This window comes from Dasypus novemcinctus, chromosome 27 (assembly GCF_030445035.2).
Source record: "Dasypus novemcinctus isolate mDasNov1 chromosome 27, mDasNov1.1.hap2, whole genome shotgun sequence".
NCBI classification, from domain to species: Eukaryota; Metazoa; Chordata; class Mammalia; order Cingulata; family Dasypodidae; genus Dasypus; species Dasypus novemcinctus.
In genome coordinates, this window is record NC_080699.1 from 2,202,326 (window position 1) to 2,324,221 (window position 121,896).

The following is a 121,896-nucleotide window of genomic DNA, read 5'->3' on the forward strand; positions in this document are numbered from 1 at the left end:
AATCGGACTTGGGGTCAGGTGACCTGACTCATGCTTTAGCCCCTGGATTGTGGTACACCGGTGTTGTTGTACGCTGTTTCCTCTGCTGTTAAAGAGATTTGGAAAACCTTATATGGATGTTGATAAGATTAGAGAGTTCAATCAAGACAGTGCCTTATTGGGAAGCAGACTTGGCTCAACAGATAGGGCGTCTGCCTGCCACAAGGGAGGTCCAGGGTTCAAACCCCGGGCCTCCTGACCCATGTGGTGAGCTGGCCCACGTGTAGTGCTAATGTGTGCAAGGAGTGCCTTGCCACACAGGGGTGTCCCCTGCATAGGGGAGCCCCATGTGCAAGGAGTGTGCCCCATAAGGAGAGCCACCCAGCATGAAAAAAGTGCAGCCTGCCCAGGAGTGGCACCACGCACACGGAGAACTGACGCAAGATGACCCAACAAAGAGAGACACAGATTCCCAGTACGACTGACAAGAATATAAGCAGACACAGAAGAACACACAGCAAACGGACACAGAAAGCAGACAACTGGGGGGGGGGAGGCCACGTGAGAAGGGGAGAGAAATAAATAAAAAATAAATCTTTAAAACAAAAAAAGACAGTGCCTTATGAGTCACGCACCTAGTTAAAGCCCAGTACAGCTGCCAGGACCCCATCCCTACCTGCAGGAAACGGTCCCGCTTCCACCTTTTTACTTATGCAACGTGGTTTCTTCAAGTTCCCTCAAACTGTTTGCTATTCTAATTAGAGGGTCTTTTATAAAAGATATTTATCTTTTGCAGCCTGTTCAATATACGAAAGCTTGATTTCTTTGCTACCCGCAGTTTCCTCTGGGGCCTTAGCCTTACCAGAATTCTATGACTCACTGCTGTACTTTTCATAAATGGACGATAATGCTGACCCTGAGTCTGTTGGAAATGGCAGATACAAATATTCAAGGAAGATTTTTAACTAATGCAATGGGATGTAAGTAATGCAATAGATTTTCCTTCTCTCCTTTTTTCTCTCTTCTTTCTTTCTTCTTTCCTACTCAACCTTCTCTCCATAAACAGTAGTTGTCAGCCTCTGTCAGATCATTATTTCTTATTCCCCACATTACATAACCATTTATTTGGGGGACCCTTTGGTCTCCTCCCTCTGTCTTTCACATGCTTTGCTTGTCCAGTCCTTCCCATACTGTATTTTTTCTCTCTCCTCCCCAGGCATGGAGCAATCAGGTGTCACTATGGGTCCCAGAACTAAAGCAGCTACTTCCTCCTAGCACAGACGCAGGGGAGCGGTTCTCTTTCTTCATTGCAAAGATCCCTGGGATTCCTCAAGGTCCAGACTCAAGGAAAGCCAGCCTTCCCCAGGGAATTCCAAGCACGGTTGAAGAGCAGAAGCTGGAGGCAGCGAGAACTCCTCTACTCACTGAGATGGGGCCTGAAGAGAGTGAGGAAGGTAGAAAGCCTGCCTGCGACACAGCTGCCACGTTCTTTCCGGAGAGCTCTACGGGGAAACCGTTCTCCACGGAACGCCCCCGTTTCTGCTCATCGGGTGAACTAGGGCACTGATGTCTTTCATTCAGGACTATCTTTCCAAGGATGTTTGTGCAGAAAATAACCTTAGAAGATAGAAATAGCAACATCCACACGAGCCAAGGACGGGCATGCTCGCTGCCCTTGTCAAAGATTTGGGTCCCTAACTTCAGGGCTTCTCTTCTTCCAGGCGACCCAACACACGTTCAGGTGTCGCTGGGCCTCCTCGTGCTGCCCCGCAGGCGCTGGGCCCTGGGGCTGCCACGAGGAATCGCTGGCACCCGGCTCCTGCAGTTGCTGTGAGCAATGAAGCCCTTTGTCTCTGACCCAGGAATCTTGTGTCTTCGGCCAGCATCTGTGAAAATGCAGTGTGCTATTATCTTACCAGGAACGTAAAATCTCTGACCTTTTACAGTTCACTGAAAAATGCCTGACAATTTTAATGACAAACTCTATGGTTTTTTAGCTTGTCAGTAGGAATACTAGGCAGAAGAAAACTGAAGGACTAAACTTTCTTAACAACATCTTGAAAGAGTTAAATGTAATCCCCTTTCCCTCTCAGTGCCCGCCTCCACCTAGTCTAATGTACCTTCTTACCCTCAGTAGCGGTGGGCTTTAGGGGCCCATTTATTCAGTACAGTGGGTTTCTAAAGTCCATTTCCAGATTACAGTTTGTGTGCCAGGACTACATTTGTTTGTATTCATAGAGAAAGGAGTGGAGCAGCATTTTAGAGCTGACTTTTGAATCACCTAATCAGCAAATGCATTTTGAGTAGCTTCTTACCACTGTGTTAAGTGCTGCATAAAGCAGCTTCAGTTCTCAAAGCGCTTTTACTTCCGTCACTTCAGTAAAGAAAAACTTCCCTAAACAAAGAAGCCAGATGTTTGTGCCACCCATTCAGGAAGTAATCCGGAGAAACGCTTTTTATAAGAGGACCTTTTAAAGTGTTCTCTCTAGTTCATCCCACTCCCACATAGAGAAACAATCTCAGAATCCAGACTCAACAAACTTCTGATCTTTAAAAACCTCTGACCTTCAGGAAACTCAAAGAGTTCAGACCTACTAAGCCAAGATCCTTTGGGTACTAGTGACTTCTAGTCATAATAAAAGAAAACATTATCTGTCATTTCCAGTTAATTCTCTGTATAATGGTTATTTGTTGGAATAAAGCAGTGAGTCACGGTAACTTCTAAGAGCTGGGAAAGGAGACGTGACTACACACACACACACACGCACACGCACACCCGTTCACACCAAGCTGGATCAGGGCAGTCTCTGAACACCGGCCCTCGAAAGATAAGTGCATTTTACAGCTCAACAGAAACATAAAGCCCTTCACCTGTCCCCGGTCCTTCCAAGTCTCCGTCACCCCCAGTTCAGCCCAGAGTCCAGCCGCCACCCCACACAGCTCTGACCACTTCCGGGCCAGCCACCTCCAGAGTCCGGAAGCAGGCAGGCCCGGCCGGGTGGTGAAGGGCCCGCCTGAAGACCCACCAGCTCGCACCCCAGGATGCCCGGCCATTAGGCGGCCGAGTCGTCCGAGGGGCAGGATAACCCAGGACTGGAGAGGAGCCCCCGAGCTCCGCGGCTTCCCGCGCCCGCCCCTCCACCCTCCTTACCTTGTTCTCAGCAGCTCAGCCTGGGTCCTTTGTCCTGGCTTCCCTTCAGAAGAAAGGCCTTCAGCAGAGCTCTGCGAAGACCACACCGCTTGCCGTCTCGGCCTCACTCCTACCGCCGGGTGAGAGAAACCCTCGCTAGTTTGCTGAGATGGGACAAAAACGGTGTTAAAGACCTCTGTGCTCACCCATTCCAGAGACACGGGAAGCAGCCTAAAGGTAACGACACTTCCGTAGTGGAAAGACTTTTCAGGAGCTCTTGACTCCGAAGTTGTTCTCTTCCCAATTAAAAGCCATCGTTATTTCTGTAACTACTCACCCCGTCTCCACTAGATGAGAGAGCTGAGAGAAATGAACTGAAGCAAAGGAAAGAGTTGTCACTCCCAGGTGACCTGTGCCATGAGCTGCCTGAAAGAAAGACCCTGCAAACGTTCCAGCGTTACACAGACCCACGCAGTAGCACTTAGGAAGAGGAGAAATTAGAGCTAAAGAAATACTGCAGATGGAAACTCTTCTTAAAGTGTGTGAACTCTTGGCAACTGTAGTTGGAAAACCTGAGAATTCTCTTCAAGGAGTGTAAAAACTCTGAGTCAAGAAGCACACATCCCACCCCAGACCTCAGGGGACAGGGACTAGTCTGCCACATAGAAATAATAACTCACATCCTCAAATTAGATGAGCATCTACACATGGACTGAGCGGGCCCTTTCCTTTAGGCATTCCTGGTTAAGTTGCTTGTCATGAGATAGGATTTCCTGTGATTGCAGCGTAAAAAGTGTTTGCCCTTTCCTGTGTGTGTTTTGCCTATTTGCTTGTTAGCTGTTTAATTACTTAGACCTACTGCGTTCCTTGCTATGGGTTTATCTTCAGTTCATCTTTTTTGTGCTCATTATAACATCCAAAGCAAAAGCCTCCAGTGAATGTCATCGGGCCTCGGCATGTGGACCGGAAGTGCCCAGTGGACAGTCGTGATTACGGTGACCAGAGTGGGCAGAGCGTCTCCGCGGCGCCTTCCGGGGGCCATGCAGGAGCACTGCCCGTGCTGGGTGTGCCGCGCCTCACACCGGCAGGGCACAGGCCGCGGGCAGGGGGACCCCAGGACGGTGCCGTGACACAAAGGCGGGACTGGACAGAACTAAATGCCCTCCTGCCCCGGATCGCCCCGCGTCAGCCTGTCACAGCCGGGAATTCATCACGCCTCTCGTTAAAGCCAACACTGTCTTAAAACGCAACTCCGGGAGAGGAGGCTGGCCCTCGTGGGCCTCGGCTCTGCGCGAACGCCGCGGAGTCTTCGGGCCAGCTAACGAGGGGCCGTGGCGACAGCGACCATCTTGCAAATCTAAAACGGGTCATGAGGTTGGACGGATGAAAACGTTAATGATGCCCTTTAAAATGACTGAGATCACCAGGGGAAGCCTGAGGAACTGTGTCCCCAGGCACGAAACGAGGTCGTCTGGACGGAGGAGGACAGGGAGGCGGACGCGGGGGGAACGACCGCAGGGGACCGTCCCTGCCGGGGGCATCACGGAACGCGAGGTGGGGACAGAAACAAGCCAGCGGGCTCCGAAACCAGGATGCCCCGGGCGGCGCTGAGGTTCCGACTCCTCCCGCAGTCCTTCCGCTGCAGTCGCCGGAGAGAAGCGTGAAGGAAGCGGGCTCAGGTCAGACAGCCCGCCTGCTGGACCGGAACTCCGGGGAGCGCTGGCGCCCGGTTGGTCGGCATCTCCCGGGCCCCCGCGCTGGCCGAGGACCAGGCCGCAGGGCCACGCTCACTGCCGCGGCAGCACCCACTAAAGGCCCTCGTGCCCACCCACGCCGAGCCTTCTACACCTCCCACGCTCCCTCTCCTGCAGGAATGGACTTTCCGTCACACTCTGAGAAAGGGCTGTCATCGTGGCTCTTTAGAATTATAAATTAATTAACTTACTGCCATGAGGTTGCTCAACCTCATGCAAAAGCTAAGCACCCGGAAAGAAACACAACAGGCCTCCACTGGGCGCGAGGTGGTCCTGCCGCCAAGACCCCCGATCACCTGCCGCTGCGCACCTGTCAGGAGCTCTTAGCCCCACCTGAGCCCACCTGCAGATGAGCTTTAACAACGTCTTCAGGAAATAAGCTTCTCACCCCCAGCCTCTAAACACCGCCAAGTATGGTTGAAAACAAAAGTGGTAAGTGACGCACGAGCCCAAGTGCGGGAGTGCCTGGAAGGGTGCAAGGCGCCGGCCTGGGATTTTGGAGCGCGGCCCCTCCTGCCCCGGTTGGCGAGCGCCACCTGCTGCACCTCCCTGCGCTGCGCCCGGCCGCCGTCCCTCTGCCGCGCGGGGCAGCCCCAGGCCCGTCTGGGCGCAGCGGCCCGGGAGGGTCTCCGGTAGAGGAAGGCAGGCCCCGCCCGGGAGCCGGGGAGAGCCCGGCGCTGGGGATCTGGAGGCGGATTTCGGTTTTCCTCTCGCCACCCAGACAAGTGGGCCCGGGGTGCCGCAGGAGGAGACCGAGGCCAGAGGAGCTCGGGGCTGGACCCGACCCCGGCCACGTGGACTGAGACAAGAGCCCAGCTTGAGGAGGGCAGACCAGAGGAACGGAGCAGAGGGGCACCAAGCGCGTGCCCAGAAAAGGAGGAGAAGCAGAAGGAGGAACAGAAACGAGGCAGGCTGGCCCCAGCGGGCCCTGCTCCACTTGACATTTCAAAGCCTTAGTTCTGAATCAAGAACTCTTGTCATTACGTCACCACATCCACAAATCACTTTGGGACATTTCTTACTTGCTGTGTTTGAATTTTTTTTTTTAAGATTTATTTTTATTTATTTCTCCCTCCCCCCCACCAGTTGTCTGCTCTCTGTGTCCATTCGCTGTGTGTCCTTCCGTAACCACTTCAATCCTTATCAGCGGCACGGGAATCTGTGTTTCTATTTGTTGTCATCTTGCTGCGTCAGCTCTCCGTGTGTGCGGCGCCATTCCTGGGCAGGCTGCACTTTCTTTTCACGCTGGGCGGCTTTCCTCACAGGCGCACTCCTTGCGCGTGGGGCTCCCCCACGCGGGGGACACCCTTGTGTGGCACGGCACTCCTTGCGCGCATCAGCGCTGCACATGGCCAGCTCCACACGGGTCAAGGAGGCCCGGGGTTTGAACCGTGGACCTCCATGTGGTAGACGGACGCCCTAACCACTGGGCCAAGTCCGCTTCCCTTACCTGACCTGTTTGCCTGTGCTGCAGTTTTCAGGGGTTGGCTTTTCCTTGGTCAGGTGCCCTGGGAGCTGTGGCTCACTGTCCGTGTCTGTTTCTGTTAGGAGTTAGCGCCCTTCCCCTGTAATCATGCCTTGGGGTGAACTTGGCCGACAGTGGGCTCCCATTGTTGCTGCTTTGTTTTTCAGCCCCCTGACTGCGCTGCGAAGGCCTCCCTGCCCTGCCTCCTGGCCCACTGGCGGCCCCCACCGCCTGCTCCCTGCGCCTCGGGACACGGCCGAACAGGCTCCCCTCCTCCCTGGAGAAGCTCTGCAGGACAGCGAAGGCCCCAGAGCTGCAGCCCCAAGGCTGTCAAGGGCTTGAGCCATGGCTGGCCGTCTTCCTCCATCCTCCGAAGAAAATACGGAGTAACAGGCGAAGAGCTGAGGCCGAGCCACTGGTAAGATCCGCCAGATCGGAGCCTCTGCTCCCACAGCCCCTCCCGTCCCCTGCCCTGCGCCGCGCCGCGCTCTGCTCTGGGGGCTCCACCAAGCCAAGCTGGCTCCTGGAGGACGTGCTCCCACTGCGTGAGCGCTGGCAGAACTGCCCACGCCACGGATACTGACGTGTCTCTGATTTTCTTTTTGATAGGCAGGTAGAGCTGAATTTGAAAAAGTGACGTGTAGCTCAGTGTAACTACTAGGCAAGTGTAACTCCCACGTGCTGATATGAGAGGAGTTTGGGAACCACCCGACGAAACCCTGAGGCCGTGTGAAAACCCGTGTTTCTCCGCCTGGGAAGCAGATGGCATCCTCTTGTTCTCGTGCAAAGGACACGAAAGCAGGGGGTGCTGACAAATGTCTACCCACCAGCCCTCGGGGGAGAGCCCTGAACTGGAGCATCTGCCGATTTCTGTGGTGCAAATACTCCCACCGCAGCCAGTGCTAAGCTCCTGGTATGACACCACTGAAAACAGAATCAGGGAAAGAGGCGCCCGATCGGCTCCCACGAGCCTACGCAGGCTGGGTCCAGCACGTGCCAGCGCCGAGGGCTGAGCCTGGCACAGCCGGCACGTGTTCGTCAAGGGAGGAGACCCTGCAGCGAGTAGGGCGCGGCCAGGTAGGGGTTAAGAGGGTCCGTTCTGGAGCCAGGCTGCACGAGGTATCAAAGCCCAGCTCTGCCAGCGCTGACTGCAAGCCTGGGCCAATTATTTAAATTCCCCGTGTCTAGGTGCATTCATGTAGAAAAGGGAGATTATCGTCATACTGACCTCATGAGGCTGCTGCAAGGACGAGAGGAACCATTCCACATCCAGTACATACAGCCAAGCCTGTACATATAACATTAAATGTTTAATGTTACCTGTTATTATATGTTATGCCTTTAGTAGTATTTTACCCTATGAAAGGTCATCTTTGCAAGGTCTCAAATCAAGTACAAGAAAATCAAGGATGCCTGTCCCCTGGCCCCATTTCAGCCCTGAGCAAGGTGACAGGACTAGAGGCTCCGGTCCCCTGCATCGTCACCTGCTGAGGCTCAGCACGCTGGCACCCGGGGGCAGCCCCTCTGATGGGGAAAGCCAGGCCCGCTTGGCACCTGGGACCCACCTGCACTAGAGAGGGAGGAAACTGGACCAGCTGGACAAATGGGCACTGAACTCCATGTCGAAGAAGGAGGGAATGAAACTCTTATCAATACCTGTCCTTCAGGATCTTGTAATTTCTGTTCTTATTATCAAAAGAATCTTTGTAGATCTTACCCAGAAGAGTGAAGCCTCCCTAATCTGGGCAGGCACTAAGACAAGAAGCCCTAGTCAAAAAGAAATAAAGCAATGAATTAACCAGGCCTATCACAGAATGAATCAATCATTCTTTCATTTTCCATCTCTACTTTCTGAAAAGAGACACAATTATCTTTTCCATTCTTGCCCTATTCCCAATATATTACTTCTAAGACCTTATTACTTCATGCTTAGAATATTATACAAGCCATCAAAAATAATGCCCAGATCCCAGTTTCAATCATCAATCCTTTCAATCAATATATTTTTGTCTAACTCAGGCCAGGCATTGCTTATGGCATGGAGGGGCCCAGTGAGAAACAGCTGGATGACCCCTGCTTCAAGGAGCTCACACTGCATTGAGAGACAAGCAATAAATGAAAAAGAAAAGGTCTGATTATAGTCACTTCTTGAATGGAATAAAGAGGGTGATATGGAAGAGGGGGGGGGGTGGTTTGAGGCCATATGTACCCCAGGAAACTGTGTTCTCAAATTTCACCCATTCCTATGGGAGTGGACCCGTTGTCAGCAGGCTCTTTTGACGAGGTGACTTCAGTTGAGGTGTGGCCGCCTTATTCAACGTGGGTCTTCATCTTGTTTCTGGGGTCCTTTACAAGTGGAATGAATCCAGAGGAGAAGAGAATGCTAAGGGAGCAGGGAGCTGAAATCAGTGAAAGGCAGAAGAGAAGGGAGAGACCAGCAGGTGCACCATGTGCCTGCCATGTGATGGCGGAGCCAAGGCTCGCCGGCAACTGGTCTTTGGGAAGAAAACATCACCTCGATGAAGCCTGGACTTGGACATTCTCATGGCCTCAACCGTAAGCTAATAAATCCCCATTGTTTAAGTCCAAGCTGTTTCATGTATCTGCTCTGAACAGCCTGGGAAACTGAAACAAGAGGAGAGAGCAAGGAGGTCCTCTTGGGAAGGTCTCATCTGGGCTGTGACTTGAAGGACAGGAAGGAACCAGCCTCTTGGAGAGCAGGTGGAAGCTGACGCAGGCAGAGGCAATGCGAGGAGCTCAGCATGTGGCAAGAGAGCAGCCCCTCTTCCAAGTCCTCCTCCTTTACCCACCTCACAGCTTCATCTTCCTACAATGCCCTTCAAGCCGATCTTTCCTTCCTTCAAAACAACTGCAAAGGCCTAATCTGCACTTTTATCTAACCTAGTCCACACCAAGTCAGACTCCTCATTATTTCCTATAAGCACTTTCTCTTAATCTCATCATTTCTTCTTTCTAGCCTCTTTCTGTTTGGAGCAATTCTTCAGAGCTTATCTCTGTGAGAGATGTCTGAGTACAGAGGGTAACCACATCCCCTGTGTTCTTTCAACCTCACAACATGCTGTAAAGGACATACGGGCAAAAGTGGAGAGAAGCACTGACAGCACTCAAGAGCTACTAGCCTTTTCTTGGCTTCTAGGAGTTCCTTACAACCCAACAAACCTGAGCTTAATTTCAGTTATTCAGTCATGGTATGGAAATCCTTGAATTCCTTATTTTCACTAGCATTCTGCCACAGCTAATGTATATAGCCAAGACTTAGAAAGCATTGTGTTTAGGATCATCAATTTTAGAGAAAGAGAGAACAGGTCAATCTCCAACCCTGCTCTTTACAGCCCATGGGACTGACATTGGGCATGTTGTCCAGCATTATTGAACTTGTTTCCTTGTATGTAAAGTGGAGGTAACAGCCACCTCCTGGGATTTTTGTGAGGACTACATCCTCAAGCATGTATCACAGCATCTAGTGGTGAGGGTTACCGGAGGCTGGGTTTATACCATAACGCCTAGCAATAAAGCAAGTCACATGAATTTTTTTGGTTTCCCAGTGCAAATAAGTTATTTTTATACTATATTGTAGTCTAAGTGTGCAATAGCATTGTGCAAAAAAAAAAAATAACAATGAAAATATCTTAATCAAAAAATACTTAGGAGAGCAGGTGTAGCTCAAGGGCTTGAGTGCCTGCTTCCCATGTACGAGGTCCTAGGTTCAATCCCAGCACTTCCTGAAAAATGTTTTATTGCTAAATCTTGCCAGCCATCATCTGAGCCTTCAACAAGTCATAATCTTTTTGCTGGTGGGAGGTTGGTTCGGGGGTAGTCGTTGAAGGGTGGGGTGGCTGTGGCAATTTCTTAAAGTGAGACAACAATCAAGTTTGCTGCACAGATTGACTCTTCATGTCAAGAAAGGTTTCTTTGTAGCATGTGATGCTGCTTGATAATATTTTACCCACAGTAGAACTTCTTTCAAAATTGGAGTCAGGGAAACGGACTTTGGCCCAGTGGTTAGGGCGTCCGTCTACCACATGGAGGTCCGCGGTTCAAGCCCCGGGCCTCCTTGACCCGTGTGGAGCTGGTCCATGCGCAGTGCTGATGCGCACAAGGAGTGCCCTGCCACGCAGGGGTGCCCACCACATAGGGGAGCCCCACATGCAAGGAGTGCACCCCGTAAGGAGAGCCGCCCAGCACAAAGGAGGGAGCAGCCTGCCGAGGAATGGCGCCGCCCACACTTCCCGTGCCGCTGATGACAACAGAAGCGGACAAAGAAACAAAACGCAGCAAAAAGACACAGAAAACAGACAACCAGGGGAGGGGAGGGGAATTAAATAAATAAAAAAAATAAATCTTTAAAAAAAAAAAAATTGGAGTCAATACTCTTGAATTCTGCCACTGCTTTATCAATTAAGTTGATGTAATATTCTAAGCCATTTTTTGTCATTTCAACAACGTTCACAGCATCTTCACCAGGAGTAAATTCCATCTAAAGAAACCACTCTCTTTGCTCATCCATAAGAAGCAACTCCTCATCCATTCAAGTTTTATCATGAGATGTCAGCAATTCAGTCACATCTTCAGGCTCCACTTCTGACTTTAGATCTCTTGCTATTTCTACCACATCTGTAGTTATTTCCTCCACTGAAGTCTTAAACTCCTCAAAGTCATCCATGAGGGTTGGAATCAACTGCTTCCAAATTCCTGTTAAGGTTGGTATTTTGACCTCCTCCCATGAATCACAAACGTTCTTAATGGCATCTAGAATGGTGAATCCTTTACAAAATGTTTTCAATCTACTTTGCATAGCTCCTTCAGAGGAATTACTATCTATGACAGCTGTTGCCTTACAAAATGTATTTCTTAAATAAGACTTAAAAGTCAAAATGACTGCTTGATCCATGGACTGCAGAATGGATGTTGTGTTACCAGGCATGAAAACAACATTAATCTGGTTGTGCATCTCCATTAGAGCTCTTGGGTGACCAGGTACATTGTCAATGAGCAGTAATATCTTGAAAGGAATATTTTTTTCTGAGCAGTAGGTATCAACAGTGGGCTTAAATTATTCAGGAATCCATGTTATAAACAGATGTGCTGACATCCAAGCTTTTTCCTTCAATTCATGGAATACGGGAAGAGTAGATTTAGCCTAATTCTTAAGGGCCCCAGGATATTAGGAATTGTGAATGAGCACTGGCTTCAACTTAGAGTCACCAGCTGCATTAGCCCCTAACAAGACAGTCGGCCTGTCTTTTGAAGCTTTGAAGCCAGCCATTGACTTCTCCTCTCCAGGTAGGAAAGTCCTAGAATTGAAGAGAGTCAGGGTCTTGCTCTGATTAGGCTTTGATCCTCCATCCAGCCCTCCAAAACTTTCTCCATATCAGCAATAAGGCTGTTTGGCTTTCTTATCATCTGCATGTTCACTGGAGTAGCACTTTCGATTTTCTTCAAGAACTTTACCTTTGCATTCACAACTTGGCTAATCATTTGTTACAGGAAGCTTAGCTTTCAGCCTATTTTGGGTTTCAACAGGCCTTCCTCACTAAGCTTAATCATTTCTAGCTTTCGATTTGACGTGAGAGACGTGTGACACTTCCTTTCACTTGAACACTTAGAGACCACATAGGATTATTATTTGGCCTAATTTCGATGCTGTTGTGTCTCAGGGAATGGGGAGGCCAGAGAAGAAAGAAACAGCTGGTCAGTGGAGCAGTCAGAAGACAACACACTTATTAAGTTCTCTAGCTTATAGGGCTGTGGTTCATGGCACCCCAAAACCATCACAATAGTGACATCAAAGATCACTGATCACAGATCACAGGAACGGATATAATGATAAAGAAAAAGCTTGAAAAATTGTGGGAGTTTTCAAAATATGACCAGAGACACAAAGTGAGCAGATGTTACTGATAGACTTGCTCAATGCAGTGTTGCCACAATCTTCAATTTGTAAAAAATGCAATATCTGTGACGTGCAATAAAGCAAAGTGCAAAAAAAAAAAGCCTGCATGTATAAATTACACACATGTGTTGAAGAAAATCAGGGCAGACAAGAACACTTCCATCCTGCTCCAAGCCCTGCGAGCAGACCTAGCCTGACCAAGCAAGGGCTCCTGGGAATACACAAATGCCTAGCTCCTAGCCACCCTCCTCAAGGTCCAACATTTATCCAAACAGTTGACTCAGGACAGCCTGCCCCGCCTGCTCTCGCCCTCTGGCTCTGTTCTGAATCTTCTCCAAGTTTCTCCTTCTGGTCCCTTCTGCTTTGATGACCAAGCAAAACATTCCCCTCTAGTCTGACCCTTGGGCTCTTGGACCCAGTTGGACGACCATACTTTGGGTCCAAACACACTCAACTCTGAGTAAAGGTTGTGGCTACCACCCATCCTGCCCTGTCCAGGACAACCCTTCTAACTTCATTGCCAGAGATGGACCACAATCATCCAAATGACAGTTAGCTAATGAAAGCAAGAATCCCAGCCATTTATTGGAGAGATGACTACACAATCAATTTTGTCATATTTTTAACTGCTAGAAATAAAGTGTCTGCATCTGGAGAAAAACGCCCTACATTTTAACATTGGGCAGCCTCTCTGCTGCCAGAGATTAATATCCCTCCTGTTATTTCTTGAGCACAACCCATAGTATATATCTTGCAAATGTGATATGCCAAAACCTCCTGCAGTGGAATGATTACACACATATGGAGGTCCAAAAGGGTGTGCGCCTGTCCAAGTTTCTCCTTAATTTCTTTTAGCACCAAACCCTGGCAAACTGTTTCTGAGTTTCTCTGTTTTCTCTATTATTTTGCTTTTAGCTGGTTGTCAACGAATACCCCTTGGATGTGGGCTGACATTGCCTCAAGGTGTTTTAAGTGCAAAAAAGGATAAGGCTTAAATGCAATACTCCCGGTGGTATTTCCACTTCTACATTGGACTCTAGAAGAGCACCCCAAAGAATGAACCTCAGGGTAAGATTTCAGCTGTCTTGACAAAGGCTGAAATGATATAAAATGGCATCTGTTCCTGAAAAGACATCATTTGTAGACTCACTCCATCAGCGAATGTGGAGCCGAGACAGAGCAGGTGGCAGGGAACGGAGGCCCCCACGGAGGGCACGAGGCTCTCTTCGTGCACGTGACCACAGCTGGGGCACATCACACCCCAGTTGCTCCCAGAAGAGCTTTAGAACAATCAAGACCCGTGGGAGATACCCTCCTCGAGGTCTGGCTTCTGAGAGCAGCTTTTCTATGAAAACAAACAGCTCCTTTCCCTCAGGTAAAACCTGGAAAAGCTGTGTTCTCTGTGAATCCAAACCGGCCAACAAGTTTTAAAGACTGCTGTTTTGATACTGAACCTGCTAACGGGCAGAAAAAGCAGAAATGCCCCTCTGGCTGGCCGCCTGGCTCATCAAGACTGGCCACCAAGCTGTGAAATTCGACTACTTAATGGGATTTCCAGAAGGCCAGGACACAGTGAGTTCCACAACCCTACTAGACTAACGCTGTATTTCCCCCTATGCCCAAATCACTTTCCAAATACTCACCAAACTGTCCTGCCAATGAGGAAAATGAATGACAGCTTGGAGGAGACTGAAGGAAAGCAAGAGCAACCAGCAAAAACTGACCGTCCAAAGTACGGAGGTGACCTGGCTGAGAGGGCAGAGAACCTCGGAGAAGGGGCAAGAGCTACAGACAAGGCTGGGCATGGCGGGGGGATCCTCAAGGGAGGTCAGAGATGTGTGGCCAGGGAAAGGGGGCCTACGTAGAGGATAATAAAAGGAATTAAATCCCACCCCCCAATTCCTGGAAGCATGTTAGGGACATCTGAGCCATGAGAAGTGGAGTGAGCTCTAGTGGGATGATTCCTGTAATATTTAGCCATTGTGGGCAATACCGGACTTTCCACCAGATGAGAAATATGGAGATGTCACACAAGGAGAGAGCTACAGCGCCATATACTGACCCCTGAAGTGATGTTGTTTTTTTCCAAATTAAACACTAATGTAACTTTGTGGTAAGAGTCCTTTGCCAATATATTCCGAGATTTACCTCTGGGAGGAGGAAATATGCCAACCCAGAAATATTCCATGAAATTCATTTTCCTAGTAAATTTGTGCAAAACAAGTTAATGCAGATATTAAATAGGAAAGGTAGGGAAAGTTCTAGTCTAAAGTCAACAGACTCAAATTAAAACACAATGTATACAGGGTGTGATATCAGCAAGCAGATGTGACTCAAGCGATTGAGCTCCCATCTATCATATAGGGCGTCCTGGTTTCCGTTCCCGGGGCCTCCTGGTGAAGGCAAAGATGGCCCATGCCACAGAGAGCTGGCCTGAGCTGCCGAGAGCTGGCCCACACCACAGACTGACTTAACAAGATAATGCAACAAAAGGAAAGAGGCACAGAGAAAAGACAATGAAAGACACAACAAACCAGGGAGCTGAGGTGGCTCAAGCGACTGGATGCCTCTTTGCCAGTGCCGGTTCCAGGATCGGTTCCCAGTGCCTCCTAAAGAGAAGAGAGAAGAAAAGACAAGCAGACCCAGAAGAAAGCGCAGCAAATGGACACAGAGAGCAGACAGCGAGCACAGGTGGCAGTTGGGTTGGGGGTAATAAAATAAAAAATAAGTCTTTTCAAAAAAAGAGTGTTATGTAATGTAGAGAATGTCAATCAGGGTGGGCAGTGGGAAAGAAGAGATCCTCTCTGGCATCTTTTCCAAATGACACACGTTCACCCAAGGGATTCTGATGCGCCGCAAGAGAAGACAACCTCCCTCTCACAACAGTGAGCTGATGCTCCTGATGGACCCCAGCCATCAGGTGCATAGAGGAGAAAAGGGCTGAAAGTCCTTGGAAAATGGGAGGAAAAAAGACACAGAACCCTGACCTAGGGGCAGGTGGAATGGAAACTGGGTTCCCACATGTACTAGCTATTTGTTATTTACTTGCTCTCTGCCTCTATTTCCTTGTATTAATAAAAGGGGGGTGGAGGATAGTAATAGCTACTTTGCAAGTTTAGTCTAAATATTAAATAAAGATGATATGTGAGATAATGATAAATATTAGTTGAATCAGAATTATACTGTGTCATTCATAATTATATGGCATTTTGCAATATAAATACGGCAGACTTTATGCACTGTTTTCATTTTACCTGATTTTCATTTATATTGACTTGCACTGGTTTGTACTAAAAGGAGTTCCTGACCTGTTATTTTTTTTACTTTTAAAAATAACATCTTTAAAGTTTTTCCAAAGGCAAAATATTAAACTTAAAATAGGTCTTAGTACATCAAAATACTAACTTCTCTAATTGTATCTTTAAAACTTAATATCCTGTATATCACAGAAAAGCAACCTTGATCTGCAATTGTACAGAATGAATCTTATAAAAATAAATATATTTACATCTTTAGATCTAACAGAGTGTACAGTTGTCAGTGGTAGCTCCAAATTCCAAAAGGGAAAGCCCCTACCCCACAGGTCCTGAAATAACGCCCTAACAGGAACTCGCCATGTGCTGTACTCCTTTTTACCTCGAATTTAACCAAGAAAGCAGGACCAGCTTCGAAGATATCCCCAGAGTGTTTGCCAGCGAAGCTAAATAAAGCGTCTGGGAGCTTCTTACTTGCGACTGTTCCTAAGAAACGGTTCTTGGGCCAGGCCTTGTGCCTGGAGAGCCGCCCTCTCTGGAGTTCTGAGCGCAGAAGCAGTAGCCGTGCTCAAGAGAGTCCTTGAAAGCAGACGACGGGCGTGAGGGGGCAGCGAGTGGCTCGCCCTGGACGGAGCGAGTTACCCCAGGGCAGGCTGCCCCTGCCCTCCAGCGGACGCGCTGCCAGTCCCCCGAGCCCTCCCAGGGCCCGACGCAAGGCCCGTGGAGGACTCGAGAAGAGGCCTGGTTCCCGCTCAGGACACCCGCAGGCACCCACAGCAACAGTGGAGGCCGAGACTGGCCACGTGTCCTTTATCTGGGAGAAAGTGCGCCCGAGTCACAGGCGTTGCCCCCTTAATGTGGCTGTTATTTTTCTCAGTTTACAGATGAGGAAACTAGGGTACAAAATGGGTTCGTAACTGTCTCAAACCACCCAGTTCATCCTAAGAGGAGGCCAGTTTCCACCCACACCCCCTGACTGGAGACCTTTGCTCTCACCACTGAATCCCAGGCCACTGCGAAACTTAACATCTGTCCCCGTAGGCGATGGAAGATACTTTAGCTAAATGGAAAAGGAATTTCTGAAAACATGGGTTATTAGCTCTAGAATAATTTACCGTAAGAATGGACAGAATTCCATTCCTCTAGGCGGCTTTAAAAAATGACAGGAGATTGAGCTAGAAACGTCACTTAAAAGCGAGCCTGCCCGACTGCCCAGGAGGAAGTGAAGCGGCACGGCAGCTCGGGTTTTCCTCCACCTGTGGCTCGAAAGGAAAACAGTAACAACCGAAAAACAGCTACAACCACAATCTTTTCCTTGTTTTCCCCCTGCATTAAAAAAAATAAACAGCAAGTAGAGGAGCTACAGGGTGCCCTTGGCAAAAGTACCCGCCGGCTTTCGGGGCTGCGTGAAGTCTGTCGTGTGGCCCGGGTGTGCGTCCCTGTGTGCGCCTGAGCCAGGGGTGCGGCGACGGCCGCAGGTGGCTGGAGAGAGCACTGCGCTGGGAGCCCGTGGGAGGCTGGCTCCCCCGGGCAGGCGTTTGCGCCAAGGCCGCGTCTCGGAGCGCGCTGCCAGGTGCAGCTCGGCCTCGCAAGCACGGGCGCGGGGCAGCCGCCTCCCCCGAGGTCGGGCAGGAGCCGCAGAGGCAGGGCCCGGCTGACGGTCCTCTCACCAGCAGTTCTGGTTTTGTTGCCGACTTCCAGACGTCTTCACGTTCTAGAACGTCGCTTCGCCACACACCGTGGTCCCTGCAGCGCTCCCAGAGCCCCCTTCCCTTCTTTTTATAAAATGTCTCACGTGGAGCTGTCCTTTAAGTCCACGCTCGTTTCAGGGCAGGAAACACGCTGCCTTCTTACCCCGAACCCCAGCGCAGCGCCAGGGGCACAGGCGACACTCAGACCGATTTTTCTCGGCACTTCTGAGAATTTCTACTGGAAGAGCTGACATCTGAGAGGCAGAGCCAGACTGACCCTTTCACTGGGCTGCTAGAGCAGTATCATTCGTTCAAGAAGTATTTTTTGAGCTGTTCTAAAAATCCCTGCCCTCGCAGAACCTGCATGCTAGTATAGATATATATTTGAGAAAGAAATGGGAAAAACCCAGCTCTTTGACAACCAAAAAAACGATTTGTTTGCAGACCATACAACATTGCTAAAAAAACCAAAATTTTCTAATTTAATCACGTGTGGTCACATCGCCATAAAACCAGAGAAGTTTTGACCTGAGAAATCTAACTTTAAAATGTAGCGCTCTATTGTAATGAATATGAAAACTGGCCGTGTCCCCTCCAAGCCCCCTTTTCCAGGGGGCATTAGAAGCTCCCCATCAGGTCAGCGTAACACGTCTGTCCTGTTGCTTCTCGCTGCCCGTGGAGTTCTCCGTGAGTCGGGCCCTCGGGTTCCAGGGACTGGGAACACCTGGAACGTGAGAGGTTCTTCTGGGGAAGGGAAATGGAACTAATGTGCACCAGCCCCCGCACGCACTAAGGAGTGCCGCGCACTGGAACACGCATTAGCTCAGACTCAACCATAAACAGGCAAGATACCAGGTGGTGTACCCCACCCCCTTTTTACTGACAAACGAGGAAACAGGGTCAGAGGTAGAGCTGCATCTGTGCATTCACAGAGAAGTTGCAGCTGTTGCAATGGCCAGGGCTGCTAACTCACTGATTAACTCCCTAACAGATACATGCTTTTACTTTAAAGTGAATAAATGAATGGTCTCATCAGATACTCAGAGCATTGACTGCTCATGACCCTGTGCCAAAACAGAAATGGAAAATTACCGGAGAAGGGAGAACGGCCATCTACCTCCTACGCAGCCAGGGAGGATTCGGTCGAAAAGATCAGAACTGGCTGCAGCTGAGGCTATTTTAAGAATCTCTGGCTTCATTCCCTCTTAAAGGCATCTTTTGTCTCCATGCTTAAAGTCACAAACTTTTCTCCAGTGAGAAACTCAGAAAGACTCCATAAGAAAATTAATAACAATAGAACCCAGAGGAATCAGGGAAGCTGCAGTGAGGCTGTGTCATGCTTTCTCTTTATCCAGCTAGGAACTTCCTCTGGGCTGCACTTGGCTAAGTGGTAAGAGGCCAGGGGAGACGCTGAGGGGAAAGGAGAATGAGGAGGGGCACACAGGAGAGAGAGGAACGAGGAAGAGCAGAGGAGCGCCCGCACTGTAAGCCCAGAAGCAAGCAGAGCGGCTTGGACACAGCCTCCCCACGTGCTCCTAGCACCTTCCTTCCCCGCCCTGCTCTAGTTACTCTGCTTCCCACCCTCCCAACCAATCAAACGCTGCGTCTGGAGGCGTAGCGTGCAGCGGAGCCTCGTTCTGCACAAATTTAATTTATACTCTCATTTTAGAGCCTAGTCTTTCTACTACTTTATTTAAATCCTCAATCATGAATCTATTAACATTTATTAAGAGTATAGTGGCTTAATACTAAAAACCAGAATGGAATAGACCCTGCAAGCAACTGCCAGAACTTGTACCTGCCCCTCGTTCTCCTCCAGAGACTTATCGGTCACTTCTAAGGCAGAATGTTGTGATGGTCTACTTATCAGCACACGTCCGTTCGTTTTATTCCACTCTTGGTCTAATGCTAATGAAATTGTTTGCTCTAATCCCTGCAGGGTTTTTCAAATATTCCATCAGGGTCAGGAAGATGAGATGTCCTTATGCAAAACTGATGGGGCTGGACAGAGAAGGACTTTCTACCTTAGTCCCATGAACATGGCCCCCCATCACCAAACTCGTGGGTCCCCTTAAAGTCTGGCCCCTAAGATCTGATCATGCCCAAGGCTCCCGCCTGTTTCTGAAGTCTCATAACTTTCTTTGAAAACACCTCCTAGGAAGCGGATGTGGCTCAAGCAATTGGACTCCGGTCTATGATATAGGAGGTCTAGGGTTCGGTACCCAGGGCCTCCTGTTGAGGAAAAGCTGGCCGTGTGGTGAGCTGGCCCACATGGAGGGCTGGTCTGCGCAGAGTGCTGCCCTGCACAGGAGGGCTGGCCCATGCAGACAGCTGGCACAGCAAGATGATGCAAGAAAAAGAGACACAGAGGAGAGACAATAAGAGACGCAGCAGAACAGGGAGCTGAGGTGGCGCAAGAGAATGATCACCTCTCTCCCACCCCAGAAGGTCCCAGGATTGGTTCGTGGAGCTGCCTAATGAGAAGACAAGCAGACACAGAAGAACACATAGCGAATGGACACAGAGGGCAGACAACGGGGAGCAGGGGAGAAATAAATAAATTAAAAAAAAAAAAAAAAAACACCTCCTGCCAGTATGAATTGTTCCAGTGCTACCCAACAAGATAGCCTGCTGTAAAACTGTTAAAAATAAAACAAAAACAATTGCCATGCAACCAGGGGATCTCAGGGTGATTTTTTGCTGCAAACTTCATTGGGACTTTGCCAAGTTAATGCTCTCTCGTGGTCCTAAATTTACTCATTTGTAAAATGAGGGCTTGGCCAAGAAGATGATCTATAAGGTGTACATTTTCAGGAAATGTGAGCCAATGGTACTTTTTCTTTCTGCAAAAAAAAAAATCCATCCATTTAACAACAATGAGATACTGTGACACAATTATCAGGATGGCTGAATTCTTTTATTTTTATTTTTTTTTGAAAATTTTTTAGAAGCCTGATGATGCCAGCTGCTGCCCAGGTGCAGAGCAGTGGGACCTCTCATTCACTGCAGGGGTGCTACAAAATGAACGGTCCCTTTGGACAGCATGGCAGGGGCTTACAAAACTAAAGAGTTGTACCATATGATCCGGAATTTGCCCTCCTAGTTATTTATCCAACTGGTTAGAAAACTAATGTCCACATAAAAGCCTGCACATGAAAGTTTATAGCAGCTTTAATCATAATTGCCCAAAACTGGAAGCAACCAAGATGTCCTTCAATAGGTAAACGAATTAACAATCTCTGGTACATACATACAATGGAATATTACTCAGCAATAAAAATAAATGAGCTCTCAAGTCACAAAAAGACAATGGATGACTCTGAAGTGTGTATTGCCAAGTGAAAAAAAGCCAATCTGAAAAGCTACATGCTGTGTAATTCCAATTATATGACATTTGGAACAGGCAAAACTACAGAGATGGCAAACAGGGTTGGGACTGGCAGGGCTAGAGGCAGGGGAGTTGAACAGGTTAACTGCAGGGCATTTTTAAGGTGGTAAACTATTCTGAGTGGTATGTAATGGTGAACACAAGCTGCTAAGCATTTGTCAAAGCCTGCAGAATTCTGCAGCACAATTAGTGAACTTTAATGTATGCTCATGATTTAAAAAGTCTAGGAGTTCAGAGTATTCCAGAATGGAATACAGAATGCAACAAAAGAATCTAAATATATTACAAAGGTATGAAACAACCTCACTGGAGAGGGGGTGGAACGAGGTTCTGACATAGGTAACTCTGGAAATCAGCTGAGTCTGGTGGAGGACCCTGTACACAACACTTTACTCCAGTTGATCAAGCAGAAGAGATTGTATGTAGCACTGTACTCAAGTTGATCAAGCTGTTTCCCACAAGGTTACAGGTTGACAGTTTTGAAGCCACTATACATGTACACTAGAACTGAACAATTTAGTAAATGAATGGTAGGAGCCAGGTGTCATACTGTCAGAGAGGGAAATCTAGAAAGATCCATGTGGTGATGGAATGGAGGTGAAGACATCAGTATGTGCTGCGGGAATGAAAGACTCAAACACAGCAAAACTCACATGCAGGGAGGGTTCCATCTGGTTTATTTCTCTTACTTATATATCATGTATTTTTGGATTTGGCCAAGGGCTGTGGTTAGAGTTAAATTTCTTAAGGATTATTTGTCTTGAACAAGAAACCTTGTCCCTAGACTCACATCCTGTCTAGCGGTGGAAAGGGCAAGAGGAAGCCATTTTCAAACTTCAAGTGTAAAGAGATAGCTTGTGCAGAGATAGCAAGGACAGAGCTCTTTTTGCTCTGAAGCAAGAACAGATGAGCTTTCATAAGTCATTTAACTATGCCCTTACCGAGGTGGTGCAACTAATCCCCACTTCTCCCCCCTTTCTTTTATGAGCAGGTGGTTATATTTGAGAAGCTGTGTATATGGCGGCCAGGTACTCATGGCATTGTGTGGTACATTGCCATAGCTGGAAGAAGCATCAGCATCCTAAAAACATAACAAAACAGACAAATTAATCCTCCTATTGTTGCCCACGATTTAAAATTTAGATTGGAAAACCACATTGAAGGGTTCATCCATTGCAACTGTTCAGCTAAGATTTTTAGTGTGCTTTGTTGCGTTTGATTTTTTAAGTTCCATAATTGCCACTCTAGTTGGAGATGGAGAGCCTCCACTTCATCCAATATATGAGTGGAGAAGCACTTTTTTTATTTGGTTTTAATTATGTTGGGTGTCATTCCATTTTAAAGGAGTGACACAAATGCTAGAATGCCTCCTGTCAGTTTCATTTATTAGTGGCTCTGCAGGAGGAACCCACTATCCTCCTGTCCATGTTGAATCATTTGAGGATAACAGGGGCTCAGCATCCCACCAGGAGGTGAGAGCAAATAGGGGTGGATCTGTTACATGGGCCCAATTGGTGAGATTAGCAGTGCAGGGGTTAAAAGACATAAGGATGAGCAATATGTACATTTTCCAATTTCCCACCCTAGCAGAAGCAGTAGTGACTACTGCCAAAAAAGCTAAAAAAGTATTTAGAGCACCCAACTTGTGCCGGAAGAGCTTGTGCTTGGTTGCTCAGTTCTTTACGACTCGCCCACGTAACCGGTTCAGCTCTGCGGGGGTCCTCAGGGGCCTGTAGGTGGATTGCAGGTCGAGTGCTTCCAGGCTCCGTGTCAGGCTGTGCTGCTGGTTCCTCCAGGCCATGCAGTTTTATGTGCTTTGCTAGAAGCCAAAGAGGTCCTCCTGGGGAGAGAACACACACATACCCTCCTCCCCAAGTTGGCACATTTACTGGACCAGGCCAATTACCTTTAGCTTCTTGTCCACCCAGGGCTTGTATAACACTTCAGGGTAAATGTTTACAATTGGTATCTGAAAACGTCTGCTGCTATATAACCATCCTCCCTGTGATCTTAAAAATTTAAAGAATATAAGGCTATTTGTATGATGTCCTTTGGACTGGTTAGACCTAACACCCTATTCCCCGATTTTTGTTTTGTAAGCATAGTTTTAAGGTGGAGTGAGATTATTCTGTAAAAAAAATTATTTGTTAACATAATATTATTATAATAATGAAATAGAGTTAAAACTACAGGTTTTTTTATACAGTTAGATTTTTGCTATTAGGCTAGGATAGATGATTGGGTTATGCACACAGATTTGGGAAAGCACTAAAATTTACTGTTGGCTTGTTCACATATGAATGCAAGCTGGCTTGACTTGCTTAAGGAGATATTAGAGAAAGCTTTAGCACTTTTAAAATAAAGTGATAGTGACATAATTGGGTATTAATTTTTGTAATAAAATAACAATATTTAGGGTTGTTGCACACAGCAGTGGTGTTACTTCACTTTATAATATCTTATTGTTATATATTATCCTATGGTAGCTTTTAATGTGAATTGGACAAGAATGAGTTAAAACATCTGCCTTGCAGCAGCTTTCAGTGTAAATCAGATGAGTACGAGTTAAAGCATTTGTTTTTTGATTTCCAGGCAGAGAGGTTGCTTTGTAGAGAGGTTGTTTTTATGATATATATATTTTTAATAATAATTAAAACTATGATTAACAACACTATATTTTTATTTAATATTATGTTGGAACATTATTAAATTTTTAGGAATTTTATATACTCTTTAAGTATTTATATGAACTTTTTACTCACACTACTTTAATAGAGGGTTAAAGAATCCCTTTTAATTTTATAATATTTTTAAATATTGTTCATTTAACTTATAACATATTAAATGAACGAAACTATTTTATTACCTCATTTCTTTCAAGATAAAAGAACAAATCCTTTGCAACAGCCTGAAATAAAAGATACTTTTTAGCATTTGACTTTGAGAAAGCATGTTTGAACACTATGTTCTCTTAACATGGTTAGACTTGCTTTTTAGACCCATCAACTCTCATTCAACTTTATCCACAAAAACTCCTGTATTCATTCAGGTTTTGTCCTAAATTTTACTCTTTCTTAATAACTAGTCATTTTATCTTAGGACAAAATTATTTTATGTATCCTTAATAATAAAAACACATTCTATACACCCTACATACATAAGTTACCAAAGTGATTTTGGAAACTGTCTCGAAGCAAACCTCTTACAACATGCAATTACCATCAACACTAAACAAATGTTAAAATAGTGATTCAACTTGGTTATATGCAAATATAACTTTTCCTTTTTTTTTTTTTCCAAATACCTAGTAGCATGCAATACCAGAAACAGTTTTATAGAAACAAGTTGGCAGGGGAGGTTGGTTGCCAGTAAATTTTCCTGTTATGAAGTTACTTTTTGTTATTATTATCAATTTTATTTTTGTTTAATAATGGCTTCTTGGAATTAGCTATTTAAACACTTCAATTCAAACAACGCTTTCACTAACTTCTTATAATTATTCATAACCACATAAACTATAATTACTTTATCTTAAGACAAATTTCACCCTCACAGAACACATTCCTTTCACTGAATACTACCAAAATACTTCCTATTTGCCATAGGCATTTAAATTTTGTCCTGCATAATTCCATTTTGGTTTTATGAAAACTACCCATTTTATTTTAGGACAAAACACACTTTTCTTGAACAAACATCAAATTTCAGTTGGCACTCCTGCAAACATTTAACCTTTTTAAATACACATTTAAGTTTTACATCCTTCATTTCATCCTGTGAAGAAAAATAAACTATTCATTTCAATTTAAGCAAGAACTATTTTTTATGAAGATACTTATAGTAATTTCATTAATCAAGACTTACAATTTTTATCATTGTAAAGATCTTATTAGCATTTATACTCATGTATTTTTGGCCATTTGAATAGCTCTCTTTTAGGAATTTTTATTTATTAATTTAATATTACCATCCAGAGGTATATACACTGACATTGAACAGACAAACACAAAAACAATTATATAAGACATCAACAGAAACATAAAGTTTACAATTTGACCCATAATTCTAGGTCTAGAGTTCCCATTAATTCAAAATCTAAGGTTCCCTCATTGGGGAAATACAGACCGAAGGTCTGTACTGTTTGAAGCAATGCAATAATTTGTTCTTCTTTCACTTTACAATTAGCTGCTTTCGATAGTTGTTGTAAAGTGCGGAGACAGATCTCCTGTTGCTTTGATAATGTATTTCCCATGTTATACAAGTGTCTGCGGTCGGCTTACCTCTCGCAGGGCAGCTGATGTCCTGTCTGTGCAGGATGCATGGTCTGGACAAATTTCACCATGCAGACACATTCCTGGGGACCATCCTGAAAGATTCCCCTCAGCCAGGGGAAAACCAGGTGCCCCACGTTTGGGCGCCAATTGCCACAGGAGTGAAAGATTCGCACGCCAAAACTCATACGCAGGGAGGGCTCCGTCTGGTTTATTTCTCTTGCTTACATATCATGTATTTTAGGATTCAGTCAAGGGCTGTGGTTAAAGTTAAATTTCTCAAGGATGTTTTGTCCTAAACAAGAAACCTTGTCCCTAGACTCACATCCTATCTAGTGGCAGAAAGGGCAAGAGGAAGCTGTTTTCAAACTTCAAGCAAAAACAGATAGCTTGTGCAGAGAAAAGCAAGGACAGACTACTTTTGTTCTGAAGCAAGAACAGATGAGCTTTCATAAGTCATTTAACCATGCCCTTGCTGAGGTGGTGGAACTAATTCCCACAAGTATGAACCCATGTTTAATTTAATATAGATATAGGTAGTTATATATAGAATTATTTATAGATATGAGCATATACATGGGTTAATATATACATTTTTATCTCCTAGCTCTGTCAGTTGAAAGGTCCTAGAAGGAATAGCATTTCAGTGACAATGAGCACATCTAGTGGCCAGAACTTGGTTTCTAAAACCACTCCCCAATAAAAGGAATTAGGGTTCTTTGAAGAAATGATTGATTCTAGGACTGGGGCAGTAAGTATGCAAGATAAGCCTGCACCTGGAGTATGAGCCAGAAAGTAATGCTTAAAAAAACCCACAATGATAGGTGTATGTCAAAGGGATATAGGTGCCAACTGAAAGAGCTCCCATGATCAAAGCTGAACAATTTATTACTGATTATAATCCAAAGTGTAAAATAAATATACTTGAATCCACACTGATGGAAGGAAGGAAGGAAGGAGGGAGGGAGGGAGACAGGGAGGGAGGAAGGAATCTCCCATGCAGAAGAATTCCAAATAATTTACATAAATTCTGTGCCCTTAAGGAGATAGAGTATAATTCTCTCCTCCCTCCTTAAGTGTAGACTGTGCACAGTGACTTTCTTCCAAAGAGTATAGAATAAAAGGAAGAATAAAACAAAGTAACTTTATAGTGGTGAATCCTGACAAACACTATTTTAAGCCATTTGAGAAAGGTTAACATCAATAAGTCATATTAACAGTATGTGCCCTTGAAATGATGTGATGAGAATGGCACTTTACCTCTGTGATCATCCTCCCCAAAACTCATTACCCCAGTCCAACCATAAAAAAATAAATAAATAAATAATCAGACAAATTCACATTGAGGACGTTGTATAAAATACCTGACCAGTACCCCTCAGAACTGTCGAGGTCATCAACAAGGAAACAAGGAAAGTCTGAGAAACTGTTACAACCAAAAGGAGCCCAACAAGATATGATGATTAAATGTAGTGTGGTAGCTGAAATCCTGGAACAGAAAAAGTACATTAGATAAAACTAAGGAACAACGAATGAAGTATAAACTTTCGTTAAAAATAATATTCCAATATTGCTTCCTTAATTGTGACAGATATACCATACAAATGTAAAATGTTAATAGGGTGTTTTAGTTTGCCAAAGGATGCTGATGCAAAGTACCAGAAATCTGTTGGCTTTTATAACGGAGATTTATTTGGAGTAAAAGCTTAGAGACCTAAGGTTGTGAAAAGTTCAACCCAAGAGGTGCTTTCTCACCAAGGAGAGCTGCCACATGTTGAAGCAAGATGGCCGCTGGTCTCTGCCTGGTCTCTCCTTCCCCTCCAGGCTTTCTCTCTCAGGCTCAGCTGCTCTGCTTTCTTCCCAATTTCAGCTACAAAATGGGATGTAGGGCTTTTCTCTTTCTGGGCCTCCTACATCAGTCTCGGCCATCCACTCTCTTCCCAAGTTCAGCCATAAGCTATCAGGCAAGTGGCTTATCTCTCCCCAGGGCTTCAGCTGTTTGAGCCCTTCCTTTCTATCACATGGTAGGATCAAAAATGGCAGGGCTCACTCTTCCTGCATCTGTTTGAGTGAGTGAGCATTATATCAGAATGAGCAAGAGGGCGGGGACTCGCTGAGATAGTCCAATAAGAAGCCCTAAAGCAATCTTATCAAGTAACGTAATCAAAGGCACCTCAACTGAATTTAATACAACCAAAGGTTATCACACCCAGAGAAAGAGATTACAGACATAATCTTTCTCTTTTGGGAGTTGTCCTACTGCCACATAGGGGAAATTGGTTAGAAGTATACAGGAACACTTTTCTATATTCACCGTAACCCTGTAACTCTAAACCTGTTCTGAAATTAAAATTTATTTTAAAATCATCCAGTCTACCTCCTGCAGATGTTGCTGAGATCGTGCACTGAGCTGGGCTGCACTGCGCACAGGGCAAAAAGCACAAGAGACCTGGTACGGGCTCTCAGGGAGCTTACACTCTCGTGTGAGGCCGTGACATTCAACAGTTACACAGTTTTAGAGAGAGAACCCATGTTGTGGGGTTCTATGGAAATTCCTAGCTTCGGAGGCTGACGCTGAGGCCTGAGCCCGGTGCTGCAGGGCCTCCTGGGCACAGGCTGCCTTTCACTGCTTCCAGCAAGCACCTTCTGTTGACGACACAGGGGGCTCCATGCAGGCTGGGGTGGTTAGCCTACGAACGGTTCTATTAGAATCAGAAGATGTGGGAAATCTCACCTTCCGTCTCTTTTCAGTCAAATTAATTCTCTGAGCTTCGGTGTCTTCACCAGTAAAATTCAGGTAATAGCTGCCCTGCAGAGTCAGTATGAAGATATGTCATTACACAGGCAGACCTCATGTCACTGCGCTCTTCTTTATTGTACTTTGCAAATATTGTGTTTTTCACCATTTGAAGGTGTGTGGCAACCCTGTGTCGTGCAAGTCCCTCAGCACCATTTTTCCAATAGCGCGTGCTCACTTCCTGTCTCTGTGTCATATTTTACGTAAGGCATGTACATTGTTTTTTTGACATCACACTATTGCATACTTGAAGAGGTTACAGTACAGTATAAACATAACTTTTACATGCACTGGGAAACGAAATCCACGTGCCTTGCTCTGTTGTGATAGTCTGCGTTGTGGTGGTCTGGAGCTGAAGCTGCTGTATCTCCTAGGCATGCCCGTATGAGGCGCCAAGCACACCTCACGCCCACTTCTGGGGGCTTGCTGGGACCATTGCTCACTTGGTCCAGACCATGCTCCGTGCCAGCACAGGGTCTTCCCTTTTCTTGAGAGATCACGGACCACAGCCTTGCTAGGTACGGCCTCCACACCGCGCCCCACCCCTGCAACCCATGCCCGCCTGTCCCTGAGAACTCTTCTCGGCTCCCCTGCCTTCCTCACCTGTGAGGCATGGCATGGAATGAGTCTATAACTCAACAGGGCTGCACAAGGTGGAAAAATCATTTTTCTAGTTGCTTTGCTTTCATACAAGAAATTCAATTTATCTTGCAGAGGGTGAAAGGAAGCTTTATCCAATTTATCTCAGGAAGCAAGGAATTATGCTATGGAGAAACAAAAAGCTAGAGAATACATTTGGGTTTAAAAATTTAAAAGATGCTATCTCATTAATTTGTACACCACTAAATTTTAGAATTCTTGACAATTCAGACCACACACAAGGTTCTACTGAATAAAAACAAAAGCTAGCAGCTACAGTGCAATATATTTAGTGGTATATTCTATTTACATTAATTGAATCCACAGTAACAAATCCACGCTGAGTATATTGAATGTAAAGGGGCACACTGTGTTAGACTCTTTATGTATTTGGGTAACTGAGTAGCAGTCATTCTGAATATATGAGGTTGTACTGAATCACCAAGGCAGCTGCAGAAGAAACCAAGCAAACACACAAATAACTGTGTGTGGAACGGTGCTGGGAATGACAGTCACTGGGATGGGAATGAAAGGAAAAAGAAAATACTTGAAACTGCAAATAAGGGGATGCCCTTGGGTGACCAGGCACCAGCAAGTCCTTCAGGTACATTTAAGTTCCAAATCCCAGTGTTGTCTAGTAATCAGGAAGCTAAGATTTCCTGGTTAATCTCTTTAAATCTAATTCAGGTAATGAAACCTAGCACCTATTGAAGAAGAGGTTATCTTCGCATCCATCGGCCCTGTAGCAAATACAGAATTAAATATTCTGCCTCCCTTTCCCCATCCTCAAATCTGGTTGTTATGGCTACTTCGCTAGGTCCCACATGGATAAATCTGGATTTTTATCCACAGCACAAACCTGGAAATTAGCCTGCTATGATGCTCATACACCCTTCACAGTGAAGGAGATATCGTTTCTAATAAACACGAAAAAGACACAAGAAGACAGTGCCCGGGGCTCCCGGCCCTCGAGACTCTCTTTACACGCACTGTTGCAGGGAAACTCATTTTTGTCAAAGGCAAAGCGAAGAGGCTGGAGGACAGAAGAGGCAGCTCTAGGGTGGGCTGACTGGGTAGAAAAATATGAACGACCTGTTCCTAAGCTCCCAGAGATGCTTTTAAAGAATTCCCAGACTTCAGTAGGGAGACTCAGGCAGGGGCACGGATTGAGACGTTCCCAAAGTTTTATAAACAAGGGCAAAGAAGCCAGAAAATTCAGAGTATTCTGTGCCTTTGGCTTCGTTTCTACCTCAGGCTGGTGGGTGCGAATGACACATATGCCAGGAGTAGGATGAAAAGCAGAGGGAGCAGCCCCTCCCCCCCCCCACCGTGAAGAGGCAACAGGAGGCCACTGCTCCCGGCTGCTGCCCCGGCGCCCTGTCACAACGAGAGCTGCTCCCAACGGCTGCTCGGATGCCCTGGCACAACGAGATCTGCTCCTGGCTGCTGCCTGCACACCTTGGCACAACGAGAGCTGCTCCCGGCTGCTGCCCACGCACCTGGGCACAACGAGAGCTGCTCCCAGTGGCTGCCTGGGTCCTGGCACAACAAGAGCTGCTCCCGGCGGCTGCCCGGTGCCCTAGCACAATGAGAGCTGCTCCCAGAGGCTGTCCAGGCACCCTGGCACAATGAGAGCTGCTCCCGGCTGCTGCCCGTGCACCTGGGCACAACGAGAGCTACTCCCAGTGGCTGCCCGGGCCCTGGCACAAGAAGAGCTGCTCCCAGCTGCTGCCTGGGCACCCTGGCACAACGAGAGCTGCTCCCAGTGGCTGCCGGGTGCCCTGGCACAACGAGAGCTGCTCCCGGCCGCTGCTAGGCGCCCTTGCACAGCGAGAGCTGCAGAGCCGGGGAAGGCAGGGTGAGGGGGGCTACAGGGGCCCTGGGCAGCAGCACCTGCTCCTCGGGCAGCAGACCTAGACATCCTAGACAGCAAAACCGGGGTTTGTCTGGGAGGGTATTCTGGCAAACATTCTGAGGAGCCCTCGAGAACGAGCGGCAGAGTCTGAAAATCAAACACCAGGCTTGTCCTGCTGTGCTGGCCTTGTCACCCCGACCTGGCGTGGCTCGGGAGCCGTGGGTGTCCAGCCGCGGGAGGCAGTGGCGTCTCCCCGTGGGGCTGGAGGGTTCTCGGGGGCTGCCTCTTAGCAAAGGGTTGGTGCCACGACGCAGTAGAGAGGCTTCTGTGCGTGCCTGCCCCTGCCTGGGTGCTGACCGGCGCTGAGAGCGCAGGGCTCCTTGCCTGCTACGGCGCTCGTGACGCCTCACGTGCCAGTGGCTCCTCGGTGTCGCTTCCACCTCGGCCAAGGACTCCCCTGCCATCAGTCACAACGCCAGGCAGTAACGCACCCGGAGGAGAGCAGCGATGACCTTCAAGGCAGGGCACATCTATCGTGCTCGTTTTACAGGCAGGCCTCACATTGTGCAATGCCTGTAATCCTGAAAAATGTACAAATTGCAATCTAGTGTATATAAAGGCAAATGGTATTTTCAACACTGATCTTTTAAAAATTCTAGAGGAAATTCGTTTCTAAATAGATGATCACCCCTCATTTATTTCTTCTGTGAATCTGTGTTACCTTTTAGAGAGAGTGGAAAGAGCATAGGTTTAAACTAGTCTCCCTTCAGCCATTAACCAGCATGTGACCTTAAGCACGCTTCTTAGATTTGAGTTTTGGTTTCCCCACCTGCAAAGTGGGCTACACTGTTCTCACAACTTACTGTGAGGAACCATGTAAAGAACTCGTATCAGTAGGTGCTCAAAAATTACACAGAAGGCATATTTTATGTATGTGTGCACATTTATGGCATATTGTAACTATATATGGCATGTAACATATAATTATGGTACTCACCTTTCTTCATTTTAAAAGAAAAGAGCATATCTAGAATTTTTAAAGTACACAAACAAATAAATTTTTTTAAAAAGTGCAACACAAGCAAACCATCACAACTCCCCAATACTCTGGATGGGACTATTAAAACAATATTTTTTAATCATTTTCCAAATTTACTGAAATTAGCATCCTAGCCTACTATTTTATTACTGGTTAGATAAAATCAATAGCATCACCTCAGTTCCTACTAAATGAAAAAATGAGTGAGTGAATTAATGAAAGAGATGAGTCTTTTCTATACTTGATCCTCCATCCCTCTGAAACCACAATCAACCAATCAGCCAGTACCTTTCGAGGGCACAGGACTGTACTGAGTGAAGGCATATGGGGTAAGATTTTAATAAGTACTTTTTGTACATTGAATTGATAAACGCAGCTTCCCCAAAATCTTATTTTTGATCATTTTATTGGCACTTTAAATTTAAGGAAAAAAAGTATGCACAAAATAGCAATGAATTCCATGACCAATTAAAGATTATTTTTGTAACATCTAGTCACACAGATGGTATGACCACTAGTTGTTGTTTAAGGTTCAATATTTGCATACTTACATTTACAAAATGGGCCCCAAATAACTGCAAGGTTTTTCCCAAGAGGAAACTAAGAATAAATTTTGTATAGTAAAATCACTGATTTGCATTCTGCAAGCTTAGCTGATTTCTACGCTAATGTGGAAGAATTACAGGAATTGTTTCTGGAACATATCCACCATTAAGTTTGGTAAACGATAGCTGTTCAAGGACTTAGAGAGGGCAAAATAGGAGCTGGAAGGCTGCGTTCCTCGATGCCAGGGACTCTGTGTCAACAAAGGTGTCAACACGTTTATCTCCACAGAGGACACAGGGTCTTACTGTAGACTCTCATTAAACCACATGCTCTGCATATCGTTAGAAACTATACTCTCCTTACTATTGGGAACGGCTGCCTTGCAGAGTCTTAAAAGCATTTTCATAACCGGATTAAAGAAGCCCTTCTGTTTCTGCAATTCAGATGTCAAATTCTGTTCTCACAAATACAGTTTCAAAGAAAACCAAATCACTGCTTAGCAAAATGTTGGCTGAGCATCAGCCAATGTCTTTCCACTGATCTCAAGTGCTTTAAACCAAGTCACAGAATTTGAGGTTTGGAAATGACCTTGTAGACTATTATGTTGCCCAACCTACTCACTGCATGGCGAGCAAAGTGAACGTTCTTCCAGCTCTCTCTCATGGCCTCACCGTGGCAGACACCCACATGGCAGTGTTGTGATCAGCTCATACAGGTGCACCACTAAAAGGTTTCCACTTTTCCTTCCCAGTAGCTGTGCAGTTTGAGCACCCCCAGCCTGGGTAGCCAGCTTCCTTCAGGCATCTCATTCTGACTCTGTAACATTTTAGCCACTTTCAGTTATTAAAACAATCACATTTAGGTTCTTTAAAACGCAGTGCAGGGGAAACGGACTTGGCCCAGTGGTTAGGGCAATATGGGAGGTCCGCGGTTCAAGCCCCGGGCCTCCTTGACCCGTGTGGAGCTGGCCCATGCGCAGTGCTGATGCGCGCAAGGAGTGCCCTGCCACGCAGGGGTGTCCCCCGCGTAGGGGAGCCCCACACGCAAGGAGTGCGCCCCTTAAGGAGAGCCGCCCAGCGCGAAAGGAAGTTCAGCCTGCCCAGGAATGGCACCACCCACACTTCCCGTGTGGCTGACGACAACAGAAGCAGACAAAGAAACAAGACGCAGCAAACAGACACAGAGAACAGACAACTGGGGGCGAGGGGGAATAAAATAAATCTTTGAAAAAACAAAAAACTGAGTGCAGTTCATTTAGCTTCAGTCTCAAAATCGATCCAAACAAACCGTCTTTCTCTTTGCCGTAGCACAGGCTAAACTCAGGATGCTAAAAGCCTGAGAGGAGAGGGGCAGGGCTGCTGGCTGCCCCTTCGCCCTGCCGTCCTGCTGACTTGAGGCAGGGAGGGGGGTAGACGAGAGAAAAGACTTCTTCTCCTCTTGCGCACCTGCCCCGGAGGTGCCGGCCCTTCCTGCAGGTGGCCCTTCCTCAGTGCAGCCAGGACCCTCTGTTCCAACCTCCCAGCAGCCAGGCGCTGACCATCGGCTCCACGCAGTGCCCAGCAGGTGACTCAGGTCAAGGTGATCACGCACCTGCCCACCTGTGGCCTCCTGCCTCAGTTGATGCCAAGCCTCCTTCCTGTAGCTCTGGCCAAAACGTGCAACCATCTTCTATTTCTCTTTTCTTCCTACCCCACAGTCCATCTATCCACAAATCCCACCATCTGTACCTTCAGAATTATATCCTGCACCCCAGCTCTCCTTACCATCCCCACTGCCGCCACCCTCGTCCACGCCATCACTTCTAGGGGCCTGCAGGAGCACCGCCTGCCTGGGGTCTGCAGGAGCACCGCCTGCCTGGGGTCTGCAGGAGCACTGCCCTGCTTCTAGGGCCCTGCCTCCTCTTACCCTCACTTCCCCGGGCTCTTCTCGACAGGCAGTCAGAGAGGTCCTGTCAAAAGTCAAACAAATGGATCCCATTTTATTTCTACTGTCCTAACATAATGACTCGTAACATGAAAGGTCAAATGCCCTAAGAGGTCCCAGTTTGGAGGGAAATTATTTGCTTACTCATGGTGGACCAACTACTATGTTTCAAACTCTGAAATGAATTCCATGATCCAGTAATAAAAAAAAAATTTTTTTTAATTAAAACAAAAAAAAGCCTAGGTCAGATCAACTCACTCTCCTTCCAGAACCTTACAAGGGGCCTTGCTTCCTCTGGGATGAAGCCAGAGGCCTCAGCGTGGCTTCTGAGGTCCGACAGGCCCGCGCCAGCTCCTCTGGCTCGGCTCGTACTCAGGCCCCGGCAGCCCACCGCGCTGACACGGCCTCCTCCCGCCCTGAGCAAATGCGCACGCGTTTTCCAAGGTGAGGTGTAATGTGCTTACGACCGAGTTCTGACACTTATCTACACCCACGGGAAGCCTACTTGAGTTCAGAGAGAACGTGTCCTTCTCCGCAGCCCCTCAGGCCCTTTGCGGTCAATTCCCACCATCCCCACAGGTATGTTACTATTGCTTTAATTTCTGTCACTATAGATTAGTTTTGCCTCTTCTCAGGTTTAATATAAACGGAATCTTTCGTACCTGTTTTCTCCGATTTAGCGTTATGTTTCTGAGATTCAGGCACGCTGCAGCATGTACCCACAGCCCTTCCCTTTCATTTGCTCAGTCATATTCCATTGTATGAATAAGTCACGGTGAGGGTACCCATTCCCCCTTGGTAGATACTGGGGACACTTTCAGTTTGGAGCTAATAGGAATAAAGCTGATAGCAACATTAGTGTACAGCTTTTTTTCCCTTCTCCTACTCCCCTGCCCTGCTGTTTTTGCTGTGTCCATTCACTGTGTGATCTCCTCTATCTATTTCTCTTTGTTTTCTCATCTTTGTCCTCTAGGATTCACCTGGATTCAATCTTGGGGACCTCTGATGTGGAGAGAGGCTCCCTGTCAATTGCGCCACCTCACTTCTTGGACTCTGCTGTGCTTCACCTTGACCCTCCCCTTCGTCTCTCTTTTGTTGTGTCATCATCTTGCTGCATGACCCACTTGCGCGGGCACTGGCTCACCACGCGGGCACTGGCTCACCATGCAGGCACCCACGCGGGCACTCGGCTCACCAGACGGGCACTCAGCTTGCTGCGTGGGCACTTGGCTCACAGTGTGGGCACTACTCACCGCCCGGGCACTCACATAGGCACTCAGCTCACCACATAGGCACTTGATTTGCCACACAGGAACCCAGTTAACCGCGCAGGCACTCGACTCACTGTGCGGGCGCTCGGCTCACCGCACAGGCACGCTTTCTCTTCTTCTTTTTCACCAGGAGGCCCCAGGGACCGACCCGGGTCCTCCCATATGGTAGGCAGAGGCCTTATCACTTGAGCCACATCCACTTGCCAGGGTACAGCTCTTTTGTACATGTTTTTGTCTTTATTGGGCAAATACTTGGGAGGGGATTGGCGAGGTCAATAAGGTAAATGAATGTATTATAGAACTCTATAAAGCGACTCTTGAACCCCCGCATGCTCACTGTCCCGTATCGTCCTCTCTAGCTTTTTCCCGTAGCAGTCTTCACCCTCTAACTTACTACACAACTTATTTATTACATTTATTGTCTGTTTTTCTCCCATTACAGTGAAGACAGGGTTTGATGTCTGTATTATTTATTAATATATCACCATTGCCTGGAACAGTGTCTGATGCTAAAGTAGACACTCATAAAAAAACTGTTAAATAAGAGGAAGAAAAGAAGGGAGGGAAGGAGGGAAGACGATGTCAGCAGCAAGGGGGCAATTTCTGAGGTGCTTCTCAAAATGCAACTTGCCAGGTGCTGCGCTGCTGGAGGCGTGCCTGCTGTCCCCAGAGAATTTCAGCGTGCACTTCCCAGGCTGTTTGTCTTCAGCACATCAGGGATTCTCTTGTTCCAGAACCCCTCAGGAGCTGCACCTCTCACTCAGCAGGAGTTCTCTTGGCGTCTGCTCTGCTGAGTCTCTGTAGTTTCCCCTCTCCTTCCCCAGCACATAGCACCTCATTGTGAGGATCTCAGTCTCCCCCCACCCCCACCCAGGGCGCTCCCCTAAGCGCCTGCCCCAGCCCCGCTCTCCCCATGGCCTCAGCCCAGAAGATCTGCATTTACTCCATTTTCAGAACTCCGTCAGTGGAACAGACTCCAGGCTTGTGTTTCCCTTCAAAGCATTCACTACATAGAAATGGCTATTATTTACTACATCACCTGGCAGAAAATTCTAGACGGCTACATTTCTTTTTTCCCTCTCAATACAAGCTCTCAAACAGAACCACAGGATGAGGGATGCTATTTATTTATTAAGTTCACTTCTTTTGAGCAAATCAAAAGGACATGATGGCTCTGCCTCACAAATAAGAGTGACTTTATGTGAAAACCACTGCTCAAGCACTTTCCTGCTAGTCTGATCAAAGATGTGAATTCATTTGGAATTTAAACCAATTCCCTTAACAAGTAAGTCAATGTTTATTACTACTATACTTTAACAAAGTTGCTTGTCTCAGCAATCTCAAGGTGATTACCAGTGCCTGTTTTGGTCGAGGTATAATCAGGAAAAGAGAATTCACTTGAAGTATTTAAAAGAGGGTGTGTAATCCAGGTGTGAAGAAGTGGAGAAGACAAACAGGATGGTGAGCAAACCCAGACTTTAGCAAACTCGGAGCCACTACTTCCCAGGCTGGGAAAATAAAGGGAGGGGGCGGCGCAGGCACCCAGGCTCCGAAGCTGGTTCCAGGGGAGCAGCGAGAGCCCTGGGAAACGTGCAGCTGCCCAAAAGTCCTGAGGAAGGAGGAGAAACACCTGCACCCGCAGCCTCCCGCAGAAGGGGTGACTCAGGGAGTTGGGAAACCCAGAGGAGACAGCCCTGCTCAGGCGGGCGGAGCAGACTGTGCAAGAGCTGGAGGGAGCATGCGCAGAAGTGGGAAAATGTCTATTAGAGTAGATGACTCTCTGTGCAGTGCTATTTCAGAATATTTCAAGACACATATATTAGCATAAGTAAAGGTAAATGGCATATTAGTTTCAAAAAAGAAAAGAAAATACTTAATGGGAAAACATTATAGATCAATATTCGAGAGCTTGAAAAGCACTCTTGGATTCCATCGCACAGCAATCCTGCTTCTTGTGGCATAGAGACGGGTGGTGGTGAAGTGAAGGAAGGAGGTTACATGTTTCCATGTTACTTCTAGCTACTTCTGTTGTCGCAAAGAAAAAAAGACCAACCTTAATAGTTCAGAAGTTATCTTGATATTAATCTTGATAGGTCATATATTTTCAGAGAAATGAAGCTAGTAAAGAAAATAAAACTGGGAGGTAGAGTTTCATTTTCTTCTTGACATCATGAGCTTATTTCAAAAATAAAGAAGTTAGTTTACAAATTAGGTTGAGCCTCTAAAATTCAAGTGCTCACATGCTTTTCAAGCTTGTAATTCACTAGGAAGAATGTTACGATAAGATGCCACCTAAGGACTAGGATAACTTATGGGCAGTAGAGAGTGCCCAGGGTTTTGGGTTCCAACATGTTTGCCAGAAGCAGCCCTAAAGCAGCCCTATATAACTAGCCCAGTCTTCAGACGAGAAAGCAGTGGAGACCTAACTCCCTTGTGGTCCCAGCTGTGCTGCTCAATCTTTACAGTCCTAATAGCCCAGATGAGCAGGCTAAGCCAGGGAAAAAAGCCAACCAACTGCTTTCAACAAAACAGTGCACTAAATAGCCAGAAGAAGATCACCTTTTTTTTAAAGGAGATACTGGGGACTGAACCTGGGGTTGCATACACGGGAAGCAGGAGCGCAACCACTGAGCTATACCCACTCCCAGCCTGGACACTTTTTCATCTAAAAATTAATTGACAGTGGATAGAAAAAATAGTTTTGCAAATTCAGGATTCTTGTAGCAGTTTTCTTATTTAGATATGTCCTGGAAAGCAGTTTTTCTAACCAATTTCTGATTGTAGCTTTTTCTTTGTCTTCCTCTCTGATTCAAACTCTGAGAAAGATCTATTGCAAACCCACTCACTCTTCTCTCCAGATCCTTTCATAAAGCAACCTCCGTTTTAGCTCCTTGGAGGAATCTGGCAAAGAACCCATCATGCAGCCAATACTTCATGTAGACCATACAGTGTATGCCATGCACTCTTCTAGGCACTTGGGAGACATTACTGACAAAAATACCGTTGTCCTTGTGAAACTTATATTCTAGTGGGCAAGACAGAAGATAAACATGAAGCGTAATAAAGAAGTGAATTATATAATGTTTTAGAAGGGCATAAACATTACAAATTTTAAAAATGAACTGAAGAGCAGGCTCAGGAACAGAGTTCAGGCTGGGGAGAGGGGTAGAAAGTTCTTCCCTGACTTCTCAACAGTCGGCATCACAGATGTTTCTCTGAAACAGGGTTTCATCCAGGCAAGTAATAACTTTTCCATTGAAACAAAATGGAATTTTATGTAGTAGCTTGTGCTTTCTTGAGTTCCAGACTTGATTTTGTGGAGTTATATATTAGGAAACCTGAGTTTCTACATCCATTATAGTTTATTAGCACTAACTCAACTGCTCCACCTCCAAGTTCTCATTCTTTCCACCTTCCCTTCACAGAGTAATTAAATTACCTGTTACTGTCCTTTGATGTCAGAATAGGCCAACTCTTCAGTGTTTTAGCAATTCAATTCTAAGACTTTCATTTGACTCCATGGACCTTACTAGAATTTCCATGGATTCTCACTGCTCTTCATGGAAGACATGCCGACTCTGGGCAAAATAATGAGCCAAGTAAAGCCAAGCCCTGGTGGAAACCCACCACGGTTCATAACTAAGGCTCTGCAGCCTTCCTGCTTCTCCCACCCCCCAATTTACAGCTCCTAGACTCTGCCCAAAGAGTAGCCCCAAGGGTGATGCTCCCAGGGGGACTTGTCAGGGAACCTGTCATCCCATGGTTAGTCATAAATTAATTCACACTCAGTTACTTAATCCCAGTAAAGAAAAATATATATATTTTAAAGGTGGATTTCCTGGCTTCATATTATTCTACTTTCTATATCCAGAGCTCAGTATATGTTAGTTCTCAGCACATGTTTTCTGAATGAAGGAATGAAAATGAGTGATTGAAAAACACTGGAACATGAAAATATAATCCTGACAGAGGGAAGGAAAGGATGTGCGTTTCGTGATTAAGTGATGAAAGTAGTGGAGGGACCATATTTCCCTATAGCCCTCTGCTTTATGCCCTCCTCTTGTATAATTTTATTTCACTGTTTTGTCTGTTTATCTGCCTGTGTCTTCCACTCGACTCTGAGCTCCTTGAGAGACTGGTATTTTCAGCTCTTGACCTTTCGTTACGAATGGCTGGGAGGACACGCGCCCTCCACTCCCCGCCTCGGCCTGGGAGGGTGGGACCTGCCACGTCCCCCGGCGGTTTGCCGCGCGGCCACCCCCAGCGCCGCACGCACGACGGCCGCCGGGGGGAGGTCACCGGCTCGCGGCGTCGTGCCCTGCAGGCTTGCGTCCCCCCGCCGGCCGGCAGTGATCCAGCAGGCCGGCAAGGCCGCGATCCTCCGGACTTCTCGTCACGCGGCCACATGGTCTCCTTTCTCTTCCCGGTTCCCGCGGGCTTCCGGCCCGCGGTCCACTTCCGGCTCAGCCCACTTCCGGTCTGGCTCACTTCCGGCTCCTGCCCGCTCACTTCCGGCTCGTGTCCGGCCGCCGGCGCCCCGCGGGGTTTGCCTTCTCGAGCCTGCGGCGTCGGGGTGAGGCCCGCACTGCCTCGCTGGCCGCCCTCGGCTGGAAACGCCGCCACACGGTCCACTTCCGGGGTCACGCCCGGGGCCGCTGGTCAGAGCCCGCCAGGCTGCGGTCGCCCGTCCAGCCTCCCAGGGCCCCGGGCAGCCGCCCGCGGCCGCCGCGCCTCCGCCGGACCGACTCCGGCCTGGGCCGCCCCCGCCCGCGCTCAGCCCGCGCCTCGTGGCCGCCGCCCGCCCCCCGCCCGCCCCCCGCCCGCGCTCAGCCCGCGCCTCGTGGCCGCCGCCCGCCCCCCGCCCGCCCCCCGCCCGCGCTCAGCCCGCGCTCAGCCCGCGCCTCGTGGCCGCCGCCCGCCGCGCTCTCCGTCTCTTCCGGGGGCCGGTGTTCGGGGCTGGACCCTCGATGGAGGCGGCCCCGGCGCCCTGCTCTCCTCTTCACGGCCTGAGTGCGCTCCCCGCCTGACTTCGGGGGAAGAGTTAGGTGGCCCACGGGGCTGCCGTTTCTAAACTACCTGCTCAGACCGGCCTCGGCCACGAAGCCAGCTTTCCAGTCTGTCAGCTTCCCGCGGCTGCTCCTGTGTTGGCTCTGGACGTAGGAGCTAGCCCAGAGCCTGGCACATGCCAGGAACTCGAGTATCTGCAGAATGAAAAAGTAAGGGGAGCAGACGTAGCTCAAGTGACTGAGCACCTGCTTCCCATGTACAAGGTCCCGGTTCCCTCCCTGGCCAGTACCTAAAAAAAAAACAACAAAAAAGTTAAGCAACATGGACAGGTCTTTGGGCTGCCTGAATGGAAATGTGAAGAAGGAGCTGGATAAGCGCAGTGTAACTGCGGTGCTCAGGAAAAGGGGGAGTCAGCTCTTGTTCCAAAAGCCTGGCAGTCATTAATTTGCTTGACACTTGAGGGGTTGTTTCTTTGGCTCTGTGTTTCTTTGGCTCTACTTTATAATTAGTGTGCTCACATCCCAGCGTTACACGATCTCTTTAACCTAGCAATTCCCTCCTCAAGTGGCATTTGTGAAATTCTGCTTGAGCAGGAAACTCTTGAAAAAAAGAAGGAAGAAACAGCATTGTGTTCAATAGTATAGGTCCCGGGAGTGCTTGTAGCTTGGTGGTTGAGCACCTGCTTCCCAAGTATGAGTCCTGAGTCAATCCCCAGTACCTCCTAAAAAATAATTGTGGGTTCTGCAGCCAAATTACTTGGGTTCAAATCCCAGCAATCCCATTTGTTATGTGGCCTTGGCAATGTTATGTAAGAGGGTCATCTTTGCAAAAATAATAGTCCATATGTCATGGACAATTATATGAATTAACATTATAAAGTGTTTACTGTAATAAGTACTACATAAATGCCCAATCAATGGTAGCTTCCTTAGGTCAGTGTGCAAGCTACCTTGCTTAGAGACGCACAATGCATGTAAGCATATTCAGGAATCTGAAAAACTGCAGTAAAGAAAAACTTTTAAGTCTGTTCAATACAACATTTCTAAACACATTTCACCAAGAACTCTTTTTTTGTATGGGTTTCAAAAATATTCTTAACACCTATACCAAAACAGGGAGTGCTGCTATAGGATTGTAAATTTAGCTGAGGGTCACCCAACACTAGTGGCCATGAGACCCTGAAAGAAGGAAAAGCAATTCAAAAATATATCCCCAGTTGGCTGGCGAGACACTTCTGAAGTCCAGCGGTACAGGTCTTCCTTCACCATCAGCCTTTTCATGGCCACTAAGCACAGTCCTGAGTTCATTCAACATGCAGCGAAGCACCCACAGGCGACAACCTCTGTATATATTTAGACGAATCATCCAAAGAAATCAGAGATGAAAGCAACATCTAATGGCTAAGAATACATAAGTAGCCCTTTCCCTTCACTTTCAGTTACCCTGCAGCGGAACCTGGTCACAGATGAGCTCCATAAATTTACAGTATGTTCTCCTCAGTAGCCAGGCTGAGCAAAATCACCCAATTTGTTAGAACATTAATCCTCTGAAAGCCTGCCAGCCCTAATCATTTTATGGATTCACATTGCTTAATGGTAAAGATGAGAGGACCCCCTGGGAGGCCCAGGTGTGACCTTCAGTGAGTCAAGTGCAGACTGTCCGCTGGTTACATGGCTGAGGGTTATGCCACGTTGATCCCCATCCACTGGTTATGTGGCTACAGGTTGTGCCGCACTGGTCCCTGTCTACTGGTTATGTGGCTGAGGTTGTACCGCTCAGTCCCTGTCCACTGGTTACATGGCTGCAAGTTGGGCCCCATCAGTCCTCGTCCACTAAATAAGTGGCTGCAGGTTGTGCCATGTCAGTCCAGGGTGCCCCAGTGTGGCCAGCTGCCCATATGCACCTTTGGCCTTTTGTGAAGCCCTCTTGTAGAAATGTCAGTCCCTTGAAACCAGAGAGTAGGTCTTACTGATTTCTGAATCTCCAGTAATTGGCATAATATCAAGCACATAGAGGTCACTCAACAATTATTTGTTAAAGATCAAATAAGTGATAGGCAGTTACCCTCAGCAAAAAAAAAGGGAAAGGGGGCGGGTATTAGTCAGCCAAAGGGGTGCTAATGCAAAGTACCAGAAATCAGTTGTTTTTATAAAGGGTATTTATTCAGGGTAGAAGCTTACAGTTACCAGGCCATAACACAAAAGTTACTTCCCTCACCAAAGTCTGCTGCCACGTGTTGGAGCGAGATGGCTGCCGACATCTGCAAGGGTTCAGGCTTCCTCTTCCTCTTAAGGTTGCATGGTTCCAACTTCTTCAAAATCAGCTGCAGGCTGGGATAGGTCTTTTCTCTCTCCCAGGGATTGTTTCTTCCTGGGCTCAGCTGCTCTGCTCTCTCCACAAGGTCAGCTGTAGATGCTCAGGCTCTCTCTCCCCAGGGCCTCTGCCGTGTCTGTGGAGCCATCTCTGTTCCTCTGTGTTCTTCTGTGTGTTTACTTCCCGGGGCTCCAGCATCCAAGACTCCAACATCAAAACTCCAACTAACTCACCTGCCTTGTCATTTCCTCTGAGTCCCCGCCCACAAAGGGGACTTTGTAACAGGGACTCAACGTCCTACTGACATTGCCCGATCAAAGCCATAATCATAATTTAATCAAGTAAAAGTGAAACCTGTAAATCCAATACAATCTAATATGCTGAGACCAGTTTACAAATGTAATCCAAGATCTATTTCTGGAAATCATGAACAATATCAAACTGCTGTGTGGGGGGGGAGGTACTTTCGTTACTTCTCAGTGTGTAGGGGCAGGTGAAGGCTCTCCTTGATTCTACCTGCGAGGACCAGCTCTGAAGTGCTGCTACCTTCAGAGTACAGTTGGCAGAATAATCTAACAGTCAGAAGCACGGGTCTGCAGCACACTATGTGGGTTGGAAGTTTGGTCCTCAACACCTGTGTAATTGTGGGAAAGTCGTTAGGCTCCGTGTCCGTTACCAAGATAGAAATTATAACCGGGTTGTCATGAGGAGCAAATAAACGTTCGCCGCAAGCAGTGACGCACACAGCGAATGTCTGGTATAGTAAACGCTGCGTGAATCTTGGCCGTGACTGTGTGAGGGCAGGGCAGAGCCATGGCGGGTACAGGAGGCATCACTGCCGTGCGGGTGGCCTCGTCACCTCCCACCAGGGGACACAGCCTGGGGGCCAGAAGCCTGGCTGGGAATCGCCTGGGCACGTCTCTCTGGGACCCCGCGGAGGGCTGTCTGGGGAGGGCCTGGTGCCCAGGAGCAGGCGCGCGCCCTTGGCTGGCCCTGTCCCATGCTGGGGGGCACCCACGCTCGCTTCCTGCCGCCCAGAGGCCTGGTCCATCCCGGCCTCACCGTGTCCCCACTGTGGACCAAAGCACCGCATCCCTCTTGGAGACGTGTGGAACTGGGGCTGAAAGTCACTGAGTCTCTGCAGATAGGGCCCCGGGTACGCAGTGGCCGTGCTTTGGGTCAGAGGACAGAACCAGGCCTTCAGAGAGAATGGTGAAGAGACGCAGAGGTGAGAAGCAGCGAGCCCGGCTCGCCTCTGGTACCCGTGTCCACCCCCCATGCCCGGCCGCCCCCAGCCCTGGCGTGGCAGTCCTGAGCCCTAGAAGGAGACTCGTCCTTTCTGCCCTGGCTGGCGAGCGTTGGTTCCTGTTGCTCGGAGTCACAATCCCAGGGGTCAGAGCCTGTTTCCTGGTTAGTTTTAGTCTTTGCAGTCACAGCACGCTCTTGACACTTTGCTGCCCGCGGCGCCCGTGGCGCAGCAGAACCGCCAGGGCGGGCGCTGGTGGCACCTGCGGGGAGCCCGAGCGGCGGGGGCACAGCCCCCGGCCCCACACCCAGCTGCCCCCACACCCAGCTGCCCGCACGCCCAGCCGTCCCATGCCCACCTGCCCCACGCCCAGCTGCCCCACGCCCAGCTGTCCCACGCCCACCTGCCCCACGCCCAGCTGCCCCACGCCCACCTGTCCCACGCCCACCTGCCCCACGCCCAGCTGCCCCACGCCCAGCTGCCCCCCGCCCAGCTGCCCCCCGCCCACCTGTCCCACGCCCACCTGCCCCCCGCCCAGCTGCCCCCCGCCCACCTGCCCCCCGCCCAGCTGCCCCCCGCCCAGCTGCCCCCCGCCCACCTGCCCCCCGCCCACCTGCCCCACGCCCACCTGCCCCACGCCCAGCTGCCCCACGCCCACCTGCCCCCGCCCACCTGCCCCCCGCCCACCTGCCCCCCGCCCACCTGCCCCCCGCCCAGCTGCCCCACGCCCACCTGCCCCACGCCCACCTGCCCCACGCCCACCTGCCCCCCGCCCAGCTGCCCCCCGCCCACCTGCCCCACGCCCACCTGCCCCACGCCCACCTGCCCCCCGCCCACCTGCCCCCCGCCCAGCTGCCCCACGCCCACCTGCCCCACGCCCACCTGCCCCACGCCCACCTGCCCCCCGCCCACCTGCCCCACGCCCACCTGCCCCACGCCCAGCTGCCCCACGCCCAGCTGCCCCACGCCCACCTGCCCCACGCCCAGCTGCCCCCCGCCCACCTGCCCCACGCCCAGCTGCCCCCCGCCCAGCTGCCCCCCGCCCACCTGCCCCACGCCCAGCTGCCCCCCGCCCACCTGCCCCCCGCCCACCTGCCCCACGCCCAGCTGCCCCCCGCCCACCTGCCCCACGCCCAGCTGTCCCACGCCCACCTGCCCCACGCCCAGCTGCCCCACGCCCAGCTGTCCCATGCCCACCTGCCCCCCGCCCACCTGCCCCCCGCCCAGCTGCCCCCCACCCACCTGCCCCACGCCCACCTGCCCCCCGCCCAGCTGCCCCCCGCCCACCTGCCCCACGCCCACCTGCCCCCGCCCCTCCAGGCTCGGCCTCGTCTTGGCTCTCACGTCCCCCCTCGCCGCCGGGCTGCGGGCGCTGCCCCTTCCCTCCCCGCCTGGAGCGCTCGCTGCGGCCTGGAGCCTGGGGGAGGCCGCGCCCGCCCCGCCCCGCCCCGCGCCCACCGCCTCTTGCCACGACCCACCTCCTGCAGGTGACCCGAGTGGGACCCTCAGCTTCCTTCCGAGGGGCTCATAGTTTTTGAATGTAACATTTAAAAGAAAATAAAGAAGAAAAAAAAGAGATAATGAAGTTCTTTTTTCAGAATATGCAATAATAACTTGAATTTTTCATTTCATTGTCATATATGTATTGACAAATCTACACACACATAAAATCATTTTGAATAAAAGAGTGATGAAGATAAAAAAAACACAAAAAGCTTCCTTCCCAGATAGCCCCTTCCCTGCTACCGGATGTAGCAAGGCCTCCCCAAAGTGAAAAAAATAGTTCGGTGCATGGTAGATTTTCCCAGATCTGTGTCTTCCAGCGATAGCCACCATTTTCTTGTGTCACAGTGCTAATGTACTGAATCGGAACTGTTGGCTAGTTGGTTGGGACAGCAAAAGTGCAAAGATTTCAAAACTCACTTTCATCGGCCTCATTGACAGGAAAATCAAACTTTTATAAGCTTAGCAAAATTAAATCACAACCAAGCAAACAAAGCAAAGCAAAAGGCAACACACTAACAAAGACTTGGAAGAAAGAACAAGGAAAGGAGAAAAAGATGAAAAAGGAGCAAAAACGAACTGTTACAGAGTGGTGGATATTGGCGATCACCGAGTGCAGAACTGGTGGTGGCGATTGGAGGTGGAGTCAGTTGTCAAGCTGGCCCCGAGGGGGCAGCAGGCTGCGGTTCTCAGCGGGCAGCGATGACCAGGAGAGAAAGTCTGTTCTGGGACGAGCACCCGCAGGACTCGTGGCAGAGGGCAGCGCTTTGAGGAACCACCTGCCTCCTGACACCCGCAGTTAGAAGAGGGACAGTCCCTGAAAGGGTACGCGAGGCGCCCACTTCCCCAGGTCCACTGAGCAGGTGTGCGAGGGGCCCACTTTCCCAGCTCTGCTGAGCAGGTGCGCGAGGGGCCCACTTCCCCAGGTCCACTGAGGAGGTGTGATAGGTGCCCACTTTCCCAGCTCTGCTGAGCAGGTGCGCGAGGGGCCCACTTCCCCAGGTCCACTGAGGAGGAGTGATAGGTGCCCACTTTCCCAGCTCTGCTGAGCAGGTGCGTGAGGCACCCACTTCCCCAGGTCCACTGAGCAGGTGCGCGAGGGGCCCACTTCCCCAGGTCCACTGAGGAGGAGTGATAGGTGCCCACTTTCCCAGCTCTGCTGAGCAGGTGCACGAGGGGCCCACTTCCCCAGATCCACTGAGGAGGAGTGATAGGTGCCCACTTCCCCAGCTCCACCGAGCAGGTGCGCGAGGCGCCCACTTCCCCGGCTCCGCCGAGCAGGTATACTAGCTGGTTCACATCTCCAGCTCCGTCGAGCACGACAGTGTCCAGCCTGCACTTTCCTCAAGGTATCCGGGGCTCAGCTCTGTTCAGCTGCCAAGGACGCACTTGCTGCATGGTCTGTGTCTGTGATCGCGGCATTTAATGGTAATTTGTGGTAAGAAATTTTCACGATGATGATCTACTTTGATCCTCACAGGCCTGGAGTTTGCTATTACAGCAGTAATGCCACTTTAAAAGTGAGGTGCCAAAAAAAAAGTGATTTTCTCAATGTCTCCTGATTCCACCTCTCACATGTACTTCTCTGCATCACAACAGAATTACAGTAGAAACAAACTGCATGGAAGCTCGGTCCTGGACGTCATGCAGTTAAATAGGTATTTCTTCTCTTTCTTTTATTTGAAAGAGACACATAATTTAAAAGCAAGAGGATTTCATGATGTCTTTCAAGTGAGCAAGCTGCACCCTGGCCAACTCTACATTTGTCTTTATAGAAAATAATAGTTTCCTCTTATTTACTGAACACTTGCTATGGGCTGGGCAAGGGAATTAGCATTCTACATGCCTTTTTAAAACGTGACAACAGGCACGTGATGCACCTCCTTTTTAGTGATGAGGAAATCAAGGCTCAGAAAGGTTAAGTAACTCACCCAGTGCTGCACAGCCATAGTGACAGTCTTGACTTGAGCCAGGACCTACCTGTGCAGCGCTGTCCTTCCTCATCGCACGCTGTGCCCTGGAGGCAGGGTCAGGCCTGAAAGGGCCACCGCGTCCTGGGGAAGAAAAGGTGAAACTCTTCCAGCCACCACCTGTGAAGGCCCGGAAGTGCTGTTTGTTGGAAAGTTTTATTATTATCTTTACTTCCTTATTAAACTTTAGTTATCAGGAGAAAGAAATTAGTTTCTTGAATTACCATTTTCCCTGCAGTTGGGATACAGGAGTTATTTTACTTTTACTTTGGATGCCCTTGCTAAAGTTTGTCTTTATTAATATCTTTTAATTGTACAATTATCTTTAGTTACATGAGGAAGAGGGTTTTTTCCCCTAAAAATAAAAAGACCCTTGAGCAGCAGTTCTTTTTTTGAAAATACATATCCATTTAATTCTTCATTTATGTACAAATCTGTTTATATACATGACAGGTTCTTGAGGAGCAGTCGTATATATTGGCGTGCTTTCCGTTCTCTCCGCTTCCACGTTGCTTTCTGCTCTTCCCCTCCACCCTGTAATTATTTTTATTATCAAGATTTCATTTTTTTTTCCGTTTCCTTCTTCTTACTGGTTAGATCAAACGGCTTTCAGTCCAATTTCCCCTCTGATATATTGAAAGTTCTCCCTCTTTTTTAAAAAAATATTTTTACAAATGTTTTTTTAAAGATTCGATTACATAAATGTTACATAAAAAATACAGGGGAGCCCCACATGTCCTCCTCCCCACACGCTTTCCACATTAACAGCCTCCCTCGTTAGTGCAGTGCACCTGTCACGCTGACGAGCACACACCGAAGCATCGTCTCACGTGGACACAGTGGACATTGCACCCTCTGCCCGCGCAGGCTTATAGGTCTTGACAAGCTGTTGAGTGGCCTGTACCCATCCCTGCAACATCCTGCAGGGCCATTCCAGTGCCCCCCAAATGCCCGGTGTTGCCCCCCTTCTTCCCTGCCTCCCCTCAGAACCGCTGGAGGCCGCTGCCCGCACAGCAGGGCGCGCGTTCTGCCCCTGCTGGAGCAGCGCTGAGCCCGCCGAGGTCACCCGTGGCGTCCCCTCGCACATCTGTCCACTCCGCAGTCCTGCGGATGCGGGGCAGTGCAGGCCCCCTGCCTCTGACTGAGCGGCTTAGATGCCAGGGCGCAGGTGGGCGCCACCGCCTTGCCCGCAGCTGCAGACACTCTCGGCTTCCTGGGAAGGGTCTGTCCATCACCGGCAGCCCATGAGTCGTCCTGGGTGGGTCTGAGGAAGAGGAGAGCAGGTGTGGCAACGCTGCCGACGTCTGGGGCTCACCTGGCCTTGGACGGACCAAAGGCTTAAGCCTCTGCGACCTGTATTTAACAAGTAGGGTGCTCTTTATAGGTCCAAGTAAAAGGGGCAGAAGAGCCCTTGAGGGAAGCTGGAAATGACTCTAACTCTGTCCCACTGGGGAGCATAAACTCCAGAGCAGGGCCCACTGCAGCGCCAACCTCCTGAGCTGCCTGCCCTGCCTCGGGGTCGGGGGGTCTCCAGAGCCCCCCTGGAGGCTCCGTTTCCTGTGGCCGTCAGCGAGGCCCCGAGACGAGCAGGAGCGTGGGCTCTGCCGCGCCCTCCCCTGACGTTGCTGGTGGCTGTTTTCCCTTTCCTGTGCTCACCGTCACATGCCTGTTTTTCTGTTTTACTAGAATAAAAGATCCACCCCAGAGGTTCTGTCTCCCCATTTTCTCCTCTCCCCAATCACAAGCGGCCTGAAGCTGCGCTCCTTCCTCACCCTCCGCCCCGCCCCTGCGCAGGACCCCGGGGCCCCGCGTGCTGCCCTGTCCTAGCCATCCTCACGCACAAGCCGAATGCAGAGCTTCGCCCCGACGTCGGGGTTTGTTCCGACCTCCTTTTCAAACGTCTCCAAGGGTTTCGTGTCCGACTCCAGTCCTTTGAGGTAAGTGAAGGGAGAATGCAGCTGTTTTAAGACCACACACAGAGAGCTTTATGTTTTAAAAATAAAAATAATGGATATCACAAAAGTCTCATAAGCTGTGACCTAATGGGCAGACTAAATACTGGCAGATGCCCCTTTCTCTCCACTCTCCTCAGCTACCCCGATATTTATAACTGAGCTCACAGGCCCTTCCCTGCCAGACGCTCAGGGGCTGTGGGCCCGTCCCGGGAGCCACGGGAGCAGCCAGTGACGTCAGAGCCTGCCTCGTGGTTGTTCGCTCAGCTCTGCTGTGTCGAAGGAAATCACAAGGTGAAGGAAAGAAAATATTCCTTAAAATGCCTTTCCTTCCTCTTGAGGGTGCTTTGAAATGATTCTGAAAGAAGCATCTGAATTCCAATAACCATTTTAAAAATTTTGCAGTTTCTATTAACAAAAGATATATTTGAAAATAATTTTTCCCTTCTTTTTTTTTTTTTAAATGTTCCATTCAAAAAATATGAGGTCCCCATATATCCCCCACCCCCCTTACCCCACTCCTCCCATAACAACAACCTCTTTCATCACTGGGGCGCATCCATTGCATTTGGTGAATACATTTGGAGCACTGCTGCACCACATGGATAGTGGTTTACATTGTAGTCCACACTCTCCCCCAGTCCACCCAGTGGGCCCTGGCAGGACACGCAATGTCCAGCATCTGTCCCTGCAGCACCACCCAGGACAACTCCCAGTCCTGAAAATGTCCCCACATCACATCTCTTCTTCCCTCTCCCTACCCTCAGCAGCTACCGTGGCCACTTTCTCCACATCAATGCTACATTTTCTTCTATTACTAGTCACAATAGTTCCGTAGTAGAATACCAGTAAGTCCACTCTAACCCATACTCTATTCCTCCATCCTGTGGACCTCGGGATGGTGATGTCCACTCCATATCTATATCAAGAGGGGGCTGAGATTCCACATGGGTGAGGGATGCAATTCTCCTACTTGCAGCTGTAGGTAATTTAAGACGATTTGAAAATGATACAAAGTAATAAGAATGTTAAACTAGCACTCCGCTTTAGGGTAGTTATGCCATGATGCGAGACTAAATCTGACTTGTATAAACTTGTTTTAGTATAAACAAAAGCCAGGTATAGTGAATATGCTGCTTTGGGCCTTCGTTGATATCTATCTGAACACTTTTTTCCAGTGCCCCCCTTCCTTTCAGCCACTCCCTAGGTTTCTCAGGCTACCACAAGGTACCTACACTGTCCCATCATTGTTTCCAGTTTCATTTATTACTTTTCAGAGAATCCCCTAACTGTACCTTGAAATGAGTTGCAAAATGCCAGATTTATTATTCAGAAGTCTGATGTACATAAACATTTGAACTGTTGCATCAATAAAGCTGGCAATCCACTATGAAAACAAAAACAAAGTTAGCCATCACATCCAAGAAAGAAATTTTACGAACCCCGTTCTAGCTGGAAGCAGCTGGCAGTTCGATTGGTCACTACACGGGCAAGGGAGAACTATTTTCCCAGCCGCACTGACAACTGAGCTCAAGGAAGACGGGTGCTCGGTCGAAGTCCAGTGGCCTGGCCCTCGTGAATTCCTAATGTCGCAGCAGATCTCTCCCATTGCTAATGAAGAAGAGATTTCATTACTAATGAAAGGGATTTTTCTCTTAAAGAAAAATCCACTTCACGTGAAATGTGCATAAATGAGCAAATTCTACAAAGAAATTATTTAGGAGTCGTCCAATACCTGCAAAACCTGATTCAAGTCCTAAGCATTAGTAGCCCCTGGGGTTCCCCAGACGTCGGGCCGTCATGTACAGCTGACAGGTGCGTGTGACCCAGGACTCCGCGCCGCCGTGCCCGGAAGCCAGTCCTACTGCACGCCATCCACGCCCAGCCTCTCCAGGAGACAGTAGCTTAGTCGAAGATGGGTGGCTTCAGACTCAGAACTGGAGATTCTCCATCCCGCTGTGGAACCTGTGAGTGCACCAGGAGCTCCCTCACAGGGGAAGAGGACGGGATCAAACGGATTTACCTGGCATGTCAGTGAGACTGGCTTTAGAGGGAAAGAATGGGCACAAAAATTCAAGACAGAGTGCTTCAACACAAGCCTCTTTAGGATGGTACTTCTGAATTCAAAAACTATCCAAAGACAAGGTTACATTTTAAAACTCTCTTTTATTGAGTTCATCAGTTAGTGAGTTGAAAATTTTTATACTGGAATTGTGCAAAATGAAAATTTCCTTCTGCGAGTGGGTTAAGATATAAGACAAAACTTTCTGTTGCAACCCCGGGAATGCGTGTTTTATTCCAGGGACGCCTAGGGCCGCTGGATGAGTGAAAACTGTGGACTATTATTTAGTAGTGAAGCCCTCCCCCTGGCGGACGTGGTAGGAATTTTAACAAAAAGTGTAAACTGCATTGCATTTCCTCTTAACATTTAAACCACAGAACTAAAGCAGCAGCAGCGGGGCCGGGCAGAGCTGCCTCGCTGGTGCACATCTAACCTGCAGTGTGGTGGCAAGGTGTGTCTTTCTAGGCCGTGGAAGCCCTGAGAGGGAGGGCTCTCCGTTCTGACCTTGGACTGACATTGGGCGACTATCTGTGGCTGTCTTGCGCCGTGTGGGATGTTTGGGGGCACCCGCGACCTCCCCGACTTGATGCCGGGACACCCTCCTTCCCAGTGTGATCCTCAGAAATGTCTCTAGACATCGGCAGATGCCGGGGGACGGAGTCCCTGCCACCCAGCAGAGGGGTGCCATTCGGCCTGTCTTTGACAGGATCACACTCTGCTTCTCTGTTGAGAAAAGACTGCCGGAGCCAGAGACACCGGTTAGGCGTGCACGTGGTGAGAAGCGGCCAAGTCCTGCGTATGTTTTGAAGTTGGAGGTGACAAATTTCAAAGGACAGATATGGAACGAGAGAGAGGACGGTCAAGGATGACACCAAACGCGCTGGCCTGCGCACGCGGGGGCACCGAGAGGAGAAGGCTGAGGGCGCGGGCGGCGGGCGTCCGGGCTGGGGCAGACTCGGAGCGCGCGGTTTGGACACGTTAAGTGGAAGAGGACTTTGAGGACAGCCAGGCCGAGCGGTCGGGGGACGTTGGACCTGCGGTGGGAATGGGAGCTCCGGGCTGCTGCTGTTGGCTTGAGGGTCCTCGGCTTATGGGAGGCACTTAATGAGCTCATCCAGGAAGCAGTGCAGGTAAAGCCACAGCAGCAACACGCACAGAACCAGCCACACAGCAAGCCCCGGGAGAAGGAGGACGGGCCCGAGGGCGTCCAGCCTCCCAGGTCAGCCCCGAGCAGGCGCGAGCGGCGGCCCCGAGCGGCGGCGGGGAAGCAGCAGGGCAGCAGGCGCGGGAGGCTCCGGGAGGCACGGGGAGGCGCCCGCGGCCTTCTCCCCTCGGCGCTACGTGCTTTCATCTTCCTAACTCCCTTCCTTATGTTACTGTTTGTGAATACCTGTAATGTACTATACTGTCTGCAATAATTTACTTTCCTGGCCATCTCCTCTAGACTGTGAGCCCTTGAGAACAAAGGACTTTTTATCTTCGTAGCAACTAGCACCATGCCTGCCACGTAACACATGGTTATTGTGCACAAATGTGCCTGCTAAATTAATACTGAAATGTAATAGGAAATTCACCCCCTGAAATGAAAAATACCTGCACAGAAAGCCAGCAGTCATTCAATTTCTCAGTTAGTTCACACTGACAATGACCCAGGTACTGCTCAAATAGCTAAGCTGTTAAAATGCTGTGGCTGCGAAGTGGCCGTGGCTCAGCTGACAGAGCGTCCGCCTACCACATGGGCCGTCCAGGGTTCAAACCCCGGGCCTCCTGACCCATGTGGAGAGCCGGCCCATGTGCGGCACTGCCACGCGCAAGGAGTGCCATGCCACACGGGGGTGTCCCCCTTGTAGGGGAGCCCCATGAGCAAGGAGTGCGCCCCGTAAGGAGAGCTGCCTGGCATGAGAAAAAGTGCAGCCTGCCCAGGAGTGGGGCCATGCACACAGAGAGCTGACACAGCAAGATGATGCAACAACAAAAAAGACACAGATTCCAGGTGCTGCTGACACAAAAGAACACACAACAATGGGGGGGGGACGGAAGAGAAATTAAAATAAATCTTAAAAAAAAAATGATGTGGCGTCACTCCTGCTCAGCCTGCACGGCCCCGCGTTGGCAGTGCGGGTAATACAACGAAAGGGCTACCGCCTGTGTTCAGCCAGGGTCTCCGCTTTTATTTGTAGCAGGTACCGGGGCTCCTGATTAAACTTTCATTTCAAATAAGAAAGTGGGTTGCGTTGCTAAATACTGTGAATAATCGATCCTAATGTTCTCCTGCCATCAGACACATCAGGGGACATGCAGTAAGGTTGAAAAGGCACAGCTAGCTTTCATTTACCTTAAATTTTAAAAATCGATTAAATGAAACACACAGCTAGTTATATTGCAAGGGTATTATGTCCCGGAGAGCGTGTAAAGCATTTCTTATATTAATATTCACCTTATTTAGCCCTCATTCAAAACTCTATAAATTGGTAAATACAAGATGAAAAAACAGACTATTAAGAAGGGGAGTGGGAGTATATGGGAATCTCATAAATATATATATATATTTTTTTTACTATTTCTTCACTCCTTCTGTGAAGTTTTTTTTTAATTATGAATTGATAAGTTTTTTTTAAGATTTATTTTTTATTTCTCATTTCCCCCCCACTCCCCGCAGTTGTCTGCTCTCTGTCCATTTGCTGTGTTCCTCTGTGACCGCTTCTATCCTTATCAACAGCACCGGAAATCTGTGTTTCTTTTTGTTCTGTCATCTTGCTGTGTGTGTCAGTTCTCCATGTGTGCAGCACCACTCCTGGGCAGGCAACACTTTCTTTCGCGCTGGGCGGCTCTCCTTATGGGGCGCACTCCTTGCGCATGGGGCTCCCCTATGCGTGGGACACCCCTGCGTGGCAGGGCACTCCTTGCGCGCATCAGCACTGCGCATGGGCCAGCTCCACACGGGTCACGGAGGCCCGGGGTTTGAACTGTGGACCTCCCATGTGGTAGGCGGACGCCCTAACCACTGGGCCAAGTCCACTTCCCTCTTATATTTTTTAATGGTAACATTTTGTGTGATCTACGTATCTTTTTTTAAAAAGATTTTTAAAAAGCTAGAACCTGCTATAAAAAATAAATAAAAGTGAGTTAATAGAAAAAAAGAAAATTGCCCCAAAACATCCCGCTGATGAAGGGCAGAGCTAGATTTGAAACCAGATTTGACTCCAAACCTAGACTTGAGTCCGAGGCTCTCCTGCCGCGTAGCCGGGTATGGAATCACTACCAAGTGTTTGGATGACGTGCGGACGGTTTTGTAATAAGGGCGGGGGGCGGGGGGAGGGGGGTGGAAGCAGGAGTCAAGGTTAGACTGTGGCGTGATTACTAACAGGATTTGAGACCCACAGAAACGTGACGATCCCAGGTGCTAGAATTATGGGTGTCTTTTCTTATTTTTATTTTTTCCAATGAGCATATCACTTACATAAATAACCTCTTTTAGAAAAATGTAGCATTGAGCCATACAATCAATTTCAGTAATTAACAACTCACAATCCTATTTCATGTCTATTTCCATCTGCTCTCTCTCCATATTATTTTGAAGCAAATATTAAACGTCATGTCATTATAAATATTTTAATGTATCTCCAAAAGGAATCTTCTAAAAATAAACATTTTTATTACATTACCATGTGTAAAACATTAACAGCAATTCCTTAATATCGTCAAATAACCAGTGTTCAAATCACCAATTGTCTCATGAGTGTTAAAATAAAATTTTAAATGGTCAGTTTAATGCAAGATCTAAATCAGAACTACATCTTGGTACAGATACTCCTTGATCTATAGGTGCTCCTTCCATCACTTCTTTTGCCCTGAAATTTAATGAAGAAACAGTTGTGCCAACAGCATCCGGTTAGTGCCATTCAACAAGACCCTCTCTCCTGTTTCCTGTAAATTAGAAGCATGATCAGAATTGTCTGAAAATTTTTTTTTCAAAACTGCTTCATAGGTAGACGTGTATTCTTGCCAGAAAGCACATAACAAAAGGACGTGTCCTCCCGGGGAAGGCAGCTGCTGTTGGTGATCAATGCTCATCTCCGTCCACTCACTAGTTGTTAAGAGAGAAAGTACCCTCGTCTATGACTTGCCCACCCAGTGGCTCAGTTTGTATGGGAAATGCAGGCGATAAGGAATTCTTTTTTCTTTACCAGTTTTCAAAATAATGAGTTAGTTCACTAGCATCCATGGTGACCAATTAGTGCTTTGGTTTTTGCATGGCTTGTTTAGTTAGTATCATTTCGAAGTCATGGATTTACACATATGATGTTTTAGTTCATTGCAGTTATTTTCTATATTGATGTTCAAATTGTCCTATTTTCAAATTGACACCTTTATCCTTTCATCACTGTACTAATAGTCTTTTATTTTTGGCATGTTTCCATTTATTTTATTTTTTAAAAAATACATAGGTCATACAAAATGTTACATTAAAAAAACATAAGGGAAGTGGACTTGGCCCAGTGGTTAGGGTGTCCACCTACCACATGGGAGGTCCGAGTTTCAAACCCCGGGCCTCCGTGACCCGTGTGGAGCTGACCCATGCGCAGTGCTGATGCGCGCAAGGAGTGCCCTGCCACGCAGGGGTGTCCCCCGCGTAGGGGAGCCCCATGCACAAGGAGTGCGCCCCATAAAGAGAGCTGCCCAGAGCGAAAGAAAGTGCAGCCTGCCCAGGAATGGTGCCGCACACATGGAGAGGTGACACAACAAGATGATGGAACAAAAAGAAACACAGATTTCCAGTGCCGCTGATAAGGATAGAAGTGGTCGTAAAGGAACACAGAGCAAATGGACACAGAGAGCAGACAACTGGGGGGCGGGATGAGGGGAGAGAAATAAATAAATAAATCTTTTAAAATATATATATATATATAGAAAAGGTTCCCATATACCCCACTCCCCACACCCCCTGCTCCTCCCACATCAACAACTTCTTTCATTAGTGTGGCACATTCATTGCATTTGATGAGTACATTTTGGAGCACTGCTACACAGCATGGATTATAGTTTACGTTGTAGTTTACACTCTCTCCCAGTCTATTCAGTGGGTTATGGCAGGACATATAATGTCCTGCATCTGTCCCTGCAATATCATTCAGGTCAGCTCCAAGTCCCGAAAATGCCCCGAGGGATTACTACCAAGCTCCAGCTGGTGATGCAACCAGAAAAAGACCTCGAATAAAAGGGGGAATGGTAAATACAAATGCGTTTATATGGCTAAGAGACTTCAAAATGAGTTGGGAGGTCATCAAAGGGGTCGCACTTACACACATCTCAGCAGGATCCCAGAGACAGCCAAAGTAGATACAACACCAGGTAGTGGTGCTCCTGAGGGCTATGGAGACACCCAGGTCCTGTGGTCATGGCAGATGGCTCTGGAGTTCCGTGCCTTGCCAGTGGGCCCTACTTTGGAATTTGTGCTGAGTGTGATGGAGTGGGACTCAGATGTGACCTCTCTACACGTGCCTCTTCTGTCACTTTTACTGAACCTGTGGTTGGCACTGGGGTTGGTTTATACCCAGGAGACATCTCTGGACTATGTGCCAGCTGGGCCCTGAGCCTCAGCAGAGTTGCAACTCCTACTCTCCGGTTCATTAGACTTACCCAGGTCAGCTAACAGGGAGGTGAGGATGGTCAACCCCACACCAGGGGACCAAGAGCGTCTACAACTGCAAGCAGGAGAATCCTATCATCAACCATGTGGGATCTAAGCCCCCTCTCATTTAGAGGTAAAGTGGACATCACCATCCCAGGATCCTCAGGATGGAGGAATAAAATATGGATTAGAGTGGACTTACTGGTATTCTACTATAGAATTATTGTGACGCTAGCAACAGAAGAAACTATATCATTGATGTGGAGACAGTGGCTATGGGAGTTGCTAAATAGTCTTTGATAGCTTCCTTGCTATCTAGTATGAAAAAAGATGTTCCAGGTTTACGCCACACATTTCCTCCTCCAGGGAGAATCAGATACCTTTTCTCCAAGATGTTTAAGATCCTTTTAATGGGAATTGGTATTTCGGGGACCTAGCTGTGTATACTCCACTGGTTTACTCATTGCTTCTCGACGCTTTCAGTGGGCAGACCTAAGAAACACCTATATTTTTAAAATCTCCTATTCCTCTAGCCAACAATTCGTCCTAAGCAACAAAGGAAATGTTAGAATACCACATATTTGCTTGCCTTATCCCACACAACAATCTCAGAAAAACAAAACTACACTAACAACATGATTACTCTCGACAGTTGACGATGAATTTTGCTGTTCTTTCCTTCCTTACGGCACTCTCTAGTAGGGAGGTACAAATTATTGCATTTCATATCCTTTGGAATAGCTCTCTTTGTGTGGTTATGCCACCAACTGGATACATTTATGTACTTTCTTTAAGGATTTATTATTTTGTACAAATATTTAAATGACTCCAAAGTCAAATTGACAAAACATGGGATACTCAAAGAAGTCTAGCTTGTAATTGTCTTCTCTCCTTCTATGGTAAACATTTTCTTTTATATGTGTATTTTTAAAAAAGATTTTATTTATTCCTCCCCCCTTGCCGCTTGCTTGCTGTCTGCTCTCTGTGTCCATTCACTGCACATTCTTCTGTGTCTGCTTGTCTCCCTTTGTTGCATCATCTTGCTGTGCCAGCTCTCCATGGGCACGGGCCATCAGCTGTCCACGGGCATACCTTCACAAGGAGGCCCTGGGATGCGAACCCAGGGCCTCCCATATGGTAGACAAGAGACCAATCAATTGAGCTATATCTACTTCCCTTGGTAACCATTTTTTTAAAATTCTGATTAAACCTTCAATTTTAAAAAAAACAACTGTAGGCAGATACTTTTTGTGGATGTATGTAGCCCCATCTTCTTAAACAGAAAAAACAAAATAACAGTTTTCTCAAGTTTGCTTTTCTCAATTAAGAATGCATCATGGAATAGTATGTTGAGTTAAAAAACAAACGGCTAATAAGTAACCAATGTATGGGCATACCATATTTTTTTAACCAGTCCCTATTGATGGACATTTTGGTTGTTTTCTGATTTTTGCCATTACCTCTGCAATAGCTTTGTGCATGTCTTTTCACTTTTGCCATTGGTGATGGATTCCTTTAATCAGATTGCTAAGTCAGAGCATAAATGCATATGTAAATTTTGCAGTTACAAATTTACCTCCATAGGTAACCTATGAGAGCTTCTTGTTTCCTTACATCCTTACCAGCAAAGTGTGTTATCAGACTTGAGATTCTGCTAATCTAAATAGGTGAGAAATGGTCTCCATATACTTTTTTCAATTTTCTTATGAATGAGTTTGAGCATCTTTTCATAAGGTTAAGGCCACTTGCATTTCTTTTCCTATAAACTGTCTTACTCATTTCTCTGGTTGAGTTTTATATAGGATTGTTGTTCTTTTCCTTTATTTTAGAAACAAGTCTATCTTTTTAGTCTAAATTCAGCCTCCAACCCTCTCCAATCATGTAATGTCTCAAATCATATTTTCTTAGGAAGCAATGCCTAGCACTACATATATCAAGATAGTCATACCAGCATTAAACATGAGATAAAAACACTGGGTTTTGAGTCATCTACCTTCTGTCAAAAAGCAAATTCTGTACCTTATGTCAAGGCATGGTTAAAAATTAGCCTTTTTCCCTGCCCACACATAATCCTGTCATAGCCAATGGACTTTTCTCATGACCCACAACCTTTTAACTGTATTTGATATGGTGACAATACACATACTTTCTAAAACTGAGTTTCGTTTGTAGGGCAAACTGACTGGATACAAGTCACTTAAACCAAAGTATCTCAAATTCTTTTTGGAAACTGGCAGGACATTAATACAAGACCTCATCCTGCTGCTTCCTCACTTTTAAGATAGTGGATTTGGAGAAAAATGTAAAGTGTTTTAAAGTATAAAATTATCTGGTCTATGTCACTTCTTTTTCAAAATCAAATACCTCTACCCAACTGCCTTTAAAATGGAGTTCTAAATAACCCTCCAAGTTCATTCCCCAGTTCTTCCCCATAAGTTGTCCTTCTCATTATCCCTTCAACGACTCTTCCCCACTCCTGACTTCACCTCTAGCACTCTTCTGGAAGGGCAGGCCTACGCCGGCAGCACTAGCATTACTTGGGAATTTGGAAGTACAAATGCTTGGGTCCCATCTCGGACTCAATCAGGAAAGACCTGGAGACCTGTGGCTTAGCAAGCCTTTCAGGAAAAGTTTGAGAAACAACTCACTTGACACTATATAACCTTTCCTGCAATTCTTGGAACTCCTTGCTAAAAGCTATTAGCTCTCTATTGCACTTTAATACCAAAGGTAAGCAAGTTCTGAATATTTTTTCCGGCGTATTCCTTTTCTTCCAACCAGACTAAAGAACCATGTCTTCAACTTTCATTCTGTCAAATCATCCAGAATGGCACTATTCATGGTTTTCAAAAACTTAACTATATGTCACTTGATTTATTTTGTTGTTGCTTTTAAGTAACAACTCAATAAAAAAGTACTTTCTCTCCAGGAAAATAACTTCCACTAAAGCTGTCTGAAGGAGCAGATAGGAACAGTTTCTAATGTTTGGCCTGAACCGCTTTCTCTGACGTCTGTTGTTTTAGGGCTGTATACTGGGGAAAAGGGGAAAGAGTGCGTGGAGTGGGGGTGGCTGAGTAGTGGCTCCATGGCTCCCCCACCAAGTCCCAGCACCTTCTACAAGAAAAGGGACTTGGCACGTGAGTAAGTTAAGGCTCTGGAGATTGGCCTGGACTGTCCAGGTGGCCCAATGGTGGACGCTCAAGCGTCCTTCTCAGAGGGGGACGGGGAGGCGGCACCACAGAAGAGAGCAGGCCATCTGAGGCACAGCAGCGCTCTGAAGGCGTGAGGGGGGCTGCTACCCGAGGATTCGAGGAACGCACCCTAGGAGCCGAACAGGCAAGGACACGGATGTTCTGTGGCCTCCAGGCCCACCAGCCGTGAAACTGACCTTGGACTTCTGACCTCCGGAACCGTAAAAGAATTTGTGTTGTCTGAAGCCACTAAATTTGTGGAAATCTGCTAAAGCAGCAATAGGAAACTAATACAAAGCTTTTAACAAGTTTTTATTGTGAAATATTGGATTTAGAAAAAAGTACAAAATGTCAACAGGTGTGTACAAGTACAGTATTTCCATAGGCTATACATGTGAACAGCTTAACAGGTTCACCGCAGAATGCATATTTAGACCAATACAATCTAAAAAGGACTCAATATTCACAGGCTATTAATACATAAATAACTTGAGCCAAGATGCCCCCACTGGCAAATGCTAATTAATAGCTGAAACAGGCTAAAAAGCACAATAGAGCACACCACAGTATTTCCTTACAGATCCACGTTTAAGGAATATCAGCTCATTAGGTCAATACACTACAGAGCCAGGACTGGGACTCAACTACTAGCTTATACAATTTCAAAAACCTGAAGTTCAAAAACAAGGTCATGGAATAAAGAGAGAATATTCACTGAGGATTTCGTACCATGAACCCCCTAAAGGTTTCAGCCTTGGAATTTACAAGAAGCTTATTTGGACTGATTTTCCATTTTCAATCTGCTACCCACCAAAAAAAAAAAAAAAAGGGTGTGTGTGTCAAATGCCTTTTGTAGCAGTTCCAACAAGGTATAAGAACTCTTACAGTTTATTTTAAAACCATAATGACCGCTATGGATTGACAAAAGTCTGAGAAACCAGCATATAAAACATAAATTTGAAAGAAAGGCAATACTATCTTACCAACTTATCAAGTCCTGCAAATATTAAAATCCATGTTAATAAAGCATCTAGCCTGGCTGAGAATACTAAATTTAGGAAGGTTTTTTACATAAAGATTTCATAAAAATAAACCAGTTTAAATTTTCCAAGTCTGATGATTGGATCTTTTGCTGTCACTTTAAGAAAATTAACCTAGATTATATATAATATATCCAAATTGGATAAAGAATTATGTGTATCACTTTATAATGAATAATAATATACTGAAGTATACGCCATGTTAAAAAGAATTGTTTTCTTAGGAAAAGACAAATCTTTGCTATGACATTCATAATCAATGCTTGTTTAAAAATAAAATTATCAACACTGATAAATTTAGTAACAGTTTACCTGAAACAAATTTATCTTTGCCCGTTAAGTTCTAAAAGAAGAAGCACTTTCACTCCAAACCAGTGTATCTAACCATGTCTGAAGCTTTAAAATGGAATTAAAGTCTGAGCTAATAGTTAAGTGGGAGGAGATCGATTCCATCCCAGGCTGAAAACCACTGGGTCAGTTTCTTGGTCAACAACCTCACAGACTATCCACCCTACCTGAACCTCCTATAGACAGTTTTAAAACTTTGAGACCGTTTTCTTCTAAATAGTGCCTGAATCTTACAGCAGATTCCAATTTATTCAAAGATAATCACAGATAGGATTAAAAGTTATTTAATTTTTTTCTAGATTTTTCTAGATTTCTTAATCTACAAATTAAGTATGGAATACATAAATATTAACTTATATAACCACATATGTGGAAAGAAGAAATATGGGGAACTGTAGAAATATACATTTTAAAGAAATCTTATAAAAGAAAAATAAAGCACAACATAACTCACATAATATGAACATGAAGCCATTGGACATAAAAAATAACATTACTCTATCAGAAGTGATTTAAAGTTAAAACTTTGGGGAAGTATTTTGACATAATTCAATGACCAACGCTTCCCTCGTCACACAGAAACAAACCACAAAAATCATCTAAAACCTATATGTATTATCAGTTAGTTTTTAATGCAACCTCAAACATTTTACTAGCAATTTTGATTTCCTTTTGAAATAGGCTTCTGTACATATACACTTATATACAAACATTATTAAACATGATTTTAAAACAAACTTTATGTACAAAAGATCAGCATTCCTATAAATAAAAACATTAGGTGGCAAAAAGGCACTTGTAAGTAAAAATCTACAGTAGTTTGTACAAAACAAAAACACTTTTTACCTTGGATACTGTACAATAAACAATCCCTATATCCTTACTAATGTTAATGATGTAACTTTTAAAAACATATTTACATATACTCTGAAGTTCATTTAATAAAAGCACCATGATTCTAAATTCACGCTGATGTAAAGTTAAAACACAATTACCAAAAAACCCAGTGTTCAATATATTCCTTGTTCAAAAGTTTTTGGATTTCTAAATTGGAAACTTTATCTGAAATTACCATAGTGTAAAACAAAAAATAAAACAAAGAAACCCTGCTGCTTTGACTTAAAACTTTACAATTATTGCATGTTGCATTTTTTTTTTTTTAAAGAGTACTACTCATGCACTCCTTTAAAACTTTTTAATACTATTGCTGGCAAAAAGTTCCTGGATATCAAATAATTAAAAAGTTACTTCAAACCAGTTGAAGCTTTATTTGAATGTTGACAACTTAAAAAATGCTGTATATCAGTTACAAAAGTGAATAGGAAACACGCCAATTCATTTGGTGTGCAAAAATATTTTTCCACCACACAGAATTTAGGGGTTTCACAGAATTTTTTTCAAATCTACATATTCCACAGAAATACTAAGTGGGCAACTCCTCTCTCAAGGAGATGTGAGTGTGCTTCCGCTCTTGTCGAACTTCTTGCCCTTCGACAGCGCTGCAACCTGCTTGAGCAGTTCTCTGTTTTTGGCCTGTAGGAAATAAAAACACTGGAGATTAAAAATAATGTTTGAGATATTAAGAGTCATGCTAAAGAAAACGACTTATTTTTATACTGTTCTTCTCATTTATATAACAAAGGATTTCACTAAAACACTAAAAGATCAAATGAAAGGACTGGTAATTCTTAGAACCATCTCTTTAATATGGGATATACAGAAGGAAAATTCTAGATTTATCAGCCCCCTTTGAAAATGTCAATATAATTATCATCCAAAGCTACAGCTATTTACAAAGGCAGCAGCTTAAAGTGAAACCACCCATAAAAGGGGACCAAATTTCAGGGTAAACTGGGAAAAAATGTTTTGCCCTTTATCTTACAAACATCAAATGAAAAACTATGAAAATAGTAATATTTTATAATTAATAAGATCAAAGAATGAATCAGTTATTGATTTGGGCAGCTATTTCCCGACAGACTCTATGCAGTCTCTCGTTTGATTTTTTTTTAATAGCACAAACATGAAAGGTCAATTTTGCAAAAAACATTCAAAGAATTTACCACTTTGCCTAACTCTAAATCTCTTAGTTTAATGATATTCAAATCATTTTCTTCTGAAGCACCCATCAGAACCACCTTTTCTGGTTTTATTTTCTTTCGTTGATTTGCCACAGTCATTTGGCACTAGCTTTGTGTGTGACTTGGGCAGTTATACATGATCAGTTTTCAATTTCATGAAAGTTTGAAATATATTTGCAAAGATTCAAAATTTCCTGCTGCCAATAACCTGAACCCAATTCACACTTGGTTTCTGCTGTCATTCTGTCACGGAAGGACCTGGCACTGAGCCAGCACACGGAGGCCTGTTTCAGGGGCGTCAGGGCGAGCCCCAAGGCTGGCCTGCCCGCTGTCCTAGGCAACCCCTCCAGGGTGGGCATGCAGTGGTAAGGCTCCCCGTGCACACAAGTGCAAGAATGAGCAAGCCCCTCTTCCTCCACTGCGACTCGTAATTAACACCATGGCCTCCGAGTGCAGGTATTCTCAGCACTAGCTTATACATGCAAATCCAATCATTTTTATGTTCAACAGCATGATTAACAGTTTCCCTAATCAATAGTTATTAAATGGCATTAATGAAGTTTCAATTTCAAGTTCGAATTCAATTTCAAACTTAGAAAACCATCAAGAATTTATAAGTGTTTTTTATCCTTTAAAACAAAACCGTTTGAGAAACTTGGGACAAATCAAATGAGAATGCCTGGCAATTAATGGGAATTTAGTGAGCACACTCTTGATTAAATTTTATTGCTGAGATCAGCAGACTTAGTCAATGTTGTGAAAAAAAGGTTTTTTAATTGCTATTATTTAATATAATATCACTTAATTTATCACTACTATTATAAATAATATAGCATGTTATTTCTAACACTGGCTAAAGATGAAAACTTAAGAAACAGAAATTTTAAATACAAGTTAATGAAGAGCATTGAAAAAGGGTATTCCTGCAAATTTACCTCAAAGCAACTCCACAGGGATCAGGTTATTAATACATTTATATAAAAATGTTTATATTGACATAGCAAAACATTTAAAAGTGAGTCACCAAATTATCTTTCCTCAAGCACCATTAAGAAACAATGTTTTCAGAGCTATTAGCAAGGTAAATTTTCTATGGCAGGGTTTACTTCTGTAATTATACAGAAATACAGCTAACTATATTTACTGATGTAAGGAGAAAACCCTACTAGTACACCAGTTGCTAAAAGGAACATGGTGAAAAGAGGGCAGCATGGACGCAGCACACAGACATAAAGGGACACGGTGTGATAAAAAGGAAACAACGGATGAAAGCTGGGGAGGCGGGGCAGCGGGGCAGGCCTGCATCAGAACATGTCAGTCTCAGGTCACCACGTCCTAGCGGTATGACCACAGCTGCATCTGTAAGATAGGGACACCTTACAACTCAGAGTTACTGTAAAGAACAAGATAATACATGTAAAATCACCCCAAAAGTGCCAAACTTCTATATAAAGATTAGTTACTACTGGATTATATGAAATTTCAGCTCCCAAAGAGGTGGGCTTAAGACTTCAATTAGGGGGAAGCGGCTGTGGCTCAACTGAAAGAGCGTCCACCTACCATACAGGATGTCCAGGGTTCAGTACCCAGGGCCTCTTGGCCTATGTGGTGAGCTGGCCCACGCACAGTGCTGCCATGTGTAAGGAGTGCGCCCCGTGCGAAAAAAGCACAGCCCACCCAGGAGTGGCAAAGCACACATGGAGAGCTGACACAGCGAGATGCCGCAACAACAACAAAAAGAGACACAGATTCCTGATGCCCCTGACAAGAATGCAAGTGGACATAGAAGAACACACAGCGAATGGACACAGGGAGCAAACAACTGGGGTGGAGGGGGGGGGGCGGGGAGAGAAATAAAAAATGAATCTTTAAAAAAAAAAGACTTCAATTAGGCTGCGGTATTAAAGAGACGTTTCTGTGTGCTTACAACTGTGACTGAAAACAAATAGAAAAACAAAACCCCTGCTCTTTTAAACAGTGGGAATTAGCAAGTTTAAGTTTAAATCATATTATGTATTGCCTGCAGTTTTTTCTCTTATCTCATTCTGGATTTACTCCCGAGTTTTTATTTTATCTCATTAAATCGGGCATCATCCTGTAGAATACTTTGTTCTTAGTCATTTGGCATTAAAAACTGAATAGTAAAAGGAAGAATATCATAAACTAAAGATAATTCACATGCAAGTCCACATGATGTGGGCAGTCTCTGCCACAGGGCAGACGGGCACCCCCAGGACCCGCGCCCCCTAAGGAACCCCCTGATGCCTGCTTGCTCCGGCCCTGTGGCGGCTCCTCGGGAGAGTTCTTTCTTACAGTAAGGTCAGGGTTAACACAAGGCGATCGCTACCGCCAATTTCAGCAAGCTCCTAAATCCATGTATCAGTCTTCCTCAATTTAAGCTACTTGCAAAGAAGTATGAACAATACAAAACCAAAAGACAGAAAAAGCAAATATCCCGATGCTGCAATGGTAAAATCCAGGGCAGAGTCACTATCTCCTTTCCTGAGCTGTTCCCTCCTGTCAAAGCCTGACACCCACGTGCCGGCTTCTTCTCTGCCTTCAAGACTTAAAGATCCTGTGACCCACACATTAATTCTAAAAGTGTCAGAATGTGCCCATCAGGCGGAACCTGCCTCTAATCAGGCGTGGTCTGATCTTGACATGCACACAGCCGAGGTAAGAAGAAGGCTGCATCCGCGCTGGGTGCTCCCATCTCTGGGCCAGGCTGCAGGAAGTACTCCCTGTGTGACTGTGGGACTCTCAGCGTCCGTATCCTCCCCAGCCCCGACGTCCAGGTGGAGCACTAGGCTTCCTGCCCTGCAGACAGCCAATTCCTGCTGGGCACTTTGCAAGTCCAGTTCAAAGGTTAACGTGTGCCGTCCGCCTGTATCACTGCATGCAGCATACACTTCCCATCTGCTCAAGGTTCTTGAGAACTGGGAAGCTTTTGTATTCCTACCTCCTTTCCAGGGTCAGGGAGGAACTAACGGCCTTGTCTGCATGAATCCAACTTTCAATTTTTTGTTTTCGGTCCTGTATCAATTCACCATACTCCAAGGGTTTCTATCCCTCCTCTGAAAACCCCATTTGGGGGTTTAGGGTAAAGTTTCCAGAATTAATGTACTAAATCACTTTTCATGTGATTCCAAACAATAACTTTTAATGGGATCAAAACTAAAAACCATTATAAAGTCAAAATCTCAAAGGTGAAAATGCAGAAATGCAGTTTAAACAAATACATGTAATGCCTCCCACACAAGAGGGATAGCAATACTGTCTGATTCAGTGAGGGCTGTTAACCAGTAGCCCTCCGTGCCCAACACTCAGTTGGCTTAAAGCTTAGCACTTACCTGTAGTTGTTCCACTGTTTCTTTGTGAGCTTTTTCCATACTATTCATCTTTGTTCTCAAATTTGACTCTTGGTACTGAAAATCTGCCTTTAGTTCAGTTAACTGAGGAATTAAAGAAGAAAATACATATATATACACACACAGAAAACACAGAAACACAGACCTTTTTTTTTTTTAGAAGGTACTGGGGAATGAACCCAGGACCTCATACATGGGAAGCAGGTGCTCAACCACGGAGCTACATCCTCCCCCAGTGAGAACTGGTTTTCTCTTCGATGAATTATACCTATTTTAATATAGTATAATTTTGGTGTTATGATAGTATCTGACCAACAGTATAACTGCCCTTTTATTTTTTTTTTAAGGGGCTTTCCTGGACAAAAAGTTTGGCAACTGAAGTCCCAACAGGAAAGCCTCAATGTTAATACATTGGAAAATGCCCCCAATTAAAATGTGCTTCATATTAACATAAAATAAGTAAAATTGGTTTCAGGTTAAAATAATATTTCAATAATAAGGAAAAAATTCATACTGGGCAAGTATAAAGAGGAATGGTTTTATTAACCAAGAGCTGTATTTTATTTATTTTACAATTTATGCCTAGGATTATGTTCCCATTACCACCTAAGACTTGAAGTAAAAATGGAGAACAAAGCACAGAAGTACAATAATGTGTAATGTGAAAGGAAATGGGGTTAATTTTAAATTGGGGCTAAATCTGACAAATAAAAAAAAAAGCAGTTCCAGAAAGCAAAAAAAGGGCCACATTAATTTTTTCAAACATAAAAGTAAAAAATCTCATGACTTTAAACTAAAATTAGGGATGGCATTACATAATTTCACTACCAGAAACATACAGAAGCCTCATATTACTTTAAATGGTTTTCATTCTGTAAACTTTAAAGTGTTCTTTTTTCTAAAAACTTAACAGATAGTAAACTGAAAGATGTACAAGGGCAAGAGAGAAACTTTCTGAATAAAAGCCTTTCTCAAATGAAATTCAAAGAATAGCTGACTTCTCTCTCCTAGCTTTCTATATTACAAAGGAATTCCTGTTCTGAAATGCCAATGTGCAGCAGCTCAAATAAGATAGTGCTATTCCCACAGGGTATGCAGCCTCTAGACTGTGAGCTTCTGCAAAGTTAGGGTCGTGTCTTCCTTGTTTATGCATCTGTGTACCCTCATAAGCTGGTATGATGCCTGGTTTTAGAAGTCACTCAACTGCTGTGAAACACTCAGGAAAATCTACTGTTTCAGACTTACTTTAGAAGAAAAAGTTGCAAGTGGATAGCTCTATCAGGCTTATTATTTTCCTCTTAATCATTCATAATCACTAACTTCAATCCCCATAAGTGGTTTTTTGCTTTTTTTTTTTAAAGGGACACAACAAAAGCAGAAAACTTTCAACTAACTGTATTAATATAGAAACCTAAAAAACAGCCAATATTCCACAACTAATTACTACGTGGTTTTAAAATCATCATTTTGCAGCAAATTTATATTTTTACTGAATCCAGGCAAATGCAGATATACTTGGCTTTATGCAATAAAAGCCTCTCTAAAAGAGGAGTAAAGAACAAATTTCCATAAAAGTTTAATTTTAAAAATCCTGCTGTTAGTCCAAAAGAACCATAAAAAATAAGATACCTGTAGCCATACATTTTTATCTTCTGTGTCAATCCTAATGTTTACATACTGAATTTGCTGGGAGTAAGGTGCAGGTGGATTAAAATAAGCTTCAACCCATAGCCACGAGTGTGGGTGGGAACACGCAAGCCCCTGAATGCCAGGCCTCGGAGCCAGTGCAGGCCCCAGCACTGCGACGGGCCGTTTCATAAGCGCCGTTTCTAACCTTAAAGGAAGAGATGCTGGGGAGAGGCTCGGCTGGGACGAGGCGGCCTGCGGGCCTCGTGACAATGAGCAGTCAGTCCTTCCCAGAGGCGGCAAGCAGAAGCAACGGCAGCGCGCCCAGGAGCGAGGAGGAAGCGCCTGGCACCTCCCAACCACCCAGCCACCCGGGAGACGGTCCCAACGCTCCTGCGTCAGTGCTGCCAGATCCCGGGCCTGCGCCAACGTGTGGCTGAATGGCATCGACGCTGGCTGCCGCCCCATGCTTGCCCCTACGCTTCCCTCATCTGTGGCATGAGACGATCCATACTTCTGTTAACACTCCTCTTTTCATTAAATGGGCAACAAACTTCTGATAGCCCTCTTGATCTAACTACATAGTGTTGCTTTTCACCCGTTACTGACTTGGGTTGAAATCAATAAACATCAGTATTCAATTACTTTCTTACATCGTAAGAGTTCATGCAATATTCCATTCGTATCTCAGTTTCAAAATTCTACGGTTACTGAAAACTAATTAATGTTCAAATTCTTACAACTAAAATTCAGAAAAGACACTTTCACCTATATCCACTAGACTCAAATTTGGGCTTTTGTAATGTGTCTTATAAGAATCATACATAACAAACATAACCAAATCATTAAAGGAAGTCTAATGATATTTGTAAATTATGAAGCAATAGCCAAGAAGTAAATCTTACCAAGTTTCAGTGAACCATGTTCTCACCTTTTTATCTTTTTCTAAAATGGTCTGGTCTCTTTGCTGCAAGAGACGCTTAAGTGACATCACTTCTTCTTTCAGTTGACTTATAAGGACAAAATTGTCTGTTCCCCCACTATCTGCTGACTGATTTATAGAGCTACTAAAAAAGAAAAAAAGTAAAACACAGTTAAATGAAGTAGAAGGATGATTAGCAGGTGTTCAAATTGCATAAATTAGACAATTCCACAAACATCCTTAAGGCTAATGCAAAAAAATATGTACCTGACAGAAATGGATGCAACTGGCAAATTACCTTACTAATGGCACACATTACATACACCTGCAGAAATATAATTCAGTATTAGCTTTTAGGGGGTCAATACTTCTAGCGTAAAGCAATAGGCAGCCAATTTGTACAGTAACATCAGCAAACTTCTGGCTAATGAACTAAAACAAAGTCACGCTCACATTTCAAATCTAAAAACACTTTCCAAGCAGGTCAATGTAAAATATCACACCTAGATATGTGTTTCTCTGTAGGACAATTAAGATATAGAAAATGTTCTCTATTCAGTTTTTCTTTTTTCCAACCCAAATTTATTCCCCTAATAGTACAACATAGTTCAGTGCCACTTTCTTATTGCCAAAATTAAGTTAAATGTTAAACTAATCTTGTTTATTCTCTGAGGTGACCCAAGAAGTCAATGTAGAAGATACATGTTTCTTTTATCTAGTAATAACTGGCCATCAATCAGCTGCTGAATTTTCATAACACTAAAGGAATTCATTTTTACCTATCTCCATTGGATGGCTTAGATTCCAATTTGGGTTTTTTCTTTGGAGTTTCATTCTGAATTGCTGCAGAGGATTTATGGCTGAAACCAAACATTAGTAAAAATAATTAGAGTAAAAAAGGCAGAGGTACCAAATGATGAGTTATTGTTCTTCCCTAAAATACTGAGCAACAGAGATATTTTAAAATACTAAGTAACAAAGTTAAAGGGATGTCAGATTTTAAAAAGTACATTTCAAAACACTTAAAAAAACAAGTTAACATATTTACCTTTGTTTCCACAGCCCCTGCTCTTGTTCTGGACTCAGGTTGCTGATTCTGAAAAATATATAAATAACACCTAATAACAACATTTGGTTAAGATAGCAGCATATAACAGCACTCTTTCTCAATGGAATCAAATTAAATAGTTTATAATCTTTAGCTCAGTTTTCAGTCTGAGGTAAAATATATTGAATGAATTACATTCTGATGAGATAAATTCTAACCAAAGGACTATTAGCCATCTTAAGACATTTAAGAAAGGTATGACGACAGAGACTAGATTTTCTTTTTAATCAGGCCCTGCATGATTCAATTTAATATCTTACTAAAGATCGGGGTATATAAGCGTGAAACCACCACAAAAGAGTTCTATAATTATAAAGTTTGGAAATCATAATAGACAGACAAAAGATGCTGTGTGCTAATTTAAGGCTTTCCTACTAATCCTAAATGAAAACTCTTCTTTTGGCATAACTCAAGTCGCTCAGATTTAGTGTGCCAAGTTGAATCAGGAAATATCTTATTTCTTTGTCTCTCTTCTAGTTTTCCTAAGGACTCTCTGTATCTTTCTTTATTCAGTCCTCTAGAAAAATAAAGCTGAAAATACTGAGAAACTCTGCCATAACCACGGACTATACTTTTGCTGATAATTAATACTATAATACTACTTCTTTTGCATTATACCATACTACTAATAACCACTTGAAGTCTACATTTTTTCTACTTTACTTGCACATTAGCTAATCCTTCATGAGCCCATAGTTTCGTCACTCAACATGTACTGAGTACATCCCATGTACCAGACAACAGGTGGCTACACAATTTAGAATTTCCTCCAAGTATGTCTTAACTAAGCTGTGGTCAAAATAGAAGGCATACAAGCATATAGTTATAAGATGTTGGAAGGCCTTGTACAAGTCATTTAACATCCGAGTCTCCATTCCCCTGCCTATAAAATGGGTATAATGCATATATGCATATAATATGCATAACATATGTTATCTCACAGAAATATAAGAATTAAATGAATTACATATATTTATATGGTAGCACCTTAAAACCTTTATATATAATTTAGCTATTTGTATTTATGAGTGCATGTTATTTACTACTGTTTCAGCTGTGGAAGTTTTAAGGCAAAAGTAAAAATAGTTCTGGGAAGCTGATGTAGCTCAAGTGGCTAAGCACCTGCTTCCCACATACAGGGACCTGGGTTCAATGCCCAGTACTTCCTTGAAAAAAAAAAAAAAAAAAGTGAAAATAGATCATGTTCTCAAGAATCAGCTATGAAGAAATACCTCCTTAGGGAAACAGCAGTTGTAATTACATCACCCTGAGTTATTCTTCACTTGTGACAGTGAGTGGAGACCCTACTGAAGAATTCAACTGCCCTTTTGTTTCACTCGCAAATTTCATTATAAACATTAGCAAATCATATAATTATACATGGATTAATAGCACTCTGTAGATCTTAATGTGAGAACAATCATTGTAAAAATGATTTATCCAAAACACTTGGAATTCTAATCTTAGCTTCCTGAGGACTGGCCATTCTTGGATCCAATTTGAGCCTAGTTTTTTTTCTTCCAATCACTATGTATCACAATATAATATTCATCTTCCTTGTAACAGTTCTAATCTACTGAACTAAAGAAAGGAACATACAATTATCAGTGCCGCTATAAAGCCCCATAATCTAATATGTGCTTGCTTACTATTTAGAATCAGATCTTGTTAATAAAACAAACATATTACATTTCAAAAACATTACTGTGTGTCTCTAAGTGGTAGGCAAATTGGGTTTCTAAAAATGGAACTATGCTTTAAATAACTATCCAGGAGTTTAAAAATAAAGAAATTTCAGAAAAAAGAATGAATTCTGAAAAATTGAATTTTCCCCAGTTGAATTCTCTGGTGCTTTATGTTCTTGATTTCCATGAAGACTAAAATGACACTGAAAAATCCTTTTACACTATACACATAAAAAGTTAAGATATCACCATTATATGCCTTCTCTAATGCACTTTAAGAATCAAGAAGTTGTCTATATATGAATAGCGTTCTTATCTATGTGACTTAAGAGAGTGCCACTGTTTGAAATATTCTGATTGAGAATGCTTCTACCTTTGTCACAAAAGATAGAGCTATATTCTGTTATTCAAAGGATCAAAGTGTATTTGTCACTGGTTTTTGTTTTTACTGAAACAAATTAATGATAATGAAAGTAAATCAGTTTTTAAAAATAAAAGCCTAAAAATGCTTGAAGAAAGAGTATTGAGGCTCCTGGTAATGTAAATCAATGAGGTGTTAATTAACAGATGTATCTATCTTTTGACTTCAAGATAAGATAATTTTAAATAGTAATTCCCTAAATGTCCTATCTTTATTATTATGGTAAACAGCTTGAACTCACTCAAGGTTTTAACTTTATGCACTGAGTAAAGTGGTGAAACCATCTTAGACATACGAGCAGCTTACCGTGTATAATGGAAACTGGACTAGCGTGCAGCCAGTATTTGCAACATGTAGCACTAAAATGCCAGGGAGATCTCAGCAAACACGGCTCGCCAGGACTCACCTGTGATGGCCACTGCTGTGGCGGTGGTGGTGGTGGTGATGGTGCTTCGGGTGAGGCTGGTCTTTCTCGGGAAGAGACGAAGAGGAGGAGTTGGAATGGGACGACCCCAGGCTCTTCCTCTGCTCTTTCGTCTTCTGTAAAACCCTCTTGTATGATAAAGTACACAGCCAGCATAACAACTTCCCATCGACCTTTTAAGAAAAATGTCTCTATTAGACTAAAAATACTTAAACTGACGCTAATAAAATCAGGTGAGTTAAACTGTTCAGCTTCCAACTCTATTTCACTCATACACATGCACACTGCCTTTGCAAAATGGAAGTAAAACCAGACTTTTCTGAAACTTGGGAATATGCTTGTTTGGAGGATCATACCATTGGTAAGGATGATATTTGGACTTCCTGTTACTTTCAGGAATTTTTAATTTGGATATAAGAAATATATTACCGTTTTTCTTACTACAGGAAAATAAGCATAAATTGACGATATACCTCAAAAGAATCTTATCTAAGCACTACACTGAATTCTTAAATTACTATGTAATTACTAAAATGATACAACGTTTTACTACTGTAAAGACAACAAATTCATAGAAAAAAAGGAGATGTATGTAAGGGGAGAGGGAGACTTCTTTCCAAAATAAAGACTAAACCTATAAAAACAAAATTCAGTATTTGTCTTCAATTTGTTCATACAAGAAGTCCTGGAGGACTATGTCTTACACTAGGGTACGACGTTTACGTTGCTTTGGGGGGACTAGGGAAGCCCTTCAAAGAGAGGGCCAGCCTCCATGTTGACTGAAACGGGGGGACGACAGGCGGCTTGTGTGCCTGCTAATCAGCACGCCGGCCCCGGGTGTGACACACCCACATGCTGACTAAGCCACTGGAGGCAACAAAAATGAACAGTGGTTCCAAATACGAAGCCTGAATCAAAAGGCACAGGAGTAAATTTGAATTACATGTGCTAATGTGCCATCAACTAGTTCTTCATAGCAGCAACATCATATAACCATCAAAAGGTGAGTGGCTGGAAGGATTTATTTAACAACAGAAATTCAAACCTTATGGGGATAACAGAATAGTACAGAATATTTTTTTGAGGTATAGTAATTCCAACTGACCAATGTGAATCTGCTTATAAATAAGGAGAAAGCACACTTTTCCTGCACTTTCATCTCCCACTTTTTCAGGGACCCAAAGGACAGATCATGTCTCAGTGATTTATTAATTATAACAACTTCCAACTTGTTTGGTAGTTAAGTTCTAGAAGATACCTTACCATAAATAAAACATACCTTTCTTCTTCCTTCCTCCTTCCGATCAAAAGCACACTGCTGTTTGCACTGTTCACAGGTCTGAGGTGGTCCATATTTTTTTTCTGAATTTGTACAACGTTGACACTTGGTGCCAATAAACGCTGCGATTATGTTACAGTACTGACAAGGTTTGGGCTGAAAAAGAGATATACAATGCTCTAATTGATACATTAAAAAAAAAAACTATAACTTTTCTGCATAAAACAAGCACAATGCCAGAGATATATTTCTGGGATTAAGGAAACCAATAGCAAAAAATCCTGTTTTCTGTCATGTATGTTGCCCTGACATATTCAATAAGATTTTTCACGTTTCTATCCATTCAACTAATATTTTATTTTGAGGGCCATGAACTGACTCTACTCTTGGGATATTTAAATACAATCACAAGAAACGTATTTATGATTTGTATAGTATGTTATACAAAAGCTTTACACAAAAAAGATCTCAAAGATTGAAAGACTTGGGAAGAATGAACTTCTACTAATTTAATATCCTGGTTAGCTTTACTCCATATCACTTATTCACAAATATATTAGCTTTTCACTAGATGCAAAGAATATAAACTATGGGTAAATTTATTAAAAAATGACAACAGAGCATATTCAACACAATCTATAACAAACATACCTTGATATTCTTTGATATTCAAAAGACAATTCTGGATTTTATAGACTCTTAAGGCCAGCATTTAACCAATGATCATTGTAATGTACAGGTAGACCTAAGAGAGAATGTATACTAGCATAGTGTTGTGACTATTGTGAATATGTGAATTACATCAAAATAAAGATTCTTCAGAGGGGGAGAATTTTTATGCCAGCTTTATGGATAATCAGGCTTTTGATAATAGGAGTTTGCTATATCTGACTCTTTAAAGGAAAAGTTACTTTATTAGTTTCACTCTGAAACTGAACATTTATAAACCTTGTAATCATTCCATTGATTTTACTTTCCGCTATCTCCTTATCAAGCTATCACCAGAAAATCTCTTTCACAAAATATTTTGGTTGAAACGTTTAAGAGTACAGCAATATGTATTTTTTAGGAGGCAGATCTATGTGAAAAATGTTAACTGATAAGTAACAGTAACACAGAATAAACATAAACATACTTACCGTCCCAAATTGCTTCACATTTTGAGCACACTTCTTACAAATTGTGTTAGTTTTGCTGAAAAGGAAATTGTATATAATGAAATTTATGTAGCTTTCTGAGATAATTAGCCCAATATTCAACTCAAGTAAATGGAGGAGTCAAAGATTTGCAGCAATGAAAATTGCTCTAATATATACTGACTTTTCCTTTTAATACAAATCTAATTTACTTCTCTTCTAAATTACTACTGAACTACTAAAATAACATAAGTTTTTATACTTTTTTGTAAAAGAAACAAAACAAGAAACCCCAACATCTATCTAGCTCTAAAATCTTCACACTTGCCATCACTACAGAGCACTACTGCACAGCACTACATCTCAGTGGCTTCCTTTTGAACCTTCCACTGAGCCATGCTCCACTCAGCTGACGTCTGTTCCTACTTAGTAGAAACTTGTTCTTCTTTGAGGCTACTTTCTGGTATGTGTTCTCAGAATGGGGATGCCCTGTTAACAAGCACGCACCGCTCTTCCGCCAGTAACAAGTTACCAGCTCCCACTCCTGGAAGGATGGTACCGGTAACGCCGAGACCGTTCCTCAGACCCGTGTCAGCACTAAGGCTTAACCTTTTCTTTTTTTAAGTAGTTTATAGCAACTGTTTAAATCTGCATTTTCATTTGCAAGGCTGCATATTTTTTAGGCAGTAATTTAATCCTTATTCCCTTATGTGTCAACTAAAGTGTACTTGTAAAAATAATAATTGTTTTTGTGAACGTTCTCTCCCACCACGTATTAGGTTTACACCTTAAAATTTAAGAAGCTAAACCATTTTTAAAAATATTTTATTATGTATACAAGATTACCATTTCCAAGTATGCCTTAGAGACAATGCTTTGTCTTTAACAATCAAAACTGTTAAAAAATACAAACCTCTCTTGTTGAAATTCTGATCTGCAGTAAGTACATTTTACAATAGGATGTGCAATCCGACATTCCTGTAATAAAACAATACATTAGTCAACATCTTTCTCAAAGTCCCAAATCTCACTTTTCTGGTAGAAAATTATTACCCAGCCTAGTCTATGTTTAAAACATCAATAAAAACCTGTCTTCTAAGGTAGGCAATTGAGGGATTTATCATGTAAATGGCCAATTACAATGTAATTCCTAAGGGAAGGGACAGGTGTCTTTGTCTTAATTAGTTGTGGGGTGTATTACAGTTAAATTAGGAAAGCTGTCAGGGCCGATTTCAAGGACTGGTTAAACGTGAAACTACTTATTTTGCACCGTTGCTCACAGACAGCATCCCGGCTTTAAGGGGATGGAAGGAGCTCCAAATCATAGAGCATTCTGCTCCCAAGCCAGCCGCTTCGCTTTCCTGGACAGGGAAGAAGGATGCCATCAGCTCTGCGGCTTCGGATTCCTAGCGAGAAAGTGCAAAAACTGTCCCCTGCCTCCAGGTGGAAGGAGAGGACAGACCAGGCGGAACATCGAGATGAAAACATCTCCATCCCAGGGGCTCTGCGGCACAGACAGGTGGCTGCCTCACTCAGCCCCACCCCTAAGACCCCCGGCGCCGCCCGCAGGAGAACAATTTTCTGCCTCCTGCTCAGGGGTCTTTCCGGGCTGACGTCCAGGCCCTCGGGAGGCGAGGCTCCGGACCCCCCATGCCGCCGGCGCCGAGCAAGAGAGCAGGGTTGCAGGGCCCGGCCGAGGCCGCCCGCCCGCCCGCCCGGCGCCCGCGCCCGCGCCCGCGCCCACGGACCTTGCAGAGCTGCTGCCCCTGGGAGAGCTCCTCGAAGGGATAGCGCTGGGTGCACTTGGTGCAGGCGTACAGGGCCGAGGCCGCCATCCTGCGCCCGGCCTCCGCCCCGCGCCCCGCCCGGCGCCCTCCGGGCCTCGCCGCCGGAGCCCCGGCCCGCCGGCCGCCGCCTCCCCCCGCCCGCACTTCCGCCGCCGGCAGCGCCGCCGGGCTCGCCCGCTAGGCCCGCGCCGGCGGAGGGAGACGCGGCCGAGAGTCGCTGCGCCCGGCCGCGGCCCGCTTCCTCCTCGCCGCCCGCCCCGCCGCGATTGGCCGCCGCGGCCGCACGTCATGCGCGCGCCGCCCCGCCCCCGGGCCGCGGCGCAGCGCGCCCACAAAGGCGGCGGCGCGGCCAATGGCAGCCCGGCGCTCCCCGCGCGCGAAAGCCGCTCGGAGCCGCCGCGCCCCGCGGCCCGGCCCGGCCCGGCGCTCCGCGCCCCATTGGGCGGCCGCGGGCCTCAGGCTGGCGCCCCGCCCCGCGTCCGCACCCCCTCAGCCGCCATTGGGCCAAGCGCTAGCCCCGCCCAGCCCGCCCTGCTATTGGCCAAAAGGTAAGCCTTCCCCTGGAGCGGCGGCCCCAGGCCTGGCCCACGCCCGCTCCGGCCTTACGCCGCAGGCAGCGATGGCGTGTGGTTTTCACCCTATTTCGGTCATGCGACTCCATTGCCACGCAAGACGACAGCGTCGACTGGCCCACGGCGCCTCCTTGGGAAGGCTCGCCCCTGGCAGCGGCCCCCACAGCCCCAGTGGTATAGCCTCGGCCGTTTCCGTTACGCGCTACCTTGTGACGTCACCGGCGGAAGGGGCGGGCTCTCGCCAACTACCGGAAGGCGTCCGCGTTTCTGATTGGCTCTCCGAGGCGCCCGTCTGCACGCGTCGGCCTGTCGGCGTGAGCCCTGAGTGTGGCGGTCCCGGGGGTGTGTGGCAGGGCTTTCTGGACCTGGCACCTGCACCCTCGCCCTTTCCATCAGGGGCTGGGCTTGGGGTCGCCCCTGGCGGGCGGCTCGCAGATCTTGAAGAGGAGCACGGGCGCGCAGACCGCCCCGGAGCTGCGGAGGCCTGCTGGGCTGGAGGAAGATGGCGGCGGCGTCGGTGTCCGCGGCTTCTGGCTCGCAGTTCTCGGTAAGGAGCGGTGGACGGCGGAGCGCCGCCAGCGCGGCCCTGCCTGGCGCCTCTGGGCATTTCTCCCGCTTTCGAGTCTGCCGGCCCTGCCTCTCGCCCTCCCGAGGGACGCGGGGACGGGCGCTGCCCCTCTTCCCTGCGTCCCTGAGCTGCCCCCGCGGCTGCCGGGGAAGCGCCCGCCGCTGGGCCCGGCCGCCCAGGTGCTGACCGTTGTCTGCCCGGCGGGACGACTGCCCCGCCGCCCGCGAAAGCAGAGCTGCCTGGTCACGTGGGCGTAACGGCCCCTCGGGACCTCGCCGGGACCAGGTGGGCGCCAGCTTGTGCTGCTCTCGAGTAGCCGCAGCTTCCTGGTGCCTGCTCGCCGCGGTTTCGCGCCCTCCTCTTGCCGGCAGGGGCTCCCGCCTCCTGTCCTCCCAGTAACTTTGTTCCGTGGTCCTCATAGTCTGGAGCGCGCGCTTTTCACTTCCATCAAATACTTCACTTGCTCTTCTGTGTTGTAGATATTTTAATATACGTTTTCATCTAATTCAGGGATGGGGAGGGCGGTAGCAAGGGGAGCTGATCCTAAATATTGTTTTCGTCTCTACAAGGGTCATCAGTTCAGCCACTATGTTGAATTGCGGTGTTTAATACTTAATGGTTCGGGGATTGCCCCATTGGTAATAGACGGGAAATGAGTGCCAGATCTCAAGTTAGAACCATTATCTCTTTGTCCAGCCAATGCTGAGTTCCTGGTATACAGTTAGGCTTTGAAATTACACAGGTGAATGAAAGAGAACCTCTAAAGGAGCAAAACACTGAAGATAAACACCATGTAATGAGATAATTACTACACAGTACATCTTGATAAGTGCTATTATGCTAGAATTTGTAGGCAAGATTGGGGACCAGTGTTTGGGTAGGCAGAGAAAGTTTTCTCCAAGAGAAGATGGAGTTGCATGGTGCAGGAATTTTCAGTGCTTGCCATAAGAACGGGAGAGAGAAAAAGGCACCATAACCGTTTTGGGGGTATATGCCAAGATAATAGGTGCTTTTAGGAAACTTGAAATATTTTGGAATGAGCAGAGGTAAGAGGGAGGTAGAGTTGGGTGGGATGAATTGTAAAAGTAGGTAAAAACATGATGTTGGAGGTACTTGTACAGAATCTGGGAGAAAACAATATTCAGATTATTAAGGTAAAGTCAAGTCCTAGAAGCTGAGGCGGGGAGGGAGAGGTGAAAGAATGTGAAGAGAGCAGAGGGACCGTGGGGAAGTCACACTTAGTTTCTGTGGCTGTCCTTAGGATTTTGATAGTGAGGCCAGAAGTAGCCTTCTGGGTTTTGGCAGAAAGGGTGATTCGCTTGCAGAGAGGTCAGCAGAGCTTAAGAAGCAATTGGAGTTTATTCAGGAATTATGTCAGGAAAGGGGGGGATAAAAGAGGGATTTTAGACTATTAGGTGTCAGTAGTAGAGTGAGATTTTTAGTATAGGAGATGTGATTAAATTTAATTGGGAGATGTGCTCTCAAACAGCACTTTGAGGTTGAAGAAGGACCCTTTAAAATGTGGAGTTGAGCTGCACTTTGTGGACCCTAGCTCTGGGATGTACTCGACCCTCAGTGCTTAAACTCGGCGGAAGTTCCAGCGAGTACGTAATAGAAAAAACACATTTTCATGTGCTAAGCTCAGCTTTAAGTGGTTTATAAATGTCAAGTACACTAATATCTAGGATCTTTTACAAATCACATTCTAAGTCTTTTAAACTAACTTGATCTACATCAAAATGTCTAATTTTGAAGCCATGTCCCAATGCAAAAATGGCCAAATTCTGTTTTTCAGTGCATAAGTAATGGCCCTGCCTAGATCCTTTCTCTGCCCATCTGGAATAAGGCTGCATTTCCAACATGACCCACCATAACAAAAACACATTAACTGAACAGCTGATTATAATCCAAGACATGGCATAAGAAGACCTTGGAATACTGTAACATGAACTGACAGAGACTACTTATGCCAAACCTGAGGGTTGTGAACATTAAGAGCCCATGTATTTGACACTGATAAAATCAGTATGGCACTAGCTATAATAAATGGAAATGCTTTTACCAAGGCAAGGATTTTTAACAGATTCACAACTAACACAATCAGTTACCCTGTAAATTTCAAATATGATTGACATGGGGGGGTAGGTGATAGGTTGGGATTGGTCTTTTTATGTATTCATTCACTGCACCAGCAATAAGAGTAGCAGAAGCAGGTAGCGTTCATTGAGGGATTACTCTCACTACTAGAGCAGGAAAACAGCTGTGATGGTGCACACCAGTGGAGTTAATGCCACATAGAAGTGCAGGCAGCGTGGAGCTGAAACAGAAGAATGTCTTTCATGTCAGTCCTTTTTATTTTCCCAATAACTGTAGTCAGTGCCCTTATGTCCTTTTGTATACATTAAAAATACATAAAATTTATTTTAGAAAATAATAAAATGAATGCCTTCATGCCCCTTTATGCGTTTTCCTTCTCCACACACAACCACTACCATAAATTTCAAGATTATAATGTTACCTAATACGTACATAGTACTAACTGGCAGGCAAAGATTTAAGCATTTTTCATTTTACCTAATCCTCACATAAAGTTATTACCTTATGAAGTTGGCATTAAAGTTACATACCTAGTAAATGGCAGAACTTGAATTTGAACCCTGGCAATTTGGCTCCAGTGTTCCTACTTTTAGCCATTACGTATTCTATCTAATCATTCCCATTCTTTTTTCCCCTTACAGGCATAGTCGTATCCTTTTTATTTACCTGAGTCATATTTGTATTCCTTTGTGACTTGCTTTTTCTCTCAACCTTAAGTATTTGAGAATCATCCATGTTGATATATGTGTGTATATATGATATTTCATTTATACATCTGTATAAGATAGTATCTTGGTAGACTTTGGAGTTTTTAGGTTATGTTCATTTGTTTGCTGTCTATTATAAATAATCCTGTTGTGATCATCCTCATGTGTAAACCCTTTCACGTGTAAAACGTTTCTCTAAAGCAGCAGTTCTCAGTGTAGTCTGAAACCTCTGGGAGTCCCTGAGATCTTAGGTAGATTCCAGGGTCCATCCTTGTCGACCACATTTCTGTTGGTGTGCAGTAAAGAATTTTGCCTTGCTCAAAGAGAGGTCTGGAATTTGTCACCCCCTCCTGGAAGTCATCTCTGCATGCCTTGGAACTTCTAGAGGGATTGGACTATCTGATGAAATGAAGCCTCAGGAAAAACTCTGGGTGGGCATCAAAAGTTGAAAGATTGGCAATCCTCTGTGCATGTTGTAATGTTGAGAAATAAAAAGTATAACCTTGCAAGTCTAACCGTCACTCCTGCCCCCGCTCCTGTGGATTGGCCTGTGAGGGCATGGCCTTGCAGGAGAATATCAAATAACTCCTCCCCTTGTTTCTGTAAATCAGCCTGTGAAAACATGGCCTAGCGGGAAGATATCAAACCAGTCACTCCCTACCCCCCCTCGCGTCTGTAAATCAGCCCGCATGCAACCTTGCACCTGCCTTCTGCTTCTGTAACCCGGCTTGCAAGATTTTGCTTAGCAATGCGTTAGCCAACGAGCAAAAGTCATTCTGATCCCACATGAAATCCAATGAAAACTGAAAAACGGTTCTCAGAATTTGGAGATGGACTCTCCTCTGGGCCCGCACATAATAAATGTGTTCTCTGCTTCTCCTTGGAAGTCGGTTTTGGGTTTTTCTGCAGTTCAGAATTCCTGGCTTTGCTGCAACAGTAACACATTAATGTTGAGAAGCTAACAGTTGTTGAGGATGGTGCAGCCCTCCCCACCACCCTGTGCATCTCTTCCTTTGGCTGGTTTCCTTCCCCGCAATAAACTGTAATTTTGAGTATGCTTAGTTTCGTGACATTTTTTGAGTCGTTCTCGCTCATTACTGACACCAGGGGGTGGTTTTGGGAACACCCTGCCCCCACTCTGATCTTGCAGTTGGTCAGAAGTGAGGGCAGTCTTGTGTGGACTCCTGTCTCTAACCTTGTACTTGGACCATAACTGCTTGCTCTTGGGGCAAGAAGTCTAGAAAAGACCTGGCAGTCTGGAGGACTGTGCCTTTAACCTTACTGTTTGGCGAACTCCCAGAGCCTGGGGGCAGATATAGGTATACACATCTACGTCAGCCGAAACCACGCAGTGCGGTAGATTTGAATGCAGAAGCAGATAGAGAATCCAGATGTCTTCTTTTAAGCCAAACATTAAACAGGTGTACAAAAATATAAAACAGTGCCATTCTTTTTGTTAAATTTTTGGATAATGTAGTTATTTTTCACTGAAAAAAATACGTTAACATGTCATGGGTATATTTTTAAATGGATCAATATCTCAAAAATTTGTTTTAATTTTTAATACAGTAAATATCAGTAGATATAACCCACATAAATAAAAGCTCTTTCAGGTCGTCAATAATTTTTTTTCTTTTTCTTTTTTTGATTACATAAATGTTACATCGCAAATAGGAGATTCCCATATTCCCACCCCTCCTCCTCCCTCACATTTCCCCATTAGTAACATCTTTATTAGTATGATACATTTGTTACAATTGATGAACAGGTATTGAAGTATTGTTACTAACCATGGTCTATAGTTTACCTTGTAGTTTACTTTGCTCCACACAGTTTTATAGGTTCTGACAAAATGTACAGGAGAGAGAAGGAAATGGGAAAAAAACATTAGAGTTCAGTTAATATGCCTGTGAGTGAAATTGCTGGGTCATAGACTGTGTGAAACTTCAGCTTTACCTGGTGATGCTAAATTTGTTTTCCAAAGTGATTGTACCAGTTCACAATCTCACAGAAGCCTTCTTTATTCCTTATCTCTTTGACAGGTAATATTATCCCACATTTAAATTTTTGCTAGTTGGGGTTGGTTCTGATCTTGTTCTAATTTGGCTTCCTCTGATCATTGGTGAGGTAGCACTTTTTTTTTTTTGTCATACATTTGCTTAACTAGTCCTTGCTTCTTGTGGTTAGTGGTTTTTGTTTTTTATTTTGAGAAATTCTCCCTTATCTCTAAGGTCTTAATGATGTCTTGTACATTTTCTTCTACAAGTTTTTAAGTTGGCGACTTTTAAATGCTTACCTTACCTGAAATTTGTGTGATTTATGGTAGTAAACTAGTTTAATGATTTTAGTTATGTTAAAGAGTTGTCCAGGCACTACTTATTTGGAAACTCATCCTTTCCTTGGTGGTTTGCTTTTCCAGTTCTGTCAGAGTATTTTCCATATGAATACGTCTGTGTTCCTGGACTGTGTTCCCTTGTTGTATTTATCTGTCCCTATATCAATACTCAGTAATTTTTAGTTTCTCAGAGGTGGGTATCCACCTTGTTCCTCAAAGAATCTTAGATATTTTTGCTGCCCGAGGTATAAAATCTGGAATCTGCTGTTGGAATTTTGATTAAAGTTCTCTGTATTTCTAGTTCAGTTTGGGAATAACTTGTATCTCTAAGACATTGAGCCCTCTGTGCACATGTTATATACTCCATTTATTTAGATCTTTAAATTTTTCCCTGAAGTTCAAGTTTTAGGTCTTGTACAATTTTTATTGAATTTATTTCTAATTAATTTTTTCATTGTTCAGTATATACTATAGTTTCTCAAGTTGCATTTTCTAACTGGTGTATAGAATTATTGATATCTGCATTTCAATATTACCCAAAAACCTTACTGTAAACTTCCACTAATCCTAATTGAGGTTTTTTTGTGTTTCCCATTTAGACTTTTGGATTCTTTCTTTCCAGTCATAATATGTTATTTCTATTTGTTTTCTTAAACATATAGGCTAGGAACTGCAGTACAGTGTTAGCTAAAAGTTGGAATAGCAGATCTCTTTAAGGAATATTCTTAATTCTTCACCATTTGAGTATGTTTGTCCTGGGTTTCTTATACATTTTTAAATTAGTCTATGAAGATAGTATATGTTTTTTGGTTGTTAATAATGGCTGGATACTGAATTTTATTGAATGCTTGTTTACATTTATGAAGGTGTTCATATGACTTTTCACTTCAAGGCGATGATGGACTGCAGTAAAAGATCTTCTTATTGTTCACCTCAGTGTTGTATTGCTGTAATAACCCCAACTTGATCGTATTATTTTATTCTTTCCATAAATTGGGGTATATAAGGGTATATATAGCTTGCTAAAATTTTTATGAGGATATAAGGGCCTAAAATTTTTGTCAGGTTTTGATACCAAGGTAGTCTCATAAAATGAATGATGGCTTCCTCTTTTTTTTTTCTTTTTCTGTTTTCATGAAGTACTTGTGTAAGCATGAATTATTTATGTGTATATATTGTGGAATGCACATCAGTTCCCTAAATTATGGTATTGATTATGTTCGTACTTGCTTGTAACTCTATATCAAGTATCTGTACCATTGGACTTTGACTTAGTTCCCCAATTTTATTTCCTCCAACTTTTATATACAAACCGTTTTTCTCCTAAACTGTTGTATTCATTAACCTTTAACCATTAAGAAGTCCTTTCCATGCCCAATTCTAGTTTGGCTGTAAGAATTCAGATTAATCTGCAAGGCTCAGCGCTGATTTCACCATCAGAAACTTTCCTTGACCATCCTAATCGGAATCAAGGATCAAGGTCCTTGTAAATGCACCTGAATTTAATTTGAATTTAGTCTCTGTTACAACCAGTTTGGCAGTTCAAACCTAGTCTTGTATTTAAATTATGAACCTGATTCCTTTCAGGCCTGTTATTTGTTTCATCTTAAAATAAGACAAGTAATATGTATTTTTGTCATTTTTTGCGCTTAACACAGGATGATCAATAAATACTTGAATTTTAAGTGTTTGTAAGTAGGACATTTGCCCTAATAACTAAAGCCACCAGGAATGGTTAAATTCCTTCTTGTTCAATTTTTTTTGGAAGAGCTTGAGTAAGATTGATTTTGGATCATCTTTGAATGATGGGTGGAATTCACCTGTGAAGCCATCTGGTCTTGGGCTTTTCATTTTTGGGAGGTTTTTGATGACTTTCAATCTCTTTGATTTGTTGAGGTCTTCTATTTCCTCTAGGGTCAGTGTAGGTTGTTCATGTGTTTCTAGGAATTTGCCTATTTTATCTTAAGTTGTCTAGTTTTTGGCATAAATAAAGTTGTTCATAGTATCCTTTTATGAGCTCTCTTATTTCTGTGGGGTCATTGGTAATGTCCCCCTTCTCATTTCTAATTTTATTTATTTGCATCTTGTCTATTTTTTCTTTGTCACTCTAGCTAAGGGTTTGTCGATCTCAAAGAGCCAACTTTTGGTTTTGTTGATTGTAAGCACTGAGGGCTATAAATTTCTTTCTCAGCACTGCCTTTGCTATATCTCATAGGTTTCGACACGTTGGGTTCTCATTTTCATTTGTCTCAAGACATTTTCTGATTCTTGCAATTTCTACTTTGACCCACTGATTACTTAAGACTGTGTTGTTGAAGTTTTGCATGATCTAAACCTGAAATAACCACAGACCTTAAAAATATGACTTCCGTGGCATGTGTAATAGGTGTCACTAAAGAAAAAAAAGTATGTATATAATTTTATATATGTGTATATTTTTTAAAAAGTGTGTGTGGTTTGCTCTCCATAAATCTATGAATTTTCCCCTTTTATGTCCATTATTGATTTCCAGCTTCATACCATTATGATCAGAGAAAGTGTTTTGTATAATTTCATTCTTTTTAAATTTATTGAGACTTGTCTTGTGACTCAACATATGGTCTATCTTGGAGAAGCACTCATGACCACTTGAAAAGAATGTATATCCTGCTGCTTTGGGATGTAATACTCTGAGATGTCTGTTAGATCTAGTTCATTTATCGTATTTTTTAAGTTCTCTGTTTCTTCATTTATTCTTTATTTAGGTGTTCTGTCCAATACTGAGAGTGGTGTGTTGAGGTCTCCAACTCTTTTTATAGAGACATATTTCTCCCTTCAGTTTTGCTAGTGTGTCATGGGGCATCCAGATTAGGTGCACAAATACAGTTATTTCTTTGTGGTAAATTGCTCCTTTTATTGTTATATAGTGACCCTCTTCATCTCTTAAAACAGTTTTGCATTTAAAATCTGTTTGAGTATTAGTGTCACTACTCCAGGTCATTTTTGGCTACTATTTGCATGGAATATCTTTTTCCAGCCTTTCACTTTCAGCCTGATTGTATCCTTACATCTGAGGTGTGTCTTGTAGACAGTATATCAATGGCTTTTTTTTTTTTAATCCATTCTACCAGTCTGTGTCTTTTGATGGGGAAATTCAGTCCATTAACATTTAGTGTTATAACTGTAAAGGCGTTCCTTCATCTGTTTTATCCTTTGACTTTCCGTTGTCAGATTTACTATTGTCTGTCTTTTTATCCTTTTAAGTTTCTAGTAATTTTCATTGCTGTATTGTCAAGTCTTTCACCCTTGTTTTTTCCTTTCAAGCTGCAACATTCCCTTTAGTATCTTTTGTAATTATGATCTTTTGGTAACATAAGCTCAGTTTTTGTCTTTGAGGACTTTAGGCTCACCCTAATTTTTTAAGACTTTTTTGCTGGTTAAAGGATTCTTGGCTGGCAGGTTTTCTCTTTCAGTACCGTAAATACATTATACCACGTTCTTCTCACTTCATGGTTTCAGATGAGAGATCAGCCCTTAGTCTTACCGAGGTTCCCTTGAATGTGATGCATTGCTTTGCTCTTGATACTTTCAGAATCCTCTCTTTAGCTCTGGTATTTGTCATTCTGAATAGTAGGTGTCTCAGAGTGGGTGTATTCGGATTTATTCTCTTCCAGATGCGTTGTCCGTCAAATATTATTTCTTTCCCTTTTTCATTCTCTTCTCCTTCTGAGACACAGGTAACATGTATTTTTGTGCATTTCAAGTTGTCATTCAATTCCCTGAGACCCTGTTCCATTCTTTCCATTCCTTTCTCTTGTGTTCAAGTTCAGTTGTTCCTTCAGTTCACCAGTTCTGTCCATCATTTCAAAGCTGCTGTTATATGCCTCTGATGTATGTTTAATCTCAGCCAATGTACCTTTCATTCTCATAAGCTGTTACTTTCCTTTGCAGGCTTTCAAACTTTTCTTTATGCTCGCCTATTTTCTTTTTTGTTAAAGATTGATTGACTTATTTATTTACTTACTTCCCCTCCTCCTGCCCTGCTGTTTTTGCTGTCTGTGTTGTTTTCTCTTCTCATTTTCTCTCCTCTAGGATTCAATCCTGGAGACCTCTGATGGGGAGAGAGTTTCCCTGTCAGCTGCACCACTGCAGTTTGTGGTTTGTGCTGCGCTTCACCTTGACTCTTCCCTTGTCTCTCTTTTGATGTGTCATCATGCCGTGTGACTCAGCTTGTGCGGGGCACTGGCTCGCCATGCAGGTGCTTGTGTGCGCACTGGCTCGCTGCGCAGGCACGCTTTCTCTTCTTCTTTTTCACCAGGAGGCCCCAGGGACCAAACCCAGCTTCTCCGGTATGATAGGCAGAAGCTCTATCAGTTGAGCCATCTGTGCTTCCCTATTGTCTTCTTAATATCCTTTATCACTTTAGTCATATTTTTCTTCAATTTCTTAAATTAATTTTAGGAGATTTGTGTGTATATCATTGGTTAGTTGTCTTAAACCCTGTGTCTTGTTGGGATTTTTTATTGTTCTTTGTACCATCTCTTCCTGTTTAATAGTATGTTTTATAAATTTTGGCTGATGTCTAGGTATCTGAATATGTTTGTGAATTTACTCTGATAATCAATTTCTCTCTCTTGCCTGGTGGTTTTGTTTCACAGCTCTTCTTTGATTTTTGGTTCAACTTATTCTAAGTTTTACAATTTTCCCAGGACCAGGGACTCACTAATGGGGCACAGATTCTCTCCATGCAAAATGGGATGAGAGACTCTGAAAAGTGGTTTTTCCCCTTGCAGTTTCCTGGCTGGCCAGCAGATGGTGCTTGTTGGCCATTCTTTCCACGGAGGTGTCTCCTTCAATCAGTCCACTTGCCTGTGATTCTGGTCTGGCCAGAGCTGAGATTCAAAGTGCGCTCTGCTACCCGAATTCACCAAAGAGAAACCCCATCCTCTTCCCAGGGAGTAAGACATTGGTTCCCCTCAGTTGGCTGCAGTGAGCCTCGGGTTTTATCCAGGCTGTTCACCTTAAGAGGTGGGGATGGGTGCTTTTCCCAATTATAGGGGTTAGCAACTCACGGTGTTCATTTTGGCTTCTTTGTCTCTCTGTCCTTATGTGCAACACTTCTGGTGTGCAGATCCCCAAATCAGCTCCCTCCGATGACTTTTTGTCCTTTCTCTTGTTTATGTGAGAATATTGAGCCCTACCTACCTCTTCTGACATCATCTTCCCAGAAGCTCGAAATCAAAAGCTTTTGTCTTTCAAGGATTTATAATAACTTTATTGAGTAGGATAATCTTTTATAAATAATGTGTAGTTTTCCTATTTTGTGGAGAAATTGTATAATTCATTCAATTTATTAAACAGATTTATTGAATGTCTTTATTGTAATTTAAGCTGTAGTGTCAGCATACAGATGAAAAAATATTAGGTAGCAATAGCTTTTTGAAGAAATGTAAAAAGTATAAGGGAATAGAGAGACAAAAGGTACTCTTTTAGATGAGGTAGTCAGGGAAGGCCTCACTGGCAGATTTTTGAGCATATATTTGAATGGAGGAACAAACAGAAGCTTTTCAGGAAGAGTAAATATAGCAAATGAAAATGGAGTGTACTGTGTATGTTAGAAATCCAAAAGGTAAGTAAACATGGCCAGAAATTAGAGGGGAGGGATTTGGAGGAGTGGTGGAGATAAGGTCAGGGTTAGACTGTGATCAGATTATGTGGTGCCCTGTGAGCCACGGTAAGAACTTTAGATCTTATTCTGTGGTGGAGAGCTATTGGATGGCTTTTGGTTAGATGTATTACTTGAATTGATTTACTTTTTTAAAAAAGTTGTTATAACTACTAGTTGGAGAATAGACTAAGGGGATGTGGAGAAAAATGGAAGCATAGATTGATTAGGAGGCTCTTGTGGCAGTCTAGATGAAAGGTCATGATGGCCCGTGATCAGGGTAGAGTAGTGAAGTGATGAGAAGTTGGAGGTCTGTTTGAAAGACAGAGACCCAACAAGATTTACTGAAAGATTGCATATGGGATATATAAGAGATGACTGCATCCACGAGTTCTGCCTGAACTGCTGGATAACTAATGGTGCCATTTATTATGGTACATTGGACAAGAGCAGGTTTTGGAAGTGGATTCAGGAATTTGCTAATATGCATGTTAAGTTTGAGGTGTCTAAATTGTAAGAACTAAGCTTTTACATAGGTAGAGCCAGGTCCATTACATTGAACTTAAATTGGTTGTTTCCGAGGAGGGTCCAGATGTAGGTAGGTTAGTAAGTTTTCTTGTGATTGCCCTGATTCTGCAGAGGGGAGTGTACAAATCACTTAATATTTTGAACCTCCTTTTCCTCTTTTTTAAAACAAGTAGAGTGTAATCAGCTATTTCTATGGTTCTTCCAAACTCTTAAAAATATTTTTCTTATCCTTGAAGTTTATAACTTTTCCAGAGTGACTTTCTCATTTGAAAAGACCTAGTTATTAAGAATTCTTATGACTTGTTACTCTTTTTGATAATTTTAAAATATAATTGTGTTGTCGTTTAAAGATTTCTAGACCTTTTTATTTCAGATTAATTTTTATAAATCAGTTTTGCAAAACCACTTTATGTTCTGTCTTCCCTTTGCTTTTAGTTAATTGATTTATTCTTCCTATTTACATCAGACTGCTGCAGCAAATGAGGATATTAACTCAGCATATTCAGTGATAATGATTTGCATTGCTTCATCTCTGACATTCAAAATAAGATAGCTGACTTAGAAAATGGAGTATATTTAGAATTGGTTTCCAAAAAAAATCTTATTATAAACTGTATTTTTATATAAAATGACTCCATAATTTGTCCATTGACCCAGCCTAAAGAGTATTTTGATATTATGTGACAGCTTTTGTTAAAGGACAAATTCTCATACCATTGGTTTTACAAGCATTTTTTTTTTTTTTTGGCAGTCAGTGAATTTAGTGAAGATGGTTTGTTTTTGCTTTGTTTGGTTTTATTTTCCAGTAAATTATTTACTCAATAGTAAATTATGCATGGTCCTTCTGTTAATATCTGTACAGTGCTTAGTAAGTATAGTAAAAATTGTGAACATCGTTGATGAATTAGGAGTGGTTTATTTTCATAAGTCTTTGTATTGAAAAGGAATAGTTCAGAACAATTGGTAATTTGAAAGGTTAACTGTTCTGTAATAGGATAATAGTAGGATATATATGTAGCAGTTTGATATTGTTTATGAATTCCAAAAAAACACATTTGGGTTATGTTTGTGAGTGATCTTTTTCCTCTAGGCATATTATATTGTATTGGATTCAGAGGTTTCAGTCTTACTTGATTAAACTATGATTAAGGCTTTGATTGGGCCACATCAGTAGGATCAAAGGGACGAGACTCACAGAGAAAACTACATGGCAGAGCACAGGAGTTATTAATAGGTGGACTTTTGAGTTGGAGCCAGGAAGTAAGCACACAGAAGAGCAGAGCAGCTGAACCCAGAAAGAAACAAGCCCCAGAAAGACAGGAACTCAGGAAACCTGAACTCGTGGCGGAGATCGGCAGCCGTCTTGCTCCACCACGTGGCAGCAGATTTTGGTGAGGGAAGTAACTTACACTTTATGGCTTGGTGACTGTAAGCTCCTACCCTAGATAAATACCCTTTATGAAAGCTAACAGATTTCTGGTATTTTGCATCAGCACCCCTTTGGCTGACTAATACAGTGCATAACTAGTGAAGACCTAGGATTCTAAAAAAAAGGGACGAGTTTAACCATGGACAAAGCAGATGTTTTGTTATTGTAGTTATCTTTCCCATGTAAAGATTTGCTGAAGAGGGCCATCTGCTGGCAGGCCGGGCAACTGCAGGAAGAAAAATGCTTTTTGGAGTCTCTCATGTCCCAGCACCCTTGGATCTGATCCTTACTCCATTAGTGGGTCCCTGGCCCTGTTTTGATAACTTAAGCTGGACACTTTTAAAGGCTTGGAATAAGTTGAACCAAAAATCAGAAGAGCTATGAAACAAAACCACTAGGCAAGAGAGCGAGTAGAAACACCAACATAACCAGATGACTATAGATATCAGCAAAAAATTATAGGTAATACTAAGAAACAGGAGGAGATGGCCTAGCCAAAGGAATAAACCAAGACTCCTTATGAGACACAGGATTTACTACAACTAACCAAAGATGTATAAACAAATCTCCTAAATCAATTCAAGGAGTTGAAGGAAAATATGACTAAAGCAACAAAGGATATTAAAACACTGGGTGAGCATAAAGGCAGTTTGAAAGCCTGCAAAGGAAAGTAGCAGCTTATGAGAATGAAAGGTACATTGACTGAGATTACAGATACATTAGAGGGAGGTAATAGCAGAGTTGAGTTGGCTGAAGATGGAATAAGTGAACTAGAGGACAGAAATCTGACCTTGAAAAAACAGGAGAACAGAAAGAGAAAAGAATAGAAAAAAATAGTACAGATTCTCAGGAAATTAAATGCCAAGGTGAAATGCACAAAGATACATGTTACTCTTGTCCCAGAAGATGAAGAGAATGGAAAAGGGGCAGAAAGAACATTTGAGGGACTATTGACTGAAAATTTGCCAACCCTATGAAAGACATGAATATAAATATTCTAGAAGGACTAGGCACCCCAAACAGAAGAAATCCAAATAGAACTATTCTGAGACACCTGCTATTCAGGACATCAAATGCCAGAGGTAAAGAGAGAATTGTGAAAGCAGCAAGAGAAAAGCAAAGTATTCACTTATAAGAGAACCTCTATAGGTCTTAGTGCCCATCTCTCATCAGAAACCATGGAGGGGAAGTGTTTGTGGCTCAAACAGTTGAGCTCCCACCTATCACATGGGAGGTTCCAGGTTCAGTTCCCAGTGCCTCCTAAAGAAGACAAGCTGACGTGACAGGCTGGTGCAGCAAGCTGATGCAACAAGATGCAACATGAGACATGAAAACATAGCGAGAGGCACATCAAAACAAGGAGCAGAAGTGACTCAAGCAATTAGTGCCAGTGTGTGCCTTATGTATTTTGGGACACCTAGGTTAGGTACATAAATATTTACTATTGATATTTCTTATTGGTGAATTGTCCCTTGTATTAATATATAATGATCTTCTTTATCTAACAGTTGAGCACTTAAAATCTACTTTGTCTGATATTAATGAATTGTTAGTGCAGGTCTTTTTTGATTACTGTTTGCATGGAATGTCATTTTCCAACCTTTCACTTTCAGTCTGATTGTATCCTTGCACCTAAGGTGGGTCTCCTGTAGAAAGCATATGGAGGGCTCATAATTTTTAACCTATTCTGTCTGTCTGTGTCATTTGACTGGGACATTCAATCTATTAACATTCAATATTATTACTGTAAAAGCATTACTTACTTTGTCTTGGATTTCTGTTTTCATATCTTACTATTGTCTGTCTTTCAGTGGTTTTAGTTACACTTACTTATAATCTCCATTTCTCTACTCTTGTCCAAACCTCTCATCCTTTTTTTTTTTTTCGGGCTGCAGCACACCCTTTAGTATCACTAGTACATCTGGTTTCTCGGTGACAAACTCTCTGTTTTTGTTTATCTGCGAAGACTTTAAACTCATCCTCATTTTTGAAGAACAGTTTTGCGAGAGAAAGAATTCTTATCTGGGGAGTGGATGTAGCTCAAGTTTTTGAGTGCCTGCTTCCCACATTTGAGGTCCCAGGTTCAATCCCTGGTACCTCCTGAAAATAAAACAAAGCAGAAGTAGACATCTCAGCAATAATAGTTGTAGACATCAATAGACCACTCTGAACATGGGATAAAACATCTGTACAGAGGATAAATAAGGTAACAGATTGAATAATATGATAAGTGAATTACCCCTAACATTTATTGAACATCCCAAAACAGCAGGGATATACATTCTGCTCAAGTGCACATGGATCTTTCTCCTGGATAGACCTTATTTTGGGTTATAAATCAGATCTCAATAAATTATAAAAGTTGGAAGTTTTACACAGTATTTTCTCTGAGGATAATGGAATAAAACTGGAAATAACAGGTGGGAAAAGGGAAAATTCACAGATATATGGAGATTAAACACTACATTCTTAAATAACCAGTGGGTCAAAGGAATTGCAAGAGATATCAGTAAATATCTTGAGATCAATGAATATAACAACGTGTCAGAACTCAGGAATACAATGAAGGCAGTGCTGAGAGAGAAAATTTATAGCCCTCGAAGCTTATGTTAAAAAGATAAAATCAAAGACCTAACCGTACCTAACCGTACCTAGAGGAACTAGGAGAAAAAAAAAAACTAATCCCAAAGCAAGCAGAAGGAAAAAAATAACAAAGATTTAGAGCAGAAATAAATGAAATGGAGAATTAAAACAACAATAGAATCAACAAAACAAAAAATTGGTTCTTTGAGGGGATCAACACAATCAACAAACTCTTAGCTTGACTGATTACAAAGGAGAAGATGCAAATAAATGAATCATAAATGAGATTGGGAACATTACTTCCGACTCCACATAAGTAAAAGATATTCATAAGGGGATACCATGAACAATTTTATGTCAACAAACTAGACAACACTGATGAAATGAACAAATTCCTAGAAACACACACACAACTTCCACTGACCTAGAAGAAAAAGACCTCAACTAGCCTATCACAAGAAAAGAAATTCAAACAGTTATCAAAAACCTCCCCATAATGAAAAGTCCAGGACCAGATGCTTCACAGATGAAATCTGTCAATCATTTAAAGAAGATCTAACACCAATCTTGCTTAAATTCTTCCAAAAAAAAAAGAATATGAGGGAATACCTGTAAATACCTGCAACTCTGTAAAGCAAAAACCACTCTAATACCAAAGCCAAATAATATTACACACAAAAAAATTACAGATCAATTTCTGTAATGTAATGAACATAGATGTAAAAATCCTCAATGTAATACTCGCCAACTAAATCCAAAAGCACATGAAAAGAATTATACTCCATGATTAAATGGGTTTTATCGCAGATATGCAAGGGTGATTCAACACTAGAAAATCAATCAGTGTAATATAGCAGTATTAAATTTTTTTTTTAAAGATCCCCCCCTCCCAGTTGTCTGCTCTGTGTCCATTCGATTCACTGTGTGTTCTTCTGTGTCTGCTTGCCTTCTTGTCATGCGGCACCCAGAAACTGTCACTTTTGTTGTTGTTGTTGTTGTTGCGTCAGCTCTCTGTGTATGGTGCCACTCCTGGGCGGGCTGTGCTTTTTTTGCATGGTGCGGCTCTCCTTGCGGGACACACTCCTTGCGTGTGGGGCACCCTATGTGGGGGACACCCCTGTGTGGCACGGCACTCCTTAAGGCGTGGCAGACACCGTACATGGGCCAGCTCACCACACGGGTCAGGAGGCCCTGGGTATCAGACCCTGGACTCTCATATGGCAGGCAGATGCTCTATCAGTTTGAGCCACAACCACTTCCCAGCATTAATAAATTGATAAATTGAAGAAAAATCACACGATCATTTCAATTGATGAGGAAAAGGCATTGGACAAAATACAACATCCTTTCTTGATAAGAAAGGATGGAATAGAAGGAAAGGGTAGGAATAGATTATCTCAATATGATATAAAATGCATACATGTAAAACCCTTAGTAACATTGTACTTAATGGTGAAAGACTGAAAGTTTTTCTGCTGAGTTTGGGATCAAGGCAAGGGTGCCCACTGTCTCCACTGTTACTCAGTATTGTGCTAGAAGTTCTAGCCAGAGCATTTATGTGAGAAAAAGAAAAGGCATCCAAATAGGAAAGGAAAAATTTTGTTATTCACTGAAGAGATTATCCTATACTGGAAACTCAAAGACATAAACGACCTGTATTCAGAAAACTATAAAACTTTTCTAAAAGAAACCAAAAAAGACCTAAATAAATAGAAGGATACTCTGTTCATGGATTAGAAGACCAAATATCATTTAGATGTCAGTTCCACCCAAAATGGTTTACAGATTAATGGAATCCCAATAAAAATACCAGCAGCCTTTTTTGCAGAATTGGAAAATCCAATTGTCAAGTTTATCTGGAAGGTCAGGGCCCCAGAATAGCCCAGAATATCTTTTGAGTAGAACAACGAGGTTCGAGTATTCTCACTTCCTGACTGTAAAGTATGTTACTGTAAAAACAGCATGATAAAGATAGACAGCTTGACAAATGAAATAAAATTGAGAGTTCAGAAATAGACCGTCACTCACATCTGTGGTCAAGTTACTTTTGACATGGCTGTTAAACCCACCGAGCTGGGTCAGAACAGTCTATTCAATAAATGGTACTGGGAGAACTGGTTATCCATATCCAAAAGAAAGAAAGAGGACCCTTACCTCACACCTTATACAAAAACTAACTCAAAGTGAATCACGGCTCTAGATATAAAAGCTGTAATCATAAAACTGGTAGCAGTAAATGTAGGGAAACATTTTCAAGATTTTGTGGTAGGTAATTTCTTACACGCCAAGCAGTAGCAATGAAAGAAAATATAGATAAATGGAACTTCCTTAAAATGAAACACTTTTATTCTTCAAAACACTTTGTCAAGAAAATAAAAAACCTACTCAATGGAAGAAAATATTTGGAGACCACATATCTGATGAGGCTTTGACTTCTGTGTTATATGAAAAGATTATACAAGTCAACGATGAAAAGACATGCAGCCCAATTTAAAAATGAGCAAAAGACTTGAATAGAACATTTGTCCAGAGAGGGAATACAAATGACCTAAAAGCAATGAAAAGTCGCTCATCACTAGCTAGTAGGGAAATGCAGATCAAAAGTACAATGAGATAACATCTCCCTTACAGGGTGGCCATTATTGAAAGAATAGAAAACTTCAAGTGCTGGAGAGGATGTGGAGAAGTCCTTCACTGTTGATAGGACTATAAAATGGTGCAACATTTAGTGAAGATGTAGTTCAGTGGACTAGTGCCTACCTCCCATTTACGAGGTACCATTTGAATTGCTAGTATCTCCTTTAAAAAAATGATGCAATCTTTGTGGAAAACAATATGGCATTTCCTCAAGAAATGAAATATAGAATTGCCATATGATCCAGCAGTCCCGCTGCTAGGAATATATTCAGAAGAACTGAAAGCAAGAATGCAAAGATATTTGCACACCAATGTTCTTATCAACATTATTTACAATTACCAAAAGATGGAAACAAGTGCCCATCAGTGTATCAGTTGTTAAGCAAAATGTGGTATATACATATGATGGAATACTATTCAGCTATAGGAAGAAGTGAAATTGGGATGCCTATGACAACATGGATGAACCTTAAAGATACTAGGTTGAGTGAAATAAGCCAGATACAAAAAGACAAATATTTTATGGTCTCACTGATGTGAACTAAACACAATGCGTAAACTTTTGGAGTTAGAGTGTAGGGAATAGGTTAATAGGAGACAGACTGTGGGTTGAGAAGGGGGAGCTGATGCTGAATGTATGTATGATGTTTAATAAGGTTGATTTTAAACATGTAGAAATGGATAGCGTTGATGGTGACACATAAGTATAACACTGCTGATTTATAAATGTGATTTTGGCTGAAAGGGGTAGTCTAGGGAGGTTAATGTTAATTGAAAGACAGCTACAAATACCCTAGGGACTATATAATATAATTTCAGTGGTAGGTAAGTCCTGTTAAAAGAAATGAAAGAAAATTCTCTTTCATACAATTTTAAGAATATGGTGATGCACGGGAAAAAATACAACTAATGTACTTTATAGACTATAGTTAACAGTAATATTGTTATCTGTGTAGCAAAAGCAAAGGAAGTACGGTGCTACATGTCAAATAAAAAGATGTAATTTACTTATGAGATTTGGATACGATCAAGCATTTTTTTTTTTTTTCATTTTCTTCATTAACAAGAAGATCTGGTCACATCATTTAATCTGTGCTCATTTATTCATCTTTCAGAACACTGGAGAAACAATTGAGTTTGGCTTTGGATTAAATAAGATAAATATGCCTGGACAGTACTTTTTCAAATACTGCTTCCATAATTTGTTAAACTGCCTTTTGTCTGTTATTTTATTTTTTGAAGTTGAAGTCAAGTTAAATATTTAAAAACTTATCTTGTAGTTTTTTGTCTTTTTGTGGCCATACTGATATGAAAGGGTGTCTCATTGTAGTTTTGATTTTGATTTCCCTAATCATTAGTAATGTTGAGCAGTTTATCATGGATTGTGGTTTTTTTGCCATTTGTATTTCTTCTTTGGATAAATGTCTCTTCAGGTCTTTTCCCTGTGTTTTAATCAGGTCATTTGTGTTTTTATTGTTAAGTTGTAGCATCTCTTTTATGTCTTGGATATTAAACCCTTATTCAGAGATGTGGTCTTCAAATGCTTTCTCCCATTGAGTTGTCTGCTTTTTTACCCTTTTGACAAAGTCCTGTGGGTGCAAAAATGTTTAATTTTGAGGAGGTCCTGTTTATTTTTTTTCTTGTTACATGGGCTTTGAGTGTAAAGTCCAAGAAACTACCACCTACCACAAGGTCTTTAAGATATTTTCCTGCATTTTCTTCTAGTAGTTTATGGCCCTGGCTTTTATATTTAGGTCTCTGATCCATTTTGAAGCGATTCTTAAATAGGGAATCAGATAGGGATCCTCGCTCATTCTTTTGGTTATATAGATATCCCATTCTTCCAGCACCATTTGTCGAAGAGACTATTTTGTCCTGTTAACTTAGGCTTGATAGGTTTCTCAGAGTTTTATTTCTGGACTCTCAATTCTATTCACAGGTCAGTGTGTCTCTCTATGCCAGTACCATGCTGTTTTAATTACTGTAGCTTTGTAATATGTGTCAAAGCCAGGCAGTGAAATTCCTGCCATGTTGCTCTTTTCTTCAATGCTTTGAGCTATTTGGATGCACTTTCCCTTCCAAATGAATTTGATAATTGCCTTTTCTATTTCTGTAAAGTAGGCTGTTGAAATTTTGATTGGTATTGCATTGAATTCTTAAATCAGTTTGGGTAAGATCGACATCTTCATGATATTTAGTTTTGAAGTTCCATTTGTTTAGGTCTTCATTAATTTCTTTTAAGCATTGTTTTGAAGTTTTCTGCATATAGGTCCTGTGTGACTTTGGTTAAATTGATTCCTAGGTATTTGAGTCTTTTTGTTGCTATTGTAAATCAAATTTTTTCCCTGATTTTCTCCTCAGATTGTTCAATACTAGTGCACAAAAACATTACTGATTTTTATGTATTGATCTTTTATCCTGCAACTTGGCTGAACTCATTTATTAATTCAAATAGCTTTCTCATAGACTTTCAGAATTTTCTAATTATAAGATGTCATCTGCAAATAGTGAGGCTTTTAGTTCCTCATTTATTATTTGGATGCCTATTTGTTTTTCTTGTCTAATTGCTCTAGCCTAGAACTCATAGCACAGTGTTGAATAACAGTGGTGACAGTGGACATCCTTGTCTTGTTACCATTGTATTAGTCAGCCAAAGGGGTGCTGATGCAAAATACCAGAAAATGGTTGTTTTTTTTAAAGGGTATTTATTTGTGGAAGGAGCTTACAGATACCAGGCCATAAAGCATAAGTTACTTCCCTCACCAAAGTCTATTTTCACATGTTGGAGCAAGATGGCTGCTGACGTCTGCGAGGGTTCAGGCTTCCTGGGGCTTGCATCTGTTTTCTCAGTGAGCTTACTTCCTGGGGTTCCAGCTTAAGACTTTTAGCATCAAACTCCAACATCAAAAACCCTCAACTCTGTCCTTTGTCATGTCTTTAATCTGTGAGTCCCCACCCCACCACCTAATGACATGGCCCAGTAAAGCCCTAATCGTAACTTAATCATGCCCAGGTGCCAACCATATTACAAATATCATCCATTATCTATTTTTGGAATTCATGACCATGTTGAACTGCTACACCGATCTTTAGAGGGAAAGCTTTCAACCTTTCCCCATTGTGTATGATGTTGGCCATAGTTTTTTTATTTACTGCGTCCATCTCCTCCCCTCCTCCACCCTCCACCCCCATCCTGGAAGGGCTCCTGGGACACAGCAGACCAGATCTGTGGGTCAGAAGCTGAGTCAGCCTTAGGCTGTGTCCCTCTCTCTCCCCTTGCCCCGGCTGGTGGATCCTTGCAGTCCCCTTTGTCTGTAGCTGGCCAAGAGGCCTGAGAATTCTAAAGTGTCTTCAGTGTGAGAGAGGGTACCTGAAGTAGCAGCTGCTGGTTTTAACTCAAAATTTTGCTATCGCAATTTTTATCCTTTGTCCTTCTCTCTTCTGGGTGGTGTCCAGCCTTCGCCTGGTGTCCTAAATCTAGATCATTTTTTTCCAGGCCGTTTGAGCCTGTCCTCCAGCTGTTTTTCTGGGAGAGAAGAGAGTCCCGTGTCTTTCTAGTCCAGCATCTTCCTAAAAGTCTCTCAAAAAAACTTTTTTTAAATTAAGCTGTGTGATAATTCATAATGCTTTGTAGGAGCTTTGGCCATCTTAGGTACTCACCCTGTTTTCAATCTCTCTTCCAAATAGTTTGATTAATGATAGATATCAGTCCTTTTGTTGCATATGCAGACACTTACTTTAATAGACTGAGCATTTATTTACTCAAATAGTACTTTTGAGATTTGTTCTCTTTCAAGCTCTTTGCCCCCTTTAATTTTTATAGCCATGTTGTATGTTTAATATTTGCCTTCTTAAATCAGCTCACATAGTACATGTTTTTGTTTTTTTTTTTTTAATTGAAATAGAGTCTTCAATTTTAATAAAGTTTAGATACAGTGTGGATATTTTGATCACCTTTATCCCAGTAAGATTTTTACTGGTTAAGTTTGTAGTGTTTCTTTGTACTTTTTTGGGTGCAAATTATTCTGGATGCAGATTCTGGTGTTTTGTACTGTTTTGGATGCAGATTATTCTGGGACATTTCATAAATATTCAGGAATTATATAGAGAGGGGCTCGGGGTAAATTCAGTTACCTGTAGCAGTTTCTGGTGCTGTAAAAAGACATCACTTTTCTGAATACACATTTTACAGTACATATATTTAAAATCAGTATATTAATTAAATTGTGAATCCCTTATTTAAATATTTCTGTACAGCAATTGTATTCAAGCTGTGTGGGCATTATTTACTTTTTTAGTGTCTGGAAACACTTTAAAAGTTTTAAGTAATCATTTCATTCTACTGTATATATGTCCCTATCAGTGGAATGTATGGACAGTCTGATCCTTGGTCATGAATTTTATTTTGTCACATGCTACTTGTGTTTTAATTTTGAAAGATAATTTCTGTATTTTTATTTTTCAGAACATCCTAGCTGAACCTTCAAGGTCCAATGGAAATATGGTTCGCCATTCTTCCTCTTCATACGTAGTATATCCACCCGATAAGCCTTTCCTTAATAGTGATATACGACGCTCTCCAAATAAGCCTACATTTGCCTATCCAGAAAGCAACAGCAGAGGTAATGGAGCCTAACAAAGTAGTTGCTATCTGTACTTAGTCACCGCTTAAAATGTCTTAATTGTGTCTTCCATTTATTTTAGAATTAGAGGGGAAGAGTATTTTTACCCATCCTTCCTGCTGTTAGCCTTCGCAAAGTATACTGCTTTTCTTGTGTTCCTTATCTTGATGGTTAACACTGTCTTCCACCAAATCACCAAAGCTGAAATCCTTCAAGTCATCTGTGATTGCTGTGCGTCTCCAACATCAGTCAAGAACCAAGCCTTGTGTTTCTGCTTCTGAAATTTACCAAAAGTCAGTCGGTCTGTTTTCCTTCTCCTTGCTTTGGTTCAGGCTCTCGTGCTTTGATAGATAATTGTATGACACTTCACAGTTCCAGTACCTCTCCAGGGCTCACATGAGAAAGTCTTAGGCTTGTGTTTGGCCTGGACCTACTGTCTTAACAGCTTCATCCCTTGCCTCTTTTCCATTCGTACCTGCTGTCTTAGTTTGCTAGGCTGCTGGAATGCAGTATACCAGAAATGAGTTGATTCTTATATAGGGGGTTCTTAGCTTATAAACTTAAGAGTTCTGAGGCCGGAAAATGCCCACGTCAAGACGTCCCCTGGAGACGTTCCTCCCCCTGAAGACCCTGAGTGGTGAGACACACGCACGGCAGCACTTTCTGCTGGCCTCCTGCTCTCCCAGGTTTTGTCTCAGCTTCTAGCTCCTCCGGCTTCTCTTTGTGATTCTGTGGGCTGTTCTCTGTCCGTACTCGTCCCGTTTATAAAGGACTCCAGGAAGAGGACTGAGGCCCCCTGGGTCATGGTCAGAAGGCCCCACGGTAGGTTTACAGGCACAGGAGTGGATTAGCTGTAAGGACGTGACCTGCTGGGGTCTGCCCAGCCTTCAACTCTCACAGACACACCTTCTCCCCCTCTGTTCTTCTGTTAATGTCTAGTCTTATGTTTGTTTGTTTGTTTTGTTTTTGTACTATATTGACTGCCTTCTCTCTGTCTGGATATATTTTTCATCTTTTCCTTATGGTTACCATAGGAAATGTACCATCTTAAATAGATAGCAATCCTTTGGTTTGATACCAACTTGACTTCAGTAGCATACACATACACTTCTCCTATACCCCTCCGTCCCCCCACCTATTTTTGTACTTTTTACAGATTATAACTTTGTACATTGTATGTTTAAACCATAGATTTAAGATTACTTTTTATGCATTTGTATTTTAGCACCTATAGGAAGTAGGGTTTCATACCAAATAATACACTGCGGTAATACAGGCATTCATAATTACCCGAATGGCTACCCTTACCACCAGTCTTTATTTCTTTATGCTGTTTTGAACCAGGGTCTAGTGTCCTTTCTCTTCAGTCTGAAGAACTCCCTTTAGCGTTGCTTATAGGGCAGGGCTGCTGGTCATGAGCTCCCTCAGCTTTTGTTGATCTAAGAATGCCATAATCTTGCCTTTATTTTTGAAAGAAAATCTTACCAGATGTAAAAATCTTGGTTAATGGTTGTTTTCTCTTCATGGTTTCTGATGAGAAATCAGCATTCACTCTGATTGGGACTCCCTTGTACATAACACATTGCTTTCCTCTTGGAACTTTAAGAACTCTCTCCCTGTCCTTTGCATTTGACAGTATGTGACAGGCTGTATTTTTCTACAGTATCCTAGTAATTGTTCTCCGGGCTGCTTTGATGTGCATTATTATTGTTATACCTTCCTGTTGAATTGACTTTATCAGTATATAGTGATCTTCTTTTTCCCTGACAGGTGTTTTTTAACAAATCAGTTTTATTGATAAATACTGATAAAGTATACAGATTATCTAAAGTGTACAATCAGTAGTATTTGGTATAATCACATAGTTGTGCATTCATCACTTCAGTCAGTATTACAGTATTTGATAATTTCAGTAACAAATTCACAAAATGTTTTTAGAGCAATTTTTTTTTTGTAAGATTTATTTATTTTTTATTTATTTCTCTCCCCTTCTCCCCCTCCCCCCCGTTGTCTGCTCTGTGTCCACTCACTGCACTTTCTTTCCTCTGTGTCCGCCTGTGTTGTCAGTGGCACTGGGGATCTGTATCTCTTTTTGTTGCATCATCTTGCTGCATCAATTCTCTGTGTAGGCAGCGCCACTCGTGGGCGGGCTGCGCTTTTATTGTGTGGGGCGGCTCTCCTTATGGGGCACACTCCTTGCACGTGGGGCTCCCCTATGCGGGGGACACCCCTGTGTGGCACAGCACTCCTTGAGCACATCAGCACTGCGCGTGGGCCAGCTCACCACACGGCCAGGAGGCCCTGGGTTTGAACCCTGGACCTCCCATGTGGTAGGCGGACGCTCTATCTGTTGAGCCAAGTCCGCTTCCCAGAACAATTTATTTTTGAAGTAATGAAATTGTTCATAACAGTTGTTGACTTAAAGTTTATCTGATATTAGCATAGCTACCCCAGCTTTCTTTTGGTTACCTATTATATGGTATATTTTCCCCCTCCTTTCATTTTCACCTTATGCCTTGAATTTAAGGTGAATCTCTTATAAATAGTATATAGTTGGGGCTTTTTTAATCTATTCTGCCAATCTCTGCCTTCAGCTGGAGAATTTAATTCATTTACATTTAAGGTAACTACTGATAATTCATACCTTTTGTCTGCTTTTTTGCTATTGGTTCTTTTTTCCATGGATGTTTACTTTCATATGTATTTGTTTTTGGTATTGTACCAATGTGAGTCATTTCTAGTATTTTGAGTATATATTTTTCATATGCTTTTTTTTCTTTAAATCCCTAACTGTAATATTGTGTTTGTTTTTTCTAAGACTTTTATTCACTGTTTTCCACCCCCACCCCCCAGTGGCTCCCTCGTCTATCTGCTCATTGTTTCCTTTTCCCTCACCAGGCACTGAACCTGGGACCTCCCGTGTGGGAGGTGGGTGCTCAACTGCTTGAGCCACACCCGCTCCCTATTTTCTTGCTGTTATCATGGGGCTTAAGTTTAACATGGAAATCTATACAATCATGTTTGATTTGATGCCATTTTAGTACCAGTAGCATACACAGACACTGTTCATACCTCTCTTTCTCCACCTTTTTGTTGTACTTGCTACAGGTCATATCATTATACATTGTATGTGCAAAACCATCAAAGTTATCAGTACTTTCTGTGTATTTGCATTTAGAAACCATATGGAGCTAACAGTGGAGTTACAAACCAAGAAGCACAGTCCAGCAGGACAGCGAAGGAGTCCTCCGCAGCACAGCCTGTGAGCCAGGCTCTGTGGGGACAGGGTTCCCAGCCTTTGTTTATCTGGGACTGTCTTAATCTCACCCTCATTTTTTAAAGACAATCTCACTGGGCGTAAAACACTGGGTTGGCAGTTGTCTCTTCAGCTTTTTAAATGTTTTGTCCCACTGTCTTCTTGCCTTCATGGTTTTTGGTGAGAAATCAGCATTTAATCTTATTGGGGTATCTTTGTACATACCACAGTGCTTTTCTCTTACAGTTTTCTGGACATTCTCCTTGTCCTTGGCATTGGACAGTTTGACTGCTGTGTTTTAGGCATCGTTCTCTTTTGACTTTATTCTGTTTGGGGCTTGTTGAGTTTCTTAAATGCATATGTTCATGTTTTCCTTTAAGTTGGGCAAGTGCTCTCATATTTCTTTAATAGTCCTTCTGCCCCCTTCTCTTTTCTCCTTCTGGGACTCCCATAATTCAAATAATATTATGCTTGTTGGATTCTAACAGGTTTCTTATTCTCTCTTATGCTTTTCTTACTCCTTTTTCTTTTTGCTCCTCAGTCTGAATCATTTCAGTTGTCTGTTCTTCAGATTCACTGATTCTTTTGCCCTGCTCCAATCTGCTGTTCAACTCCTCTGTGGAATTTTTCATTTCAGTTACTGTGGTCTTCAACTATAGTATCTGTTTGGATCCTTTTAAAATTTTGTCTCTATTGAGATCCTTATATTCATTCATTTTTTTCCTGATAACTTTTAATTCTTTCTCCGTGGTGTCCTTTTTCTCCTTGAGCATATTATTAAAGTCTTTTTCCAGTGTGTCCAAAGTGTGGTTTTCTTTGTGGGTGTTTTTTGTTTGTTCTTTTTGTTTGTTTGTTTTCATTTTTATCTCCTTCTTTTTCATGGTCATCATTTCCTTTTTTTTTTTCTTATACTCTTTTGTTGTACACTGTACATTTTATTTTATTTTATTTTATTTTTTAAAGGTTTTTTTTTTTTTTAAGATTTATTTATTTATTCCCGCCCCTCCTCCCCCGTTGTCTGTTCTTTGTGTCTATTTGCTGTGTCTTGTTTCTTTGTCCGCTTCTGTTGTCTGTCAGCGGCATGGGAAGTGTGGGCGGCGCCATTCCTGGGCAGGCTGCACTTTCTTTCCCGCTGGGCGGCTCTCCTTACGGGTGCACTCCTTGCGCGTGGGGCTCCCCTACACGGGGGGCACCCCTGCATGGCAGGGCACTCCTTGCGCGCATCAGCACTGCGCATGGGCCAGCTCCACACGGGTCAAGGAGGCCCGGGGTTTCAACCGCGGACCTCCCATGTGGTAGACGGACGCCCTAACCACTGGGCCAAGTCCGTTTCCCATACACAGTACATTTTAATATTTTAAAGTCTTAACTCTGGGATTTACTCCCTGAGCTGTCAGTTCCTTCAGTTTGGATACAGCTTGTTACTTGACTGAGATTTCCTTGAATGCCAGGAGCTAAGAAAGAAAGAAACCAAAGTACAAACCACCTTGTACAGATCTTGCACATAGGCTCTCATTGGCTGGTAGTCGTGAGAAGTTGAGCCCCCTGGCAAGAAGATGAGCCTGAGGCACATGTGCAGTGCAGCCCTCTGTCTTTTCTGCCAGTGTGTCATATCGTGGGCTTGGGCTTCCTTGCGGCCATAACTCAGATAGTGGATTCTGCCTGTAATCCTATTAATAGAAGAGAAAAAGATTAAGAAAGTAATTGTACTTTGGGACAGTTATAAATTTTGTATACTTAGCTAAATATCTTTTTATCATATTATAAAAATGTTTTAGGTGTTTTTACCATAGTTATTAGGGTTTTTTACTTGAGTTCCTAGCACATTTCAGAGATTCAAAAAATATTCTTTAAGTGGATCTAAAAAAAAAACCAATTACAATTTTTTTGTTATTTTAAAAATTTTATTTTAATAGCACATAAAAAACCTAAACTCCCTCCTTTTTAACCACATTCACATGATTAACTTTTTGTATTCAAAGAATGAATTTTCACTGAATCCATCACATTTATTTTTTATGTAAATAAGCTTATTCTTTTTGAGTGATATTTCTTTTATATTGTTATAGTATCTGTGTTTGTATTTGGCAGCCATTTTTTCTGCTCTGAAGAATCTTCAAGAAAAGATTCGACGTTTGGAACTTGAAAGAATTCAGGCAGAAGAAAGTGTGAAAACCTTGTCTAGAGAAACAATTGAATATAAAAAAGTACTGGATGAACAGATACAAGAAAGGGAGAATTCAAAGAATGAAGAATCAAAGCACAATCAAGGTATTTTTAATTATGAAGAAAAAGAAATATATATCAAAATAGGTACTATAAAATATTCTAAAAGCAATTACACATTAGTCTTTTCTTAGGGTACCTTAAAATTGCATTGTACTCAGGCACATTCAGGCATTTACTGACTGACTGCAAGGCAGAATGGACTAGCGTATACAAAAAGAATAACCTGAAAAGGTTTCCAGGGCTACTGGAAAGTAATAGATTCAGTTTCTCTTCAAATAGCTTGTTAAAAAAAAAAACTGTTACATGGGTGAGCTAATTTCTACTTCTCTTGTATATTCTTTTTAGAACTAACATCTCAGTTGTTAGCTGCAGAAAATAAGTGTAATCTTTTAGAGAAACAATTGGAATACATGAGAAATATGATAAAGCATGCAGAAATGGAGAGGACATCTGTATTAGAGAAACAGGTATGACTCCTCAGATTCATACTCAAGAACAGCTGAGTAATGGAGAAAATGAAGCTACAATAAAGACATTTTTCCTTGTGAAGACTTAGAATGATCATGTCTGATTTTATCTTAAGTAACCTTAAGTCCTTGTGGATAGTGTTACTAGCATCAGTTCATTTTGTAAAACTACTAGAATAAGATTTGAAGAAAAAGTGAACTATTGATTTTTTTTTTCTGCTCAGCTATAAGGAGTTCCCTCTGGCTCGCCCTTGCACACTACTGTGTCATCTGCACACAGCTTTGGTAGCTTCTGCTTTTGTACGGTGGACTAGTCCAGGATTGACATTACTCGGGATCAGTTATGGTGTCTGAAGGTTTAACTGGCTGTCTTAATTATTTTGTATTTGATAGAGTTTTACTTAAAAAAATGGGAAAAAGGCTGTTGGAGTTACCTAGTTTGTAGTTGAGTCAATCCTAACAAGATGGTAAGTAATAGGATTCGAAATTAAAAGATATGGATTCAAGACTCAGCTCCACAATTAGTTCTGTGATCTTTTAAAGTCATTTTAGCTTCGATCCTACATTTTAAACTGAATAATCATAATATATTCCTCTTGTTTAATGGCTCAAGTGAAATAGATTTAAGAGTTTTTCACACTTTGTAAAACAATAGCTTTTTTAGCAAAAATGTTTTGCTGGGTCATACCAGATATCTTTGTATTTAAGTAATCTGCACATTTGTTAGAAAATTTGTGCATTATCAGTCATGAATATATTTTTTAAAACATCCCTCTCCCTATTATGAATCTGGAATTTGAGTTTATCACAAAAACCACCATTTCTGGGCATCTTAGCTTTACTATGAAAAATGTGAAAACTTCCTACATGCTTAATATACTGGACAGTACAGTATAAGAAAGAAATATGAATACTTCCTGCCCTCCGTCTGCTTCCAGTCCTAGCTGGAGAGATTAGACTTAAAAGAAATAATTGAATATATATGTATGACAATAATTGAGAGGATGCCTCTGTAATTCTTACACACATTATAACGTTCTAAATTGTACATTGAGTTTATTTCAGTGATAATATTTTTTCATTTCTAATTGGGTCTTTTTCAGTTCACCTATTTTGGTTATTTATAAGGTGCTATTTATGGATTTCACTCCTTTTATCTTTTTGAACATTGTGAACATTTCTCAACTTTTAAAAATGTATCTGAAGTTCTCTGAATGTTAATCCTCTCATTTGTTGCATCTGCTAATTCTCTTCTATGGTGTTTTGTTTCCTTATGGTAATTGATTTTTTATGGTGAACTCATTTAAGAGTTGTTTGCCTTGAGAATCTCACACTTTCTAAGTTGTATAACCAGCCTTATCCGGTAGCTATGAATTTGCCATTATTGTTGAAACTTGATGGGTTTCTCTGGTTCTGGTCCAGATTGATGTTAATTTATTGGCTTGGGGTTCTTATATCATCCAGCTTGTACATGCCAGAGATTTTGCATTGTGTCCACTCACGTCTTACATACCAAGGCTCCTGTACGGCCCCGTGAAATCTGACTTCAGTATTTCCTCACTGCACCGCCTTTGAGATCCTTTTTGTTTTTGGTGTCTAGAGAGGTCCCTTTCTTGCTTCCAAATTTGCTATGTAAAAATTTATTGCTGTTCTTGGGAAGGTGGGAGGGTTAATTCAATCCTCCACATTGACTTGAAATTGCAAAAGACCATGTTCAGGCATTTTCTTAATTGGGAGCTTCCAGTGCTCAGGTAGCAAAGCTTCTGTACAACAACTCTAAGCAGTGTTGACTAATATATCCAGGAGATGGCAGTTACATGCGTGTAATAGAAGTTTTTGGATTATAGCCATTATTTTAAATAGCACCTTTAATAAGAGTAGTGTAATAATAGTAGTTCCAATATTGGAAATTAAACACGATTTGTGCCAATTTTAAGTTAATATATTCTTTTAAGAGCTATCGTTATCCACTAAAATGTCTAGTAGTGCATACAAACTATTAATAATTATTGACTTGTATGACTTTGTCATTTTTAAAGTTCTACTTGTATGATATCCTATTTCTGTTTACTTGATTATGAAGATACTGTATTTACAAGGGCAGGTTTTTTACCAAGAGAACTCAGTTTAGCATATTTCAGCTTACTAATTTAATGGTTTACCCTGTGACTCCGTCCTTAAATTCCTATAGGTGGAAATCTTTTCAAATCCTCCACCCTAAACCTGGAAAGAAACTAAAAAAAAATGTTTCACATAGGATTTAGAAGTGGTGTAAATGAAAAATAACAAAGCCATAATTGTTGTTTTAGGAGATTCCTTAAAGGGAACCAGACTAATTGAATGTGTGTGTGCGTAGTATATATGTGTCCAGAAAATCCCTACTCTGCTGGGATACATAGTCTCCCTATATAGAAATAATAGTACAGAGTAAAAACAAGATTATACTTGTATTTATTGATATTCCTGTCGTTTCATTTTATTATTGTTTTCCTAGAAATCATCTATGGCATCTTAAGTTGTTGCATGGAAAGCTAGACAAATCGCATATAGTGTATTCTGAGATACTATTAGTGTTCATTGATTTTTTAGAGTTTTGATTATCAGATTGTCATGCTCTATTTAATGTTGTTTCCCAGGTTTCCCTAGAAAGAGAACGACAACATGATCAAACACATGTTCAGAGCCAGCTTGAGAAGTTGGATCTTCTTGAGCAGGAGTATAACAAGCTGACCACCATGCAGGCCCTTGCAGAAGTCAGTGAGCGTCTGCTTTACTATTAACACAGTTACACCCGTTTCTTTGTAAATTGATTTTTTTAAGTTCCTGAATATTTATTGAAATAAAAGGTGAACGTGCTGCAAAGAAATACATAGGAGTTTAAAAAAAGAAACATTTGGAGAGAATGTTCACTTTTACAGTCTGTGGGTATGAGGAGTGAGTTCTTGGTGAAAATGCTGAATATCCTTAAGTCATGGATGACTTGTTTTAAACTGTTCTCTGAACTAGTTCTAATTTAATTGATTCACTTAGTCTCAGTGGCATTAACTATGTCCTAAAATTGCAGATTTAGCCTCCATGTAGCCTGTTTCCCATCACACAGACTTCTGTTCTTCAGCCATAGATTTTACCCATAATTCTGTCCACCTACCTCACAGCTACCTCACAGTCAACTAATAATTGATCATAAGGGAGAGTGTCGTGGGTGCTGGCAAGCCTAGAACCATTCCTAGAGTAAACTCACCAGTTTTGACATATCATGCTAAAACGTAAGACATGTTCCTGTGCTGCTAGGTTAAAATTTTACCAGTAGACACTGAGACATTTTTCTCCCACTATAATCATTTTTTAATGTTTTTATCACTAGAAAAAAATGGAAGAGTTGGAAGCAAAACTCCGTGAAGAAGAGCAGGAAAGGAAACGTATGCAAGTTAAGGCAGCCCAGGTAAGGTGCCAGGGAAGCAGGTGGGTGCCTCAGGCTTCTCGCTGCTCTTCATGCAGTGAGAAAGATTACATCCAGACAGCCCCAGATTATTTCTAGTGTAGAAAAAAGTCCTTAGCTTAATGCAAAAAATCACAGACATGTATTTTTACAGTGAAAGAGTAAAATTTGAGCAATTCTTGACACCGTGGCCACCAGGTAGGGAAGGTGAGGCAGTGTAGGTTCACCAAAAAAACACTGACTTTATATATACCAATCAGAACCACCTTTCTAGAAGGTAAAGAGGCTTATTTATAGACTCGTAAAGTACCCCTGTTTATAACGAAGACTCTTCCCTTAGCGTTTGCTCAGAAACCTCCCAGATGCTCTCCACCTTCCCAGGGCTTTAAGGTTCATAATGTTTGCATTGTCTTCTTTCATTATGATATTAGCACAAGAAGCAGGGCTTCATTCCAAAACAAGCAGGTGGGAGCCTCTGCCAGTCAGTCTGTGGTCAGAGGCCAGCAGTGTCCCAGGCTCACTTCATATATATGCAATCGCAGGAACATAAGCAGTTTATTATCACATCCTTGTTACTGTCTTTCAGGACATCTGTGAATTCATCAACTTAACATATTGTTAAGCCTGATACATTTTCCTTCTCTAAATATTAAATATTTGCCTTATGAACAATTTGTAGGTTTCTATTTTGTTCCCTCCATACACCTTCTGAGTCACATAGCCACTTGGCTTTCTCTCTGACCACCAGCAGATACTGACGTCGTTTTCTAGGGCTGTCTGTTATAACAAAGTGCCAGAAACTGGGTGGCTTAGAACAGCAGAGCTGTGGGCCTGAGGCGGCTGGGCAGGGCGGGCAGCGGGCAGGGGTCGGCAGGGCCACGCGCCCTCCTGGCCTCCGCCGGCCTCGCCGGTCCTGCCTCTGTTGGCCGTGCTGCTGTCCCCTGCACGTGTGTGCTCCTTCCCTCCGGAGGCGCCACTCACGCGGGGTTAAGGACCCACCTGGTCACGCGGGCCGATTCCCATGAAGGTCGTAGCGACAGGTTGCGAGGGTTAGGCCTTGAGCGTATCGTTTTGTGGGACACAGTTCAACCCAGTTCAGCTAAATCGATTATTGCTGATCACGTAATACTGTAGGTTTTGAGCTCTGATGGGAGCATTATTGTAGTGGAAGAACAATGGGTAGGGATACGCAGTTTCAGGCCTTACTGTGTATCCTAGAGCAAGTCATTTAACCAAAGTAAGTAAAAGATAAGGAAACCTGTTAGAATGTTAGAAATCTATCAATAGGAAATAATTACTGGGAAGTACTAAATAAGGTAGAAGTTAAAATACGCAGAAATTTGTTTTTTGTATGCTGTTGGCACTCATTGGCATCTTAACTCTTCTAGAGTGACAGTTCTCTGTGCATTTGCTCGTATCCAGTCACTTCTAGTGATCACAGGATTTCTTTGCACCATCCAGTGTTTCTGAGCGTTTGTTCTAGCTCTTTCATACTTTCCTATGGAACTTTTAAAACATATTTTAAATGAATTTCACCAACCTTGGAATGTTTAAAATCATCGTGTCTAGGGAAAAACCTGACTATCTGAATTTTTCTTGAAAACTCCAGACAATTTTGATACATAGGCAGGTTTGAAAACCACTATTCTAGGATATTTATTATTTCCAGATCATTTTTCTTATAGTTAAGTGCTTGAGTTTAAAATGAAGGAGTGGCTGCTTTGTGCTTGATACCATGGTAGATGCTGTTTGTGAAAAGAATAAAATACTAAAGCATCAGTTTGGAATTATAACACAGTAGTGCAAGATAAAGACTGGTGTATTGATTTAGAAGAGTTGACAGATGCTGACATATTGGTTTCAGACAGTTATACGAAGATTGTGTGTTTTCACTCAGATAATCCTGTTGGTTTTTACTGGTGTTCAGGTGGCAAATCTCACATTTGAACGATAGCTTTTATTTCTATGTCATAAACATTAGGCTCTACTCTTTTTCCTAGTTGCAGACCGGTCTAGAAACAAATAGACTTATCTTAGAAGAAAAAGCATCTCCGTATGTTCCCAGTACAAGAAAAATTAAAAAAAAGAAGTCAAAGCCACCAGAAAAGGTATGGAAACAGAGACCCAAATAAGTCAGTGTGCTGATTATTGTTTGATATTGTTTATGTGAAAATGTTTATAAACTGTGTGGTACTGCAATGTTGGGAAAGTAAATCTCATTCATTCTCAGTTTCTTCATTAGATAAGCAGATATAAGTAATAGCTACTTCTGAATTTTACCCTGATGGTGAGGTAATAAATTGAAACGACAGTGCACTGTACAAATGTTAGTATTATTCAGTATTCCCCTCTACCTTTTGCTCTTAAATGCTTTTAGTGTATATATATTTTTCTCTCCTTTGAATGCAACTGCTTCTTGGTTGGATACCATTTTTTTCTTTCCTAGCCTTTCTTAGTACTGGATATATGTTGGCAAGTATTATTAGGAGCTCGAGACCATAATGTCAATATAGATAAGGCAGGTAGCTGCCCAGAGGTAAAGTGAATGTTAAGATTGTCTATAGTCAGTTTTTATCAACATGTAATTGTTCTTCTTTCCTTTCAGAGAGGTTCTAGGAACTGTTTTCCTGTACAGCCACATTATAGATTATGCTTGGGTGATATGCCATTTGTAGCTGGAAAGGTGAGTTGTCAGAATGTTGGATTTTTTTTTAGAACTTAGATCTTTGAATTGTGTTTAGTCATCTGCTGTGTGCCTGTAAATGGTGGAAATGTTTTTCTCCTCCCTTTAACAGTGTGGCTCATAGCGATTTAAGAATTGGAATGAGATGGAGGAAGGTTTTATGGGAAGAGGGGAGCGTGAAAGGACACTTTAGAGCAGACTGAGTCTGTGTGGAGGAGAAGTCCTGAACAAAGCCAGAGAAGTCATGAACAAAGTTTGGAGCCGGCGTGGCTGCCAGTAGGGGAGGAGGAGATGAGCAGCACGGGTGGTAGCACTGGACTTCAGGATCCGCCCTGCTGGTTTATGCTTCTTTTCCATGAGCTGTTTCACTGATTGTTTCATGTGTAGATGCCCTTGAAGTCCCAGCCAGATTGTGAGCTTGAAAGGCTTGGGGAAGAGATGTTCTTTTGAGTTTTCATTTTATTTGTTTTATTTATTTACTTTAAACCTTAGTAAACACTTGAGAAATGAACTATTTCCTAGCTTTTTCTGTGCTTTTTATAGATACGTGAGGTACAGATCACTTTTAAGAAAATTCCATTGGCTCCATGTTATACTTTGCCCTAAATTTAATCTCTTCTTGGGTTTTAGACTATCTTTTGATGTTATTCCTTCATTGCTTGCACTTACCAGACTCTGTTTCACCATAAAATCTTTGGGTTGGGAGAGAAACATTATCAGCTCCTGTGGTTATCAGAGTCTGAGCAAGCGTGCGCTTTGAAGAAGGCACCTTCCCAAGCCTCACCACTAACCGGAATGAGAATTTTGTGGTGTGGCACACGAAAGGCCTTTAAGTGCCGTGGTCTCAGGGTACCGTGGGGCCCCTTGAGCGAGTACCGTCTCCACAGTGTTTCCATTCTGTAACACCCAGACTGTGGCGTCTGCTCTGAGTGTCTCCTGCTGGGGCCTTGTCCACCTCAGCCCAGCACATGCGGGACAGCTTTGTGTGGACCCTCCTTAGCCTGAGTTGAACTCGCCCGCTTGTGCATTCTTCTCATTGGCCCTAGTTCTGTCTTCAGAGATCTCCTCAAAACAAATGAACCCTTGACTACTGAAAACTTAAAAATTTTGAAGGTAGCTTTATCCTGTTGCCTCATTCTTTTCTAGGTTAGAAATACCTCGTTTTTCCTACACAGCATAAGGTGTGATTTTTAAGTTTCTTCACCACCTTGTTACCGTCTAAACTGAGCATAGTTCTCTAACATGGTCTAGCATACAGGAGCGTCTTTGTCATGTTCTAGAACGTCTGTTAATTCAGCTTGGCATCATATTAATGGGAGGGGGCACACAGCCACGTGATCCTTTTCACCCAGAGATTCTAGAGTCAGTTGAAGTAACAGGTCTTTTCCTGTAACTGCATCAGCCTCGCTAAGTCCTTTACTTGTGGAGCTGATTTGTTTGTCAGTCTGTCTGTAGTACAAAATTTTTAATGAAGTGAAACTTGAATGGAATAGATTGACCCTGTCCCGCAGTAGAACAGAATTCAATCTTCCAGTGTCCCCAGATCTGCGGTCCCCGAATTTGATCGCCTCAGGGAAGGCTTTGATAAGTTGAACAGGACAGGTCCAAATATAGGTCTTTTCAACCTGGTCTCTCCTTTTGAAGCTATTGGCTCTTCATGTGTACTCTTTAGGAAGGCTTATTCAAGTCAACTAGCTGAGTGTTTTCTCAAAACTATTTGTGAAGGACCAGTTTGTACTTTTAATTCTACTTTGTATAGATCAGTACCTTTGTAAAATGCAGTAAAAATGGATTGCTACAAAAATGAAATAAAAAAGGCATAAGAGGTTTTTTTTTTTACTACATTCAACAGACAGAAAATTGTTTTAATAAATACAATCAGAAGAAAGCAACAGGAAAAAGAATTTCAAAAACTACACACATCGTTTATTCAGTGTGCACATAGGCAATTAATGGAGTGAATCCCCATGCAAGCTGTGAGCAGAATGGAGATCCCCACGCTACACACTCTCCTCCGTGAAGCAAATAGGTCTAGCAACATGGAGAGTGGTTAAGAGATAAATTACATTGGTTCTTGCTAATTAAGGTATAGATGGCATTGCTACTTGGAAGGGAGAATGTATATCACTACTATATAATTTTTAGTTATCTTTTTATTTTAAAAAAATGGATTTGCTTTTAAGTGCTTATGGGTTCATAGGAAGTAGAAAAATACTACAGAAATTTCCCAGGTGTCCTTTACTCAGTTTTCCCTCAATGATAAAATCTTCTATAACTGTAGTATAGTATCAAAATCAGGAAATTGGCATTGGTACAGTCCACAGACCTCATCCACATTTCTGTAGTTTTTCAAGCACTTGTATATTTGTGTGTAGTTCTGTGCAGTCTTGTTATGTTTAGATTTGTAGCTGTAATACCACATCATCTCTGTGATTTTGTCATTTCAAGAATGACATTTAAATGGATTCAGGCATATGTGACCTTTTTAGATGAACATTTTGACTTGGCACGGTGCCTGTGTGTGCCATCGGGTTGGCACATGTGTCCTTTGTTCTTTCCTTTTTGTTACTGACTAGTGTTCTGTGGTTTGTTTAGCCTTCTACCCATTGAAGGACATTTAGGTTGTTGCCAGTTTTTGGCTAATTTTACAAATGAACAGGTGTGCACGTTCATGCACATGTTTTTGTGTGGATATAACTTTCATTTCTCTGGGATAAATGTCCAGGAGTGTGGTTACTGGCTCATATGGTTAATGTATGTTTTGTGTTTAAGAACTGTCCAAATTATTTTCCAGAATATCTATTCCATTTTATATCCCAACCAGTTTCTCTGCAACCTTAACCAGCTTTTGGTATTGTCATTCTTGATTTTAGCTGCTCTGGTAAGATAGCAGTGGTATCCCACTGGGGTTTTAGTTTGCATTTCCCTGGTGGCTAATGAACATCTTTTCATGTGCTTACTTGCCACTGTCCATCCTTTTTGGGCAAAATGTCTGGTTTTATGTCTCTTACCCATTTTTAAATTGGATTGCTTTTTTTACTGTTGAATTTTATGAGTTCTTTATATAGTCTAGATATGAGTCGTTTCATCTCTTAGTCTGTAGCTTATCTTTTCATCTTAAATCTTGGGTAAATCAGAAGTTTTCATTTTAATGAGATCTAGTTTGGTGTTGGATTTTTTTTTTCTTCTGGATTTACTTTTGGTGTCATGTCTGAGTCCTAAGGATTTTCTCCTTTGTTTTCATCTTGAAAGTTAAAGTCTTACATTTTACATTTAAATCTATGACCCATCTGTATCTACAAAAGTATATTGCTGAAATTTTGATAGGAATTTCATTAAATCTGTAGATCATTTTGGGGAGACTGACACTCATTACTGAGTCTTCTAGCCCAGGAACTCAGCGTGTCTTTTATTTATTTAGATCTTTGATATCTTTCATCATTGTTCTTACATTTGTCAGCATACACATCCTAAACCTGTTTTATTAGATTCATGCCCAAGTATTCTGTTTTTTGAATGACTATACATGGACTAAAGTTTTTACTTTGGTTTCTGTGTGGTTACTATTAGTATATAAAAAGTAGTTGGTTTTTGTATGTATCTTGTATCCTGCAACTATGCTAAATTCACTTAAATCTTAGGAATTGATTTTAACTTTTCTTGGGACAGTTTTATTTCTTTGTCACAATTTGTATGCCTTTTATTTCCTTTCTTGCTTAATGTGTTGGCTAGACTTTTCAGTACTGTATTACGTAAAAGTGGTGAGATCCTCTCCTTTTTACTGATCATACTGTAAGTATGATATTAGCTGTTGGTCTTTTGCACATGTTTTATTCACTTGACATTTCCTTCTGTTCCTAGTATGCTGAGTGTTTATACCTTGAAAGTGTGTTGGATTTTGTCATTTGCTTTTTCATCATCAAATGATCTGATCATGTGATTTCCTTTATGTGCTGATGCACTAGATTAATATTGACTTTCAAATATTGAAGCGGTCTTGTACATCTGAAATAAACCCTACTTAGATGTGGTGTGTAATTTTCATATGTTGCTGAATTCAGTTTGCTACCTAACAGTAAAAACTAGGATACATAGAGCATCTGATTAGGTTAGATGGCAGTTTCCAAATCTGGCTGATCAGAATCGACTGGTGGATTGATTGAGGGCGCACTGAGTTTGGAGTGCTGCCTTGGAATCTGCATTTGAAGCATGACACCTAGATGATGGCATTCTGGAAGTACATTGATTAATAGGTGAAGTAGATTTGCAAATACAATTACAATATATTGTGGTAAATGGTATGATAGACATACGTAGGAAGTGCTATAGGTGAGCTGAGAATGGACCATTTAACTGCCTTGGAGTTTTAAGGGACCCTTTAAAATGATATATTTGAACTGGGTTTTAAAAAATGGTGTAAAAGTTGCCACACAAAAGAAACAGTATGTCCTGCAAATATGGTTTGTCCTAATAGAAATTAGGAGATGGTGGGATGTGATGCCAGAGAATGTTAAGATGCAGTTACAGGGTTTCTATACCATGCCAAGGAGTCTGACTATTACAGTCAGTAGGTTTACGTCAAAGAATTTCAAATAGAATATGATCAGAATCATCTTTTAGGAGGAAAGGTGATGGCCCTGGGGTTAGAGACAGATGGATGAGATTGGGGGCAGAGAGACCAGCTCAGGTTTTCTTCCTATGGCCACTAGAAATGGGTGCCGAGATCAAGTGATGTCACTTGCTTGTGTGGTTTTTCTCTCCCCAGTCCACCAGCCCTAGCCACGCCGTGGTAGCCAACGTCCAGCATGTCTTGCATCTGATGAAGCAGCACAGTAAAGCCTTGTGCAATGACCGAGTCGTCAGCAGTGTTCCTTTGGCAAAGCAGGTGTCCTCGCGAAGCGGGAAGAGCAAGAGGCTGGCGGGAAGGCCCCCCTCCTGCGGCAGCGTTGGCGAGGAGCTGGCAGACGTCCTCCAGACGCTACAGGACGAGTTTGGGCAGATGAGCTTGTGAGTGCTGGTGTTGCTACATTTACTTCTAAACCTTGTGTTTTTAATTTCTTGACTTTATTAATCCTCCCTATTGTGTGTTCAGCAAGGAGTTGCTGAGCACAGTCCTTGCAGCAAGTGACTGAGATGTGACAGAACTGAGTATGAGTGACCCTTTCCCTTTCCTAGCAGTTACATACACTGAGTACCAAGGTCGACATCTAAATGTTATTTCCATGTTTGGGTGCTGGAACTTAGGTAACATAAACCTAAATTAATCTAAATTAAGGGTGTCAGTGTTTAAAGAACACGATCCTTCTCTAGAATAATCTAGAAGGGAAAGCAGAACTATAAATGATTAGCTCTTTGAAATTAAGAACTTTTTCCATTTATTTCCAGTGCCTTTCTTGAACTTTTAAAACTATCACTGATAATTGAAAATTTGTTGTGTTATGAAAAAACAGCCTTTTTTAATGCCCCGAGTAGTAGCCCAATGGTGAGTGAGACATAGAGAGGACCTAGCCACAAAACTAAGGAAACTGAACCTCACCCCGCTCTGCTTTGTGTAGTGATCACCAGCAACTAACAAAACTTATCCAGGAGTCACCAACTGTGGAGCTGAAAGAAGACTTAGAATGTGAACTGGAGACATTAGTGGGAAGAATGGAGGCAAAAGCCAATCAAATAACTAAAGTTCGAAAATATCAAGCCCAGGTAACTCAATTTTTATTTCCTTCAAGTTTCTTAAGATTTTTAAAAAATAAACTTTTTTTTCCTTCCAAATATATTAGTTGGATAACACTGTAAGTGTATCATATCTTTACTAAAGACACTTAGTAAATTAATTAAGAATTGTGTTAAGCAAGCAAGAAAAGAAGATTGTTATAATTAGAGTAGATTTTATTTCAGATATATATTTAATACTTTTATCTTCTATCATATGAATAAACTTGCATGATTAATTTCTGAGTTTGCTCAAGTCTTTTAAAGAACACCTGGAAATACTTAAATTTCTAAAGGAATGTCAGGTATAAAAATGTGAAAACAAATTTATACTTAGCCTTACTAATTTTATTAAATAAGTAAAACAACCATTTATTTAGTGTCTACTAATTTGCAGTGGGAAATAACACTCAAGGTTTTTCATCCCGGAAGTAGCAGCCATTCCTGTACTCAGGAGCACGCTGACCGCTGGGGCAGGAACCGCTACCCTGGCCTCTGCTGGACAGAGGCCGTGGTCACGGGAGCTGTGACAGAGGCTGCGGGCTTGGAGGGTGGGCGGCTTTGAGTGACGTCTTAGGAGTAGAAGTAGCAGGTTTCTTTGGATAAGTTGATGTGCTGGGAGAGGAGTAAAGAAGGACGGGGCAGAAGAGGCTTGGCTGCCGTTTCTCTGCAGTCTGCATGTTGCAGGCCCAGGCTGCAGGTGCTAGGGTGCTGTTAACTGAATTCTTGGGGTAAGTCATTCACATCTTAGCGATGCAGAGCCTGGGAGGTGGGCACAAGAAATGCCAGCTCACGGCAGAGCTGGGACCCACCACCACAGCCACAGTGCGTGTCCAAGGAAAGACAGGCGAGGGATTCCAGGAGGAATTACTGGTATAATCTGTTTCTTATACCTTAGACTTTAATTCTCTGATGGAACACCAACATGCCAGTGGCCATTTAGCCAAAGTAAAAATAAAGCTTCCTATTTTAAATTAAACTACTCTAAAAATAATGAAAGAAGAATAAAACAAAATCATTTATAGTAATTAATACATCTCTTCATGAATCTGGAACATGCTTCTTTGCCTGCTCAGTTCTAGAATGCCTTTCTCCTGCCCTTCATCTGTAAAATCCTTTCTGCCTTTCAGTTCTGTTTTTGCCTCCTCCATGAGCCCTCATTCACCCTCCACTGTGCTCTGGCAGCACTTGCGTAGCCCCAGAATTGATGCGTTTGGTCTTGCTTGCTTCTCTGTAGATTGTTACATGTTATAAGCTCTTGGAGGGCTGGCATTACATAATTTTGTAGTGCCCCAGATTCTTCTTTCGGTGCTCAAAGAAAAAAATTGGTTTTAAGGACTATTAAATGACAAGGACAATGGATTTTTTAAGCCTTTTAAAATAGCTAGAGTGTACTATTGGAGTTGTAGTTAATAAGAGCTAAAGGTATTGGTTGTCAGAAGAGAATATTTTCATTCATCTCTCCTTTCCCCCCCTGCCTTGGTTATTTGGTATAGCTAGAGAAACAGAAGATAGAGAAGCAAAAAAAGGAATCAAGAGTCACCAAAAAGCCTCTTGATGAGGAAGGAAACAGCAGCAGCCGTTCTTCTGGAACCACGGGGACCACAAACAAAAAGGACTCTGCCAAGCTGAGACCTGGAGAAAAGAGCAAGAAAAATCTTCAGTTATTGAAGGACATGCAAACCATACAGAATTCATTACAAAGCAGTAGTTTGTGTTGGGATTACTGACTGGTACCAGGCCATAAATTTTATTCAGATAATCTGTACCTCATCAATCAGATGTTGACAAGTTACTTTCCAGGTCTCATACTCTCTTCTGTTGGAATTAATAGCAGGTGTTAAGGGGCTCAAGCTTCAAAGGCTGCTTGGGTTAAGCAGGAAAGGCTTATTAAACCATTTAAATGGAAACCAGGGGATTTTTAAAGGCTGAGAAGCCACACATACTCCTCCTCTTTGTTTGAGATGGATTTGTTTTACTTATATATTGCACTTTGTAAACAAATTACCAATTTTTTTTACTGTGTGATTTTTTAAAAATTTAATATATCTAAATTATCAAAATATGAGACTGTCCCAAAGGAAGTGTTTGCTTGAAAAGTCTCGTTTTTAAATCTTTCCCTGTAATGAAGTGCCCATTTTCCTTTTCTACTACACCATTAAAATATACTTGATTTTGGCTGTTGGTGGAGATTTTCTGTATTTAAATATTTATACATATTTAATATGACTCCTTTCAATCCCTCCATTGGTATCTTCTCAGAGGCTAAGTAAAAATAACTAACTTCCTACTCTGTGTTTACCCTCCCTATTTTGGTTTTTTGGTAATCCAAACATTGATTAGTGTATACACGTGTACTGCTTTTTAATCCACTGTTAAAAGAACAGAAAGACAAGCAATCATTTTAAGGTCAGCTACATGTAAAAATTATGAGTTCTAATTTTTCTTAAAAGTATAAACACTGTTAATGAAGTAAATGAGATTTTGAAATAAAGTGTTTAGAAAGGGAGGGGAGTATGGTAAAGCATATACATTTCCTATTTTTAAATAATACCTGTTTGTAATTATGCTATTCAGTCAAGGCATTATGGTTTTTAATCTGAAACTTGAACCCCTTGGATATTTTTTATTGGTGTACAGCATGGATGTGGTATTACCTGTTCATACACGATTGTCATGTTACTGTAAATCATAATTCTGAGTAGATCAACATGTTAACTTTTTATGAATTTGCCACTGAAGTTCAATAAAGCAGCTTGTTTTAAGGAAACACTGAAACTTTCCTTAACAGCCTGTTAGTAAAGGCATATTTGTTGTAATCTCAAAAAAAAAAAAACTGCCAAATAAGACATGAACACCTAAAAAAGAAGAATATATTGGCGTTTAGTACATAATTTGTTTGCCATTCTCGTGCTTAGAGAGCCCACAAAGACTCGGGGCCTGTGGTGCGCTGCTGGAGGAGTGCGGCTGAGTCTGACGGCGGTGGCAGGGCTCCCGTCTGTGCCTGCGCTGCAGCCAGCCTGACGGTGGGCATCCTGAGCACGAGGCTGGTCATGCCTCTCTGAACTAATTCTCCAGTCGGTGTTCTTCATTTGGGATACTTGTAAATTTCTTGAAATATGTAAGCTGTTTGCACATGTAATATTTTGAGCATGTCTTAAGCGTCAACTAATTACGAGAGACTGAAGGAAGGTGAGATCACTTACCTGCAGAAACGGAAAGCATTTCTCACATCTCAGCCATCATCTCTGTGTTCTTTCGGGCCACGGCTGTGTGACTGGCTTGGGTTGTAGGGGCTGCAGGCCCTAATTGAGAAGAGTTGCTTAAAGGTGGTAATGTCCACCTGCCGCCCAGCTAGGAGTCAAACTGAAATA

At 43.2% G+C, this 121,896-nt stretch overlaps 3 protein-coding genes across 5 annotated transcripts; 2 read left to right on the plus strand and 1 right to left on the minus strand.

Moving 5' to 3' along the window:
* Positions 1 to 39,084: 39,084 nt before the first annotated feature.
* LOC139437718 (proline-rich protein 2-like) lies at positions 39,085 to 39,987 on the plus strand. Its single transcript, XM_071212279.1, has one exon. It carries the CDS (start codon positions 39,085 to 39,087, stop codon positions 39,985 to 39,987), a length of 903 nt encoding a protein of 300 aa, XP_071068380.1.
* A 20,100-nt stretch (positions 39,988 to 60,087) lies between these two features.
* On the minus strand, positions 60,088 to 77,122 carry FAM76B (family with sequence similarity 76 member B). 2 transcript variants are annotated; one of them, XM_004463685.5, is made up of 10 exons: positions 76,979 to 77,122; positions 76,144 to 76,208; positions 75,234 to 75,288; positions 74,095 to 74,250; positions 72,798 to 72,988; positions 70,226 to 70,273; positions 69,957 to 70,037; positions 69,187 to 69,322; positions 66,612 to 66,713; positions 60,088 to 62,713 (listed from the first exon to the last, which is right to left on the minus strand). In XM_004463685.5, the coding sequence occupies exons 1-10, from the start codon at positions 77,063 to 77,065 to the stop codon at positions 62,624 to 62,626; spliced, it is 1,011 nt and encodes a 336-aa protein (XP_004463742.1). In that variant the 5' UTR covers positions 77,066 to 77,122; the 3' UTR covers positions 60,088 to 62,623. The 2 variants fall into 2 exon arrangements, with proteins under 2 accessions (XP_004463742.1, XP_004463743.1); XM_004463686.5 differs by having other exon boundaries at positions 69,187 to 69,319; positions 76,979 to 77,105.
* A 740-nt stretch (positions 77,123 to 77,862) lies between these two features.
* CEP57 (centrosomal protein 57) lies at positions 77,863 to 121,292 on the plus strand. 2 transcript variants are annotated; one of them, XM_058289025.2, is made up of 11 exons: positions 77,863 to 78,136; positions 100,583 to 100,739; positions 106,087 to 106,266; positions 106,570 to 106,691; positions 109,328 to 109,444; positions 110,056 to 110,133; positions 112,131 to 112,238; positions 112,736 to 112,813; positions 117,579 to 117,820; positions 118,369 to 118,513; positions 120,019 to 121,292. In XM_058289025.2, exons 1-11 carry the CDS (start codon positions 78,092 to 78,094, stop codon positions 120,250 to 120,252), a joined length of 1,506 nt encoding a protein of 501 aa, XP_058145008.1. In that variant the 5' UTR covers positions 77,863 to 78,091; the 3' UTR covers positions 120,253 to 121,292. The 2 variants fall into 2 exon arrangements, with proteins under 2 accessions (XP_058145008.1, XP_058145009.1); XM_058289026.2 differs by having other exon boundaries at positions 117,699 to 117,820.
* Positions 121,293 to 121,896: the final 604 nt, after the last annotated feature.

Bases quoted from the DNA above. Each gene is read 5' to 3' on its own strand.
- LOC139437718 (XM_071212279.1), top strand. From the start codon at position 39,085: ATGGCTGGGAGGACACGCGCCCTCCACTCCCCGCCTCGGCCTGGGAGG.
- FAM76B (XM_004463685.5), bottom strand. From the start codon at position 77,065: ATGGCGGCCTCGGCCCTGTACGCCTGCACCAAGTGCACCCAGCGCTAT. The intron at 76,209-76,978 runs GTCCGTGGGCGC...GTTTTATTACAG, and splicing joins AGGGGCAGCAGCTCTGCAAG to GAATGTCGGATTGCACATCC. The intron at 69,323-69,956 runs GTAAAAATGAAT...TTTCTTTTTTAG, and splicing joins AAGCCATCCAATGGAGATAG to TAGCTCTATAAATCAGTCAG.
- CEP57 (XM_058289025.2), top strand. From the start codon at position 78,092: ATGGCGGCGGCGTCGGTGTCCGCGGCTTCTGGCTCGCAGTTCTCG. The intron at 78,137-100,582 runs GTAAGGAGCGGT...TTTATTTTTCAG, and splicing joins CTTCTGGCTCGCAGTTCTCG to AACATCCTAGCTGAACCTTC. The intron at 106,692-109,327 runs GTATGACTCCTC...GTTGTTTCCCAG, and splicing joins CATCTGTATTAGAGAAACAG to GTTTCCCTAGAAAGAGAACG.